The sequence below is a fragment of the Mustela nivalis genome, assembly GCF_964662115.1.
Source record: "Mustela nivalis genome assembly, chromosome: 12".
In the NCBI taxonomy this organism is placed as follows: Eukaryota; Metazoa; Chordata; class Mammalia; order Carnivora; family Mustelidae; genus Mustela; species Mustela nivalis.
The window spans coordinates 102,578,733-102,722,911 of NC_139031.1; the positions used below are offsets into that span (position 1 = coordinate 102,578,733).

A 144,179-nucleotide genomic window follows, 5' to 3' on the forward strand; every position below is an offset into this window, starting at 1 on the left:
AGAGGGTGCGGGGTGGAGGGGGCGGTTGGGAGGGGTGTGGCGGTGAGGGCAGGCCAGTTGCTAAACCTTTCCCTCTGGTCCAGCGTAACCTGGTGCCTAGGGCTCCCCCATTTTCTTTTCCTTCTCTGAATGGCCACCGTCTGCCCACAGCTTCACCCTGCTCCCCAGGAAGTCTATCTGTTATCAGATAAACTTTATCAGAGCCCGCCTGCTTCTTGGCCTCACCCTTCCCTCCCGCAGGCCATCTGGCCTTCCAGACTTCTCTGTCAGGGGCACCAGCCCACCCTCCGGGAACAGACACTTCCTGTCCTCTTCCTCAGGCTGCCTGCGTCCCGCTGCAGGCTGTTTGGCTCTAGAAAGCTGAGAATTCCCTGCCTCCCACATGGAGGGCTGATACCTTGTCTTGTCTGCAGCCCAGGCTCAAACAGCTCCTTTGTGACAGCTTTGCCGGGACCTACCCCACCACCCCAGCTGGGGCGTTTCCAGGAAGAGTGAGCTGGTTCCTTCTCGGGCTCCTGGGGCCCCTGGAGCTCACCTCCAGCACTTGCCTCACTGCGTAACCCCCTGAAATCCTTTTTGGATCCCCAGTATCTGTGCCTATTCCTGGCCCCATAAGTGTTCAAGGGAACATACTAGATGATCCAAGTGCTAGCTGGGCTGGATGTCTGATTTCCTCCCAAGCGCAGGCTGTGGTCAGTGTACCTTGCTTTCTGCATGGGGTTCCTAGAACATGGGGCCCAAATATGGGCGCTCACGTAAATGAGGGGGAGCCAGACATGGAGGTGAACCAGAGCATGTATCCTTGCCATCTGGGTCTGTCCTTTATGAGTCTAGAACAGTCTAGACCCTCTTGCGCCCTCTCCATTCCTTTTACTTCTGGGGATCCAGTCCCATGACCCTGGACCCTTTCTCCAAACCCAGGCTTCCAAGTCTTGCTAACTTTTGAAGGAGCAGATCCCAGTCAGGTTCCTCCTGGTAAGGAAAACCTGTCACTTATCCCCAATATTGGGGAACTTTGGAGAGAGAAAGCAGCAGGATGAGTCGTGATACAGGACAAAGGCGTACATGGGGCATGTTGCAGGCACGCTGGGAGATGGGGTCACCATCTCTCTGAGCCATGTGACTGTTCCCTCCCCTAGCACTCAGGACCCAGGTTGGGCTGGGTTGGGCCCATGTAGCAGATGGACCTGGAGCCCTGAAAGTGATCACAGGGCTGAGGCAAACAGCCTTTTCCCATGGAAACTAGTGCCCAATTTTGAACTGTGGGCATTTCCACTTTGGAAAGAAAATTACATTTGGGGGGTGCCTGGGTGGCTCAGTTGGTTGTGTCCGCCTTTGGCTCAAGTCTTGATCCTGTGGTCCTGGGATGAGCCCTGCCTTGGGCGGGGGTGGGGTGTGTGTGTGTGTGTGTGTGTGTGTGTGTGTGTGTCCCTGCTCAGCGGGGAGGCTGCTTCTCCCTCTCTCTCTGCCCCTCCCCCTCTGACTGCTTCGGCTCACTGGCTCTCAAATAAATTTTAAAAATTAAGAAAAGAAAAGAAAGAAAATTACATTTCAAAGGTCTGATTTGACCTTCAGCTGCCTGGGGTATCACTTCGTTTTTTGGCACTTCCTCTTCTAATTGGGCTACCTCTGGTCCCAGATGCTCAGGGACTCCAGGAAGTCATCTAATTTAATTATAACCCCCAACCTGTCTAGCTCTTCAGTAAAAAACCACTTTCACACACTAAATCTCTTTGGGGCCACACCATGGCTTCCTGGGGGGCAGGGGAGGCAGTGAGTAGACCAAGTGTGTGTCTGTCATAGAAACACCGGACACAGCAGAGTGTGAGTAAAAGGGATTCCATGTGTATACCCATAACCCTTCCCACACTGGGCAGTCGTTTACCTGATTAAACAGTGCTTATCACTTACTATCTTACTGCATCAAATTAGAGGGGAAGTTGTTCCCATGACCAAACGAGTCCCCATTTTTCAAAAGGGTCATTTTAAGAAGCGGCTTGTCCTGAGTTCACTTGCAGATTGTTAACATGCTTAACAGAGGGAGAACCCAAAAACTGAAGTGTCCCAACTTGCTGCTTATTAAACAGAATCAAAAACTGAGGTAAGTCTGCCATGATGGTGCCTAAAAACGTATTTTTATATGCTGGCACTCACACATCCATAGAAAGAGGCCGACTCTGGACCTTGACTCAGTTTCCCCAGGCCCACACCAGTTGCCAGCCAGCGCCGGGGCACCACTCACTTCCCACCTCCTGCTCCTTCATACCCTTGGCCACTTCCTTGGGTCTCTTCGGGTCAGCCAGAGTGGTGAGGAGCACTGTGTCCCCAGATGATCCTGCAGTGTGGGGAAATGGGAAAGGGGGAGGGTGGGGACTCCTTTCAGGACACGCCCCTTACTCACTACAACCCGGCCACAGGCTTCTGTTCCTTTCTATAAATGTGCTCAGCTCTGTCCTCTACCACAGGGCTTTTTCCCAGGTGGTTGTTTTGTCTGGAAAGTTCTTGCTCTTACTGGATAGCTTGTGGAATCCCTCTGGTGTGTGGAAACTGAAAACTCTCTACGTGCCTTTAACATCATCTGACCGTTAATGACTCTTCTCAGCACTTAGCCAAGGCACATGGCAAGGATCAGTGACATGACCCGGTCTGCAGATGTTCCCCGGTCAGGAGTAGAAATTCTGCAGCGACTCCCCAACTGGGAGCCATGTAATTTGGGATTTCTCTGGAATTCTATGTTATCTTCCACCACCATGCAATTAAAAGCCTACGGGACACGTTATTAAGTCACTGTGAACATTCTAAATGATTGTTTACCAACAAAAGATACAAGCAAAATTTCTGTAAGATAACTGAATTTCTAAGCAGTACTCGTTTATTTCTTTTGTGCAGTGTCATTTAAAGACCTCCCTAGAAGAAGATCCTATTTACAAAGACAACCAAAGATAAAAACTACCGAGGAATAAACTTAAAAATAAATGCATCAAAATGATGTGACGAAAACTGTAAAACTTTGCCAAGAGACATAAAGATTTTGATAAGTAAATGCTAAATGAGGGGCACCTGGCTGGCTCAGCTGGTGGAGCATACAACTCTTGATCTCAGGGTTGTGAGATCGAGCTCCATGTTGGGTGTAGAGATTACTTAAAAATAAATTCCTGGGACGCCTGGGTGGCTCAGTTGGTTAAGCACCTGCCTTCGGCTCAGGTCATGATCCCAGTGTCCTGGGATCGAGTTCCACATCGGGCTCCTTGCTCCGCAGGGAGCCTGCTTCTCCCTCTGACTCTGCCTTCCACTCTGTCTGCCTGTGCTCGCTCTCGCTCTCTCTCTGACAAATAAAAAAAAAATTAAAAAAAAAATTCTTTAAATAAACACTGGGGCACCTGAGTGCCTCAGTGGGTTAAAGCCTCTGCCTTCACCTCAGGTCATGATCCCAGGGTTCCGGGATAGAGCCCCGCATGGGGCTCTCAGCTCAGCGGGGAGCCTGCTCCCCACCCCCTTCTCTGCCTGCCTCTCTGTCTGCTTGTGATCTTTGTTTGTCAAATAAATAAATAAAATCTTAAAAAAGAGAAACTAAATAAACACTGAACGAGAAGTCTCAAAATTAAGGTATTAAATTAACCTATGTGTTTTGCATTACCCAAATCAAAATGCTAAAGTTAACTTTTCTGAGGTTCCTGACAAATGATACTAAAGAATATCTATGTGAAATAATTACATACAAAAATAGCCTAAGAATTCTGAAAAGGAAAAATAAGGGATAGGGACATTTCCCCTTCAAATATTAAAGACATGTACAAGAATGTTCATGTAAAATTATTGCTAATAGCCAGAAATTAGGTAAAATCCTGGTGCCCATCAGCAGTAGAATGGATAAGAAAATCATTGTATATTCATAAAATTTATTTACAGCAATAGAGAATGATCTCCGGCTGCACCCAGCAATGTGGCTGCCTTTGAGAGATATAACGATGAGGGAAATAAGGCAGTCATCAAAGAATACACATACTGTATGATCTAGTTATACAGAAAGTTCAAAAATAGACAAAACAAATCAGGCGTGATCAGAACCAGAAGAGGGGTTACCTTTTAAAAACAGTGACTGCTAAGGGGTACAAGAGAGGCTCCTGACATGCTGGTTTCACATGAATATACACTTACTTATTTTTTTAAGGTTTTTAAATTTTTACTATTTTTACTGTTATTATTAAAGATTTTATTAGGTAATCTTTATACCCAAGATGGGACTCAAACTTACAACTTCAAGATCAGGGGTCACATGCTTCACCAGCTGAGCCAGCCAGGTGCTTGGAATACAGACTTTTAAAAAATTCACTATTAGACTATTCCAAAAAAATACATCTGTGAGAATGAATGAACTACTGCTGAACCAACAACACAATTAAGTTCACAAGGACAATAGTGAGTGAAAGAGATCAGACACAGATGAGTGCACACTTCTATGGTTCCATGTATACAAAGCAGAAAGACAGCTAGAATCAATCTTTGGCATTAAATTTCAGGAGAGCAGTTACATCTGGAAATGTGAGGGCGGGAAAGGATAGGAGGAGGGACGAGAGGGGTTCTGGTTACTCACATTTTTCTATTTCTTGCTTTGGGTAGTATTTACACAAATGTGTTCCCTTTGAGATACTTGATCAAACTGTCCATTTCTCATATGTGCACTTTCTGTATACAAGATATCCTATAATCTACAAATTGGTCTTTTCCCAGGTGCCTTCCCTTTAACCTTGCAATTTCACTTTTATGATTTTTTCCCCTAAGGAAACAATAACAAAATTACCCAAAGATGCACAAAGAAGTGTATCAGAGCACTGTTTGTATAAAATAAAACTAAGAAGCAATCTAAATTTCTAATGGTAGGGGCATCAGATGAATAATTTAAGGGGCATACACTGAGATACTATCCAGCCAAGCGTAGATAACACAGATCTACATTTATTGACCTAGAAAAAGGCTCACTACACAGGCTCAGATAACAAAGCAGGTGAATGTATTGATGTTTTCAGATATAATCCTAAAATGTTTTCGGCATCACTTGGGATGGGGGATTGATTATTTGACTGCTTTTGTATTTGCCTCAGTATATTTTCCACCTTTTCTATAAAACCCATATTTTTCTTTTTAAAAATTTCTTTATTTATTTAAAGTAGGCTCCATGCCTAGCATGGAGCCCAGTGTGGGACTTGAACTCACAACCTTCAGATCAAGACCTGAGCTGAACTCAAGAGTCAGACACTTGACTGATGGAGCCACTCAGACGCTCCATAAAACCCACATCTTTAAAAAGACATTTAGTCATTTCATTCACAGCAAGACAGTCCAGCAGTTAGTAAAGAGCTAACTTACTTGCCCTAAGAGCACAGACTCCGTAGATAGATCCAGAATGGCGTTCCAGCCTTGACCACTTGTCAGCCACATTACCTTGGGGGTGTTGCCTCCATTTCAGTTAGAAGCTTCCTCTTCTAACTTCACTGCTTCTAACTTCCTCTTCTAATTTCAGAGCTTCCTTTTGCAGACTAACAAAAATGAAGATAATTGGGTTTATAGGATTTGAAATATTTCATTGTACGTAAAGCATTGATCGCTGGCTGACGCACCAAAGATGCTCTTAAATGCCGCGGCCATGCTTCTGCTGTGTTCAAGGCTCTTGGTATCAGAATTTGGATTTGGGATGCAACAATCCTTTCGACAGATGCTCAACTTCCCAGGGAATTAGAAAATGGTCTATGGTCTTTTTTTGTTCTTATGAGGTCCTTTTTTGGCTTGTGGTAGCAGCTTTTGATCAAAACTGTTGACAGTTCCTGGACCCTTTTCCTTCAGGAGGGCCGAAGAAACGTCATTGCCTGGTGAGGGCAGAATAGTCGTGTTCAACCTTGTCAGCAGGTGGAGCTGCTACACCTGTGCTCCAGCTTTTTTTGTTGTTAAGATTTTATTTATTTATTTGACAGACAGAGATCACAGGTAGGCAGAGAGGCAGCAGAGAGAGAGGAGGAAGCAGGCTCTCTGCTGAGCAGAGAGCCCAATGCGGGGCTCGATCCCAGGACCCTGAGATCATGACCTGAGCTGAAGGCGGAGGCTTAACCCACTGAGCAACCCAAGCGCCCCTTGTGCTCCAACTTGAATATCTGCAGGGTGAGCAGCCCAGAGGACTTGGGAGGAGCTCTGGTGACACAGGAGCTCTGAGACAGCTGAGGTCAGGATTCCTGGGCCAGAGCAGCTGGGCTCTCACTATTCAGCATTCATGACCCAGCGACTTCACGTGTACAGGGCACGGCACACCCAACGGTCCCCGGTGCTAGAGTGTCAGCCTCCTAAGTGTCTTGTTCCCAATAATCTAGACCAGGATGTCAGGCCACAGGTATAAGCCCCGCATTTGTGTGGTGCAGGGAGATGTGGGGTCCTTCCCAAATGTCACCCCATGCCCCAAAAGGCTACAAGGTGCCTTCTCAAACACGACAAGTCCTAGTGTAATCCCCAAAGTCTAGCTGATGTTCCAAAGGAGGAAAGTGCAATGATCGGAAGCTTGTCAGAACATGAAGCCTGTTAGTGAGTGAAAACTACATGACATGTGAAGCAGAAGTTCACTGATGCTGGGACAGTGTAAACATTGCCACATTTTCATTAAGACAGGAACTAGAGGGGCACCTGCGTGGCTCAGTGGGTTAAGCCTCTGCCTTCACCTCAGGTCATGATCCACCGGTCCTGGGATCGAGACTGGCATTGGGTTCTCCGCTCAGCAGGGAGCCTGCTTCCCCCTCTCTCTCTGCCTGCCTCTCTGCCTACTTGTGATCGCTCTCTCATTCTCTCTGTCAAATAAATAAATAAAATATTAAAAAAAGAGGGAGAGATAGGAACTAGAGACAAAGTTGTCTGTGAACACCTTCCTGTAAGGAGACTCCACTGGTAGGGGAGGGGGTTCTCCTGGTTTATCCACTAAAAGAGCTACCCTGTTTCTTCACCTCTCCAAGCCATAGTCATCGTAGCTAAGACTTAGACCCCGATTACTAACACTTCAGTAGACTGACTCATTTATTCCCCATCATGACTTATGAGGCAGGTAACTTCCAGTGAGAATGCTGAGATCATCAGCCCATGAGATTGGGCAATGCGAGCCTTAGTAGTCCTCTTCATCATGCAGCTCTCTCAGCCGCTTTTGTGGTCTGGCTAAGCCAATCTCCCCCAACCAAGCCTCTTGGTGATCAGATCAGAGGTACCAGACCTTGATCCACCCAAGATGGCTCCCTGCCACCCGTCGAGATTGGTGATGCTGGATTGTCTGTAATTGACTAGGGCTGCCATTTCCGAGACTGCTGGTCAGATTGATGTTCCCAGGGCTGTGCCTCCCAAGTACAGTCTCACTCCATTGTACGACTGAGGCTGCTTCCACCACTTGAGCAGGAGGGGACCCCAATGATGCCTCAGATCTAACAGTGATTCTGAGTTTGGGGGATGCACACTGGAATCACTGAGGGGAACTTCTAAGAATCCATTGGCCAACCAAGCCCTGGACTAATTGCACCAGAATCTCTAGGGGTGGGGGCGAGGCATCAGCATTTTTTAAAACTCCCAGGTGAGCTCTATGGTCAGCTGTCACCAACTGGAGAGGGGAAGACAAGATCTCCATGAAAACGGTCTTGGAACTAAACTGTTGGAAAACCCAAGACAGAACTATGATCTGGTCCTCCCTTCTTTGTTTATTTAAAAGTATAAAACTTCTAAGTGGGCTAGATTTCATTTTCCTGTTACAGAGAACAGAAAGATAAGCATTCTGTAATAAAAATATGGTACACATTATTCCTTCAAATAGAAAGTACTGAATAGAAGAATCCTCATCGCTAGACCAGAAAGAAGAGTCACAGAATGACCACTTTTTAATAAATATTTAATGAGTATCGACCCTATGTCAGGCATTGTGCTTGATGCTGGGGAGGAGGACAGACAGTATCTATAGTGGAGAGGAATACTATAAAACCATAGTACAGACAAAGATAAATACTTGTCAATCAGTCAGTTGCACCAGAGATATCTCCCCAGGCCTGAAGGTCAGAGTGTCTAGACAGTGCGGGTTTGCCTGAGATTTTGGTAGGAATAAGTGGGCAGGTTAGAGGTGTAGAGAACTAAACAGTGGGATTGTTTTGCAGTTAGGAGAGGTCTCAGGCAGCGGAATGGGCAATGTTTATCTCTATCTACCTAGTTTCTTTTTCTTTTATTAAAAAAAAAAAAAAAAAGATTTTGTTTATTTGGGAGAGCTAGAACAAGCAAGCACAAGCAGGGGGCGCTGCAGAGCTCGATCCCAGGACCCTGACATCCTGAGCTGAGCCAGAGGCAGATGCCTAACTGACTGAGCCACCCAGGGACCCTTTTGTCTACCTAGTTTCAAGGGGACAAATAGTTCTAAGCCAATCACTCATGAGACAAAGAACAGGATGTTGACCAAAGGCAAAGGGGTCTACCTGTGGCCTTATCACTCCTAATCAAGATTTTGCATATTGTATATATGTGCTTTTCTTCCCTCTCTTTTTTAGTTGGTAGCATTTCAAATATATGCAAAGGAAGAGAGACTAGTATAATGAATCCTCACATACAATCCTCCAACTTCATTAAGTATCAAAATTTGTCACTCTTGATCATTTATCCCTCTTTATCCTTTTCAACATAATTTTAAGGCAAATCCTAGACATGTGTCACTTCATTCCTACATACTGTGATATGTATACAGTTAATTATATTTAACCAATTTTTTAGATTTAGGAAGGCTTCCTAAAAGAGGTGACATCCAAGTTGAGATCAGAAGGATGGGTCACAAATAGCCTGGTGAGGATGTAGGTGGCAGGGCCGGGACAAGGAGTCAGGAATGTTTTAGTCAGGGAGAAGAACATGCACTAAGTACATTTTGAGGAGAAAGGGATCCATAAAAGTTTTTGAGAGCCTCGAGCTCCAGAAGGCCTGAGTTAATTAGAGGAGAAAGAAGGAAACGGTATATCAAAAGATTTCCCTAGCCCAGAGCTCTCTGTAGCTTCACTCTGCTGGGATCCACTTTCAGTTCCTGCCTGAGTTGGGAAATCTAGAATCTCATGGGTCTCAAAGCATCAGACTAAGCAAACTGTGTTCAGGCGCTCAGTTCCCTCACACAGCATCCCTCATTCCTGCCAGCCGAGGTAGGTGGCCCCCTGCCTGCACCCCCCCTTACCATGCTGTTAGATCAGAAGTGGGGGCTTGTCTTTCATGGATTTGTTCCTCCTGAAACCCACCCAGAGAAGTGAGGAGGCCCATGTTCTCGAATGGAAGAATGAGGACATTGCACAGTACACAGCTGAGTCCACAGGTCAGGAGAGAGATGAGCTGGCAACAGATCTGGGAACCATCTGCAGAGATGCGCTGGAGGTGAAAAGTGAGCCTGGGCCAGTAGCCAGAGGGATGCGAATATTTAAGTGCCTAGCAGAGCAGTTCCATTATATCTTGGTATCATTTCCTTAAGCTTCATAATTACATTGGTTCATTATTTTTCTTGCACCCAATTGTGTTCCTGCGCTAAAAACTACAAAACTATTAATTATGGATCTGTGGCCTTGTCTTTGGAGATAGTAAACCTAGGAGATGGCAGCAGGTTGGGATACAGGAGGTTGGGGGTGGGGGGGCATGAAGCGATCAGGAGACTAGAGAAGGAAGCTGAGTCCCTGGGAGTTACAGAATTGAGGGTTCGGGGAGGGAGAAGCACGGGAGGCCAAACTTGCTAAAGGGGGAAATAGTTTCCCATAATTGCAGGGACGCCCCACTGAAGGATTCGCAGTCCCGTCCACCAGTGAGGACACGCTGGCTCTGGAAGATCCCCCAGGGCCTTGCTGGTTCGAAGCGCTGGAAGCGACCTACGTCCCGACTCAGCCACTAACTGTGGGACTGGGGCAAGGGCCTTCATCTCGAACCCCTTAAAGACCCCTGGCAGCTGAGGGACCCCGGGCTTGGAGCCAGCAGTCTAGAGGGGCCCTAGCGCCCCTGCACTCCCGCTCGGCGGTCCAGCTCTCAACATCCCTGTTTTACAGATGAGAAAACGGGGGGGTCAGGGGCAACGCCAGGTCTGGACCGCAGGGCTCCGGGGGTCGACAAGAACCTCTGCTTGTGACGCTGAAGCCGCTCGCGGGCCGGCGCGGACGGTCCCTTCCCGCGGTTCCACGGGACGAGAACACGGTCAGCGCCAGCGTGAGCAGTACGAAGCTGGCGGCCGGCGCTCGGCTGGGGGTGGGAGGCCGGGGGCCGGGGGCCGGAGACTGGGGGCTGGAGACAGGGGGCCCGGCGCCCGCCTCCTCACCGCGCTTCCCTTCCGCGCAGGTGCGGCCCGGCGGGAGCTGGGAAGATCCGGCTTCCGGTTTCCAGGCACTAAGGACGTCGCCGCCTCCGCCCTAGGGGATCCCGTCTCCTCGAGGCGGCCGGGGGACGCCCGACTGGGTTCCTTCCTGCAGTCGCCACGGAAACCGCCTTCCGCGGCACCGGGGACCACAGCTCCCCCTCCTTCCCACGCAAGGTTTCGACCAATGAGATAGCGGGAGTCATGTGACGTCGGCGGTAGCTAGGTGGGCGTCGGCCGAGAGCTGAGCCCAGGACCTGGATGGAGCCTCTGGCTGGGGGTTGGGAAGGACGGGGCCGGGCTAGGAATTGAGGAGGCAGTCCGAGAGCCACAGCTTCCGCTCCTCCTGGATGCCCCGCGGGCACCTCCTCTCGCGAGCTCTCCGGATTCACCTGCCTCCCCGCCCACCCCTCTACCTGCTCCTCCTCCTGAATTCAGTTTCCTAGCTGGTGGCCCCGGTAGGGAGGGTGGGAGAGGAGCGTCGTCCGAGAAGCCTGCGCTGAGTTTTCCGGCCGGGATTGTGGCTGATGCGGCTGATGTGGGCTGACTGTCGCTTCTGCCTGGAGAGGCTGGATGGGGCGCAGGCAGCAGTGGGAGGTACGGGTGAGGAAGGCTTTTCTTGACTGGGGAGGGTGGGGGAGGGAAATTCCACCCTGGAGACAGAAGTCGGCTGAGCTGGGGCGTACCTGGGCCGGAGCGGAGCTGTGCTGAGCCTGAATGCCAGCCCTGTCCACTTCCTCCTCCTGGAGGTGGCCGGCAGACAGTGAAAACGTGGGTCTGTACACCGCGGAAGCCCGAGGGGACATTCCTAGGTGGAAGCGTGTACTCACTGGTATTTGTGGTTGGGGTGAGGAAGGGGGGTGTCTTTGTTAAGGATTCTTTGGGCCCAGAAGATTCTGGGGCTGTTCTTTAGAAGGCCGTAGAACCTGGCTCAGCCCAGCGTGGAGAGGGTCCCTGGAGGGAAGTCCATCATTCTTCCCTCCTTCCCTTTCTCACCTCTCTCCCTCTCTTTCTCAGTGTCTGTTAAGGGACGTCTGTGAGCCAGGCCCTGTTCCAAGGACTGGAGGGAGAGAGTGCAGACCACACACAAGAGAGTTCAGGCCCTCCAGGAGACGGCATTCTAGGGTGCATTCGAGCCTGCCTTCTAGATGCTAGACCCCAGACCCTGCTCTGGAAGTGATCATTTGTGCTGAATGCAGGGAAGAGATCACGACCAGACATAGTCCTAAAAGTGGGTACCCCCCCTTTTAAAAAAAATTCAGCTTTGTTGAGGTATAATCAGCATATACAATTACAAGGGGTCATGATTCCAGGATCTTGAGATTGACAACTGTGTTGGGTTCCTTGATCAATGAGGAGTCTGGTTCTCCTTCTACCTACCCCTCCCTATGCTTGTGCTCTCTCTGGCCCATGCGCGCGCTCTCTCTGACAAATAAAATCTTCTAAAAAAAAAAAATTTGAAGGGTACATCGCAATGATTTGATACAGGTAGGTACATAGTGTGGAAGGATTCCCTCATCTAGTTAATTAACACATTCATCACCTCCTCAGACCTCATTCATCTTACAGTTGGACATTTATACCCCTTTACCAAATGTCCCTATTTCCCCCACATCCTAGCTTCTGTCAACCATTTTTCTACGCTGTGTTTCTATGAATTTGGCTTTTTTTTTTTTTTTTAAGGTTCCACATATAAGCAATCCCATGCAGTATGTGTTTTTCACTGGCTTTTTTTTTTTTTTCAAAGATTTATTTATTTATTTGACAGAGAGAGAGAGAGATCACAAGTAGGCAAAGAGGCAGGCAGAGAGAGAGGAAGGGAAGCAGGCTCCCTGCTGAGCAGAGAGCCCGATGTGGGACTCGATCCCAGGACCCTGAGATCACGACCCCAGCCGAAGGCAGCGGCCCAACCCACTGAGCCACCCAGGCGCCCCTTCACTGGCTTTTCACTAAAGAGTGTATCCTTTCAGGGCGCCTGGGTGGCTCAGTGGATTAAGCCGCTGCCTTCGGCTCGGGTCGTGGTCTCGGGGTCCTGGGATCGAGTCCCGCGTCGGGCTCTCTGCTCAGCGGAGAGCCTGCTTCCGTCTATCTCCCTCTCTGCCTGCTTCTCCGTCTGCTTGTGATCTCGGTCAAGTGAATAAATAAAATCTTAAAAAAAAAAAAAAAAAAAAAGAGTGTATCCTTTCTTTTTTTTTTTTTTTTTAAGATTTTATTTATTTATTTGACAGACAGAAATCACAAGTAGGCAGAGGGGCAGGCAGAGAGAGAGAGGGGGGAGAAGCAGGCTCCCTGCTAAGCAGAGAGCCCGATGTGGGGCTCAATCCGGGGCTCTATCCCAGGACCCTGGGATCATGACCTGAGCCTGAGGCAGAGGCTTTAACCTACTGAGCCACCCAGGCGCCCCAGGAGTGTGTATCCTTTCTTAATGGCATCCCGAGCATATCCCCAAAGCTGCCCTTCCCTTGTGCTAACTCAGGGCCAAGTCTCCAGGCCTCTGGGTAGTATCCATCCCCTCAGCCCCAGTACATTCTCTCCCCTTTGGTCTGGAATCAGAAGATTTACCCAGGAAGAATTGGGCCTGGACTCGAGCATCTCGGTCCTAGCCTCAGCTGCAGTCTTTGGAAGGACTCAGAAGGGTAAGGTATCGAGGTTCGAGGGATTTGGGGCCCAGCCAAGGAAAAACATATGACCTTGAGAGGCAGTAACACACACACCAGTTTTAACAAGGTTGGGCTTGAACAAGAGCAAGGGCGGGGGGGAGTCTGTGAGGGCCTGAGAAGCTTAAAGTGAGCTGGAAGGAGCCCCCACCCAGCAGAAGGAGGCAAGGGAACGACCAGGGAGGTGGGACTCAGCAAGGGGGCTTACAGTTCTAGCTACTGTTGCTCAGCAGCATGGGGGGCAGGGTAGGGGGCAGTGTCTGAGTCAAAGGGCAGTTTGGAGTCTTCTAACTATCAGACTCTATCTTATCTCTGGATCACAGACGTGGGGGGAGCTGTGCCTTGCAAGGTATGTGAAGCAGGCAGGCTCTAAATGGCTAAAAATCTGCTGGTTAGAGCTACTTTGTAAATAAGGGGATATGTAAAAATTTGAGTTTTGCCCTGGGAATGGGGGAGTGCTGTTGGGTCTCAGCCCACAGTGAAGGAATGAACAGCCTAGGGACTGATGCATGGAGGCCATCTTTGGCTCATTTATGTAAGATGCGGGCTGCAGGAGTCTAGAAAGTTCTGCTGGCAGCCTTTCCTTTGCACATGACCTTGTCTCAGGATCCTCTCAAAGAGTGAATGCGGGCGTCTTGTGTTGGGTGTTTTCCACCCTTGGAGGACTCCGAAGACTGCATTCAAGATCCTTTAAGATCTGGCCCCAGCTGGCTGCTATACCAGTGGCTAAGTATCCTAATGGCACAATAAGGAGACAGTCTCCTTAGAACAACTTCCTTCACATCATTATCCCATTCGGAAGCCACAGTGGCTCCCTACCGTCCATTCTGTCCCGCAGACTAGGTGTGCTCAAACAACAGAACTTTATGGTGTCACAGTTCTGGAAGCTAGAGTTCCGAAATCAAGGTGTCACGGGCCCTCTCTCAGGAGGCGCTAGGAGAGGAATCCTCTCGCCTCTTCCAGCTTCTGCTGCTTGCTGACATTCCCTGAGTTCCTTGGCTTGTAGAGGGATGTCTGCCCGCCCGCATCACGTGCTGTCTTCTCCCTACGTGTCTCCCAGTGTCTGTGTCTCTCTGTCTTCTTACAAGGCCATGGGTCATGTTGGATTAGGGCCCATCCTTGATGACCATCTTAACCTGATTGTATCTGCAAAGATCTTATTTCCAAATGAGGTCATACTCACAGACATGGGGATTAGGACTTCAACATATCTTTTTGAGGGACATAATTCAATCCATAATACGAGATGACTAACCTCCTGTTTAGTGACTGTGATAGAAATATGCAAGAGCTAGGCATCTGGGTGGCTCAGTCGGTGAAGCATCTGCCTTCTGCTCAGGTCATGATCTCAGGGTCCTGGAATCGAGTCTCACATTGGGGTCTGTGCTCAGTGCAGAGTCTGCTTCTCCCTCTCACTCTCCTCCTGCCCACGCGCTCTCTCTCAAATAAGTAAAATCTTTAAAAGAAAAGAAGTATGCAAGAGTGTCCCTAGCCGGCCCTTAGGAAACAGCTTGTGGGTTCCCTTGTTTTGTCACTGTCTCTTCCTCTGTCTTGCCACCCAGAACTTGAACTCCGATGCTGAGACCATTGCAGATGAAGCAGCAGTGCAGAGGAGCCTGGGTTCCGCATAGTGGGGAGCATACCTCCAACCCTGGACATTCAACCTGGGCTTTTACTTTAAAGAGAAGTAAATTTCAGGGGCGTCTGGGTGGCTCAGTGGCTCAGTCAGTCTGCCTTTGGCTCAGGTCATGATCTCAGGGTCCCAGATTTGAGCCCCACATTTGGCTCCCTGTTCAACGGGGCAGCCTGCTTCTCCCTCTGCCCCCCCCCCCATCCTGCTCTTGTGCTCTCGTGCTCTCTCTCTCTCAAATAAATAAAATCTTAAAAATAAATAAATAAATTTCAGTGCTCACTTTGATGTACTAAAAATTGGAAATGATACAGAGATTAGCATGGCGTCCGAGCCAGGATGACTTGCAAATTCGTGAAGTGTTCTGTATTCTTACAGATGGGTCTAGAAGATATCATGGGGTCCTGCTTAGTGAAATAATCCAGTGGGAGAAAGACAAATGCCATATGACTTCGCTCATATGTGGAATTTAAGAAACAAAACAAATAAGCAAAGGGAAAAACAAAAACAAAAACAAAACAAAACCCGGAGAGAAGAACCAAGGACCTGAGTCTTAACTGTGGAGAATAGTCTGATGGTTACCAGGGGGAGGGGTGGGGGAGGGCAGAGGAGGCAGGTGACCGGGACTGAGGAGTGCACCTATCAGTGATGGGGAGGGGAAGGATGTATGGAAACGCTGGATCACTATGTTGTACACCTGAAACCAGTGTAACACTGTATGTTAACTACACTGGAATTAAATTTTTTTTTAAGAAATTTCAAAGTGTATAAATACTTTACTGTGGAGATTCTACCCATAGCAGCTGACTCCTGTTCCTTTACTAGTACACTTTGTGCCATCCTGGGCTTGGGATTTCACTGTGGGGATTGGTTCCCCCTCAAGAGTTACCACAGGGAAGTGAGCACAGGCCCTTTGGCTTTCAGATTTTCCAACTAACTTGGGTTTCTGTCACGTCCTCCCCTTCGCAGGGGCTCACCAGTGCCTCATCTCTCTCTGCTCCTCTGAATTTTTTCTCCTTTCCTCAGTTCAGAGAATCTCCTAAGGCAGGAAAAAAATTACTCCTTTGCATTCACCCAAATCTATGATTTCTGCCATAAACAGACGCTCTGAGTCCCTTGGGGCTTTGACTTTTGAAACTCAAAACCTTTCTCTCTCATCCTGTTGTCTCAAGATGTAATCTGAAAGCCAGAACTCCGGAATGGACATTTTTGTGTGGCTGTACCCTTCCTTTCCCTGGGGTTGAGAGTATAGAATGTCACAGCTTATGCCCTCACAGGGGAAAGGTCATGAAGGCTCACAAACGACCAGGAATGAGGACAGGCTGGCTAATTTATCAAATATGAGCCTGGCCCACGAGCATTCACCTCTATGTGGTGTCCGACAATGACAGTACTGGACGATGTCTTTAAGAATCTACCCCCAGGGGCACCCGAGTGGCTCAGTCCATGAAGCATCTGCCTTCGGCTCAGGTCATGATCCGGGGTTCTGGGTTTGAGCCTCACAGGAGGCTCCCTGCTCAGCGAAAATTTTGTTCTTCCTTCTGCCTCTCCCCCTGCTTGTGCTCTGTCTGGGAGAAAACGTAAGCTGGTACATAGGATGGCCTCTGGGGATCCAAGGTGGGAAGTCGACTTGCTTTTCGCTGTACAACTTTTGCTCTTTGGGGTTTATGCTTTCTAAGTGCAGGTGTTACCCATTGATCTGGAACGGGCACGAACTTCGGAAATGAGCGGATGAGCCCAGAACCCAGGTTGGGGTGGTGGGGGAGGGGCTGGACAAATTGAAAACTTAGCTCTTGGCTGGGTTTGCCAATGCTGTTGCCAACCAAACTCAGATAGACCTGCAGCAAGAGAAGCCCATAACTCAAGAGACAAGGTTTTTGGAAAAGAGAAAGGGAGACACTTATTTCAAGTGCTGGCAGCTGGGTCAGGTGTGACAGAACAGGCAGAGAGCCAGAGATCCTACGTGAGGTTGGGGGTGGGGATTGTTCAGCATGTGATCGTGGGTGGGCGCGGCGGTGGGGGCACCTGTGGGGGTGGTCTTCTAAGGCGTTTCATTGCTCTCGGGGCTTTCCCAACCTGGCAATTGGAATGTTCCAGTCATTGCAAAACATCTTCCATGCCTCAAGAAGTTGCAATGAGAAATGAGAACCATGGGTTTCAGTGACAGCAGGAGTTGAGCTGTCTTGTCTCTTGTCTGTTTCTGATTTTAATGGTTGGGGTCTATAGTTGAGCAAGACGGCTTGCTGACTCTAATGTAGAGACAATAAATTGACAGTCGCTTAGATAAGCCCCAAACTGGATATTGACTTGACTGAAACCTCCTGGGGATGGATAACTCTTGTCCTCTACTGAAGGTCTTCATAAAAAACATCCCTCAGAAGCTCACCACTGAGGGCGATGTAAGAAGGACATTGAGGGTGCTGTGAAATCGGAAAGCAAGAAAAACAAGAGCAAAATCTGATTTAACTGTTCTGGTGTGGAACTGGCTGTGGCAGATGTTTTAAAAGCTCTAATGTGTAGCCATAGTTGAGACCCGCTAGGACTGAGAGGGAACACCTTCATCCAGAAGGTGTTTCTCTTGTTTTGGGCAAGGCACTGAGGCGGGGAGTGGGGTGGGATGGGGGAGGATTCAAAAGTAAGACTTGGTCTCCAACTTCAGATGTCTCCTGGAGCTGGAAGTTGCTCTGTTTCTTATTGAAGATGTTTCTGGAAAGAGCCTCTCCCCTACTCCCTGTCTACTTCTAGCATCATTATATAAGAGCTGGGGCTGGGGCTGGGTTTGCTCGTTGAGAGCTGAACTGAAGCATTGTGTCAGCCTCAGAAGAAACAGAGCTTTGTGTCACCTGGAGCCCTTGAGGGCAGCTGGCCCTTCCAGGCACTTCTGGGAGAATTCCACATTCCAGATCACACACTCAGGCCTGGGGAACCCCAGGGTGGGGGTGGAGGGCATCCCATGGCTTGCAGAGCCACAGATTCAAGTTTTGCTCTAGAAAAGACTTTCCGGTTGCCAGCCCTTGAACAAACTAACTATATATATTTTTTGCCATCTTGATAATGGAGTCATGTAACCTTTTTCAAACTGTAGCAATGAATGGGGGTGCCTGGGTGGCTCAGTGGGTTAGGCCTCTGCCTTTGGCTCCGGTCATGGTCTCAGGGTTCTGGGAGGTTCAGAGACCCCTCATCGGGCTCTCTGCTCAGCGGGGAGCCTGCTTCCCTCCCTCTCTGCCTACTTGTGATGTCTGTCTGTCAAATAAATAAATAAAATCTTTATAAAAAAACCTGTAGCAATGGAGAAATCATCATTTCTCAGAAGAGAGAGCATTCCAAGTTTGGAAAATTCTATTTAATCTTACATTTTTTTTTAATCTTACATTTTTTATCTTGAAATAATTATTGGCTGTCAGGATGCCGCACAATTAGTACAGAGTCCTGTGTCCCCTTCACCTCTCTCCCCCCACCAGTGACCTCAAAATCAGGAGATTGACATTGGCACAAGAGTGTTCTATTTCCTTTGCCTTTGGAGGCATGTCTTGAAAGAAGTTGTTGTGGCTGATGTTGAAGAGGTTACTACTGCCTATGTTGTCCCCTAAGATTTTGATAGATTCCTGCCTCATGTTGGGGTCTTTCATCCATTTCAAGTTTATCATTGTGTACGGTGTAAAAGAATGGTCAAGTTTCATCCTTCTACACATAGCTGTCCAATTTTCCCAGCACCATTTATTGAAGAGACTGTCTTTTTTCCGAAACTGGATATTTTTTCCTGCTTTGTCAAAGATTATTTGACCACAAAGAGTTGCGGGTCCATATCTGGGCTCTCTAATCTGTTCCATTGGTCTATGTGTCTGTTTTTGTGCCAGTACCATGCTGTTTTGGTGATCACAGCTTTGTAGTAAAGCTTGAAATCAGGCAACATGATGCTCCCAGTTTTGTTTTTCTTTTTCAACACTTCCTTAGCAATTAGGGGTCTTTTCTGGTTCCATACAAATTTTAGGATTGTTTGTTTCAGCACTTCGAAAAATGCCGGTGGAATTTTGATCGGGATGGCATTGAAAGTATAGATGGCTCTGGGTAGTATAGACATTTTTTTTTTAAGATTTTATTTATTTACTTGAGAGAGAGACAGTGAGAGAGAGCATGAACGAGGAGAAGGTCAGAGAGAGAAGCAGACTCCCCATGGAGCTGGGAGTGTGATGCGGGACTCGATCCCTGGACTCCAGGATCATGACCTGAGCCGAAGGCAGTCGTCCAACCAACTGAGCCACCCAGGCGTCCCTAGTATAGACATTTTAATGGTGTTTATTCTTTGGATCCATGAGCATGGAATGCTCTTCCATCTTTTCGTATCTTCTTCAATTTCTTTCATGAGTGTTCTGTAGTTCCTCAAGTTCAGATCCTTTACCTCTTTGGTTAGGTTTATTTCTTTCAAGACATGTCTCCAAAGGCAAAGGAAACAAAAGTGAAAATGAACTTTTGGGACTTCATCAAGATCAAAATCTTCTGCACATCAAAGGAAACAGTCAACAAAAAAAAGAGGCAACCCACGGAATGGGGGAAGATATTGGCAAATGACACTACAGACAAAGGGCTGATATCCAAGATTTATTAAAAAAACTTCTCAAACTCAACACACACAAAACAAATAATCATGTCAAAAAATGGGCAGAAGACATAAACAGACACTTCTCCAAAGAAGACAACAAATGGCTAACAGACACATGAGAAAATGTTCATCATCATTAGCCAACTGGGAGATTCAAATAAGAACCACATTGAGATATCACCTTACACTAGTTAGAATGGCCAAAATTAACAAGACAGTAAACAACGTGTGCTGGAAGGGATGTGGAGAAACGGGAACCCTTTTATACTGTTGGTGGGAATGCAAGTTGGTACGGCCACTTTGGAGAACAGTGTGGAGATTCCTTAAGAAATTAAAAATAGAGCTTCCCTATGACCCTGCAATTGCACTACTGGGTATTTGCCCCAAAGATACTGATGTGGTGAAAAAAGGGCCATCTGTACCCCAATGTTCATAGCCCCAATGTTCATAGCAGCAAAGGCCACAGTCACCAAACTGTGGAAAGAACCAAGATGCCCTTCAACGGACAAATGGATAAAGAAGATGTGGTCCATGTATACAATGGAGTATTATGCCTCCACCAGAAAGGATGAATACCCAACTTTTACATCAACATGGATGGAACTGGAGGAGATTATGCTGAGTGAAGTAAGTCAAGCAGAGAAAGTCAATTATCATATGGTTTCACTTACTTGTGAAGCATAAGGAATAACATGGAGGACATTAGGAGAAGGAAAGGAAAACAGAGTTGGGGGAATTTGGAGGAAGAGATGAGAGACTGTGGATTCTGAGAAACAAACTGAGGGTTTTGGAGGGGAGGGGATTGGGAGGTTGGGTGAGCCTGGTGGTGAGTATTGAGGAGGGCACGTGTTGCCTGGAGCACTGGGTGTGGCACATAAACAATGAATCTTGGAATGCTGAAAAAAAAAAAAAAGAGTGATCTAGGCTACAGGTCTTATTCACACTTCATCTTTTTTATTGTTGTTGTTTAAGATTTTATTTATTTGTGGGGTGCCTTGGTGGCTCAGTTGTTAAGCGTCTGCCTTTGGCTTAGGTAATGATTCTAGGGTCCTGAGATTAAGCCCCACATCAGGCTCCCTGCTCCGCGGGGAGCCTGCTTCTTCCTCTCCCACTCCCCATGCTGTGTTCCCTCTCTTGCTGTGTCTCTCTTTGTTGAATAAATAAATAAAATCTTTTTTTAAAAGGGGGAGCTGCAGAGGGAGAGGGAGAGGCAGAGGCAGGCTCCTCACTGAGCAGGGTGCCCAGGACCCTGGGATCATGACCTGAGCCAAAGGCAGACTCTTTACCAACTGAGCCACCCAGGCATCCCACTTTTCATCACTTTTTAAATTAAAACAAACAAAAAACCTGTATTCATTCGTGTTTGCAACTTGTATGGATCTGCATAGAAATTCCCGCATTTAAGATACAGATCTGTTTCATCACTGAAACAGAACTCCTTCCTTCTGCTTCTTTATGTTCACACCCACCCATTTCTAGATGAGAAATGTTCTATAAATGGACTGTAAAGTATGCAGTCTTCATTTGAAAGGTGACAGCTTGAGGGATATATAACTCACATACCATTCATTTAAAGTGCACAGTTGAGGGGCCTTAATGTAGTAAAAGACGTCGGCAACCATCAGCAGAATCAAGTCAGAACCTTTCTGTTACCCCAAAAAAAAACTTCCCACCAGTCCTCATGGGCTTCTGATTTCTCCCCAACCCTCATCCCTCCCCAACTACTGATCTGCTTTCTTTCTGTAGAGAATCGCCTGTTCTGGACATTTCCTACAAATGAAATAATCTAATATTTATAATCATATCTATTTAGCTTTTTATAGTCTGACTTCTTTCACTGAGGAGGTTGTCATCAAGGTTCATTCCAGCGGTAGCAAGAATCAGGACTTTATTACTTTTTTTGTTTAAAGATTTTATTTATTTATTTGAAATAGAGAGAATGAGAGAGCAGGAGAGGGGGTAGGGCCAGAGGGAGAAGCAGACTCCCCACTGAGCAGGGACCCCAATGCGGGACTTGATTCTGGGACTCCAAGATCATGACCTGAGCCGACGGCAGTCTCTTAACCAACTGAGCCACCCAGGTGCCCAGGACTTTATTCATTTTTCCTGCTGACTAATAGTCCGTGGAATGGATGTAGCACCTTTGTTTCTCCGTTTATCCATTGTTTCCACTTTGGTCTACAATGAATTGATTGAATTGGTTGGCTATTTTATTGATTGAATTGATTGGCTCTTACGAATTGATCAATTGTTTCTACTCATGGCTATTATGAGTAATGCTGCCAGGAAAATTTACATACAAGCTTCTGTGTGGATCTAGGTTTTTATTTTTTTTAGGTTGTACCTAGGCATGGATTGCCAGATTTTACGTAACTCTCTTTGTAACCTTTTCGGGAACTGCTAAGGAAGGATAGTTGGAAGAAAGGCAGACAAGAACCAGGAACCCCTGCCCTAAGAGGAAACCATCCTTAAAAGGATTTGACACCAGCCTGGAAGGAACCCTCCACTCTTTCCCAGGTGATAGATGACAAAAACCTGACTGGATGCGCATGAATGGTAAATCGGATTAAAACAGCCTGCCCACAAGCCCATAAAACCCCCTAGACTTAGAAAATCCAGAAGCAACCAACTGGGTTTGGCTCCCTCTTCTTTGCATTATCGCTCAATAAACGTTGCTTTGCTGCCCACCACTCTTTATCTGGTCTATCTCCTCATTCTTCAGAGCTGCTCGACCACGAACCCTGGACGCTACAGGCAAGGGAATCCTGTAACACTGCCCAGCTGTTCCCCAAGCAGCTGTGCTAGCTCACGGTCTCACCAGTGGTGGACGAGGGTTCCTATCTCTCCACATCCCCACCTGTGATTGTCTGTCTTTTTGATTCCAGCCATCTTGGGGAGTGAGGAGTAGGATCTCATTGTGGTTTTTCAAAAAAGATTTTATTTTTATTTATTTTTTTAATTTATGTTTTTATATATTTTATATATTTTTATATAAAAATTTTATTTTTATATGTTTCTTTATTGATTTGGGAGAAAGAGCGAGAGAGCACAAGCAAGGAGGAGAGGGAGAAGCAGGCTCCCCACTGAGCAGGGAGCCTAGTGTGGGGCTTGATCCCAGAACGCTGACGGCAGATGCTTAACCAACTGAGCCCCCAGATGCCCCTAAAGATTTTATTTTTAAGGAACCTTTACCCCCAACATGGGGCTCGAACTCACAACTTTGAGATCAAGGGTCACACACTCCACCGACCGAGCCAGCCAGGCGCCCCTCACTGTGGTTTTGATTTGACTTTTTCTAATGACTAGAGACATTGACCATCATTTCATATGGCCTTTTGCATATCTTTTTTGGAAAAAATGTCTACTCGAATCCTTAGTGTCCATTTTTAAATTGGGTTATTTATCTTCTTATTGTTGTAAGAGTTTTCTCATATAATCTAGATACAAGTCCCTCAGAATTATGGTTTGCAAATATTTTCTTCCATTCTTTATGCTTCCTTGGTGGTATTCTTTGAAGCACAAATAACTTTAATTTTGATGAAGTCCAATTTATCTATATATGTTTCTTTTGTTGTTTTTGTCTTTTTTTAAAAAAGATTTTTATTTACTTATTTGAATGAGAGAGAGCATGAGCAGTAGGGAGGGGTACAGGGAGAGGAAGAAGCAGGCTCCCCCCTGAGAAGGCAGCCCGACTCTGGGCTCCATCCCAGGACCCCAGGATCATGCCCTAAGTTTAACCAACTGAGCCACCCAGGCACCCCCTCCTTAGGATTTTCTATATGCAAAATCATGTTGTCTGCAAATGGAGAGGGTTTTTTAGCATGCATTTTTATTTTTTATTTTTATTTATTTATTTTTAAAGTTTTATTTATTTGAGGGAGAGAGCATGCATGTATGTGGAGGGTGGCGTGGGGGGCAGGGGGAGAGGGAGAGAGAGAATCTCAAGCAGACTCTGTGCTGACCGCCGAGCCTGTCACGGGGCTGGATCTCCTGATGCTGAGATCATGACCTGAGCTGAAACCGAGAGTCGGACACACTTAACTGACTGTGCCACCCAGGTGCCTGTGTTTTTTAAAGTAGACTTTAGGGGTGTCTGGGTGGCTCAGTGGGTTAAAGTCTCAGGTTGTGATCCCAGGATCCTGGGATTGAGCCCCGCATCGGGCTTCCTGCTCAGCAGGGAGCCTGCTGCTCTCCCCCCTCGGCCTGCCTCTCTGCCTACTTATTATCTCTGTCTGTCAGATAAATAAATAAAATCTTTTAAAAAAAGTCCATTTAAAAAAAAAAGAGTTCATTTATTTATCTGAGAGAGAGAGAATGAGAGAGCAAACATGACAGGGTGAAGGTCAGAGGGAGAAGGAGACCCCCTTCTGAGCAGGGGCCCGCCCCTTCCCCCGAAGCAGAGGGACCCCCTCACCGCCCCATGTGAGATTCCATCTGGGGACTCCAGGATCATGACCTGAGCTAAAGAAAGTCGCTCAACCAACTGAGCCATTTTTAGATCAGTTTTACGTTCACACCAAAATTAAGAGACATGTACACCCTGCCCCTACACATGTGTAGCTTCCTTCTTTATCCACATCCCCCATAGGAGTGTGGGGCACACTTATTACAGTTGGTGAGCCTATTCAGACACATTGTTATCACCAGGAATCCATCATTTACATTAGGTGTACATCCTGGCGTTGCACATTCTCTGGACTTGAACAAATTTATAATGACATGTAACCATCATTATGGTATCACATGGGATATTTTCACTGCCCTAAAAATCCTTTGTGCTCTGCCTCCTCTCTAAACCCTAGCAACCACCCATCTTTTATCTATTTCCATAATTTTGCTTTTTCTGGAGTGTTATTTAGTTGGAGTTATACAATATGGTGTCTTTTCAGGCTCGCTTCTTTCCCTTAGTGGTATGCACTTAATTCTTCAGAATTGAACAACATTCCATTATTAGATATACCACAATTTATTTATCCATTCCCCTACCAAAGGACATCATGGTTGCTTCCATGTTTCCACAATTAAAAATAAAGCTGCTATAAACATCCAAGTTCAGGGGCGCCTGGGTGGCTCAGTGGGTTAAGCTGCTCCTTTTGTCTGTTTCTTAGAGTTTGCTTATCACCGTGGAGTTTTGAGAGTTCTTTGTAAATTCTTGATATAAGGCCTTTGTTGGGTATGTGTACTTGTATACTTAAAAAAATTAGTTTCGATCATGTAAGTAGTACATGAATGTATTTTTCTCTCTCTCTCTCTTTTTTTAAATAGGCTTCATGCTCAACACAGGGTTTGAACTCATGACCCTGAAATCAAGATCTGAGCTGAGATCAAGAGTCAGCTACTTGGTGACCAGACACCTGGTTGGCTCAGTCAATTAAGCGTCTGCCTTCAGCTCAGTTCATGATCCTGGAGTCCTGGGATCAGGTCCCTGATCCGACTTCTCGCTCAGCAGGGAGTCTCTTCTCCCTCTGCCTGCCACTCCCTGTGCTTGCGTACTCTCTCTCTGACAAATAAATAAATCAAATCTTAAAGATGCCCTACATGGATGTGTTCTTTTTTTTTTTAAAGATTTTATTTATTTATTTGACAGAGAGAGATCACAAGTAGGCAGAGAGGCAGGCAGATAGAGAGGAAGGGAAGCAGGGCCCCTGCTGAGCAGAGAGCCCGACGTGGGACTCGATCCCAGGACCCTGAGATCATGACCCGAGCTGAAGGCAGCGGCTTAACCCACTGAGCCACCCAGGCGCCCCGGATGTGTTCTTTATTTAAAAATAATAAAGTAAGTTTGATAAAGTTTCAGCCCCCAAATCTGTTCCTTTCCTACCATCCTCCCGGGGATAACCACAATTATGTATTTGAGGTATAGCACCTAGAGTTTTTAGAAATACTTTTCTCAAGATACACAAACTCACAATGGATATAGTGCTGTTTTGTATATGGGTTTTACAAAAAACTTACACTGTTTGTATTGCAGTGCAAGATACATTTTTGAATGAGGGATTTTTTCTTCTATTTTTATTTTTTTAAAATATTTTATTTATTTATTGGACAAACAGAGATCACAAGTAGGCAAAGAGGCAGGCAGAGAGAGGAGGAAGCAAGCTCCCTGCTAAGCAGGAAGCCCGATGTGGCGCTCGATCCCAGGACCCTGGGATCATGACCTGAGCTGAAGACAGAGGCTTTAACCCACTGAGCCACCCCAGGTGCCCTTGAATGAGGGATATTTTAGTGAGCTTCTTAATGCTGATAGATATCTCTGGTCTGTTCCTTCACACTGTCGTAAAAAGCCTTGCATTGTGTGACTGATTTATGTTTAGTCACACCTCTGCTCCTAGACATCCACGAGGGTCCCAATGGGTCTCCAGCAAACAGTGCTGCAGTGAACCGCCCTGTACAGGGCTCTGGGCACACGTGTGAGTGTTCCTTTAGCACAATGCAGAGAAAGGGAGTGTTGAGAACATTAAGGTATTATATACATATATATATTTATATACACACATATGTATACACACACACATATATTAAGATTATATTTACTTTAGAGAGGGAGGGGGAGAGAGAGAGAGAGAATGAGAGACGGGGCTGAGGGAGAGAGAGAATCACAAGCAGACTCCACGCTGAGTGCGGAGCCCGATGCAGGGCTGGATCCCATGACTCTGAGATCAGGACTTGAGTTGAAATCAAGAGTTGGACGCTGAACTGACTGAGCCATCCAGGCACCCTGTGCTTTTTATATTTTAATAGATCCTGCCAAATCACCTTCCGAGATGTTTTCCCACACCTTAGCCGAGAACCACATGCCTTTTGAATATAAGACCCTCTATTTCGTATGTCAATTGCCTACCAGCTGCCAAGATGGGGGCTGTCTGAGGGCAAAGAGGAGTGGGATTCAGACCCGTGGCCAGTGAGGGGAAGAGGGAGCTCACACTTGATGGTGCCTTCTCTGCCACGGGGCCCGTGCCCACATGCTTTCAGCTCAACTCTGTTAGGAACTGTCGTCAACTGGAGGGGACAGCGGAGACATGACGACTAAGTCCAGTGCGGATTCGGGGTTAGAACGTGAAACAGAAAGAGTGGGGACACGGGTGGTATCCCATGAAGTCCGTAGTTAACTGTTGTGTACCAATGTTAACTATGTCTTGTGACAAGTATGACTGGGCTCTGCTGGAGAAGGATATACAGGAGCGCTCTGTCCAATCTTGGCAGCTGGACTGTAAATCTAAAATTATTGTAACACAAAATTTGTAAAATAAAAGACTTGAACATGCAGTAAAATATATGATGTGTGTACCGTATTTGGATCCCAACAGAAACAAACAAACAAACAAAAAAGAGAGTTGGTGGGAGAAAACAGCAAAAATTTGAATATAGACTGGGTTTTAAACAGTATTAAGGGATTACTATTAATTTTGTTAGCATGTTTGATGAACAAAAATCATCTTTACCTATTGAAGGTTTATGCTGAAGTATTCACAGGTGAAATGAGGTAATAGTGGGATTTTGTTTTAAAATATTCAGAAACAATGGGGAAGCTTGGAGTGCGCAACTCTTGGTCTCAGGAGTCGTGAGTTTGAGTCCCATGTTGGGTGTAGATATTACTTAAAGAAGTAAATAAAATAAAAATGGATACATCCCTTTAAAAAAAGTTAAAATATTCACAAACAAAAGAGAAGTACGGGGCGCCTGGGTAACTCAGTGGGTTAAAGCCTCTGCCTTCAGCTTGGGTCATGATCCCAGGGTCCTGGGATCGAGCCCCACATGGGCTCTCTGCTCAGCGGAGAGCCTGCTAAACTGCCTCCCCGCCGCCTGCCTCTCTACTTGTGATCTCTGTCAAATAAATAAATAAAATCTTTAAAAACAAAAACAAAAAAGAAGTACTTACGGGTACAGTGATATAATTTCTTGGGGTTACTTTAAAATATTCCAGAAAGAAAAATGTAATTGGCAAAATGTTGCTGCCTAGTGAACCTGGACGGACCATACAGGGTGTCGGTGGGTGTCTGTCCTACTTTCTTCTCTACTCTTATGAATGACGAAGTTTTTCTGTAATAAGTTAAATAGACAACACTGGCCCACGGATAGGAGTGACTCTGTGACCCCTCCCCCAACTTTTTCTTCCCATGGGACTTTTCCACACTTCAATAGCACTTCCTCTGTTGTTTGACGCCATCCATAGAACCTGTCTCCTCTCTGGTCTGAAGGCTCCTTGTGGCTGTTATATCTGTGGGCCAACTTCATCCAGTCCTGCCAAGGTCAATCCGCAGACCCTTGTGTGTGGAACACTCTGCCCTTAGGAGCATTTCCTGTGGCGGTGGGGTGGGGGGCTGGAAGCACCTGAACATGCCAGCTGTTGGGTTTTGTCGGGGCTTTGGGTAAAAGCTGTCTTATTCTTCTAACAGATCAGCCCCTGGCCCCGGCCGCCCCCCAGGAGTGGTGTTCTGCGGAGACAGACTACGGATGGCCCAAACTCCCCGCTCCCCACACCCGGCAGCCCCCAGGCCTCTGTCCGCAGCAGCTGTGTGCAGGGCTGCTGGAGCGCAGGGCCAGGAGGACGTTACTCTGCAGCCAGGAGACTCTGGATGAAACTGCTGGCCATCCCCAAGGCAGGCTGCTCCTTCCCAAGGTTCCGGAAAAAGCACAGTGAGGCCTGAGTCCGCGGTGGAGCACTGCACAAAGCTTTCCCTCGGGCACTTGGCCTTTCTTTTACCAACCAGGCTGTCCACACAAGGGGCCTCTTGGCCACTGGCTCCCAGCCAGGCCATCAGCGCTGAAGCGGCTGCCACCATCGTGGGGACACCTGGGGCACATCCCACCTTGTTCCCGGCTACCCAACAATTCGTTCTTGTCTCCACTCTGCTCCTCCTGCACTGTGCAACGTCGAAGGGCATGGGGTCCCCCCCTGCTGTGCTTCCTTTGCGGGCAGGTAGTTGCTAGCCTTGTGGCCCTGGGCGTTACTGGTCCTAATGAACATTAAGTTTAACTACATGTACACAATATCTGGCACATAAGATGTATTGTCATTATTATTATTTTTAAGTAGGTTCCATATCCAATGCAGGGCTCAAACTCACGAACCTGAGATCAAGACCTGAGCTGAGATCGAGTCTGACGCTCACAGACTGAGTCGCCACTCAGGTGCGACTTCTTAGGATTGTTTCCCATGTTGGCAATCGTAAGAAATAGGGAGTTGTCCAGCCCAGAATAAGTAGACCTAATTTTTTTTTTTATACTTACCCTCTTTCTGCATGGGGTACAGAGGTCCTTTCTTCAGTGTGACTCCCTAGTCGCCCCAACCCCTGTTTGTTCTTTCCCTGTTCTATTCCCAGCAGCGCCCACAAATATGGCCTGAAAAGGAAAGGCACGAACGAAGGCCTCTAGTGACCAGCCACTCTTGCTGTTGGCTGAAGGAGACTTACAACACTGGGTTCAGTCAAAAGGGTTATTTTTAAAACTTTGCAGGAACTTTTCGTAAATGGTTTGACAGTTTTACTATAATGGTGGTAACATAAGGTTGCCAAGTATTAACTTTTATGGCCCTGTTGCACAATTTTGAGACATGGCATTCTGATTTAGTTTAAGACTGGAACTTTAACCTTTGTTGGTATGTAATATTTAACAGCATACCCCATATTGGTGTCAAAAACAGGTCCAGGGACTCAGTTGGTCAAGCGTTTGACTCTTGGTTTCAGCTCAAGTCATGATCTCAGGTGATGGGATTGAGCCCCGAGTTGGGCTCCAAGCTCAGTGGAGGTCCCCTTCTCTCCCCCTGCAACCCCCCCATCCCCGCTCATGCACCCTCACTCTCTCCCCGCCAAATAAAATCTTAAAAAAAAAATGGGTCCAGTGAGGTTAAAACTATGCCAACTAAAACTCAAATGTGCTCATTCTGGCACTGTTTATGAATTAAGAAATTAAAATCAACTGGCTTTTGAAAAGGTAGTGCTCAGTCAAAATTGGGCCAGATCGTTCCTAACCCCCAGGCTCTTTGATAGTTACCACCACCATTTCCCACCAGACATCTGACGTGAGGGAGAATGAAAGGCCTGAGGCCCGTGAGATGGTAGCAGCGTGGTGACTCCTGTCACAATTTGGAAATAAATGATCTGTGGGGATCATTCTGATTAGAACATGAATACAAAGCCATCCCCTGGTCACTCTGGACATCAGCGGTACTCAGAAAGTACTGCACACAATGTGACTTTCATGACCACATAAGGGAATCTCCCTTGTAATTATGCTCACGGGACTCTCCCACAGAGCACCGAGGCTACGGTCACTGAGGGAATCTGGTGTTACCCAAAAGCAAGCCCTAAACTGAGAGTTCAAGAGATTTAGTTTTTTTTTTTTTTTTTTTTTAAGGTTTTCTTTATTTTTTTATTTAAAAAAATTTTTTTTTTTTTTAAAATGTGGTTTACTCTGAAACTTTATGGTTCCACTTTTTTAAAAAAATATTTTATTTATTTATTTGACAGAGAGAGATCACGAGTAGACAGAGAGGCAGGCAGAGAGAGAGAGAGAGAGAGAGAGAGAGAGAGAGAAGCAGGCTCCCCGCTAAGCAGAGAGCCCGATGCAGGGCTCGATCCCAGGTCCCGGAGATCATGACCTGAGCTGAAGGCAGAGGCTTAAACCCCTGAGCCACCCAGGCACCCCAGGGTTTTCTTTATTTGACAGAGAGATAAAGTGCACAAGTAGGGGGGAGCAGCAGGCTACCCACTGAGCAGAGAACTGGACACGGGGCTTGAACCCTGGGATCATGACCCAAGCCAAAGGCAGATGCTTAACCGACTGAGCCACCCAGGTGCCTGGAGACTTAGTGGTTTTATTTATTTACATATTTTTAAAGATTTTATTTATTTTAGAGAGAGCGAAAGCAATCATAGAGGCAGAGGGAGAGGCTGACTCGCTGTGGAGTGGACAGCCCGATGCATGGCTCGATCCCAGGACCACGAGCTCATGACCCATGCAGAAGGTAGACGCTCAACTGAATGAGGCACGCAGGTGCTCTGAGATTTAGCGGTTTTAAAATCTCCTGTAAAGCTGCAGAGGTTAAGTCTGAATGTTACATATTACATATATATATATATAGTAAACATCAAGTAACACCACAAGCATTTAAAAAAAGGAAGTTTATTGGTCTTTAAATGGCTCAATTTTGCAAATAAACCAGTCGGGTAATGGCATCAGCCTAAGACATGTGATGCATCTTTGTCAGTTGGCTTCATAGCACCTCAGTACCCAGGAGAGGAAAGGTCTAAAGCAAAGTCACAATGTTAGTGGTTAGGACCCCTGGTTAGATGAGACTGCAGTGAGTACACACGGAGGTCGCTGGGCCCGCGGGGCGGCTGTCACACGGGTGACTTTAATTCTGCACATGGCATAGCCTATGAAAAATATGAAACGAAAGATGTACATCTCCAACCCTTTAAGGACCAATATTTAACAGGACAAGCCAGATGGAATATCTAAAGAGCTGAGTTCCTAAAAAGCCTATTTTTGTTAACTTTACGTACACACCTGTTACCTGGAATGCCTGAACACATCTTGGACTTGTTGAAATTAGGACTGAGCCAAAAGAAAGACGAACTTTGTTGAATCAACTGTCTTAGACCAATTCCGAAGAAGAAACGAAAACTCTGGACCTCAGTGTATTTCCTGTTGAAATTATGTTCCCAGATAGCATGCTAGATTTCTTCCAGGGGACGCACCACACAACGGTGACACAAGCTCATGTCTGGCCTGCGTCTGCCACACACACTTCCTGCACTACACTCGGGGCTGACGGCCTGGTGTTAATGTCAGGACAGTGTGGCTCTGGTGTTCTTCGTGATGACTCCTGAAAACTCTCCCAGAGCCCAGCTGTCACCTCCTGAGCCCGGCTGGCCAGCACGCGCGCCTTCCCCAGGTGTTCCAGGGCAAAATGCGTTAGCACTAATGACGTTCTTCCCGTTCCAGAGAGACCAACAACTTAACACATGCTCACCACTTGCAGAAAGGGATTTCCGGGGACCGGCATTTTAAAGAAAAAGAGGGATCACTGAAACGTGACTGCGCTGAATCCTCACGGCCTCAAGGTATCTTACAAGCATATGCTGGCCCTTTTTTGCAAACTACCTTACAGTTAGTCAAAAGTAATCGAGGTGCTCTGGAACCTCACTTTCAAGAACCAGAGTATGGCACACATTGTAAATTTGGACAGATCCTAGCAGACGGTTATTTTTTTACGAATCTTCTATACAAAAGTTGTACTCCACACCAGGCAAATTTTCTCTCACCAGGACACGCGGGGCGATGGGCCCACGGCACCAGTGAGGACACACCCAGGATGATGTCACCGGGTATTTTTCGGTTTCTAAATTAAGGCATATTCAAAAATTTCCATGTACAAGTTTACACCACTTTTCCACGTTAATCACCAGGTAATTAATGCAGGTTCACAGATGAATCACTCTCAATTGAACTATATGCAACAATCATGCCAACAACTTTTCTTCTATATTTTGCATAACAATGGTTAAAAAAAGTGGTACAGTTTAACTACCATGTTCACAATTGTCATTTTTCAAGGCAGTAGAAGACCAAGACATTTTAAAATGATATAAAATTTCAGCTTTATAATAAACCAGAGGGAGTAGCCTTTCCTCCCATCCCCCTACCCCATCTCAGCTCTAACAGTTCCAGAAAGACTGCCCTTGAAACACTAGCCCACACGCTACATTCAGGACCGCAATAAATGTAGGCAATTATGAAAGAAGTTGAACTTTGCTTCTTGGTGAAGCCACATTAATTGCTTTTTTTTTAAAAGTGAATTTGACTTTCAGTGCAGTTCCAATTCATGCTTTTAGTGATACATAACAATTTCCAAATTGTTAAAGTAATTTCAGTCAATTGAGCCTTCAATGGCAATGCTTATAAATTATATTTATTAGTATGGTCAAGATAAGAAAGGAGTTTGGGCTTTGATTATAAAATGCAGCATCTTTCTCTGATTCTCTTGGCTAAACTTTTCCTCTTCTTTTTTCCATTCTTTTCTTTGCTGTCTTCCATCTTTCTGGCTCGAATTTCCCTCATCAGATCAAAAAATACCTAGAAAGAAGAAAACAGGGTAAATAAAGCCAACAGATAACGTGAGCTTGGTACTTCTTGGAACCACAGCAGTACTCCTTGGGAATGAACTAAGAGTAACTACTTAAGTGCTCTTGTTTAGGGAGTACAGGGAGAAGACAGCACAAAACCAAAGTCCCCTTCTCCAGGTATACTGAGAAGGCTGGGACATTTTCTGAGTTACACTTTTCGGTACAATTGTTCACATCATATAACCTAATTTTTCCATCTCAATTTTTAAGATAAAGAAGATAATAGCACTATAGATGACGTGGATTCTGTTGATACAATTAATGAATGTATTTCACCAATTCATATTTAAAGGTAATTTATGTTTAATAAAATTTATATTTAATAACTTATTTGTTTTCAGCTCCGTTTTGAGAAACAAAGCTGAGGAAAATGAGTGCTTCCTTTATCGTTCTGATACGAGGTACTAAGAAAACAATTTTCTTTGTGGCAACATACTTGAGATTTTATTAATTCTGTCTCCTATCCAGAAACTGGCAAATGAGAGCTATTAGCACAATAGCTAAAAATTACTAGACCAACTCAAAAGTTAAATATTGCTGACAAATGCTGGAGGGCAGACAGACAAGGGTCTAAAAGGACACGGGCTCACATCGTACATAAGTAGTTCCAAGTATGCGTATGATGACCGGATGAAAAAATTTCAGGGTCTACACTCTAAAATTCTGAATTAAAAAAATTCAGTTATTACTTTGGTTTTGTTTATTTTTCTCATAAGCATGAAATAAGAAGTGACACCACACCGACATATTAAGAACTCAGCTGAATATAAAGATTTCAAAAATTCTAGTTGGCCTGTACATTGCGAAGGTGCAAAGTAAACAAATGTATGTTACGTGGTGGCCGGCGTGCCTCTAGCTCTCTGAAGGAAAGGCTAACTGAAAAAGCGAGGTGCTGTAAAGCTCATGCAGAGAGCTTCCTGCAGGAGTTACGTGGGTTTGCCTGCATGTGAAACAGAAACAACGGAAGGATAAACCAAACGCTGCTATTATTTTCAGGATGAAGGGAACAGGGGACACAGAACAGTGAGGCATCTGTGAATATACTTCACGGTACAACTTCAACTTTGGAACGGTAAATGTTTTACATATTAAAAAATGGAATTAAACACAAAAAAGCAGCTGCTGAAAACTGGAAATCAAACTAAAACACTTTAAGGCGAGCTACACAGAGAGTTGGTGACATAATCAAACAGAGGAGAGAATTCAGGAGACTTTAAAACACGGCATACAGAATATAAATCTCAGAATAGAAGCTAAGAATAAAAATAAAAAAAAACTCAACAAATTTAAAAAAAAGACAAATCTAGAACTTCACTTTGTAATTTAGCTGTTCACAGCAACGGCGGCATTGCTGACTTGGAACAATCTTGTACAGCGGGTTGCAGGACAGTGTAAGAGAGAAGATACGAACATAAAGTCAAAGAAGCAGAAAGTCCTGAATGCTAAAACTGAATTAGGAGTAACAGTATGCTCTCATGATTTGTTTTCTTTACTACATATTTCCCAGCACTTCAAGGGAGGCCACGAAGCAAAGACAAGGCAACAGCTGTGAGCACATCCATCCTCAGGCTATGGCTGCTAAATACCATTCCTCCCAGGGGAACCATGTTCCTTAGATAAATGGCTGATCCCTGATCTGGAGTAAGAAACAGAAAGTGAGTCAGAAAGCAAGGAAGCTATTAAAAAAAAAAAAAAAGGCAAGGAAGTGATTAGAGACTAATGGCTTAAGTCAAAAGGACACAGGACCAACACACAAAGGGGTACAAATGGTTAGAAAAGGGAAAAACTGAGCAGAGAAAACCCACAGAGAATTCAGGAGACTGAAACAGACAGGTGACACAGACGCCAGAGGTCTCTGCCCCCAACTGATGCACCTCGGCTTCCCTGGGGTGATTTCGGAACACCTGCCCTTCGAGTCTACAGCTGGCCTGCCGAGGCAGGAAGCTTCCAAACTAGCTGCATGTAACATCAGAAAATGCCCCTGCAGCCTTCTGATGCAGATATATCACTATGGAATGCACTCCAGAAGAAGGTTCAATTTTTTTATTTATGTAAGTTCCATGCCAGGCACTTGATCTCACGACCCTGAAATCATGACCTGAGTGAAAGTCAAGAGGTGGATGCTCAACCGATTGTGCCACCCATGTGCCCGTTATAAAATTTAGAAAGCAAACTACAGAAATGCATATCTACATACACAGAAATACCGTGTGTGTGTGTGTGTGTGTGTGTATACACAATGTATACATGCATTATGTATATACTGTATATATACACTATATATACATTATATATATATACATAAATATACTATATATGCACTGTAAAAGTCCTATGTATACAGGGGAAACACAAGCAAACACAAGTCTTCCCTTAGACTCTATATAGTCTTTAAATGCGGATAAACATCTGGAAAGACACCTGAGTTAGCAGTGGTTACCTCATCGGAAGGGGAGTGAAGTGGAACCTGGGTGAGGAGTGACTCCCTTTTTCTCCTTACTACACATTTTTCTTTATACAATAAGCATATATCCAGGTTTTTAATGAAAAAAAAAAAATTAAAAACACAGTACATTTCTACTAAAATTCTCTCCCCAACATAAACTTGGCTCTTTTCATGTAATAAATCATCCTGTTTTGACATCTACTTGCTCAACCTCTTCCTATTCCTTCAAGATGTTCCTTAAAAATTAGGAGCAACCTTGGAGTTACGCTTGAAGAGTGAGAGCGTTCAGCTGGAAGGCTGCTAACGAGGTTGTGAGGAAGAACCAGCACCCAGTGAGTCCGTGAGCAGGACTGCCAGGTGTCCTCTGTGACAGGCGTGGCCTCTGTGACGGGCAAGGCCCCTGCTCGACCACTCAGATGGTCATGAAGCTTTTCACAGAGTGGATTCAAAATCTGCCTCTTCGAAACTTCTTCGCAGTGGTCTATGTGGAAGCCAGAGGAGGGCACGGCATGAGCCCTTACTGTCTTGTAGGGGAGCTAGGATTTGTTTCCTGTGACAAAACAAGATACTTCCCAATATAATAGAAGGAGACACTCATGACCCCAGGAAACCTGTACGTGGCTCCCACAGAGGGTAACATACACCTGGGGGATACCTTAGGGGCTCCCACCATCGTGTGGAGTAGAAGAGGGAGATGACGTGGGCTCCAGAGCCGGCCACACCCAGGGCCAGCAGCTGCCATCACAGGCCTTCTGAACTCAACTCAGGTATGTAATCTCTCCACATCTCAGTTTCCTCATCTCAAAAGTGAGCATGAAAAGAGTGCTTCTGCTTTACTTGGTTAAAGATGCATGGCTAGTGCTGGCTATAGTGCCTGCGTCTTATAAACACGACTGAATATGAGCTCTTTTAACTACTAACATCATTTCCTCAGCAGTTTCTATTACTAGAAACTGAGTAAGTTGCAGCAAGTTACTTCTATGTAACCACTGAGGTGTTTTATGCGGCACGGCACACGCTCCGCTCAGGGTGTAGCAGCATACACAGTGAGAGCGTTAGCTGGAACTTCTACCCTGGTGTACAAGCCGCCACATTTCATCTCGTTTTGCTTTGGAGAGGTGACCGTTGACTACAGACCACATGTTCCCACACCGGCCACAGCAATACTCCCTGCTTTCTTCGGGCATCTTGCCACTCTCCATCAAGAGGTGGAGTCGATTTCCCTCCCTTCTGACCCGGGCTGGGACTCTGGGACTATACTCTGGCCAAGAGAACGAAGTTGAAATTAAGGCTGTGTAACTTCCGTGGCCAGGCCAGAGAAGGTGATGTGGTTTCTGCCTGGTTCTTCTTCTCTTGTGACGCTGGCCCTTGGCACTTACCCTGCCTCCCTGCCAGAAGGAAGCCTGAAGGAGGACACCTGGAAGAGGTCACATGGTGCGGAACCGAGGTGTCCCTGGACAACAGCCAGCATGGACTGGCTGAATCAGACATGTGCGAATGGTATTTAGTACCTAAGCTGAGCCGCTTCCCATTTTCGGACTTGAAGCTTTTCAGCGCAGGCACCAGACATGATGGAGCAGAGACAAACCATCTCCCCCGTGAGCTGTCCAGATTCTTGGCCCAGAGATTAAAGGAGCGTAAGAAATGGTTGTTTTCATCCATAAATTCTGGGGGTACAGTTTGTGTTACACAGCCAGAGCAAGCCCTATGCTTGACAATACAAGCATATGGCAAAAAAATTCACACCAGCAGATGACAGCACAGGGACTGTTAGAATGACAGCTCTGTGGCTTGGATGGTTACTGGTCACCTCCTCTCACGACTTTCCTCAGTTTAAATAGGCTTTAGAGTGTGCTCTATAGCCTGCTCAAGACGTCAATTAGTAGGAACCCCAAAACACACATAATGATAATATCCAATGTTGCCTCTCAAAACTCCAAACACATTGAACTTTAAGACATATTTTCATTACCAGTTTAAATACATTTGCCGTAGCTTTAGAGAAAACTGGTATACTAAGTAGAAATCTTGTAACACCCATTTTGTACAGATATCTTGGGCCTATGGGAATCTGACCACATGACCAAAAAAACCTAATTGGCTTAAGACAGTATGACAACATTGTCATCAGGCCCACAGAAACTGAACAGAACAAATTTCTAATTTTTCTTTTTTTAAGGATCCCTAATTTTTTTTTTTTTTAACTTAATGATTTCTGGATCAGTGTTATAAATCTACAGGCACAATCAGACCAGCTCACTTAAACTTGAGGCCACCTAGAAACGGTGTTACTTGAAGTATGGTCCCCGGGCCACAGTCCGCACTGCAGGGGAGCTTAGTGGAAATGCAAATTCTCAAGTTCAACCCACAGCAAACGAATCAAAATCTCTGGGGGTCAGACGTAGGAATCTGTGTTCATCAAGTTTCACAGACGATTCTGCCCATTAGAGTTCAAGAGGCACTCGGTAGAGCCTAGATGCTTGGCATCAGGCAAAGGCCCCACGTGGGGGCTCAGGGAGCCCATGCCCTGGCCCAGCGGACAGCCCCCCTGAACACTGAAGATGATGGTCTCTGGCAGCAGGATGAGATAATGCACCTGGGCCGGCTCCTAGAAAGGAGGCAAGGGTGTTCCTCACCTGGACTCAGAGAAGGGCCACCTGAACAAAGGGGGAAGATACAGAAGAGGACAGAGAGGAGAAAAGAGGTTGAGGGTGGGGAATGTAGGTGCAGTAAAAGATTTCAAAGTCCTCTGGCCTGCGGCTCCTTTGTCTTGGGAGTGAACCTACGTGGGGCTGGGGTGTCAGCTCGGAGGACTTACGCCATGCCTTCTAAACTACCCAGCCCATCACGATAAGAAACAGAAAAATTTAAAAAGGGCAGGGATTCAGGTCAGAAATCCCGTCAGTGCTAGAAAAAAAGTGGTGTTTCGTGTTTCCGAGGACAAGGTGAAGGAAGAAATTCCTAACAGGCCGTGTTTGAGCACTCAGGGCGGATGAGAATCAGCACATACTATATCACAATCTGCAAGTGTCACAAATCTCTAGACACAATGGAGCTGAGTTGGAGCAAATCAACTTGTTAACACGATGTAGCTATAAGGAGGGCCGCCCTTTACCTTGTCAACATTAGCTCGAGTTTTAGCAGATGTTTCCACATAGTTGACATTCCACTGGTCAGCTCTGGTTTTTGCCTCTTCTACGGAAACCTGCCTTTTATCTTCTAAATCTGATTTGTTACCAACCAGCAGAAATGGAACGTTCTCATCTTCTTTTACTCTTAGAATCTGCTCCCTAGATAAGAGGAAATGAGAAAGAAATATTAATATTACCCCCCTGTGTCTGACCAACAAAACAACAAACACCAGCTGCAATGAGCATTGATTCACAGGATTCTTTACAATAACAATGAGCTCATTCATTGCATGATGGGAAATGAGCATCACATCCTCCTCATTTTATCATCAATCACTTGCATTACATACTCACTTCTTGGATAAAGGAAGACTACATCAGAGAAGGGAGTATAAAATGGCAGTGGAGGTACAAAATGGAAGTGTCAGAAGCAACTTCCTCCTCTTGCTGCTTTTTTAAAAATAAACTTACGAGAAGGGTGGTTTTAGATGTGCAGAGAAGTTGTGAAGAGGATACAGAGTTCCCGTACTCTCTGCACCCAGTGTCCCCTACTGGTAACATCTTACGCTGGTGTGTGCATTTATCACAACTAATAAGCCAATCTTGATCCGTCTTTATTAACTGAAGTCCAAATCTTATTCAGATGTTCTTCGTTTTTACCTAATGTCCTTTTCCTGTCCCAGGATCCTGTCCAGGATCCCATGCAACATTTAGTCATCAACTCTCCTTAGAGCGGCTCTGACAGTTCCCAGACTTGCCTTGTTTTTGATGACCCTGACAGTTCTGAGGTTTGCTGGTCAGCTCATTTGTAGAAAATCTCTCAACTGGGATTTGTCTGACGTTTTTCTCGTGTGATTAAACTGGGGTCATGGGATTTGGGGAGGAGGACCACAGAGGGAGAGAGTGCCATTCTTATTAACCTCATATCAATGGTCCCACTGAATGTTTTTAAAAGCCCCACCCAGGCCAGACATCTCTTGAGTATAGATTTTGGTGTTCAGAGAGAAGTTATATGCCACCACCAATTTTATTTTATTTTTATTTTTTTTAGATTTTGTTTATTTATTTGACAGAGATCACAAGTAGGCAGAGAGGCAGGCAGAGAGAGATGAGGGGAAGCAGGCTCCCCGCTGAGCAGACAGCCCAATGTGGGGTTCAATTCCAAGACCCTGAGATCATAACCTGGGCCGAAGGCAGAAGCTTTAACCCACTGAGCCATCCAGGCGCCCCGCCATCACCAATTTTAAAGGTATGATGGCTCTCTGTTCCTCCTAATCACGTGCCTCCAAGCAATGAGTACTTCTCTGCCTCAGTCTCCTTGTGTATAAAATGAGGCTCACAACAGAACAGTTGCTGAGAGGATGAAATGTAACTGGGTCTGACACACAGGAAATGCTCAACAAAGGCAAGCTGTTCTTAACGATTACTAGTACTCTACTGGAGAAATAAGTTTTCTTCTAAAATAATCATTCTCTTGCTACCCTTCTGATGCCTCTCCTTTGAAACAAAGAGACACTGAAACTACAGGAACAGTAATTTATTTTATTTTATTTTAATTTATTATTTATTTGACAGGCAGAGATCACAAGCAGGCAGAGAGGCAGGCAGAGAGAGAGGGAAGCAGGCTCCCTGCTGAGCGGAGAGCCCGACGCGGGGCTCGATCCCAGGACCCTAGGATCATGACCTGAGCCGAAGGCAGAGGCTTTAACCCACTGAGCCACCCAGGCGCCCCAGGAATGGTAATTTAGACTAAAAGAAAATGAGAAAGTTAAAGGGGTGATTAGAATGGCAGGTCAGCTGAGGACACTGACTGCAGGGATCTATCACGATGTTTGAGATGGAATAGGCATCTTCGCCAATCTTAACCTCAGATTTGTCTACACTGGGCTTCCTCGGCAGTGTTGCCTGAATACCACTGCTGCCACCACCACCACCACCACCACGGCGAGCCATTTACTGAGTATTCCCCATGGGCCACGGGCTTTCAGTGCCACTAACTGCACACAAATATGTTATGCACCGCAGAGAAAAAGCCACTGCCACTTAACAACTGTAGGCTGTCCTCCTACAGGACATGGCCCCGATTTTGAGGGATGATAAAATGCAAAAAATGTGTGTCTTCGAGTCTATGAAATTCTCTAGTATCTAGCGCATGTTGTTGATGCTCAGAGCAGTGCCTGGTGTGTGGTGAGCGCTGCTGAGTACTGGGCAGGGTCACTTTTAGTATTCCTTCATTCACCTGATTGTTGAAGTCGTCAACACCTGAGCAGACTCCGTGTATGCGGGCAGCTCTCTGGACCCTAATTCCTAGTTTCTAGCATGAACGGACTATGGACTACACAGTCACCTCCATCTTTTGGGGATCCGTTCTTACCTTAAGCACCCCATGGAGGAAGGAACGAGGTCACTAGGGCATAGTAACTGGGGGACACATGCTGAGCTGTACAGGACTGGAGGGCTGGGTGTTTCCCACCACGCACGCGACCTCTTGCAAGGCGCACGTCCACGCTCGCCATCACTACTGTCCCATTTCTGATGTGCTTGTGAAGAAGATACTGGCCAGCTATCATCATTTTCCCGCAACAACAAATGTGCTGGTACCTTCTTAGCACTGAAAGATCTAAAAGCTTCTTCTGTGATCTAGTCTCAACTAAGATGTTCACGACAATAGACTTACCACCTGTCTCACTACCCGGCAGGGACTGACACTGGTTTTCAGGACTCTGGTACTTCTGGTCATATGTGTATAAGTATATACAGTCATTAGTTTATCTTTTAATAAACACCTACTAAGGCACTCTGAATCCCTCCTTCAGGAAGAACAACAGAGAAAGTGCAGTGATAGCATTAATCACTGTATCAGAAATGTGGCCACGGAAAGCCTGGACTTACTGGGTTCAGGGGTGAGAGGACAATATCCTTAAGTTAATTAGTTTGGTTTGAATGAGCTACTTTCCTGGATGTCAGAGAAAGGCAATGTTACGTCTACAATCTTCAGACACATTTTACTTTAAATAGAGTGTTAGAGGCTGTTATAGAATTTTGGAATAGCAAAGTACCTTCACAAACTGGTCCAATTTCTTCATTTTTGACACAAGAAAAGTGAGAACAAAAAAAAAAAAAAAAAAAAGAGAGAGAGAGAGTTTCCTAACACTTGTATCAAATGTTTACTGAGCAGGCCCTGTATGATACACGCCAGGAACCGTGCCAAATACGGGCATTAGGGATACTTGGACAGGTGAGAAATGGGTCCTGCTCTCAAGAGTTTTCCCCTCCTCAGGAAAAACACAGGCACATCAAGCTGACTCTAAGAGTGTAGTAAGTGTGCTGGCGGCACTGTCGCAAGCACTTTACCACATACAAAACTCCTACCTTAGAGAGGCCAACAAAGTTAATTTTATAAATTAATCTGCATTTTATTTCTTTATTTATTTAAGAGTGAGAGAGAGCACAAGCAGGGGGAGCAGCCGGCAGAGGGAGAAGCAAGTTCCCCATGAGCAGGAAGCCCGATTACAGGGCTCGATCCCAGGACCCTGGGATCATGGCCTGAGCAGAAGTCAGAAACTTAACCAACTGAGCCACCCAGGTGCCCCCTTAATCTGCATTTTAAAAGTTTCTCAATGACATGTTTTTTTGCAAAGAATGCTCTCTTAGATTCCTTTAAGTTCTTGAGACTTTCAAGTGTACATGAAAAGCAAGCTTTATATAGGCTGAGGTATACAAGCCCAGGTTCAGTTTTTGCTCAACCCCCGGAAAACTTTCCTCATCGGTGGAAATCCTTATTTTTCAGGCTCAGCTATCTCGTGAAGGCCTCTGGGCTTCTCTCCTCTCCTGGGTCCCTGCAATGATCACTGCCCACATCTCCTACATTGTCACCAACTTGCTCTTGGTTTCACCCCTTTTTCAACTAGGCTGTATGAATCTCGAAAATAGAGGATACACTATGTGTTCCTTTTGTGTCCCTCATACCAAGGCAAACTTGTAACACAGAAATAAAAAAGATATAATTAAAGAATACTTTTGGGGATACCTGGGTGGCTCGGTGGGTTGAGTGTCTGTTGGTTTTGGCTCAGGTCATGAACCTGGGGTGGTGGGACTGAGCCCTGCTCACTCTCTCTAAAATAAATAAATAAAATCTTTACCCCCACAAAGAATACTTTTGATTATGCATATAGGATATGAGACTACTCAAGAACTTCTTTATGCTGTAGATCTCTCAGAACTTCTCTCCCCTTCACCAGCCAGCCCCCTGCAAACCAAATGGCTGACAGATTTTGATTAAGCAAATAGTAAATAAGATATAAAAAATATATAACACAACCTCGTATGCCAATCTATAGTATTTTTATTTCTATTAAAAAAATCAGCGTGTGCTGTCTGGCATCTGTGTCGTGAGGAGGATGGCGCTGAGCCCACTGAGCATTACACAGGCGCGGGACACCGGTGACCAACACTGAAAGATCTAAAATCTGGGGCAGAGCTCCATGACATGAGCCAATGTCAACTCTGATGGCAGCAACAATATTCTATTTCAGAGAGAAATACTGCAGGAACAGGTACTGAGGCTGTCACAGTGACACGCCCCAGTGCAGGCGGCACCGGGACAGCGGTAATACAGCAGAAAGGTGTACGGGTTATCTGAGTGTCCGTACACTGGGGACGGGGTCATAGACCGCCATCGAAGAGGGAGTAAACACGATCACAGCAGAGCGAAAGACTGACAAATAACTACCTCTAGCTGTCCGCCTGTTTCGGGGGAAGACACTACTGTGCACAAAGTGCGAAGGCCTCAGTCCCCGCCATACCTGAAGTCGGCTGTGGCTGCAAAGGATTCCATTTCTGTAATAGAGAAGACACAGAGGAAGCCCTCCCCGCTCCGAAAGTAGTTGTCTCTAATTGCAGCATAATCCTCCTGCCCAGCTGTATCCAAGATATCGATCTGCACTTCCTCCCCATCCAGCACTACCTTCTTCCGATAGCTGTCTGCTTTGGTAGGCTCATAGTCCTCCACAAACTAGAAAAGATGAGATACAGATTCATGTGAAGTTGCCAAAACAGTACAGAGAGGTCCCATGCACTCTTCCTTCCATGTTCCTCAATGGTTAACACTACGTTAATTCACATTTTCATGTTAGATAATTCAGTGGCTTCTACTTTTGCAAAAAGCAAGGGTTTAAGGAGTACGTCTAGAGTGTTTACAGCTTGAGAGCCAGGCCTTTTTCTTCCTGAAAACACCATAACTGCAAAAACGATTATACATCTGTTCAATCAAATATCTAAAAACTCCTTTCAGTGTGACTATAAATAAAAATTTTCATGCCGGAATTGTGGAAATCACTTGAAAGTGAGTCAATATTGAGGTGAGCACTGAAAGCTATTATGAGATCTCTTCTCTAAAATGAACCAAGTCAATAAAGTGGCTTATACTACTCAGTATAATGGCAAAGCACAGACTTTTGAGACCGTTCTCTAAATGTCTGCTTTTTAAAATAATAAAATTAAACAACTTTACGTTCCCACATCTATCTTCAACTCTGTAAATCTCACCTTGGTATTTTTGATCAGTGTATCACTGTTAGCATGTGTCTATGTATACATACATACTTTTGCAGGTTTTTTTTTTATTAGCTCCTATAAATATTTTCAATATCTGATATTTTCTTGTTTATTTGCTCAATATCTATATTCCCCTATGAGAATACAACCCTGAGAGGAGGGACCTTGACTATTCTACTCATCACTGTAGCTTCCAGAGCTTAGAACAGTGCCTGATACACAAGATATTCAATACATAATTATTTAAAAAATGAACACAGTGTATTTGTAACTATAAAGGCTACAGAACATTCTATATTTTCATGCTTATTTTTATAAGTATTCAGTATTTATGAAGATTTAACAAATATAAATATTCAGATATCATATCAGATACTACTGTGAATATTACTATTGTTGAATACTAAGTGAAAGCTTAACCATTTATCAAATGTCAGGTATGTGACTAGTCCTACCTTTGACCTCCTCCTTACTGTTAAGGGGCTGGATTTAGCTATTAGTTTGAAAGACTAGCTATTAAAATGAATAGTATAGAAAACAGATTGAACAGATAAATCAGCAAGTTCAACTTCTTTGTTATGGTCCCCAATGAGCAAGATAACAGCTGGATTTAAGCTGTTTGCGGGTGTGACAGACGCTATGAGCAGCATCTGGGGGGTAAGGACCTGCAGGGTCTGCTGTTAGAGGGGACTAGGCTTCGGGCTCTGTTTCTCAATGGAGATCACTCCTCTGGGGCAGGTTGAGAAATCTCTCTGAGGTTCTGTTTTCTCATCTGTAAAATGGGGATACTACCATACCGTGCAGGTTGTTATGAGGATTAAGTAAGAAAGAGAAACATATAACCTTGCTGCTCTGGAAGGAAGAGTTGAGGATAAATGCTTCAACTGGATTTTCAACTCTTAAATCATTTAAGCTTGATAAGAATCTTCTAGGGAAAGAATATACTGCTGTATGTGGGCTGAGACCTTAACTCTGACGCAGTCAAGTCTGATATACATACAGGCACACAAATCTGTAGCCTTCTCAGAATTTTAGGGACACAGCCTTTACCTAATGGTGAGTGTAGTGCCATGCCAAATACTACAACTAATTTTTCCACTATTATTAGAATTGTTTTATTAGTATTACTATTATTATCACAGGACACCTTATTACGTCAACTTTAAGTCTCAATTAGGTACTATATCTACCAGTTCCATTAATTCAAGATGGGAACCTCCATTAAACACTTAAAACGAAAAAGCCAAAGTTAGATCGCTTTAAAGGAGGTACTTCTTCCAGGTTTGATTTGTTTTTAAAATATAACGTTTTTAAGCCTCTTGAGTTATTGACTTATTAAATCAGGATGTGTATAAATGTTGGCTCTGAACTGAAAAATGGGAAAAAAAAAGTTTAGTAGCTTTCAAGGATTCAGGGATATACTTAAAATAGCACCAAAACAAAGCCATAGATATCCTCTCTAAACCCAAAGTTTGCTATCCATTATAAAACGGGTACTCACCTCATCGTACATGAACTGTAGGGTCAGAGCAGACTTGCCCACACCACCACTGCCCACCATGATGACTTTGTGTAGGGCCAAAGAATTCTGACCCTTGGGCTTGTTTGCAGCCATCTTGTGTCACAGAGTTTGTAGCAAAGGAGTAAGAAGAATCTAGAAAGGATGAAAAAATAAGCAAAGTTCAGTACATTCTTCTTCAGAATTGCAAGTGTAGGGAAGAGATACAGTGTCCTTGGGCTTCAAGATACTAGTTTTCATTTTCATGAAATCACTGTGGTGATTTGAAACAGATGGCAAATGAAGTATGCTCATTTAGAGGAAGAAGCACTTATCAGGGAACACCATGACAATACAACAAGTATATGAGTCAAGGGCATTTCTCCTAGAACAGCTCGTTTTTAGTAATGAGCTGCGACCCACAATGAAAATTTCCCAGTGCAACCACATGCTGACAATAATGGAGTACTGCAGGTATTAGAGCATAATCACAGACTATGAAAACATGCCAAACAATCACTTTGTTCTCATGTTAACCTTTACTGACAATAATTAGAAGAGATGTTTCTTCTAATTCTAGTAAGAAACTGACTCCCCTCCCATCTTGCCTGCAAAAAAAAAAAAAAAAAAGGTTGCCGACTGAAAGGCTTACTCCCTATCAGTTTATAAATGAAGGAATCTCATCCCAGTAACTTGGTAGCAGAATTACAGATAGACTCCGATACTGTGTATCACACCTCCCAAGGGACGCCATGGAGTAGATGTAATTTACATAGCTGGATCCAGCGTGCCCCCGCTTTCTCCAGAACATGCATTTGTGTACTACCTGTCCGTCTGTGCTCAGGGTGGGAGGACCAGGTTCCTCCAGAAGCTGGCTGCTGCTCTATGCTAATGGCACCAGCACCCCGCCTTAGAGAAAGAGGCCATGAGGTCACAACCAACAGCCTGTGTTGTGTGCAGCCCAAGCCAGAAGCCTTTTTGTTTTTCAGTGTTCCAGGGGACTGCTGCTACCCTTCCTTCTCAGCGTCCTCTGACTGCTTTTGGTTACCGTACGGCTTTCCCAAATTGCAGCTTGCAGGGCCACACCGTCTCCTGCCTGCCTTCCCGTTCCGTGCCAGTGTCCCCCACCTCGGCTGCACCAGATCCCCACTGGCCTCCCTCGGTTCTTCAGGTATCCTGGCCCTCGCCATGCAGTATCCTGCATCTGGATTCCAGTTGGGGTCTCAGCCTTACCTGAAACTCTCAGCTCTCCCCTGCCCTGTGTTCTCCTACAGCATCTGTGATACTTTCCCTCATAACCATTATTCCTGGTTGAAACTGCCTGAATGTGTTAGCTGCTTCTTTGGGGTCTTCTTCCCTAATACACCAGAAACAACTCGAGTGCTGGGAGCCATGTCTACCTGCCTTACTCTACACCTGACGTGAGTAATACAATTTGGCAAAATCAGCCATTTGGTACAAACATGTTTAATGAACAAATAAATGTTCTCAGACTGACAACTGTAGGGAGTGATTTAGACAGTACTGGTATGAAGTGGTCATTGCTACTAGAGATCCGACCACAAGTCTGGGCAAGGCCAGTCTGCTGGGGGTCTGTGCCTCATCCACTAGCTTACAGGCACCCAAGAGTTGGGCAATTCTCAGCTGCATCCAGAAATCACACCCATATGACTATTTGCCCAAACAGAAAAGTCTTTCTTTCTTTTCTTTTTTTTTAAAAAAGATTTGTTTATTTATTGTACAGGGACGGAGAAAGAAAGAGTGCGCAAATGAGTGGGGAGGAGGGGCAGAAGGAGAGACTCCATGCTGAGTGCAGAACCCCACAAGGGGCTCAGTCTCAGACCCACAAGGTCATGACCTGAGCCAAAACCAAGAGTCCCACACTTGAGCCACCCATGAGCTCCCTCAAACAGAAAAGTCTTAAGGAGAAAAACAAAACAAAACAGAACAAAACAAAACACAACCTCCCATAATCTTACTATCCATTTAACAACATGAACATGTTGTACTTTGAGACTGGTTTCAAACTGTATGGAGCATACCTTGAGCTGACACTGTATATGCAATTTCTGATCCTGTTCTTAGTGTGTATCATAAACATTTTAGCAGAAGCAATTTGCACTGCAAAGAATCCATACTTGGAGGCTAGCAATTGGATCAACTCAACAAACAAGAATTGAGTCCCCCCCTTTTCTGGGTACTAAGGACATGATCATTAGAGTGTGAATGACTATCATTCCTCAGAAACAGTGAAAAATAACAGCATATTGCAGATAAGGAACTAAAAGCCTGAAGTCTTCCCAGCCTACGCAGTTTATGGAACACAATGCTGTTGGTGTTCCTAGGTGAATCAGGAAATGACTTCTTACCATTATGATCCTTACTTGCTGGTAGATGTAATCACTTCATGACTATCTAACTACTGTCTTATTTTTAAAACAGTTAAGTCTACTCTACAAGCTGTGTGTGTGTGTGTTTTGAAAGCAAAACATTTAGCAGCTATAGCAACTGGGTTAGAAGACTTTTCCTTCCAGAGCAATTTAAAATACTGTTTAAATATTTGTAAATACGTAATTTAAATAACTACATTGTATTTATTTCAAAAATACACATATGTAAAATTTAAATATTATAAAATAATTGTGATGTAGATGTAAAAAAAGCAGATTCCCAAAGACATTCTTCCAAAGTGCAATCAGTCCCTAATAACTAGGAGCTGCACGTCTCATACGTTCAAGAGGCTATGCAGGATGAGAAGCTTCCATCGAGGAGACACTCCACTCTCCCCAGTTCAAAAACTTGGCATTCCACAATTTAGCTCCCAATCCCTAGCCCAGATGTTGTTTTGATGGTAAAAAGCTGAAGCCCTTGCCTACCTAGAACTTATAACAAACACATATGCAAATAAGAAAATTCCACAGTGCTGAGTGCAACACAGAAGATGACGGGCACGGGGCTAGTTTAACCAGGACAGTCAAGGATGACTCCTTTGAGGAGATGGCATTTGAGCTGAGACCTGAATTTTAAGAGAGAACCAGACAGCTCTGAGGGAAGAGCATTCCAGACAAATGACAAATGCAAAGACCTAAAAATGGGAGAGTTTGGTACATTTTAGGGACCAAGTGAAGTCCAGAAGGGATGGAGCCTTGGGAGTAAGAGTGGGGAGGGTAACAGGAGGTGAGACCGAGAGGTAAAAGAGGCCAATGAGAAAAGCCTTGAAGGCCATGGAAAAATGTTGGGAGTTTACTTTTAATTGTAATGGGAAGCCCTGGAGAGTTTTTAAGCAAGACAGTGACATAACTTCACTTCTATCTTTAAAAAGATCAGCCTGGCGGGTGTGTGCAGAGTGGCTGGTAGAGGTGCAAGGGTGGAGAGCACAGGGGGCTGCCTTCCCTACAGGAGAGGTCAGAGGCTTGGCCTACGGCAGCTGCGGCCCAACTGGTAATACTACTTGTCCCCCTAACTAGTACTTGCATAACTATCAATACTATCTGTACTGGGGACAACAATGACAAATCTTTACTGGTACTCACTAGTGTCAGCACTGCTCGGAGCACCGCAGACGTATCAGTTCAGTTGGGTACCACAGATTATGAATGAACAGTCCTGTGAGATGTGCAGCATCTTAATTTCATTTGAAAGCTGAAGAATCTGGATAACAGAACTTGACTCGCTCAAGGCCGAGTCAGGACTCAAACTGAGGCAACCTGGCTCTCCCAACTACTATGCTATGTGCATACTTCTGGAGAAACGGCTGACATGGGGGAAAAGCGGAGGCAGGGAGGGTAAGTGTATCTTCTAAAAATACTGAATGGGTGGTGGTACCACTAGCTAACACGGAAAAAGGAAGGAATAGGTCTGGGAAAGCAATCCTAAGCTTTGCTTGTGTATTAGATATCCAGTTGGGAACTGAAAAGGACATTGGATGTTCTGGTCTGGAATTCAGGAGTGAGGGTAGAGATAGGCACAAAAATTTGAAAGTTAGTTTACGGACGCACTTAAAATTTTTATTTATTTATTTATTTATTTATTTATTTGAGAGAGATAGAGAAAGCACATGCATGCATGAGTTGGGAGGGCAGAGAGAGAAGGAGAATCTCAAGCAGACTCCCCACTGAGTGCAGAGCCTAATGTGGGGCTCGATCTCACAACTCTGAGCTGAAGGCAGAGGCTTAACCAACTGAGCCACCCAGGTGCCTCAGTTTACAGATGTATTTAAAGTCACAAAACTAAATGAACTCACTTGGAGATTGAGTCCCATATCTGGTTCTGTGCTGGGCATGGAGCCTGCTTAAGGTTTTCTCCCTCTCCCTCCAACTCTCACCACCAGCCCCTATATTCTCTCTTTTAAAACAAATGAAGACATGGGGCACCTGGGTGGCTCAGTGGGTTAAGCCTCTGCCTTCGGCTCAGGTCATGATCTCAGGGTCCTGGGATCGAGCCCCACATCGGGCTCTCAGCTCAGCAGGGAGCCTGCTTCCCCTTCTCTCTCTCTGCCTGCCTCTCTGCCTACTTGTGATCTCTCTGTCAAAGAAATAAATAAAATCTTTAAAAAAAAAATGAAGACAGCATTTACTGTGATGAGCACTGAGTAATCTACAGAATTGTTGAACCATTATATTGTACACCTGAAACTAATGTAACCCTGTATGTTAGTTGTACTTCAAAAATAAAAAAAAAAAACAGAAATTAATGACATAGAAGAGAGGGTACTTCTCATGCAGGAGGGCCATCTCTTTCTTTGTAACAGGTAAGTTAAAGCGAAGAACAGGGGTCCAGGTGAAGGTTGCAGAGAGATTTGATCATTTCTCTAACTACATCTATATTTCCTCCATGAAATATGATCACAGAGCAATTCAGTGAGTGAGTTGTAATTCAAAGGCAAAGCCTGTCTAGATAGATCAATGGAAGAGAATAATATACAGTCATAAATCTGACTACATACTATGGTTTAGTGCGTAATTTCAAACAGAGGTGTGGAGGGAAGCATGGAGGATAATTTAATAAGTGGTACTGGGACAACTGGTGAGCCTTCTGGAAAAAAATAAAGTTAGATCTTTTCTCACACCAATATAAACTACCTGGATCAAAGATTTGGATGATAAATTAAAATCACAACAGCACTGGGGCACCTGGGTAGCTCTGTTGGTTAAGCGTCTGACTCTTGATTTCAGCTCAAGTCACAATCTTAGGGTTGTGCCATGGGCTCCTCTCTCAAAGGGGTGTCTGCTTGAGATTTGCTCGCCCTTTGCCCCTCCCCCCACTCATGTGTGCACACTCACTCTCTCAGATAAATAAATAAATCTTAAAAAAAAATCACAAAAGCATCAGGGGGGAAAAAACTCTGGAAGAATCATTTGATAATCTCAGAATGGGAAAGGCATGAAGTATTACATAACACTCATCATCAAATAACTGACAAATTTTACTACTCAAAACAATTTCTACCTGACAAAATCAACGAGTAAAGAGATAAAGATAAAACTGAGGAAAATATTTGCAATTCATTTCAAAGAGATAATTTCCCTTATATAAAATGTTACTATAAATAACAATCATAGGAGAATGGACAAAAGATATGAACAGTCACAGAAAAGAAAATGTAAATGGCTCTGATATGCTCAACTTTGCTGATAAGAAAAATACAAATAAATTACATTGGGACACCATTGTTTTACCCATCACGCTGATAACAATATGTTTGCAAAACTCAGCAAACTATAGCCCGTTGGCCTCCTATTTGAGCACAATTGTTTTACGTTTTTGAAGGATTGTAAACAAAACAAATCAAACAAAACCAAACCAAGAATATACACCAGAGAATGCATGTGAGCCACAAGTCTAAAATGTTTACTTCTGGCCTTTACAGTTTATCTACCCCTGGTGGAAAGAAACGGGCACATCCACTCACTGCAGCGGGAGTGCAAGCTGGAAATATGGAATAACCCCAACCACAAAACACAAGGATGCTCTTTACCCAGTGATAGGGAGGGAGCTCCGACATATTGTTAAACTGAAAAAAACGAGAGGTAGAACAATGTATGAACCGCATACACAGATGAGGAAGAGGCTTATTTAGGAATTCACTTGTTTACTGTATCTGGAACAATATAAAATAATGGTAACACAGGCTGCCTGTGAGGACAGAAATGAAATCACTAGTGGACAGGAGTGCGACAATGGGTTTTTACTGCACACCATTTTTTGCATTTTGATTTCTGTATCGTGCATATACAACTTGTTTTAAACAAAAAATTAAAATTAGTCACAAAATAAAATAATAATATACGCTTGTTTATTGCTCGCATTCACTTGGCAAAAGTACAATTAAGTACCTTGTTGGAACTTTCATCCAAACTAGGAATTGGAGGACTGAACCTACATTTTATTTTATTTTATTTTTTTATTTTTTAAAGATTTTATTTATTTATTTGACAGAGAGAAATCACAAGTAGACGGAGAGGCAGGCAGAGAGAGAGACAGGGAAGCAGGCTCCCTGCCCGATGTGGGACTTGATCCCAGGACCCTGAGATCACGACCCGAGCCGAAGGCAGCGGCTTAACCCACTGAGCCACCCAGGCGCCCCTGAACCTACATTTTAGTTAAGATATGACATCTCCATGGGTGTGCATGGAGATGTCGTATCTTTCCCCCTCAACGACTCAGCACATGAGACAGACATTCTTGGATTTCAAATGGTTTGGTTTATTTGGTTTCTCAATTATCTTCTACTTTTTACTGTTCAATTTTTAATAAGGAATGTCCTAGAATAATACTGTAGAATCTATTGGTTATGGGTAGGCTTCAAGTTTTCAACCTACTGTTTTTCTCTGCTTCATTCAGAAACTAGACACCTATACCATGCTCAAAAAGACTTGTGTCATATACAAATCCCCTGACTTTCCCTTCTTCTCTGCCTTCCTCCATTCACAAAGGCACTCTTTTTCCGGGCTGGGGCTGTGGAGTTGAACCCCACAGGCAGAAGCCTGGCTGCTGAGGTTTAGTGGATGGGTAGCCACACTGCATGGGCTTCCTGCGCTGCTGTAACAAATCACCACAAACCTACAGGGGCTTCAACAATACACATTGATTGTCTTATGGTTCTGATTGCCAGAAATCCAAAATGAGTCTTAAGGTTCAATCAAGGTGTCAGCTGGGCAGATTCCTTCTGGAGGCTCCAGGGGAGAATCTTTTCCTTGCTTTTTCCAGCTTTTAGAGACTGACTTTCCTTGGCTCTTAAACAGCCTTAAATCCCTTTGCAAAAAGACTTAAATCCCCTGGCTGCATCACACAATCTCTGTTTCTGTGGTCATATTGCATTCTCCTCTACTGTAGTCAACCCCCTCCCCCCCCACCTCTCTCATAAAAGGACACATGATTACATTTAAGGTCCACCCAGATTGTCCAGAATAAGCATCCCATCTTAAGATCCTTAACTTAATCACACCTGTAAACTCACTTTTGTCACAGAAGTAACATTCACAGATTCCAGGGATTAGGTCATGGATGTTGTGGGCCATTACTCAGTTTACCACATACAGAAAGGGAAAGAGATTCAGACTACAAATCTTCAATCCAAATAGTAAACTCTCTATTTTAAACTTTAAAACAAACGATCAATCTAGTTCTCCAATACTGAGATCAAACAGTCCCTGCCCACCCTAAACAAAAATCCCAACAATCTTCATATTTCCAGAGTTCATTATTGTCTTTAGACTTTCCTAATAAAGGTACTTACTATTAGGCTTTAGTCTAACAAAAATACTAGCTGTAAAAGCTCCTAATGAGAGATTCTTTGTAATAAAGAGGTTAAATGAAGCATTCACCTGCCCTCCAATTTCAATAGTCCATTAAAGGTTTATGATCATTCAAGTTCAGTTCCTATAGGCAAATCAGTGACTAATTCTCAAAATGTAAGGTACTTCATACAAACAACTTACCCACGACATTCCCTATCTGCATTAAGAGTATCTGCTCAAGGGTGCCTGGGTGGCTTAGTGGGTTAAGCCTCTGCCTTCAGCTCAGGTCATGATCCCTGGGTCTTGGGATCGAGCCCCGCATCGATCCCAAGAAGTTTCCTTCTCTCTGCCTGCCTCTCTGCCTATTTGTGATCTCTGATCTCTTTTAGGGGGAAAAAAAAAAGAATATCTGCTCAATAAAACACAAAACCAAAACAAAACCAACCCAGGAATTTAGTATAAAATCAACAATTTTATTTTTATTTTTAAGATTTTATCCATTTATTTGACAGACAGAGATCCCAAGGAGGCAGAGAGGCAGGCAGAGACAGAGGAGCAAAGAGCCCGATGTGGGGCTCGATCCCAAGACCCTGGGATCCTGACCTGAGCAGAAGGCAGAGGCTTTAACCCACTGAGCTACCCAGGCGCCCTAAAAATCAACAATTTTAGAAGAGTTAAGGGTATACTTGACCACAGAAATGAGACACACTATTGTTTTTGAAAGGGCTTTAAGACTATTTACCCACAAATAATATCCCTGGTATAATATCACTGGTATAATTTTTCCAGCAATTTAAACAGGTATTATTAATACTATTTACTGTTCCAGAAAAAGCTTCCACATTCTCTTCAGAGACCAGCTTAACACCAATGATATCCTAACAAAGAGAGACTAGAGGAATTGTAGATTGACTGACCTATTATGTGAACACAGTGCAAAAACTCTAAATAAAAAAAATGTTACCACATAGAATCTAGCACATTAAAAGAATAAGCCAAAGTGACCAAGTAAACCAATGAGACCAACCAGATATTGCAAGAACAGCTTTATATTTTAGGACGTCACTGTAATTCCTCATATTAACAGTTGAAAAAAATCATATTAGTACCTTCACAGGATCTAGAATATTTGATAAAATTCAAAATCCACTACTTATAAAAACACTTAATAAAGCAGAAATTTATTAGTACTCACACAGTAGAGAAACTGGTGACCTTAAAACCAAAACCCTAAAAATCTCATTGTGCTTCATGATAAAATAAAAGCATTCCCACTAACGTTTTTGTCAGGAATAAGACAAGAATGCCCACTACCATCACTCCTTTAGCACTGTTCCGGAAATAGCATCTGATGACATCAGAAAGAGAAGTAAGGAGCAAATGATCATTATTAACTGATAATATAATTTCATATTTAGGCCAAAGGAATCAACTGAAAAATTGCTATTACAAGAAAATTTCAGAGAGTACGTGGTTCTACTAACAAATATATTATATAAAACATAAATTTCTTTTCAAATAACCTGTTAGCATGTATAATGAAAGAAGGGGCCAAAGCAATTAAATGGGAGAAATGACCATCTTTTCAACAAATAGTCCTGGAACAACTCTATAAATCTTGGGAGAAAAGAACCTCTATGCATTTCTCACACTATACCAAAAAACTAATTTGTATGTATGACAGGCCAAACGTAAAGTGAACATATAAAGTTTTCAGAAAACAGGAAAATACGTTTGACCCTGAAGGAGAAAAAGATTTCTTAAAGAGGACACAAAACATATGAAGTACAAAAGAAAAAACTGAAAAATTGGGCCTATCAAAACTAACATCTTTTGCTCATCAGAAGAGATTGTTAAGAAAACTAAATGGTAAGCCACAGCCTGCGAAAAACATATTCACAACATATATGTCTGTCAAAGGACTTGCATCCAGAATATACAAGTAACTCCAACAAAGTAATGGAAAAAATATAAGCAACCCAATAAAAACTGGGCATAGTACTTGACCTTCATAAACAATTCATAAAAGATACTTCTTTGGCCAAAAAGTTCATCAAAAATTGTTCAACGTTGCATTTACTGCATTTGTTACAAGATACTGCCCTGGGGAAAAGCTCCAATGGTAGCGAAGCAAGTGGTCATTCTCTGGAAGTTACTAAAAAGAAGACTGTGAGGCTTGTGGTCATTTTGAAAAATGGCAATTTCTCCAAAAGCTAAGTAAAACACATACATACCCCGTGACCCCTAAGTTCTACTTGTACGCTTTACCCTAGTGATATACGTCCACAAAAAGACTTGTAAAAGAATGTTCGTAGTTTAACTTTTTCTTTAAAGGCAGTTTGGTTTACATACAATAAAATCATCCCCACTTTTTCTTTTAAGGATTTTATTTATTTATTTGAGAGAGAGAGAGAGACTGTGAAAGAGGGAACACAAGCAGGGGAAGTGGGAGAGGAAGAAGCAGGCTTCCCGCTGAGCAGGGAGCTGATGTGGGGTTTGATCCCAGGATCCTGGGATCATGACTTGAGCAGAAGGTAGAAGCTTAACGACTAAGCCACCCAGGTGCCCTGAAATCACACTTTTAGTGAATTTTGATAAAAGTATAGAGTCACATAACTACCACTACAGTCAAGAAACCTAACATTTCCATTCCCCCCTCAAAGTTCCTCTTACCCCTTTGCGGTCAATCTTACCCCATGACCCCATCCCCTGGCAACCACTGATCCAACTTTAGTTCCTATCACCTTTCCAGAATGTTATATTAATGGTCCATATTGAATGTAACCTTTTGTACCTAGTTTCTTTTACCTAGCTATGGCTTTTGAGATATATCCATATTGTTACATGTAGCAGTAGTGCATACATCTTTCTGTAATGTTGGATGGTATTCAACTGTTTGCAAATAGCACAATTTGTTTATCCATTCACATTTATTTGGGTTATTTCCACTTAAGATGTTAAGGATAAAGAAATTATAAACATTCACATACAAGTCTTATGTGTGTGTTTATAGATAAATAAGTAAATTCCTACCTCTCTTGGGTAAATACCTAGGAATGGGATTGCTAAACTGCATGGTGTGTTTAAATATGTTTTCCAAGTGGCTGTACCCTTCTGCATTTCCACTAAGATACATAAGATTTCTATTGCTTTCTGTCTGGGTACTGTTAGTCTAATAAATGAGTACTAGTATTTCACTGTGGTTGTAACTTGCATTTCCCTAATAGCTAATCATGTTAAGCATCTTTTCATGCGGTTGTCTACCATCTATGTTATTGGTGTTCAAATCTTTTGCCCATTTGTGAAAATTGGGTTTTGTTTTTTCAGGGAGTTTTAAGAGTTCTTTATATTTTCTGGAACAAAATCCTTTACCAGAAAATATTTTCTCCCAGTCTGTGGCTTATCTTTTCATTTTCCTTACATGTTTTTTGAAGAGGAGCAGCTTTTAATTATGACAAAGTCTAATTCATCATTTTTTTGTTTCATATTTTTGGAATTCCAATTAATCTTTGACAAATATTAAATGACAAAGAAACTACTGTTTTGAATATTTATAAACAAAACCTTATTAATTTGTCACTGTTAAAAAGAGAAGGTGGAAGGAAGTCCAGGTGAAACATGACATTAGTAGTAATTGTCACCCTAAACTCTTAAGAGGTCTTCCTCCACTTTAAAGTATACAATCAAGGTCTACATGAGCAACATTCAAAGTCAGAGAGTTTAATTTTTGAGGCACTGTTTTATTTTTGAAATGTAACAACATAATATTTTCTAATTATTCAAGCTGCACTAAGGAGAGTACAAAATCATAATAAAGACTGAACTAAAGAAAGCAATACTGTTTTAAAGGCACAGTGGCTGGAAACCACTTAAAGATGTCCTAACATTTTGCTTTGTCTGAATAATAACATTTATTTATATGACTTGCCAAACATGTCAGATATCAAAGCACAGACTTAAAATCACAAAGGCTTGAATTATTTTATCTCCTTGGGTCTCCGCCTATTTGTAAAGCCAAGGTTAATGTGAATAAAATAGCACTGTAAGATGTCTGATAGAGTAAGCATGGATAATATAAACATTCAACTTTTAAGCATCTTTTCAGAAGATCCAACCTTTCTCTGCAGCAAATATTCAGCCACCAGTCAAGAAAAATTACTAATATCAGCACAAAAGTAAAGCCCTTGCCTCAGTTAAAACTAACAAAAATTCTCTAGAACAAAGGAGGAACTGAGAGCTGAGACTTAAAAGACAAAGCACTAGCCAACCAGAGGTAAATCCGGGAGGGAAAGAGTAAGATGAAGCCAGAAGTAAAAAGGGCCAGGAATAGAACCTTATGTACCAGGAATTTAGATTTTTGTCTTCAGAGCAGTGGAGACCCACCGGGAGTTCCAAAGAGAGAGACTATGACTCAGAGGCTGGCAGAACGGCTGGAAGGCTAGAGGGCCACGTGGACTTGAATGTGGACCAGGGAGAAGGTGTGGATGGATTCAAGAGATACTCAACCAGTCTGGGGACAGATTAGCTGTGAAGGGTGAATGGGGAAGTTCAAGCCAAATCACCCAACTTTCTGGCTAGAATGGACATGGGTAAGGAAACGAAGAGGGCGGGGGGCAGTGGGGGGCTTGAGAGTTGGTGGTGAGGAGGATTCAGTCAGGGAAATAATGGAAGTCAATACTGATCTTTTAACAGATCAAAATAATTTAAAACAAGGTGCGCCTGGGTGGCTCAGTGGGTTGGGCCTCTGCCTTCGGCTCAGGTCATGATCTCGGGGTCCTGGGATCGAATCCTACATCGGGCTCTCTGCTTGGCAGGGAGCCTGCTTCCTCCTCTCTCTCTCTCTGCCTGCCTCTCTGCCTACTTGTGATCTCTCTCTATCAAGTAAATAAATAAAATTTTTTTAAAAAATTAAAAAAATAATTTAAAACAAGAATCTAAGTATAGCCTAAGTATAAATGTCTTTTTTTCACCCTAGCCTCAGTCTTTTGTCACCACATTATGACTTGATTTCTTTCTTACAGTTTCTCTTATTGATAGTTTATGAACTTCATATTGTCTATGAAAGCTCTGCTAAGTTAAAAAATGCAACCAGAAAAAATAACTGAATTGATCATATCTGAATGATTCAGCTTAAAAATTATTCAAATAAGATAATATCAAACCTAGATATTAGTGGGGTGCCTGGGAGGTGTGGTCAGTTAGGCAACTGACTCTTGGTTTTGGCCTGGGTCGTGATCTTAGGGTTGTGGGATGGAACCAGTGTTGGGCTCTATGCTCATCAAGGAGTCAGCTTCAGTTTCTCTCTCTCTCCCCGCCTCTGCCCCTCTCCTGCACGCTCTCTAAAATAAGTACGTCAATTATAAAAAAAAAAGCACTACATATTAGAATACAAAAAGTTTAACAGTAAACATGAACACATGAAATATTTTTAAGGATCTACTTTCACATGAAGACATCTATTAAATTCCACTTTAACACATGTTTCATTAGTAAGCTAGCTCTCTCTGTGTAAAGTGGCTTCTCTGATCTTTTGGCTTATTTCTGGATTTCCTTCCCGTTTCTTTTTCCTATGCCCATCATCTGAGTCAACATAATTACTGAGAGTCAGGTACCACGCTAGGCATGGGAGGGGGCAGTGGTGGATGGGCAGAGAGAGAAGCGAGTCAGAATCCAGTACTGAGACATGATGGAAAGAGGTCAAGTTGCAATACACAAGTTTGCTTTCTGCATCCCTTTCCACTTAAGTCACACTTGTTTTCCTGGGTTTTGTTGACTCGATGGTTATAATTCTTATGGCTCTTTAACAGTCATTCTGTGGATGTACATGAGTTTGCTTACCAAGTGTTGTAATAAAAGACGTTAGAGCCAGTGAGAATTCTTCAGTGTAACAATGAGTGACCATTTATTTCTACATTTAAAATGCTTTTCATGAGGTAGAGTCTTAGAAATGAATGAATGGATTGTTTAAGGTTTATTAGGCATAATGTCCAACTCCTTTTCAAAAGGGCTGTACAATTGTTCAAACGTTCCTGTTAGCAATTGGTATTCTTTAAAAAAAAACCTGCTTAAAAAAATCTGCTCATTATAGATTAGGAAAAAGATCTCATTGTTATTTCTATTCTGTCTTTGATTACATGAAGAGGATGAGTATCTTTTCCATTTAGTTATTTTGTGAACTGTTAATTCATCTCCTGTATTAATCCGGCAATAGTATTGTACTACATTTTATAAAATTTCATGTCACCACTGGCTAGGCTTTTTTTCCTCTAGCTTCCTCTAGCCATTTCCACTGGTGGTGGGTGACCTACTTCCCGTTACAGATCTGGAGACTCTAGCTTCACTGGCATTTTAACAGACACACTTCACTTCAGGGCTCCTGGGCAAGGAACAGCATGACAGGTTGGATTCTTCCCCAAATATCAAACCAAGGAGAGTTTACCTTGGGTCACTAACAATTTCACTGGAACTCTGAGTCCTCCTCAGGCGGAGAGTTTAAAGGGAAACTTTTTTTCAACATTGAAATTACCATGGGAACCAGTGTTGTTGCAACATTTGTATAGGCTGGGTGTATGGGCAGGGATTATCCAGTTAACTCCTGATACATACATACGTAATACCATGTCCTGTCATCTCTTCTGCTGGTCCTCCTGACTCAGCATCAAGCCTTTTCAGCAACCTATGGGAAGAAGAGATTCCCCCTGAGGGCTTTGCTCCTGGGTATGCCGGACTGGGGCTTCCTCCACCCCGGTTCATTCATCAGTGCCATCTGTTTTCTGTCTTCCAAAACGTGGAAAGTCTCTGCTTTGTTGATGGTCACTCCATCTGTTCCCATTCTCAGTGCTGTTGCAAATTTACAAATTTCTGTCTGTAAATTTTATTTTCCTCTGTCATTTGACTGGGATCCCTCCTTGACACAGAGGAGTCAGTCTACTGGCTTTCACTTACACAAACCTGAGTTAAAATCCTTGGTGACTTCCTTGAAATCCCAAAATATTTCAAATTCAGGAACTACGAAAATCTCATTAAAGGCATCTAATTAAAATTAACCTCAGTTTTATCTTTTAAGATTATTTATTTACTTATTTGAGAGAGAGCAAGTGAGAGAGCATGGGCTGGGGGTGAGGGGCAGGCAGGAGCAGAGGAACATGCAGAATCCCTGCTCAGCAGGGACCGTGACACAGGGCTTAATCCCAAGACCTTGGGATCATGGCCTCAGCCAAAGGCAGATGCTTAACTGACTGAGCCATCCAAGTGTCCCAAATTAGTATCAGTTTTAAAGAATACAAGTATCCAGCACCAATTTTAAGAATAAACAGGCTTCCTGGGGCACCTGGGTGGTTCAGTGGGTTAAGCTTCTGCCTTCGGCTCAGGTCATGGTCTCAGGGTCCTAGGATCGAGCATTGGGCTCTCTGCTTAGCAGGAAGCCTGCTTACCCCTCTCTCTGCCCGCCTTTCTACCTACTTGTGATCTCTCTCTCTCTCTGTCAAATACATAAAATCTAAAAAAAAAAAAAAAGACTAAATAGGTTTCCTGAAATGAGTGACCAAATAATCATAAATAAAAAAGTTAAGATGAGGCAAATTCTGGCACAGAAACAGGAGTAGGCACAAGTGGGTGAAAAGAGAAAGGAGAGCCAGTAGTCTTCACTGCTGCTATAGAGAAGTGTGGAAGTGAATTTTTTTAAAAAAATGTTTTCTTTATAGCATTGAGACAGGTTAGCTAAAACTAGGAATTTACAAAGGGCCATACTGATCAGTCATGCTCTGCAAATGAAGTACTGAAACTATTGTTATAAACCAGGAATTTAGTTTTCTTTAAGATTTTATGTATCTGAGAGTGAGAGCGAGCGAGCCGGCAGGCACAAATGGGGAGGGGAAGAGGGAGAGGGAGAAGCAGACTCCAGGCCCAGCAGGTAGCCCGACATGGGCTATATCCTCCAAGTGCCAGGATCATGACCTGAGCTGAAGGGAGATGCTTCACCGCCCCAGCCACCCAGGAGCCCCATAAACCAGGAATATAAAGCTAAAGATTAACTCTACGGCAATAAAGAGAACCTTTGTACCAACGGACCTCCACTACAGCTCTTTCCTAGACCACATGCTGAGTTCCTACTTTACAGAAATGTGGTTCAATAGCCAATGGTTTATTTGTTTTTATTCGGCGGGGGGGGGGGGGGGGGGGGGGAGATCTATAGATACTTTAACAGAGAAACCAGGCTGTACTGAGTCTACGTGACTGGAGCGGGTGGCAGTCATCTTTCCAAAGGGAGATGCAGAGCCTGAGGGCAGCTGGCGGCACACACAGGTTACAAGCGGAGCCAGGATATTCCGATCTTTTCTGGTTCTGCCCTGCATCGCCCGCTCATGCGGTGAAATAAGAGACTGACCACTGTACTGAAGGACGGAAGAGGTCCGACGGGCAGAGGCAGCATCCCGACAGGAGACAATCAATCACTGAAGAGGACGCCAAACTAAGCCCTATACGACTGGGTTGACGGTGGGTCAAACAGTAGGACCCGATGAGAACCGGGGCTCGGTACACATCTCTGTGCCTAACGAAAAGAACAGCAATGCTAAGGGAGAGGACAGGAACGTTAAAATGCCTGAAAGTATTAAAAAGAAGAGCCTATTGTCTTTATTAAATAAGACAGGAAATGCCATCTTTATTTTCCTCGCGGCAGGGGAAGCACACTTGCTGGTTTTCATGCACCATGATTTCTGGAATGAGGCCTGCGGGTCGGCTCGCTCAATCACGGGAGGACGAGCATGAGGCTGCCTGCTAATGCCGGAGCACGGCTTCCTGAAACACCTCCCGTGGGTGCTATGCTCATGCTGGATCTACAGCGCTGCCCCCAACAGCAGCATGAGCAGCAGCGAAAGCTTCTGGAACATCGCAATGGCATGACAGAGAGGTGTTCTGTTTTGTTTTGGGGCTATTTCTTGCTTGTACGTGTAAACTCTCTTGGAACAGCTGAAGTTAACGGATGAGCAGGAGTTTGGTTCTGAGCCACAAAGCTTCAGACACCCACCACAGATGCCTCTGCCCTATTTCACGACATGTCCTTCTCTAAGAAACACATTCCGTGGCTGAGTGTGAAGTCCTGTGGTTGAAAGCAATGACGAGCGGGCCACCACCAGCCCGCCTTCTTCCTTCATGTGAACCTCAGTGGAGGCTGTAGATGGGAAGGACGTCTCTGTTTCCTCTCACCAGGGAAATGACGTGGTGACCTAGTGAAAGGCAAGGGCAAGGTAGCCCCCTGCCACAGAGGTGCGGCCATCCTCTGTCATGCAGGCGAACTCCGTGGCCTGCCTCTCAGCCTGCTCGAGCTTTAGTCCTGTGAAATGGAACATGCCAGTCCGGTCGGTGATGTGCTGCCGGTGTGAAGGAGCCCTCCTTGAGGCTGGAGACCAGTGAAGTCAGCACGCTCATGATGCTGTGGGCCACACACACAGGGCCTGCCTCATGGTTGGGGCTGACCAGGATGGTGGAGGCAATCTGGGCCCCACGGATCAGGGAGGGTTGGAATACATCAGGTGGATCAAGATCTTCAACTGTGACTCCACCCTTCTGGCTGTGTCAGCCTCTTGGCGGACCACACTGAAGGCTCCCATGTACTCTCCATACAGGCCCCTGTTCTTGGCATTAGACTGGCAGAGGCCAACCTGAATGTCCTGTCCGATGAGGTGGCATACAGCCCAGGCGTCCTTGTTGCCATCACCGCTAGCAAAGCCCTGGGAGGCCATGTCAAAGAATGCAAAGAAACTGTTCTTCACCACCCGTTGCAATTTCCTTCCACTGCTCAGGGTGAGGGTCCACTCCCGTGGGACTGTGGGCACAGGCATGCAGAAGAACACTTTGCTGTGGCATTTTCAAAATGTTCTCCATAGTGTCTGTGAAGTCAAAGCTGCACGTCTTAGGTTATTGTATCAATTAACCTTGGGGCTGCATGCCGGCGTCCCTGATTTCCCCAGGATGATTCCCCAAGAAGATATTTGGCTGAACTTAAAAAATCTTTGCAGAAAATTGGCTCCAATCCTCAAGGCCCTAGTTCCAGAAATGATCTTCAGGGTGACCTATCTGCTACTTTTCAGCACTTGGTTGGTCTTACCCGGGACTAGTTCTGCAGCTGCCTTACAAAATTCAGCAAGTCTCATGACATGCAGGTATTCTTGTCCACATATTTTGGAGCAGTCTGGGTCTCTGCCTTCCGGACACTGGGAAGCACATAATGCTTTCCATACCACCCAGTAGGCACCAACTCCCAAATTCATCTTTTTGCTGTTGTCTCTCTGAAAGGCTTCTGGGACTCCCAGGATGGGGTCTGGGAGTCCCATTTCCACATGGGTCCACCAGGAGCTGGTTCTGGCAGAGACCGCAGAGAGACACCTAGGGGGAAGGTGGCAATGAACCAGGACAGTACGCCCACTGGGGGGGGGGGGGGGTGCAGCAAGGCCAAGGTGGGCGGAGAAAAGGCAGTGGGGGAGCTACAAGGTGGAGCAGAGGGCCAGCAGCCAATTCTTCTTAAATAATAGCAGGGAGTCATTCAAAACACAGAAAGAAAGAAAACAGAAACTGGTAACCTCTGAAATTCTGACTTGCTATCACGTGTGGCACGAGGCATCCATGTAGTCTCACTAAGCTTCTAGTATGTACTCTATGATGCTTGCTGTATAAATATGACACAGCAGAAAACCAGGAAATATTGCTGTTTTTCATTAAAAACTCTAACAATGAATATAAAAATAGACAATCTGAACTTATATTTAATAATAGCTTGAGTATTTATCAACTTTCTCCTTTGCAAAACTGTTTACCACAGGCTGATTTCTTTTCCTGCTTTCTTTCTTTCTTTTTTAAGATTTTATTTATTTACTTGACAGAGAGAGAGACAGTGAGAGGGAACAGTGGGAGAGGGAGAAGCAGGCTTCCTGCTGACCAGGAGCCCAATGTGGGGCTCGATCCCAGGACCCTGGGATCACGACTTGAGCTAAAGGCAGATGCTTACTGACTGAGCCACCGAGGTGCTTAACCACAGGCTCATATCTGAAGGCTATCTTGAATGCTGTTGAGTACTCTTAATGTTACCATTAGTGTTGATCAACCGCCCACACATGCATATACACACGCACATGGGATGTGTGCTTCTCTTTCCCTAAAGTTTTCATTATTTCTTTATATATTTATTTATTTATTTATTTATTTATTTATTTATTTGACAGAGATCAAAAGTAGGCAGAGGAAGGCAGAGAGAGAGAGAGAGAGAGAGAGAGAGAAGGAAGCAGGCTCCCAATGCGGAGCTCGATCCCAGGACCCTGGGATCATAACCTGAGCTGAACGAAGGCAGAGGCTTTAACCCACTGAGCCACCCAGGTGCCCCAATATTTCATTATTATAAAAAGCAACATGTATTCATCATATAAAACTTGGAGAGTAAAGACACAAGCGGGAAAAGTCACCTGAGTGGTAACTTAATGTTAATATTTTTGAATTTTATCTTCTTCTAGGACTACCTTATCTTTTTTAGAAGATTTTATTTTATTTATTTGAGAGAGAGAACGAGCAGAGGAGCAGGGAAGGGGATGGGGGCTGCGGCACAGAGGGAGAAGCCGACTCTCTGCCAAGGAGGGAGACCCACACAGGACTCAATCCTGGGACTCTGGGATCTGGACCTGAGCCCAACGCAGATGCTTAACTGCTTAACCGACTGAGCCATTCAGATGCCCCACAAAAACTATCTTATAGAGAGCATTCAACCGATCATATGGTTCAAGAGACTGGGAGAAAAATTCCAAGGAAAGCAGGAAAAAGAATAAAAGGGAAATTAAAAAAAAAAAAACAAAAACCTGAAGGCAGTAACACTGCAGGAAAATAAATATTTTCATTTATTGAGTATTTAAGTTGGACACTTTTCAACTACTTGATTATCTCAAGAAACTCTTAAAGGACATTAAAACTATAACCCACATTTTACAGCTCAGCCACAGAGAGCCTTGAGAAGGTGCCCAAAGTCACACTGTTGGTGTGAAGCCAGGATTTTTAAAAAATCCAGATCCTAAGTGTTTACCATCTAAACTTTACTACCACTATGGAAGAAACTGATAAGAATGACCTTTCTACAGGCCCTGGGCCCCAGACAGTTTTTGTTTGTTTTTTAAAGATTTTATTTATTCAAGAGAAAGAGTGAGTGAGTGGGGAGTGGCAAAGGGGAAGGAGAGGGAGAAAGAATTTGAAGCAGACTCCTCACTGTGCGCAGAGTTGGACATGGGCCTCGGCCCCACAACCACAGAGATCATGACCTGAGCCAAAGTTAAGAGTTGGAAGCTCAAATGACTGAGCCACCCAGGAGCCGGAGGCCCCAGGTAGGTTTAAAGGCAATTTCTCTTAAACCTAAAGAGCTAATTCCCATGGGTAGCACAGAAAGGCTACCCTAATCCTTTCATTTGGGTAATAACAGCCAGGGGGACTAAATGGCATTAATCATACCAAAAAGAAGCCACATTATAATATCATTAAAGAACAGACATTCATAAAATATAAATAACTCATTTTTACCTCTTAGTAATGTATAATCCATTACAGTTAAATGTGTTACATCCCAGAAATACTAACAGCTTAATATTAAGAATGCTAGAGTAAGATCTAATCACATGAATAAGCCAAATGAGAAAACCCATATAATCAACAGAAGAGAAAAGAAAAAGGTATTAGGTAAAATTCAACATTCCTTCCTCAGAAAAAAATTTTGAGGTAACTAAGCAAAGGCTGCATGTTGTTTAGTGTATATATACACTTTAATGAAGTGCTTTACAAATTTGAGAGTCATTTTTCTTCAGAAGCCACACTGAACTTAAACCTCTCTGTATTTTAAGAAACTATATATGCCACTAAAGCAACCCCACTTCATGAGTAAGGAGTGCAATCAGAGAGAAGACAATGGCGGGAGGTAGAAAAAAGCCCAGAATTCTCTTTTCGGGGTTTTAATATTTTGTCTACAGCTGTCAATGAAATTTTGTTCGTAATTTTGGGCTTATCTAGAACCCACTTACCAGAAATTTCAAAACACTGTTAACAATAAGAGAACAAGAAACAAATTAGTATCAGTGAAGGAAGAAAGCTGCTGTTCAAAGAAACTCCCTCCATTTTCTCTTGGCTACATTAAAATTATGTGAGTAAGCAGCCATTGTGAGTCAGGTGAGTCAAAGTATGTTAAACTGAATTGTGGCCTGCTTACTACTACTTATTCTCTTTTGCGTGAAAAGGCAAAAGTATATTGGAAAAGTGTAAAATCCTACATTTAAGTTGCATGAAAAATAATGTGAAGTGATCTTTCAGAACTGGGGGAAAAAAAGACCTGGAAGTTCCTTGAAAATCATGAAAACATCCTATAGCACCTACATTTTCCTTCCCAAAATTAAATACTGATAAATCCAAATTCGAGAGCTGATCATATCTTGAAGTTAAAAATGACAATAATTTGAGGAGTCATAAAAATAAAGTTTCAACTGATGACCAGAAAATGAGTTACACGAGAAACAGAGGTCTGTAGAAAAGAACTTGTACATTAAAAGAAAACAATCTGAAAGGAAGATTCTCTGACAGGTATTTTAAAATTTATTTATTTATTTGACAGACAGAGATTACAAGTAGGCAGAGAGGCAGTCAGAGAGAGGAGGAAGCAAGCTCCCTGCTGAGCAGAGAGCCCGATGCGGGGCTCGATCCCAGGACCCTGGGATCATGACCTGAGCCGAAGGCAGAGGCTTTAACCCACTGAGCCACCCAGGTGCCCCACTGACAGGTATTTTAGCAGGAATATGAATTTGAATCATCTGGGCAGCTTTTTAGAAATGCTTTACTCATGGGGCACCTGGGTGGCTCTGTTGGTTAAGCGTCTGCCTTCAGCTCAGCTCATGATCCCAGGATCCTGGGATTTGAGTCGCACATTGGGCTCTCTGCTGGCAGGGAGCCTGCTCCTCCCTCTGCCCCCCTCTCTCTCATGAATAAATAAATCTTTAAAAAAAAATACATTTACCCAGGGGGCACCTGGGTGGCTCAATCGATTGGGTGCCAGACTTGATTTCAGCTCAGGTCATAATCTCAGGGTTGTGAGACTGAGCCCAGCAGTGGGTTCAACACTGGGTGTGGAGCCTGTTTGGGATTCTCTTTCTCTGTGCACTGCCCTGCCTCTGCTCATGCTCCCTCTCTTAAAAAAAAAAAAAAAAAAAAAAAAAAAAGGAAGAAAGAATAAAAAAGGGACTTATCCAGGACCCATGCATGAAGATCCTGATTCAATGGGTTGGGATGGGGGCCAGTGTATATTTACATACGGTAAAATGCTGACTAGATAATTCTAATTCACATCCTGGTTAAAAACCATCACTCTCTGTATCTATAAAGTTGAACTATATAAAACTGCCAACATTAGATTTCTTTTTTTACTTATAAAACAGCAGTTTCATATGATTCATTTAATAGAAAGCAGCCACAACTAAAAACAGCTAACATTTACTGAATATACTACTTTGTATACTGTAGCACTACTGTATACAGTAGTACTGAATGTACTACTTTGTACCAGGCACTAAATTCTGCATACCTATTGCTCCAAGTTTCCTAACACTAGTCAAGAAGTGGGCAAAAATATACCTGGATTTTGTATGGGGAAGTGAGAGGGTAAGAAATGCAGCTGGGAAGAGGAGGAGTGGAGTCAGGGATGATACCACAGGACAAATCATCATTACGTCTGGAATAAAGACCACTGGGGTTCTAGATGGATTCATGGAGGCAGAAGAAGAGACTGGACAACACTAATTTAAAATGACTCCCACAGAGAGCAACTGTCTATGTGATCAAGGAAGGATAAGCCTCCTTGGTCATTTCTAACATATCTAACAGCCAGAACACAGAGCAGAATGCCTGTCCTATTACTCTGGGGTGGGGGCTGGCTGTGGGCGAGAGTGGGTAGAAGGAGCTGATTGGGGATAGTCAGAGCTCATCAGGAATGGTCAAGAATCATAGGCTGGGTAGCAGGCCCATCTACAACGAAGCTTCCCATCTCTTTAAACTGCATCACCCCAAACTAACCATGTATTAAAATGAAAACACTACACATGTGCACCTAAATTCAAACTGGGGGTTAGAAGCAAAGTTGTAGCATGTCATTATCATCTCTGATAATCAAAGTGATAACATCTGGAAGGTCCAGGCCCCATAGAAAGTGATATTTCCTTAGGGACCTCATTCAATACAATATCCCCTTCGGTATACTAGCCTAGTTCTTCCAGTTTTATATGTGAAGGGATTTAGAAAGTCATTTCCATTTTCATCTAGAAGTTTCACTGCAAGATGTTAAGTCAAGTCAATACAATGTAACTGAAGAACTACAGAAGGAAGTCTTAAAATGGTCAATTCTCTCATTTTTCCTAAGAAGTAGTCAGGGTTAGAGAAGAGGTAAGTCACTTGTAAGAAATTCCACAGAAAGTTGTGGTAGAGTTAAAACGAACTGACCCAGAATAGTAATGATCCGGCAGAATCTGTGTATCTGCGTCAGTGTAGTTAGAGCAGACGTGAAATCACTGGGTACTCACATATGACTTTTGAAGCCAGTATCCCTTATCCTCATTCGTTTGCTCTATTCCAAAACCAAGGGTTCAGTTCAAGGGCTGAGCATGCTTATTTTACTAGTAACTGGTAACCACTTATGGGCTTCCACAGACCAATCCATCCTACTGGAGGACTGAGTTCAACTAACCTCTTGAAGGATTGGTCTCTTATGATTTAGTAGTTTCAGGTTATGCCAGGTGTTGAAAAACATGGTCTTGGTTAGGCAGTGACAAGTGCTGTATGAAGACAAAGAAACTTCTAACCATAAACTCACTTTAACAACAGAGCATTCCGGTTGCCAGAAAACTGGCCGCTGCTCATAAATCACCTTTGTCCTTTCCGAGTTCTTGCTATCCCTTGCAGTCATCAAGAATCAGTAGTGCTTACTGAGAATGGTGATAATCCCAAATCAGTGAACCTTGACTCTAAAGGTTTGAAAGGAAGAGAAATATAATGCTAAAACCACTTACGTGCCATTTTATAAGATTTCATACTGAAAAACAGCAAGGATGAATATATGAAGCCTGTATTTAATTCCAGCAGACTAAATTCTTAAGCCTAAATATAGTTGTCATTCTCATAAAGCCAAGAAGCAGAAGCAAGAAATTCAGGTAGTTCTGAACTTTGAATTGTTAGCTATATTTCACCCGACAGGATGCAACTATAATGTACAGAGCCTGGGGATAAATTAAAGTATCAGAAGAAGAGTACTGACCCTGCCACCCCCCAAAAACTACATATTAACTAAAATACCAAAGAGACTGACATGAAGCCCCTCATTGCTAATATTGCCTGCCTCTTTACGTAACCACAACCTATCACTTTAGAAGGGAAATTAGTTCAACATGGCCTAAGATTCCATAGTGCTCTTAGGTTAAAATCTAAATTCTGTAATAGTGTCTCCCTATGTCATCTGCCCCTGATCATTTCCTTTTTTATACTTCTCCCCTTAAACCTCATATGTCTTGATCCTATGCATTTTTCAGTTTCTACTAGTGAAATATGTGTGGACATTTGGGCGAGTTTGAGTTAAATGGATAACAAAATGGTTTGTATGCCGTTGAACAATGCTAACAAGGAAAGACAACAGACTTTGTAGGAAATGACATGACATAAGGACTTGAATAAAGAAGTAGAAGGTATAACTGAAGTGAGTTTACAAATCACATTTTCTGAATGCTATATTAAGAACTACACACCATTTAAAAAAAGATTTTATTTATTTATTTATTTGACAGAGAGATCACAAGTAGGCAGAGATGCAGGCAGAAAGAGGAAGCAGGCTCCTCGCTGAGCAAAGAGCCTGATATGAGGCTTGATCCCAGGACCCTGAGATCATGACCTGAGCTGAAGGCAGGGGCTTAACCCACTTAGCCACCCAGGTGCTCCTACACATCATTTTTTAATAGGAATAACAAAGCGGGAATTATTATATGAAGAAAAGATTAAGAAATAAGAAAATAAAAATTTTAGCTATCAAGATATAGTTTACTGTATTATTCTATAAAATTTTTAGAATTTTATTTGTAACAGCTTTATTGACGTATAACATATAATAAACTGCACGTATTTGAAAGTCTGACCCATCATAATCTCCCCTTCCATTGTCACCCTCCTTAATACACTGAATTACATACATTACATACATACATACATTGAATTGTTTTCTATATAGGTTAATTAGCATTTTCTAGAGTTTCTAGAATTACGCTGTATGTATCCCTCAGGCTTCCCGCACTCCACATAATTCTGAGATACATCCCTGTAGTATCAGCAGCCCTTCTTTTCCTTCTATTCTGCACAGTGCTCTACTGTATGGATACATTACTACTACTCCTTTATCCATCCACCGCCTGGTGGACAAGTGGGTTGTTCAGTTTTTGACCCCTGTTGACAAAGGTGCAAAAGGCAATGCAGTACAGAAAGGACAGTCTTTTCAAAAATGATACTGGACAATTATGATATCCATACATTTAAAAAAAAAAAGTAAAGTACCATATACAAAAGTTAACTCAAATTGGACCATTCTTACATGTAAAACCTAAAACAGATAAACTTCTAGAAGAAAGCACAGAATTAGGCATGTGGCCATGGATTAAGTAATGACTTCTAAGACAGAATATCAAGAGCAGAATCCACAAAAGCACAAAACGATAAATGCGACATCAAAATGAGAAACGGCTACTCTTTTTTTTTTTTTAAAGATTTTATTTGACAGACGAAGATCACAAGTAGGCAGAGAGGGCAGGTAGAGAGAGAGAGAGGAGGAAGCAGGCTCCCCACTGAGTAGAGAGCCCGATGTGGGGCTCGATCGCACCCTGAAAAACTGCTACTCTTTAAAAGACAGTTAAGTAAATGATTACACCGTCATCTGCTACAATCCTATGGTGTGCCTTTTATTCCTGTGATTTAATCATTCATTCATTCCAAGTGATAGCTACATTTGAGATGAACACAGCATAACACAGACTTATTAAGTCACTATGCTACACACCTGATACTAACGTAATGTTGTGTGTCAGCTATACTCAAAATAAAAAAAAAATAAAAAACCTTATTTTATGCCTTCAAACAATAAAAGACAGTTAAGAAAATGAAAGGAGGGGTGCCTGGCTGGCTCAGTTGGCACAGCATGAGACGCTTGATGTTATTAGGGTCACGAATTCAAGCTACATACCGGGTGTGGAACTTACTTTAAAAAATGAAAAAAAAAAATGATGCAGGTAGAAGAAAATGAAAGGACAGAAAGGCCTCAGTGGAGAAGCAGAGGTCAAGACGAAATCTGACATACTCAAAAAAGATACAAAACTGTCTGAGCACTGCAGATGTAAACAAGGGCACTGCTGTGGGCAACGGGCCGCTGGTAAAAGGTGTCTCCTGACTGCCTACATTTCCATCTGAATATGGACCAACTGTTTTTGACAACCATGCAGTCATGGTTATGATCGGTTGGAGAGCCACATACTCTTGAACTCTGTATGTTTCACTGTTTTCTCTGTCCTCATTCAAACTGTGAGAGAAAAGTGAGTGCCTGCGATAATTCACCACTGTGCAAAGGCTCCTTTCTTGCTTGCTGGGACCCAAACTGATCTCGGAGATGATCCCCCTCCTACTGAGAAGCTTTAAGAACAAACAGAAGAAGCCTAACCAGAGACTGCTTGAACGCTATCAAGGGCGTGGAGGGCTTTGGACTCACCCAGAAAGGCCGAAGAAGAGCTGCAGATGTGCGCTGCTGTGAATGTCTCTCCAGAGCCCTTTCTGCACAGCTGGCGTCAGCATCATACTAAATGCAATGTTTTACTCAAGCCAAAGACGAAAAGTAAAAATTTGTCTTCCCAATAATGACAAATGCCCTGCACCTTCCCACGTGCACTTGTGTGAGACAAGGCCCATTGGTACGACCCCCCCCCCCAATACTAGTTAATTCTGAGGAGTTCTATGTTGTCAGAAAAGTGGTCAGTACTGGCTTTTGATCTGTAGTTTCCAAAAAAAGTAATGCTTTTGTTGTTGTTTAAAAGCCAGGCATGCTTGAGCTGACTCTGTAACAGACTAATCTGGACTGTGGAGGCTGCTCCCTGGTTCCACTTGGGAGAGTAATCAGGGATATCTTAGTGGGATCTGTTTCTGTTCCATTTTCAGGGTGTGTGCTTGGTTTGTTTTTATTTAGTCTTTAAAAAAAAAGCCATTAACCAGTGGATGGCCCTTAAGGTGTAGAGGACAAACTGATTCCACTTCCTAGATCTAGTTTAAAAAACATGTTGTTGTCCCCTACTCTGCACTACCCCCCACGCCCCCGTGACATGCTCTAAGGAAGGCATGTAGTAAAAGCCTTATGTAGTAATATACTCTTTTTTGAGAGTTGACTTTTCTGTTCACCGTTGAGTAGGTCTAGTGTTTGATGAACCTCATAAAAGCAGGTGGGGTCTGATCTGCCCCTCCTCTTTTCTGGGATGCATTCTCTATGTGACTTCCAAGATTTGTCTGCCACTTGCTGAGGTTTTTTAAAGCTAATTTCTAACTTCTACTATTGATAAATGTACTGAAAAGCACTGCATCTTTTGAGATAATATCAAATAGATTGAGTTCATAACTAAAAAAATTTTTTTTTCCCTTTCAAAAAGAAAATAAGGGGCGTCTGGCTAGTTCGGTTGGTAGAGCATGTGACTCTTGATCTCAGGGTTTTAAGCTCAAGCCTCATGTTGAATGTAAAGATTACTTTAAGATAGTACCTTTAAAAAAAAAATAAAATGAAGGGATAAACTACAGACTGGGGAAAAATGTTTAGAATTTAAAACTAAAATTACTGAGGAAAAGGGGCTCAGTTGATGAGGAGGCTGCCTTTGGCTCAGGTTATGATCTCGGGGGCCTATATCGGGCTCCCTGCTCAGCAGGGAGTCTGCTTCTCCCCTTCTCTCTGTCCTTCCCCTTGCCTGTGCGCTCTCTCTCTAATAGATTAAAAAAAAAAATCTTAAAAAATAAAAATACTGAGGAAAAGAAAAAGGCAAATTTTGGCTCACTTGCAGATTCTTTCTGATTACTTACTATGGTAAAAAAATGAATGAACTGTATATAAGCTTCCAACAAAGGATTCAAACAGTAGGAAAGAGGGTGGTAGGGACTCAGATAATTAAATTTAAATTGCCTCTTACTCTGTAAATATATTTTAGCTATTTCTAAGATGACTAATTTAATGCATATTGATACCATATTAAATCAATGAGGAAAACAGTTCTTGATCCATGCAACTTGATCAAAACATTTTCAATGAAAACAACGGCCGAACAGGGTGATGAGAAATGTGTACATAAGGGTTAAGAAAGCTGTTTAGGGCACCTGGGTGGCTCAGTGGATTAAGCCGCTGCCTTCGGCTCAGGTCATGATCTCAGGGTCCTGGGATCGAGTCCCGCATCGGGCTCTCTGCTCAGCGGGGAGCCTGCTTCCTCCTCTCTCTCTCTCTGCCTGCCTCTCTGCCTGCTTGTAATCTCTCTCTGTCAAATAAATAAATAAATATTTAAAGAAAAAAAAAAAAAAAAAAGAAAGCTGTTTAAACAGAACCTCTTTTGTGAAGCATGTCCAGCCCTCCGACTGCTCTCTGGGGCCTGAGTGGCTGCTTCCTCAGTAATTTCAAAGCACTGTGGACCTAACTTCTACCAGTGCTTCACACTGCATTAATTACTGGGGGCTTTTCAACAGCAAAGAGCTTTTTTCCAGTTCTGAAATCCCCACATCGAGCACAGTATCTAGCAAATATTAATACCTACAAATATGTTGAAAAAGAAATCAAACTCTAGAAAATGACTGAGGAACAGATAATCAGTATTGGTAAAATCTTGAGACATCCCCCAACAAGAATAGGAACTCTAGTTAAGAATTGCTTATTGAGGGGCGCCTGGGTGGCTCAGTGGGTTAAGCTGCTGCCTTCGGCTCAGGTCATGATCTCAGGGTCCTGGGATCGAGTCCCACATCGGGCTCTCTGCTCCGCAGGGAGCCTGCTTCCCTCTCTCTCTGCCTGCCTCTCCATCTACTTGTGATTTCTCTCTGTCAAATAAATAAATAAAATCTTTAAAAAAAAAAAAAAAAGAATTGCTTATTGAGGGGCGCCTGGGTGACTTAGTCGTTAAGCATCTGCCTTCTGCTCAGGTCATGTTCCAAGGATCCTGGGATGGAGTCCCGCATTGGGATCCCTGCTTCTCCCTCTCTCTCTGTCCCTCCTTCCCTGCCCTGCTCATGCTCTCTCTCTCTCTCTTTCTTACTAAAAAAAAATAAAAGAAAAAAGGGATGGGCAGAGGAAGGAGAGCCAGCAGAGAGTCAGACTGCTCCCACATCTGATAATGTGATGTTGTATTACTTGGATTTACAATGTATTATGCATTATGGACAAATTAAATACTGGTCTCACAAGCTAAGTTAGCTTTTCCAAGACTAATGTACTTTTAAAAGCCTCAGAAAAGAATTAAATGGAATGGTAAGAGATAATTTTAAGCTCAGCAGATACTTAATGCAATTTTCTTAATGAAATTAATATAACCATGTCAACGTTATCTAACATCTGACTATAAAGCAATTCAATCTTCTGATAATGAGGTCATTTACTAAGATCACCATAGCAAGTGGCAAATCTCCACAAACAAATTTTTTGCTTTTTTACCTTACATATATATTAGAAGATTTAGGAGTTTGGGGGACATTAGATATGTGCTATGTTCTTATATCCAAACCAAGAGGTTTATGTAAGGTTAAGTTTATAGATACTGACCTATTTTTGCAAATTAACTGAGGACATGAATATCCCAGTCACGTCTGAGAACATCCATGGATCCTCAACACAGAAGTCTCACTATGGTCTTATTTAAAAACTAATATAAATGTTACAAAATTAATACCTACAGTTATTGCTTTTGTTGAGTTTGTGTATGAATTATTAGTAAGAACTGATAATTGAAAAAAAAAGGCTATCATAACATGGCTGTTCAAAGAGAATTAACAACAAGGATATTTACTGTAACACTATTCATAATAAAAAATGAAGAATTAAATTATGGATAGTCATATAATGGGATTATAGAGCAGTCATTAAAAATGAAACTGAGGGGGCACCTGGGTGGCTCAGTGGGTTAAACCTCTGCCTTTGGCTCAGGTCATGATCTCACGGTCCTGGGATCGAGTCCCACCTGGGGCTCTCTGCTTAGCGGGGAGCCTGCTTCCCTCTCTCTCTCTGCCTGTTGCTCTGCCTACTTGTGATCTCTCTCTCCCTCTCCCTGTCAAATAAATAAATAAAATCTTTAAAAAAAAATGAAACTGAGTACTGAAGGACACTGAAAAATGTTCACAAAATACGTGAACGCAGCTCACAAATAATGTGAACTAGGAAAACAGATTACATATTAGTACGAAGAGGAAAAACATCAGATAGCAAAATAACTAAGAGTAGGAAGAGCAATCAAAACAGAGGCACAATAAAAATGTTTAATTTCCAGAGCCTTTTACTTCTCTGAATTCCAGTGTTCTATCATGAATGTTGCTTCTATAAAAGAAAAAAGCTTAGGAAAAAAGAAAAAATATTTAAACAGTGTTTGTGACGGGACTTTAATATAATCGAACTGTCAATAACAGCTGCTCTGGGCAGTTAGGAAAACACTGGTCACCACCTGGCAAAGCTGGAGGTCTACAATGTAATTCTGCAGACGTTCAAGCGAGTCTGTGTAGTCAGCCTCCAAGATGGCTCGGACAACCCCCACCTCCTGGGATTCACACCTGTCTGCAGTGTCCTCCCGTACGTACCAGGACTGATCTGTGTGACCATTACAGTACAGCAGAAGTGAAGGCAGGTCACTTCCGGGACTAGGTTATAAAAGACTAAGGCTTCTGTCCTGGGCACTCTCTCTCACCACTCTCTTTGGGGAAAACCATGTTGTGAGTCGTCCCACGGAGAAGCCCCTGTGGCAAGACACTGAAGCCAGCACCATGTGAGCGACAGAAAGCTAGACCTGGAGACCGAGCCAAGTCGCAGATGACGGGAGTTCTGGCTGACACCCTGATTGCAGCTTCATGAGAGACTAAGCCAGAACCATACCACTAGGCTGCTTCGGATGCCTCACCCACAGAAACTGTAAGATAATAAATGTTGGTTGTTTAAAGCCGCCAAGATTGGGGTCATTTGTAACACAGCAATAGCTGACTATATGGTTAGCTTATACTTTTGGAGACTTCGGTCCTTCTAAGAATCCAACTTAGTTTGAAAAAGCCCCTACGGCTATAACTCATTTTGCTCTAAATTCAAGGTTCTGATTTCCTTCTGATCTGACCTAAACCAGAAATGACATTTGAGTACCCCTTTCAAAATGTTCAGTTCCGTAGAACTGACTTCTACTTCTCCTCTCCCACTCATATTTCATCTCCTCTTTCAGTTACTGTAAATCTAGGGTCGACAAACCCGTTCTGCAAAGAGCCAGACAGTAAATATCTTGGGTTTCTCTGTAGGAACTATCACTACAACTTGAAAGCAGCAATAGACAACAGCTAAATAAATGGGTACAGATGCATCCCAATAAAACTTTATTTCAGTAACAGTTGGTAGGCTGATTTTAGCTCCAGAACTGTGGCTTGCCAACCTGCTATAAACGAAAACTGGTAAGATCAATGCTTTCAACTCATGCAGTAGATCCCATTCCCTCTAGCCGACTCCAAATACTGCTCCAGAAAGCCCAGAAAACCAATGCATCAATTTGTCCCACTCTACTGAAAGTACACGTTATTTCTTTCTTAAAAAACAAAATTCAAAACACAACAAAACAAAAAACCCCAAATGAACTCTCTCAACCCAGCTTCCATTTCTCTAATTCACTGTCTTTATGTTCCTCCCCAAGCCTACTCTTAATAGGCTTTTTGTTAAGATCATCAATGATCATCAATTCTCAATCTTCATTATACTTCACTTAGCAGTATCAGCCGACTCAGATGATCAACCCCTTTTTCGTGAAGTGTCTGCCTTTGGCTCAGGTCCTGATCCCAGGATCCTGGGATCGAGCCCCACATCGGGGTCCCTGCTTGGCGCGAAGCCTGCCCTCCTCCCACTCTGCTTGTGTTCCCTCTCTTATCGTCTCTCTGTCAAATAAATAAATAAAATCTTTAAAAAAAATACCTTGTTTTATTTCCTGGATACCATAGCCACTTGGTTTTCCTCAAATTTCTATGGCTGCTCCCTTTTGATCCCCTTTGTTCTAAGTGTGGTGGATCTCAGGGTTCAACTTGAACCTCTGTTTTCTGTCTACACTCATTCCTTCATAACCTCACTCAGTATATTTCTATATGAGATAGCACCCAAATTTATACCTCCAGATTTCATCTCTCCCCTGAAGGCCAGACTTATATGCGGCTGCCTACTCGTCATCTTCAGCTGGTTGGGTTCCAAACTCCAAACTGTCCACAACTAACCTCCTAGTATCACCTACCTCAACCTCTCTCTCTCTCAGTTTTCCTCTTTTCTTAGTAAACGGCAACCCCATTCTTTGAGTTGCTCAGGCCGAAACCCTTGAGTCATTTTTGCTTCCTTTTTCACAGCCCACATCTGATGATGTGCTGCAAATCTGTAAGCTCTACCCTCAAAATAGAACTACTCCTGTGAAGAATTTCCATGTTACTCTGAATAATACAGTCTTACAAGGAAATGTAAGGTCCGAAGTTATCTTGCCATTCCTTCTACTAGAAGATAAACACATGGCTCCCTCTCTCACACCATTTAGGACTCCCCTCAGCAGAATATGAGATTTATGGGGGCAGGGAATTTTTCTTTGTTTACTGTTTGTTACATCGCCATTACTTTATATAGTGCATAATACACAGTGGATCCTTATGTAGTATTTGCTGAATGAATGAGTTAACTGTGAAAAATAACAAAAAATATTTTCTAGTTGATGGAAAACTTACTGGTAAAACAGATGGGTATGTTAACTTTTTTTCTCATTTCCTACTTTCATAGTGTTCCTTAAATATAATCAAAGCCCCTGGTAACACAGAGTATAAAAAAAGACTAGAATATCAGTCAGTGGTCTAGGTTCTGCCACCTACCAGCCTCTGAAGTCTTTAGCTTTTCTTTAATGACCATGGTTTTCAGATCTGTAAGATGAAAACTGGACTAGGAACCCTGGATCCTTTTAAAAGTGACAAACATCCAAAATTGTGCATACGACTTCAGAGACTTAAGCAGTTACAGATACTCTTCAAGCCCACGGGCATCTGACCGCAGTCTCTGTAAAGGTGTGCTCATAGGGAAGTGTAAATCTAACTTCCTGGAAAAAATGTCACGCTATATAGAAGAAGTGGCAGAGCAGCTGATAAGTTGGTGACGGGAGGTAAAACACTTACTTAAGGGCTTTAAATGTCCAAGGCTTTATGTTAGATACAATAATAATGCTGGAAAGTAGATAGGAATTTTCTTGGTTTATTTATTATTTTTAAGGGCTTTGTTTATCTGAGAGACAGAGGGGCAGTATGAATGGGGGAGGGGCAAGCAGATTCCGCGGGGAGCTTGACGAGGGGCTGGATCCTGGAACCCTAAGCTCATAACCTGAGCTAAAGTCGGATGCTGAACTGACTCAGCCACCCAGGCATCCCAAGTATTTTCTTTGCTTAGATTTCTGTAATAGACCATGTAAGTTACGTAATAGCCCCCAAAGTTACGTAACATATCCAAGGCTACACAGCTAATAAATGGCTGAGCCATTTATTCAAATACAGATTTATGAAATTTTTCATATTAACGCGCCGAGTGGTGATGTGAACAGAGTCCATGTTCCCAAGTGCTACCACTCATACGTATTCGGATATTCACAGACAACTGAAACTCAAATGATGATCCATTCAGGCGCAGGGACTCATACCAGAAACTTCAGTTATTCTTCATGCCTCTCCTCAACTTTTTTTTTTTTTTTAAAGATTTTATTTATTTATTTGACAGAGAGAGATTACAAGTAGGCAGAGAGAGAGAGAGAGGAGGAAGCAGGCTCCCTGCTGAGCAGAGAGCCCGATGCAGGACTCGATCCCAGGACCCTGAGATCATGACCTGAGCCGAAGGCAGCGGCCTAACCCACTGAGCCACCCAGGCGCCCTCTCCTCAACTTTTCATGTGTCATTAATCACCCAAGCCCTACACGTTCTATCTCCTCAGTATTTCAAATCGCGCTGCTTTTCTTAATCTCCCTTATCCTTTTTAGGAACCTATCCTATCAGCCTGGGCTCTTCTAAGAATCTTATTAGACCTGCCTGACCCCTTCCAGTGCCTTCTCTAGAGACTGACCCTGAGTGTAGGCTTATATGCACACCAGGATGAATAGAAAACCAGCCACAGGAATATGGGAAAATATTACAACTTGTTATTTTTATGTGTTTATCATCTTAAAAAATGAGAACTTTACCAACAGCCAACATGCTGACTTACACTGGTATCCTCACTGGGTCTCTGTCAAATGGAGAAGGTCCATGTGAAATTTGAGGGGTCGGACCTAAAGGAAGAGCGAGCAATCTGAGAGACGTGAAGAGTGGTGCTCTTCCAGCTGATCACTGTCAGGATATTGGGGGGAGGGGTGGCGCAGGGTATTTTAGTCTACATGACCAAGGTAGATAGACATTAAAAAATATGATCTAAGTTTTACCTAAAACATCTTTACAAGATAGATAATTTAATAAACTTCCTGTAAAGAAACCATGAATTAAAAAGATTCACAGAAGCACAGGTGAGCAACAAGACAATGGCAGAATGTCAACTCATTTTCACTTCTAGTATAAGCTCTTCAGTTTCATTGAAGAAAACAATGACAAAGTAAATCAGATCTGAGAAGTAGGCCAAACTGAAATGAAAGACGGAAATGGAAATAGGGATTTATATATCTAATTCTGTGTTAGGTTTAGATTGGGCTGCTAATGACAGAAAACCCCAAATAACAGTTAAAAAGAGAAATTAATTTCCTTGATGATGTAAGCATACAGAGACAGGTAATCCAGGGCTGACAACGTGGCTCCATAGTTATCTAGCCACCAGCATGATTCTGGTTTTTTAGGGGGCAGCTGTCCCCAAGGCGCAGAGGATTCTCAGTCATTTTAAGTAAGTTGAAGGCATGCAACCCTCTCAACTTTGAAAGCCCTTCAGGGAGTTTCACAAATCACTTCTGCTTGATCTCACTGGCCAGAAATGAGTCAGCTGCCTTGGTTAATTGTAAGGGAGATGGGGAATTGTAGTCTTTATCCCGGGCAGTAGCACACTCTGCGTGTATAAGGGAAGTTTGTTTACAAAGGGGAACACTGAGATGAGCTGTCTCCAACAATCTATCAACAATAACCCTCATTTCTGTTCCTCATTGTTAACCAGGAGTCAGCCACAGTAACAAAATACAAAAAGGTCTGAATGATGAAGTTTTTTTCAGGTGGGTATGGTGCAAACTGATGTGAGGCAAACCTGAACTGAACAGACAAGAGGTTGTTTGTACTACTGATTTATTTGGTGTGAAGAGTCATACATTTTGATGTATAAATACTATCTGATTAATGGGAACTGCCCCAAACTAGGAAATATTTAGTATATGCATAAAATTATCTTTCTTAAATTCTAAGGATTCCAAATCCTAGAACACATCTGTTTTGGATAAGATTATAGAATGGTAGTATGAAAGTACCAGAACTACTAAAGTATTTGAAAACTAAGCGTTAGAACAAGAAAATCTCCATGTTTTTTGGTCATCTTTAAAGTAATGCAATACTAAGTCAAAACTTTTATTACTTGTAATTACTCTGAAATTAACGATAAAGGTTCATAAGCATGCAATAAGCCTTCTTACTTAATAGCGAAATCCACATTATATTCTATTAAAACTTGTTCTTCCTGCCACCGTAAACATGTCTAAACACACACAGAAAACAAAAGGCAAAATTCAACTGAATTTCACTACAACAAAACACTGCTGGAAATCATATAGGTTTTAGGTTAACAAGAACAAGATTCTTGGACAGGCAGATTTAAAGTGCAAGTGTTTAACGTATTTTCTAGATTCTAGAATAACGTAACACACAAGAGCTGTTTTTAATTGCTAAAAAAGCAAGAGGTAGCAGAGAAGAGATCTCCAAAAGTAAATTACTTCTTTCATAAAAACAATGTGCTACATGGAAAAACTATGTAAATGTATCATCCCTGATGGAGCTATTTGGATGAATAAGAGGATTTTGGATAAGCACAGAGGTAGCACCACGTCTGAAATTTATTCTCTGCATAATTCATAGCTAGTGTAACAAAACTGAAACTGGAAGTTCACAAAATGTTATGCCATTAATATGGTTCATTTTATAAAAATAAGACCCTTAAAATACAGAAGAGAAGAGGGGCTGTATCCACACTCATGTTGTAAAATCAACCTAATCTTGATATGAAAAACTGAAAAGGAAAAGAACTTAATTACAGGTCAATCTCTCAAAGAACAAAGATGTAAAGACATTAAAGATAACAGCTGACCAAAACCAACAATATATCAAAAACAAAACCAAACAAAACCAAAAACCCAACATCATGATCCAACTGGATTGATTCAAGGAATATAAACTTCTATTCACAAATCGATGTGTAACTCACAAAAGGGGAGAAAATCACATTATTATCTCAACCAATGCAAAAAATTGCATCTGACAAAATTCAACATTCATTCATAAGAAAAGCCTTATTAGCAAACCAGAAACAGAAGGAAGCCTCTTAATACTGATAAATAATATTTATAAAAACTTCACAGGTAAAAGAGCAAAATGTTTTCCCCATGAGATGAAGCACAAGACAAGACTGCTTATTATCATCACTGCTAGTCAGTTAAGTCTCGGAAATTCTAGTCAGTGCAAGACCAGAAATAAAAGGCAGAAGACTGAATAGGAAGAAGCAAAATTGAATTTACAGGCAACATTCCAAAAGAATCAAATTATCAATATTAACAAGTGAATTTAGCAAAATTGCTGAAAATGTGGTCCTAACTTAACATTATATTTCAATATTTAAAAAGTAATTACAGGATAAAGGACCTAAATGTAAGACCTAAAACAATACAACTCTTGGAAGGAAAAAAGGACAAAAGCTTTATGATACTCAATTTGGCAATGGTCTCTTGACTATGACAACAAAGGCATAGGTAACAGAAGAAAGTATAGACAAACTGGACTTCACAAAAATTACAGAGTAAGAAGGCAACCACAGAACAGGAGAAAATATCTGCAAACCACAGATCTGACAAGGGACTGATATCCACAACAAAAGCACCAAGCAACCTAGTTTAAAAACAGGCAAAGGACTTGAACAGACACTTCTTCACAGAAGATAAATGAATGGCCGACAAGCACAGGAAAGGCTGCTCGACATCGTTAATAGTTAGAGAAATGCAAATTAAAATTACAATAAGATACCAACTCAGATGCATTAGGATGACCACTAAAAAAACAAAACAAAACAAAACAAATAAACCAGAAACAAGTGCTGGCAAAGACGTGGAGAAATCAGAACCCCTGTGCACTATGGTGGGAATGTAAAATGGAGCAGCTGCTATAGAAAACAGTATGGCAGTCCCCCCCTCCCCAAAATAAAAAACACACTTACACAGGATCCAGCAATTCCATGTCTTGCTTTGTATCCAAAAGAATTGAAAGCAGGGTCTTGCAGAAATATTTGTATACCCATGTTCAGAGCAGCATTATTCACAATAGCAACCCAAGTGTCTATGGGTAGATGAGTACACAAACACACACACACACGTACTGAAATATTATTCGGCCTTAAAAAGCAAGTAAGTTCTGATACATTCTACAACATGGATGAACCTTGAGGACATTATGCTAAAGCAAAGTAATACAGTAATACTGTAAGATTCCGCATATATGAAGTACTTCAAGCAATCAACATCATAAGGGCAGCAAGAATAGTGGTGGTTCAGGGACTTAGAGAAAGGGAGAATGTGAAGTTATTATTTACTGAGTACAGAGTTTCATTTTTAGAAGATTGAAAAGAGTTATGGGGATGGATGACAGCAGTGATGGTTGCTGAACATCGTGGATGTGAATGTATTTAATACTGCAAAATTGTACACTTAAAATGGTTAAGATGGTAAAGGGCATATGTATTTTACCACAAAAAAGGGAAACAAAACTAGTAATTACATAGAATTTGAGGATGAAAACTTAGAAGTATGTATTAAGACGATTATCTTTCAGTGCACAACAAATTACCCTAAAACTTAGTGACTTAAAATAACATTTATTATCCCACGGTTCAAGCAGCCTAGCCAGGTCCTTCTTCCTCAAAGACTCTCATAAGGCTTCAGTTAGATGCTGTCAAACTGCAGTCATCTAGAGGCTTAAACACTGGAAAATCTGCCTCCAAGATGGCTCACTCACATCACTGTTGCGGCAGAAAGCCTCTGAGCTCTTCACCATGTGGGCCTCTCCACTGGGCTGTTAAATGTTCTCTTAACATGACAGTTGCTTTCTCCAGATGAGTGATCCAAAACAGCAAGGCAGAAGCCAAAATGTCTTTTATGACTTCGAAGTCACACAATGTCATTTGGTCAATGTGAAAGGTAACGAAGAGGCAACAATCTTTGGGGGCAATTTGGAGGATGGCGACCACGGAGAACTTCAAACAGACAATTATAAAACACTGATGAGAAAATTTAAAGAAGACCTAAGTAATGCTTTAGTCTATGTTTATGGACTGGAAGACTCATTACTGTAAAAAAATGTCCATTTTCCTCAAATTTATTTATAGATTTAATGCAATCCCAATCAAAATCCCAGCAGGCTTTTTGGTGGAACCTGGCAGTTGGTTTTAAAATTTGTATGAGAACATGGGGCACTGCGGTAGTTAAGTTGGTTGAATAATCCGCCTTCAGCTCAGATCATGGTACTGTGGTCCCGGGATTGAGTCCCGAGTCAGGCTCTATGCTCAGCAATGATTCTAATCCCCGCCCCCCAACTCATGCCTTCTCTCTCTCCAATAAAGAAATAAAATCTTAAAAAAAAAATTTTTTTTTGTATAGAAACAGTTACACCAACAATATCCAAGACCAATTTTGAAGAACAGTCATCAAAGTACCCAGTGGCTGGCAAATTAGGCTGCTTGGGTTTTTTTTAATAATAAACTTATTTTACTTACTTTTAATGAAATGTATTTATTAAATGTTGGAACAATCTCAAACTTACAGAAAAGTTACAAGTACAATACAGAAAGTTTGTCTCAGCCATTTAAGAGTAAGTTGCTAGGATGCCTGGTGGCTCAGTTGAGTAAGGGTCCAACTCCTGATTTCAGCTTAGGTTATGCATGATCTCAGGGTTGTGAGACTGAGGTGTACGTCTGGCTCTGTGCTGGGCACTGAACCTGCTTAATGCTCCTTCTCTCTTCTTCTCCCTCTGCCCCTCCCTTGCTCTCTCTCAAGGGGAAAAAAAAAAAAAGAAGAAGAAGAAGTTGCTGATATGATGCTTCATCTCACCCGAACACTTCTGAGTTTATTTCCAACACAAGGACAATCTCCTACAAACCAAAACACAGTCATCACCCCTGGGTTATGAATGTCAACAAAGTCCTATCACAGAATCCTCAGACCCTATCCAAGGTTCTGCACTGGCTTAGAATCTGATGTTGTGTTGAGTTATTCCATCTCTTTGGTCTCCTTCGGTCTGGAACAATTCTTCATACTTTGACTTTCGTGAACTCAACAATTTTTGAAGATTACTAACCAATTATTTTATAGACTGTCTCTTAATTGAGTTTTGTCTGATGATTAGATTCCGGTTATGCGTGTTCCACAGGAACACCACAAAAGTGATGATGCTGTTTCTTCTGTCTGCACTTCTTTTTAATGGACTATTTTTTAGGGCGGTTTTAGGCTTATGGCAAAATGCTTCTCTTTGTAAATAAAGTTTTACTGGGACAATGCCACTCCCATCTGTTTATGTGTCGACCATGGCTGCTTTTTATTACAGCAGCTGAGGTGAGTGGTTTTAACAGAGACCATATGGCCTACAAAGTGTACATTGGATATTTTGGCCCTCTGAGAAAACCTTTGCTGACTCCCACTCTAGTGACCAAAAAGACTTTTTATAAAACTACAGTAATTAAGACCTGTGATATTAGTGAATGGATACACCAAGAGCTGGCAAATTTTTACTGTTATGAATGTAAATGTACCCATTTTAAAAGATAATCTCCCCTGAACAGCAACTTGAAAATTAATTTCTAACCTGTGTAAATCTACAGATACACTGGATTTTGAAGACATTTATTACAAATATAAACAAAAAAGAAAACACATTTTGATGAATTTGCAAGAACTGACTGACACCAGAGAAAACAGAAATCAGCATGACAAATTTCATTAAAAATCTGTCCTTATTTATTAGATAAAATTAAGAACTGAGAATTATCACTAAGCCAACACAATCAACAACATCATTCTCCCATTTCTGACCTATATCTTCATAAGGCATATGTTTCAAATGTGATAAGCATTAAAACAAATATAAAACAGACTGCACTCAAAACCAAGCCTTTGAATCATTTGAAAGCCTTTGAAAACCAAAACATTTCATGAAGTGTTACCTTTCACTAGAATGAAGACCATGGTAAGCAGAGACGGTCTTTTTAGTATATATTATGGTCTACTGTATCCCCCAGCATCTATAAGACGGCCTGAATAATACTTGTTTTTTACTTTTTTTTTTTTTCCTCAGCTTTATTGAGGTAAAATAGACAAATTTCTATTTGGAGAAACTGTATACCACAAGATGATTGAATATACATTTATCTGGGGTAATCCGAACGCAGAGGAAAGGCTTGGGGGTTCAGGGGCAACTAGCAGACAAAATGAAGGTGAAGATGCTGAGCCAGAACTCGGACAACTATGTCCGCGAAACCAAACTGGACTTACAAAGAGTTCCAAGAAACTATGATCCTACCTTACATCCTTTTGAGGTCCCGCGAGAATATGTAAGAGCTTTAAATGCTACCAAACTGGAACGGGTATTTGCAAAACCATTCCTTGCTTCTCTGGATGGTCACCGAGATGGAGTCAATTGCATGGCAAAGCATCCAAAGAGCCTGGCTACTGTCCTTTCTGGGGCATGTAATGGAGAGGTTAGAATTTGGAACTTGACTAAACGGAAATGTATCCGTACAATACAAGCCCATGAAGGTTTTGTACGAGGAATATGTACTCGCTTTTGTGGGACTTCTTTTGTTACTGTTGGCGATGACAAAACTGTGAAGCAATGGAAAGTGGATGGACCAGGTTACGGAGAAGAGGAAGAACCATTACATACAATATTAGGAAAGATAGTGTATACAGGAATTGATCATCACTGGAAAGAAGCTGTTTTTGCCACATGTGGACAGCAAGTAGACATTTGGGATGAACAAAGAACAAGTCCTATCTGTTCAATGACCTGGGGATTCGACAGCATAAGTAGTGTTAAATTTAACCCAATTGAGACATTTCTCTTGGGAAGTTGTGCTTCTGACAGGAATATAGTACTATATGATATGAGGCAAGCTACTCCTCTGAAAAAGGTCATCTTAGATATGAGAACAAATTCAATTTGTTGGAATCCTATGGAAGCTTTCGTTTTTACTGCAGCAAATGAAGATTACAACTTGTATACATTTGATATGCGTGCACTGGACACTCCTGTAATGGTACATATGGATCACGTGTCTGCAGTGCTTGATGTGGATTATTCTCCCACTGGGAAAGAGTTTGTGTCTGCTAGTTTTGATAAATCTATTTGTATCTTTCCTGTGGACACAAGTAGAAGCAGGGAAGTCTATCACACAAAGAGAATGCAACATGTTATCTGTGTAAAATGGACTTCTGACAGCAAATATATTATGTGTGGATCTGATGAAATGAACATTTGTCTGTGGAAAGCTAATGCTTCTGAAAAATTGGGTGTGCTTACATCACGAGAAAAAGCAGCCAAAGATTATAACCAGAAGTTGAAGGAGAGGTATACATTTATCTGGGGTAATCCGAACGCGGAGGAAAGGCTTGGGGGGTTCAGGGGCAACTAGCAGACAAAAAGAGAAATTTCAACATCATCCTCATATAAAACGCATTGCTCGTCACCGACATCTACCAAAATCTATCTACAGCCAGATCCAGGAACAGCGGATCATGAAGGAAGCTCGCCAACTAAAGGAGGTGAATCGTCTCAAACATAGCAAGCCTAGATCTGTGGCAATTGTGTCAGAGAAGAAGAAACACGCAGTGGCAGTTGTGAAATAATACTTCGTATTCCTACCTATCCTGATATATAATTAGTTGTTATATTTTGATGTGCAGACTGTGCAAATAAAATAGTGGTTCTAGAATAATGACAAACAGCTCAGTTACATGTGTAGAACTGAAAAACAGTACACCTGAAAAACTGTCCTGAAAGATGGCCTGGTTGGTAAGACTATCCAACATTTTATCCTTGATCTGCTTACTTATTTCATTGAAGAATACAGTATTGCCAACTAACATGTTTATTACTGCTAGAAATTGCAGATACACTTTGATCTATTATTGTAGATATACTGTACATTTGAATTTACATTTATGACCAAACATCTCTTTTGTTACCTTTAGTATTACTTTGGGTAATTATTGCAATGATTCTTCCAGTGATTACATATAATGTGTGGAAGAATTATGTCAAAACTTTCTTTAATTCATTTAATTTTCTGTGCTTTATTTGTATTTGGCTCTTTGAGACTTTAAAGATAATCAGGTTGCATTTATATAACTTTTATAAATAATCATAATTTATGGTCAAGTTAAGATAATAAAACATCTTTTTCTCAGTGTTATAAAATATATATATATATATATATATATATATTTATCTGTTGTATGAATGAACCAAGACTTGTAAAAGTTAAAATAAAGCACATCAGACTGTAGTGTTTTCACTAAATAATGTTTTAGTGAAACATTATTTAACATTTAAATTAACATTTAAATTAAACATTATTAAACATTTTATAACCTCCCATTATTTTACAATTTATATTCTTTGATTTATCATGTATAACTGCACAGCAGTATACATGTGTGATTTAAAAATAAATATACACATGGGAGTTTCTAGAATTCTGTAGTGATGGAACATATGATCAAAAAGAGATCACTCCCCTGTAGCAGAGGAACCGAAAGCCTAACTAGTTAACAACGAGGAAAGAATTAAATTGAGAGTATATATTCAGAGACTTAAAAAACTTAAGAGTAATTTTATGTCTATTCAATCTAACTTTTGGAATGGATTTGTTTTCTGTTTTTAAATTTCATTTTTCTGATAATTAATTTGTATTGTGTTGTATTTTACAAACTTCCCAGTCTGATATATATTGAAAATTTTAAAAACAGTTCTCCACCAAAGGTAATTTCAGAAGCACTGCTATAGAGAATGATCAAAACACAAATTTGATCATAATGCTTCCTAAATTTATTTGATGGCTCCCCAAGGGCCTGAGCTGACAGGCTTGATGATCTGTCTACAACCCTCAGGGCCTTTGCACTTTCTCCTCCTTTCCCCTCAAGAATACACCACACTCACTCTAAATTCATGGCATGAATCTGATTTCCTAGTCCTGAGCCCTCACTGTCCAATTCAGCCAGACCCTGATTTCTTATACCAAATTCCTACTCATCCTCCTGGTGGTCATTTCCAGAAAACTCTCCTTGTTCCTTAAGCCTAGGTTGAGTGCTTGTCCTTTTATGCGTCCAGCACAGTACCTGGCACACAACAGGTGCTTTTTTTTTTATTTTTTAAAGATTTATTTATTTATTTGACAGAGAGATCACAAGTAGGCAGAGAGGCAGACAGAGAGAGAGAGAGAGAGAGAGAGAGAGGGAAGCAGACTCCCTGCCGAGCAGAGAGCCCGATGCGGGGCTTGATCCCAGGACTCTGGGATCATGACCAGAGCTGAAGGCAGAGGCTTTAACCCACTGAGCCACCCAGGCGCCCCCAACAGGTGCTTATTAATTCAAGAAACATTTTATTAAACAAAATCTATGTTCATGTCACCACACATGCTGTTTCCCCCAAAGTGTTCTATACTTCTCTTAAAAACATTTCATACTACTGACAAATAAATGCATATCTATCAGCTTCAAATATTAAAGAATAAACAAAACAAATGATAATTTCTAAAGGGAAAAAAAGCCCTCAACTACTATCAATCTTCCCTTTCTTGTTTCCATTTATGAAACATTATTGGCAACATGTCCAAGTTTTGGAATGAAGAAAACACACATTATTAACAACTTTCATCTCAAAATTACTTTCATATGACTGCTTTAAAAGGGAATCCTTCCTGGGATGCCTACATGGCTTAAATGGTTAAGTGTCCGACTCTTGATTTAAGTTCAGGTCGCGATCTCAGGGTCCTGAGATCCAGCCCTACGTAGGGCTCTGCCCAGGCATGGAGTCTGCTTAAGAGTCTCTCTCTCCATAAACGAAAAAGGTTGGGATCAGGAGGGAGACAAACCATAAGAGACTCTTAATCTCACAAAACACTGAGGGTTGTGGGGGGGGGGGTAGGGAGAGGGTGGTGGGGTTATGGACATTGGGGAAGGTATGTGCTACGAAGTATGTAAACCTGGCAATTCACAGACCTGTACACCTGGGGCTAATAATACATTTATATGGTGATAAAAAAATAAAAAATTCTCTCTCTCCTGTCCCTACCAACCCCCGACCCACTCCCACGAGTGCACGCACTCTTGAGCTCTCTCCCCAAGAAAACAAAAACAATAAACGGAATGCTTCTTTCTAAACCCTTCTGCCCTAAAACAGAGGTTTACCGATTAACCTAGCAAAAATAAACTACAAAAAGTAAACCTGCTGCTATTTACCCTTGGCCCAAATACTTCAATGTCAGTGAAAATATTTTACACTGACAGTAAGTGAAAAAATGAGTCCTGAGTTCTGAACCCAAATGATGTTATAATTACAGTCTCGGTACTTTAAGCCAAAGAGCACTTCACACTTTTAAGGAAAATCACTGAAAAGTCTGAATGTATCCTACTTCTTCATCTATCAACATAAAGAAACAGCACAAAGTAATTTGTAAGCAAAGGTTGGGTTTCCCACATTTTTCAGAAGTCAGTCAGGTAATTATATACATTCTATAATTCTATATTGCATTACAAATTGTTCTTAGTGTGAAGTTACTAAAACTTCACAAAGCACAGATAAGATTACTACTTTATAATCGTCAATGGTAGCAATGCTCTGACAAGATCACTGCTAGGTTTTGAGCAACCAAAAAAAACTCCCCCAAAAACAAAAAACCCAACAACAACAACAAACCCCCAAAACAAGACCCCATCAATATTCTGGCACTATACACTTTTATCTTTTTTGATTGAAAAAGAAGGTGTCAATATGTACATCAAAGACTTAAAGATGTAATAATATTAGAGACAGTTGAAACTTATAAGAATAAAGGACAAGTGACTACTTCTATTGGAAGTTTGGAAGAAAAGGAGAGGAAGGGTAAAATCTAAAGTATTTCTGGAGTAATACAATCTTAAACTTTTACTTTCCAATCCAAAAGAAAGCAACTGCTAATTAGGTAATTTTAAAAGTACTCACATACATTTTTCTATGGAAAGTTAAGTTGTTTTGCTTAACAGCATTCTCTAAATATTTATCAACTGATGGCAGGGAAAGTGGACCAGAATGTGCCAGCACACAAAGGGAAGACAAATTGTAACAAACTGTTAACACATCAAAGATGGGAGAACCTTGGTAATTCAGCCAATGTTACAGGAAATGACAAATTCTAACTGTATAGGTCACCGCCCACATCAATCAACAAGTAAACAGCTTATTTTACTTAGTGCTTAACATACATTAAAAAAAAATCATTATGGGTAAAGATCTGATAATCGATGAGAAACAAGTGATTTAGCCACCAGCAGTATCCAGGAAGGATAGTATCTAATTTTTGAGGTGTACTCAAAAAAGATTTTGAGTTCCTAATCGTATGTCTCACAAATTCCTCAACTTAACTGAATAGTTTTTTAAAAATTCCTTGATAACCCGGAATCATAATGAGCCACTATTCTTCTGTTCTCAGAAGCTCTTCTGAATCCGGGGCAGGTTTCCCTGGATGCAGTAGCCCTAGACTACGGAACTCTGAATTCTCCTAAAGTTGTGTTTTAGCTTTCTGCCTCCTGCCCTCCCTTCATAGTTGTCCCTCACTGATCACTACTGCCTACGTGCTTGCCTTCAGCAGCATCCCTTCACCCCTAAAAATTGTTTGGATGCACACTACCAGGCTTACTGCAACTAGATATAAAGTAAGACTTCGGAAGATGGCGTAATTATTCTCTTGAGCATCAGATGCATAACAACCTGTGGTGCTAGGACCTTGCTTTTCTACTGTGGATGTTCAAAGGTATGTTTTTTTTTTCTGTGTTTTTATACCTGAATTCCTGATTCTTCTTTTTTTTTTTTTTAAGATTTTATTTATTTATTTGACAGAGAGATCAGAAGTAGGCAGAGAGGCAGGCAGAGAGAGAGGAAGGGAAGCAGGCCCCCTGCTGAGCAGAGAGCCGGATGTGGGACTTGATCCCAGGACCCTGAGATCATGACCTGAGCTGAAGGCAGCGGCTTAACCCACTGAGCCACCCAGGCGCCCCTGAATTCCTGATTCTTATAGCCTTTAACGTTTCCTTATCTTCTGCCCCATCTGGCTGAATCTGGACAATTAAATGGAAATAATGAATCTGATATTGTTTAGGATCAGGGCCTGGCCATAGAAGGAAATCTACAAATTCTAGTCTCCTCCTTCCTCTTTGAGTGTGCTTAATATTTTAAAATTTAATATTGTAAAATTTGACCTCAAAATAAATGAATGTTACTGCATTATTATTGGAAGCCTGTGATCAGGAGAGTCAGGAACTAACTAAAGAAATGAAGGACATCTGGCCTGAATAGGCAGACACTTGGGAAGCTGGCAAAGGAGTTTTATCACTGCCATCTTCAATTATTTGAAGAAAGATATCTGCAAAATGCCTGTTCTCAATCCCTACTGTTTAACAAGGGCTCAAAAATGTTTGTGTACCAAGTGTTTCTTCAAGAGAGCAAACCAGGCACAAAGAGAAGTCACAGGATAACACATTTCAGTACAAAACAAGAATGAATTTTAAATGCAAACATCCAAAAATGACCCAGATTTCTACAAGATCACTGCAAGAGCTTAAGCAATGGCTAGTGGCTGGGTAGTTTTGAAGGGATTTTTGTTAACTGTGGAAGAACACACTAGAGAACCTTTCCTCATTCTTCTAACTCAATGAGACATGACACATTTTATACAGACAACCTCAAACGGTAAGTTCTCATTTCTACCTTTCACTTTCATACTGAAAACAAATCCTAAAGAGTACTGGAAAAGTATGGAAGCAACATAAGAGCCACACAGTATCCGTAGTTATTTGTTCAACTTCAGGGACAGTATTTATACAGCAATTTTATCTATCAATTAAAGGCTTTAGATAAGAAACATTTTAAGTGATAAAAATTATTTCCTTTTCAGAGCCAGAAACTCACAATTACATCAACAGCACCGTCACTATCACCATACACATCGTAAACCCAATGTCACAAAAAGGAATTGGGAACTATCCTTACTTTAAAAAAATATCACTTTGAAGATGAATCATGCAACATATGGACACTGACAGAGTTTGAGAATCCAAGTAAATGAGAGGAGAGGAAGGAAACTAATTATAAAAAATTGATTTCAGCAATCTGTAGGAATGTAGGAACTCCAAGACAGTTGGATACAACCCCCACTTAGCTAAAGAAAACTACATGAAAGAACAATCAAGACAAGTAGAGAAAAATCAGCTACAATTACCAAGTTGTTACCTTGTTAATGTCAGTTGCTCCTCACCTCCATGGGAGGAGGAAAGAGGTGAGTGGGATGTTTTAGTTTAAATCAAATACTGCATCAGTTTATTTAAGAAAAAGTACTACTGGTAAAGGCTCATTCAGGGTTAAAATTAATCAGATAACAAACGTGATTTTTTCCCCCAAACTCCAGATGTCAACTTTCTATGTATTACTTTCGGTTTAATTTCATAAAAGTGGGCAAAAAAATGACCCGACACCCCTAAAGAAGCAGACATATGGTTTGTCTGCTGAGCATTCCTTCTTCTCGTGGGAACCACCCTCTCCTTACTCACCGCATTACAACAGGCCTGCAAATCTGGATGCTCTGCCTCTCTCCAAAGCGGACAAGAGACCCAGACTCGCCAGAGTGCTCCTTTCCCCGAGCTAGTAAAGACTGGCTCTTTCTGCTGAGCTGGGAAGAACTGAATCTGGAGATGAAAGTGGGAACCATGTGAAGAGTTGACCAACAGAATGAGAAAGAATCAGAGCTGAAGAAGGGAGAGAAAAACACCAACATTCTGTCTTGCCCAAGACAGTCAAGGGTTGTGGGCGTGGCTCACTTTGCTGAGAGACTGTCTTCAGCTCAAGGTCATGATCCGGGGTCCAGGGATGGAGCCCCACGTTGGGCTCCCTGCTCATCGGGGATCATGCTTCTTCCTCTCCCACTCCCCCTTGTGCTCTCTCTTGGTCAAATAAATAAAATCTTAAAAAAAAAAACAACAAAAAAAAACCCACCTCAGTCTAAACAGGATTTCTAGCTGTTATGGTTCAGAAGGGAAGTTTCTCACTGCTTAATTGCAGAATGAAGATGAAGGTAACTATGACTGTCTTTAACTCTGCTTCTGTAGTAGTAGACATGTGGAAGAATTAAGAAAAGATTTAGCTTTTATTCCAATTGTCCAAAAAAGCCCCATGGCAAACGAGAAAAATTAAGCAAAGCTCATGGTTAACATCATTACAAAAACAAAACAGCATTCTCTAGGAGAAAATCTTTGCAAATCACATATCTGATGAAGGACTGCCTGAGGAACACACAAAGAACTCACAATTCAATAATAAGATAGATAACACAATTTAAAAAACAAACAAACAAACAGGAAAAAAATCTAAGTAGACATTCCACCAAAGAAAATTTGTGAATGGTTAGTAAGCACATGAAAAGATGCACAACACCATTAGTCATTAAAGAAATGCAATTAAATCAAAACGAGATACCAATTTATACCCACCAGAATGGCCATAACAATTACTGAAGACTATAACCACTGTTAAAGATGCAGAGATAGGGGAACTCTCAAACACGGCTGGTAGAAATGCAAAATAACACATAGCCACTTTGGAAAACAGTTTAGCACCTCCTTAAAAGGTTAAACATAAATGTACCATACCACTAAGCATTTTACTTCTAGGTATATGCCCAGGAGAAATAAAAACATATGTCCACACAAAGCAGAATTATTCATAATAACCAAAAAGGGGGAATGTCCATCAACTGGTAAATGGATAAGCAAAATGTGGCATTTCCATAAAATGGAATACATACCTACTGTTCACCAATAAAAAGAATTATGGACACCTGCCACAACATGAGGAACCAGAAAACAAACAAACAAACAAACAAACAAACAGCAAACCCAAAGACGACTTATGGAATGATTCCATTTATAGTAATGCCCAGAAAAGGCAAATCTGTGGAGACCGAATGTACATTAATGGTTGCCTGGGGCTGGAGGTGCGAATGGGGATTATTGACTACAAATGGGCAAAGGGATTTTATTGAAGTGATAAAAATGCTTTAAAACTGGATTATGGTGATGTTTACATAATCAGTTACTAAAAATGACTGTAAATTTAAGCGGGTGATTTTTATGATACGTAAATTATATCCCAAAAGAGCTAATTAGAAAAAATGAAATAAGAGACTAAAGAAGACGTAATAGGCAAACAGAAATCATGAACCTTGATCAGACCCTGCATCAGAGGAAAAACAGCTACTAAAGACACTGGGTGGCAGCTAGGGAAGGAAATCTGAATTTGGGCTACATATTAAATGATGGTATGGCATTAATACTAATTTCCTTATGCGTTACAATAGCATTAGGGTTATACAGGAGAATGCCTTTATTCTCAGAAGATGCAAGATGAAGTATATAGAGGTCAAGTTTCATGAGGTCTTCAGCTTTCTTCCATAAATAGTACAGAAAAATAGAAACATCTAACTTAGATGAAGCAAATGGGGCTAAATAATAACTGGGAATTGGGAAATACAGGTTTATAATATAATACTCTATTAATTTTTTTAATAAGTTTGGAATATTTCAAAATTCAAGGCTGGTGAGGTGGGAAAAGAGTACTCTCATTTTAAAATGTAACCACATGTAAAAGATCACCAATGCAGTTCTCTATGCATTTCAGAAAAAGGCATATAGTTGAGCTATAGAGATCGGCCTCTCTTTATGAACATACAGATAATAATAGGGAACAATGGGAACTAAAGTATAAGATAATTATGCAGAGACTTAGCAAGTTAGAGCTTTATATGCTAATACTAACCAATACTTTTTGAAATAATCATTGAAGACAAAGCAACATAGTTATTTGTTGGTGCGGAAATATTTAAGTTATAGGTATATCCAAGAAAATATTGTTGAATGAAGGTCAATTTTCCCACCCCAAAGAGCACCCATCCCACCTATAACTCTTGGCTGACATAAAGATCAAATGAGATCTTGTACACATGAGTGCTAAGTTTCAATTTTTAAAATCTTAGGCACTTGCACTTGGTACCTTCCGGGTAAGAAGAGGAATACAAACATAGGATCAAACCTAACATCTTTTTTGGTTACTCTTGTGTATAATTGGTGTTTCTCAATTTTGTAGTCAACACTGCACCAGCAAATCTTCAAAACATTGTCAGTGTCCACTATGAATGATTCCCCTTCACTCTCTAACTTAGGCATTTTGTCTATTTGTTATGCTACAATTTTTAACAGTATGCTTTTAACAATTTAAAGTTATAACAGTTTGAACCTCATCAGACACACTAATATAAAACAGAAATCTTGTTATGAATCAAAAGCAAATTTCACCTGGAAGTTTGAACAAAAAGCCACCTTTATTATAGCTTTTACAATAAAGAAAACATTCTTGGAATTGGGCCTCAAAGTAAAATATCTAAGAAGAAAAAGACATGATATGCTAAGATGTCTTTACTTCACATACACAGGGCAGCTTAGACAAAGTATTCTAGCAAATGAAAGAAGACAATCACACCCACTGGGATGGCTGTAATTAAAAAGAGGGATTATACCAAATGTTGGGGAGAAGAAACTGGGAAGGAGGAGGAGAAACTGGGAAGCCTCATAGACCCATACTGGGTCAGTAAAATGGTACAGGTGTTTTAGAAAACAGTTTGGCAACTTCTCAAAATGTTAAGCATGGACTTACACATGACTGACTAATTCCATTCCTATCTATGTGCCCAGGAGAAATGAAAACCCATGTCCACGCAAAAACATGTACATCAATGTTCATGGCAGCATTTTCCACTGTAGGCCAAAAAGTGGAAACACCCAAATCTGTCCCTCAACGGATAAACAAAATGTGGTACATCTATTCAAGGGAACATTATTCAGCCATAAAAAGGCATGCACCACTGATACATGCTATAACCTGGATGAACACTGAAAACATGCTGAGTGAAAGAAGCCATACACAAAAGACCACACATTGTATGATTCCATTTATGGAATCAAGGAATGTCTGGAATAGGAAAATCTGTACAGATGGTAAGTGGATCAGAGCTAGAGGGAATCAGGAGTGACAGCTAACAAGCATGGGGTTTCTTTTTGGGGTCATGAAAATGTTCTTAAATCAGACAGTAGTGATGGTTGCACAACTCTGTGACTGTACTAAAAACCACTGAATTATACTTTAAAAGAGTAAATTTTATGGTATGTGAATTATGTCTCAATAAATCTGTTACTTTTTAAGTCCAGCCCCTCCATTCCCCCCAAATAAGCAAATGACATAAAGACAATTCACAGAATAAAAAACATAAATGACCAGTTGCTGTACAAAGAGTTTAAACAGTTGTACCCAAATAAACTTAAAAATAAATAAATAAAAAAAGACAAGAATGAGCTTTATGATCTGAGCCAAAGGAAAGAATAAGAAATAAGCAGAGCAACTGATCAAGTTTTATTTATTCTGAGGGATCAAGAAAGCTACTAAAACCCACTAGCAGCAAACAAGAATAAACGAAGTAATAGACACAGAGAACCATCTCAGTTGTAGCATGCAGACACAGAAACAGGAAGACCCTGGAGACCAACAGGGTAGTGGGAAAGTTACCAATAATTCAAGCATTAAGACTAGGACAACTGAAGACCTCGGGGAATGGGGATTTTCTGTCACAGACAATATGTCTTACGCAGAAGGTTAGGGGAAACAGGGATATGGTCCTCAGCCTTAAAAGGTGGGGGTAGGTGAAGTAAGGGGAAAAAAAATATGAATAGAAAAAAAAGCCTCCTCCCCAAACTTTGCCATCAAGGTGCCATCCATGTACCAGAGGGTGGGATGTGAGGGTCTTCAAGGCAGGCAGTCCCCACACCCCGTTAAGGCCGAACTGCAAGCCAAAGAGGCCACATGACCCAAAGAGAAAAAGGCAACACAGGTCCTTGTGCGAAGGAAAAGTGGAGATGGCCAAATGACCATGGACCACTCACCTAGTGAGTGAGAGCTCTTCAACCTAGGGACAAGAAGAGATTATTGGACACCCTACCTATCCGTGTTCCCGGGCCAGTGAAGATGGACGATAGGTCAAGGACTAAGACTTGTAGGGATTTCTGGGGAGGAGCTCCTCAGTATAAGGGGCAAGAAATTAATAAATATCCTGCCACCCAGCACTCTTGCGGAAGGAAATACTTAGAATGACAAAGACAACAGGATGTGGATTAGAAGTTCACAGATGGACCTAGATAATTGTGAAATTATAAGAATCTATAGAAAGTATGTTATTTAAACTTCCTGGGTGACTTAGATGGCAGTGAAATGAAAGTACCCTCTAGAACTTGGGAGACAGCACTGGTGTGTGTCCACAACTGACATGTGGATGGAATGCGTGCTGGATGCCCAACACTTGATTCCACACAAACACATTGCTTTCAGCTAGAGGACTAAATCTTTGAAAATGCATTGTGGAGAAAGAACAGGTGATCCAGGCTCTACAAACTTGTCAGGAACCACCCCACATCTGTGTACTTTAGGTCACCTCCATGGATAAACTCATCTAATTACAAACCTGCCTTGCCATATAACCTAAAGCCCCAAGAAGCCAAGCCATAACCACATCAATACAAGGTAAGCCTAATTTATCTGTTTACAATGGAAAGAAACCACTTGAGACTGCGAAAGCCTGGAAAGACACCCTTAGATCATCACAGACCCACGGCAGCTTTAGCCTAGAGGAGAAAAGGAGGTCACCCTGGGGCATCCATGACTGACTGAGAGAAGATTACAATGAAGTTCGACAAAACTGCGTGGCAACATAAGAAAGAACAAAACTTGGGACCAGATGCGTGAACTGGGAAACTACAGATCAGTCCTTACCTTGCTTATCTTTGTACTTTGCCCACTAGGAAAGTCCATTTTTCCTGCCTCTCACCACATGCATCTCCATTTATAATTACAGAGACAGTGAAGGACTGCAATCTTTGAAAGTCACTTCCATATCTACATTAGTATCTAGTACAATGTGTATCTTTGTATATCCACAGGAAAAAAATAATAAAGCAACCAGCATCTCTTATTAAAGACACTCTTAAACTGCAGTTTAATTGTCCTGGAGATATTAACTGATGCGGTTAGATAGGATAAACAACTGGAGGCATAACCATTGGAAAAGAAAAGACTGAAATCTCTGCAGGTGAAAGCATAGTATCTGAGCCTAAAAGAAGCAATGATGAAAGTAACTCAAACACCGAGTTTAGCAAGGTAGCAGGAAAACATGCAAAAACCTGCAATATTAATATACATGAGTAATAACCAGAAGATATAATGTATAAGAAAATTTTATTTATAATAGTGGCAACAACACAGCAACAAAGATAAAATGCCTAGGAATAAACCTAACAAGAAACGTTCAAAACTGGTTATGAAGAAAACTATAACCATTCTGCAAAGACATAAAAGTAGTTTTAAGAAAATGAAAAGACATTGTTCGTTCTAGGCTAAGATGTCTCTACACCATCAAGAAATTAGTTCTAAGTTAAATCATAGGTTTAGTGCAATCTCAATAAAAATAGCAATAAGCTTTTTAATGAATGGACTTAGATAAACTGATGCTAAAGTTCATATGGAAAAGTAAAACATGCATGAATAGTAGGGAAAACAATGAAGAGGACGAACTATAATGGGGACTAGTCCTACATGGTATGAAATAATATACAACACCTCTATGACTAAACTGTTTGATACTGGTGCATGAATAGTCAGATAGTCCAATGGAATAAAATACACCCAACTACATAGAGAAATCTAGTATATGATAAAGGAAACAAAGATTTTCTAAAAATAAATAGCACTGGGACAACTGGATAGCCATGTAGAAAATGGTAACATTATATCCATTCCGCACACCATATACAGAAATATCCTCCAAATGGATCAGAAAACTGAATGTGGAAAAATGAAACCATACTGAGTATTAGAAGGCATGGGTAAATTTCTCTATAACTGGAGGATAAAGAAAGGCTCTCTGATGATAACTAAAAATCCAGATGTAATACATTTAAGATTAATATATTTGATGGGACAGCTGGGTGGCTAAGTTGGTTGGGCATCTGCCTTCAGCTCAGGTCACTATCCTAGAGTCCTGGGATTGAGCCCCACATCGGGCTCCCTTCTCAGTTCTCCCTCTCCCTCTGCTGCCCTCCTGCCTGTGTGCTTTCTCTCTCTCAGTGAAATAAATAAAATCTTAAGAAAAAAAATTGGGGCGCCTGGGTGGCTCAGGGAGTTAATCCTTCTGCCTTCGGCTCGGGTCATGATCTCAGGGTCCTGGGATGGAGCCCCACATTGGGCTCTGCTCAGCGGGGAGCCTGCTTCCACCTCTCTCTCTCTCTCTGCCTGCCTTTCTACCTACTTGTGATCTCTGTCTGTCAAATAAATAAATAAAATCTTTTTAAAAAAATAAAAGTGGGCAAATAACATGAACAATTCTTTTTTAAAATGTAAAAAATGGCATTTAATATACAAAAAAAGTTCAATTCACAAATTAAAACTACACTGAGATACCATTTCTCACCTATTAGATTGGCAGAAATTCAAAAGCTTGGCCATACACTCCATTGGTGAGGCCATGGCACTCTTAAACACTGCTGGTAGGTATTCAAAATAGTATAGCTCCATTAAGGAGCAGAATCTGGCAAAATCTAACAAATCTTATATATGCATTTATCCTGAATATTTACTTCCAACAATACAAAGACACATGTACGTAAAGATTTTCATTATAACGTCATTTGTAATAGAAAAATACTGGAAATTACTTAAATGTCCAAGGACATGGGGCACTTCAGTGGCTCAGTCGGTTAAACATCTGCCTTTGGCTCAGGTCATGATCCCAGGGTCCTGGAATTGAGCCCCAAGTCAGGCTCCCTTCGTAGCAGAGTGTCTGCTTCTTCTCTCTCTCTGTCTACCACTCTGCCTGCTTGTGCCTCCCTCTCTCTCCAAATAAGTAAAATTAAAGAAAAAAAAAATGTCCAAGCACAGGAAACTGGTTGAATAAACCATGGAGTACTATGCAGTTAAGAAAAAAATTATTGGGGCACCTGGGTGGCAAAGTGGGTTAAAGCCTCTGCCTTCGGCTCAGATCATGATCCCGGGGTCCTGGGATCGAGCCCCACATCTGCCAAGCAGAGAGCCTGCTCCCCATCCCCATCCCTCTGCCTACTTGTGATCTCTCTATCAGATAAATTTTTAAAAATCTTAAAAAAAAAAAAGAAAGAAAGAAAATTATTTAATTCACGTGTATATTTTTTTCATGTAGCTACTGAATTTTTAGGACTTAAATACTTATTAAGTTGCTTAGGCCTATTTAATAAATTAAACCGTTAGGTGTTTTTTTGACCTAGGGATGCTGTGAAACTATTATTGGTATGATAAGGACATCATGAACTAAGAAAGTTTGGGAACTTCTGGTAAAGGCCTGTGAAGACTTTTAAGAGTGTTATTTATGTGTTATGAGCTTTGCGTGTAGTTACTATGGATTGTGGTCAACAAAATTTAATGAAGGCACTGCCCATAGTGGTAAAAGTGCTATGCTGGATTTTATGGCAGCCCATAAAAAGAGCAACCAGTCCAGTCTCGAAAGTTGTTGAAGTTTTTATTTGCTGGTTTTTCAGTTTCTTGTTTTTAGATATGAGATCAAGAGAAAGAATCCAATCGAGACACAGTTTCTGGAGAGGCATAACCCACAGTGAGTGCTGGAAGACAAGCAGGCATACACCAGATTGGGGTAAAGCGGAATGGCTACAACTACAAGAAGAGGAAATGGGGCACCAAGAAAATGCTAGCATTCTAGAAGTTTGGTCCTGCTGGAACAGAATATCCTCGAAGAGGAGAGATGAGGCAAGAGAGTTAGGGAAAGAGCAGGTCTTCAAAGTTTTGTATGTGAGATTAAGGATTATAGGAGTTTGGATTTTATTAATAGGCAAGAAGGAGCTACGAAAGGGCTTTAAGCAGGGGAGTGTCACAGGACTGCTCTAATGAAGAGTGGAGAACAGAAGAGTGGAGAACAGATCCGGGTGGGGTAGGCAACAAAAGGCTAACGAGCTGCTGCAGCAATCCAGAACAGACCTAGACAGAGTAGCTGAACTACAGCACTTGCAATCAGTAGTGGGCAGTCTCCATTTTCAACGAGGAATGATGCTAGCTACTCAACTGCATCAGGAAGCAGAGGTCCTGTCCTTAGATGACTACAATCATGATCTTTGTGGAAACTGAGGGATCTCTGCCCACCCTTCATGATGCATCTGGGAGTAGAAGTCATTTCATAATCTTGCTATGTTTTATTCTCCAACCTGACATTGTCAAACCTGATACCTAGTTCCAGTAAGTGAATTCAGCAACCCAGTTGGATCCCAGACATCAAAGAGATTATGTGTGTCAAGCATTAGGTCTATTCCATCTAACAGGGAACTTTAACTGTGAAGGACCTGGAGAATAGTATCCTAATAGTTTATGTAAGCTTGCTGGTTTTGGCTTGTACAGACTACCCTCTTGATGCTGAGGAATTGTACCTTAGGTATAATTATATCAAAGATTCAAATTCTCTTCCAAAATTTACTCACGTAACTCTTAAAACTCACAGAGCTTTACTTTCACTTTTTCTATATTATAACCAAATCCTCTGGAGTGTAATAAGGTAGTATGAAAGGTGTCTTAGAAAAACAAAGAATAACTGTTCCTAATGGGGGCTGGGGAATGAGCCATTTTTTTACTCAGAGCTACATACTTTAAAAAAACAAACAAACAGACAAACAAAAAAAAACACAAGAGATGAACACATCCTTCAAATTAAGACCATTAAAAGTGCATTTTCCCCCCAAAAAACAAAAAAGCAAAAACAAAAAAACCCCAAAACCACACAGGCTTGGGAAGAGTAAAGAGAGTTGACCAGCACTGAATAGCAATCAGACCCTTACAAGAACTCTGCCACTTTTAAGCCTCTATATTAAACCCAAAGTGAAAATGATACCTGGTTTGAAATGATAAAAACAGATCCAGGATACCTTCGCCTCTTCTACATTCTTCCCAATTCCGCCTCCCACCTCCCAACATTCCCCCACCACCTCCTTTAGTGAAAGAACTAAAAAACAAGGTTTCAGGAGAGGTCACCATAAAATGGATTTTCCATGGTCCTCTCCAGTAGGGATTATTCAGGTATTTCAGAGCAAAAAGCAGTAATCTACTGCTTGAGTTCCTGACGTTCTACTCCTCCAGGACCCCTATTCCAACACCAACCACTTCTTCACGGCACACCCAGGGAGATGAACACCGCCTCTGTAGGCACTCACAACAGAAACAGCCGTAACCCTAGGGCCTACTGGATGGCCAAGAGTGCTGAGATCACTGGTCATGTTCCTGAAGCTCAGCTCAATCAGAAACTTGTTTTTCCTCAGCCTTTTAGGATTAACTGCAATATGCAATGCTCTCAGAAATCGGTACTTTCAAATTCCAACTCTCCTAAATATTAGTTTCCGGCCTCCAGCCAACAGCTTCTCTTAGCCTTAGTAAAGTACAGAAAAGCTACCTATCTTACAGAGGTACTGTGGAGATGAAGAATAATATAACTAAAGGTCTTATCACAGTGCTTGGCGGGCAATCAATGTTATATGGACTGTTATTACCAAGAGGGTTGCTGAATTAAAAAAGAGATCTCACCTCTGTACAGTGATATTGCTAAGAAACTGCAGGCCTCCCTCTCCTTAGTGTCTAAGAGTTAAAACATTTTACAAAACAATAAAAATCACAAACTTTCTCCCTACTACTTCCAAATCATAATATTTTTCCTCATCAAGAGTTCATACTATTTTAAAAATGCCTGTTCTTGCCACCCATTTATACGGATTACAAGTGTGTATAACAGTGATACACACATATCCAAAAAGTGATTCCAGTCCATTCATGTATATCCTGCAGACACTGAGCTTTGGAAACAAGTGCAGGACCACCACCAGGCATGTGGAGAGGAAAGAAGATAACAGCACTTTTTTGGGGGGACCTCTCGGAAGTGAAAACAACCCAACCATCTATAGACAAAAATTATTCCCCCACACAAATGGCAGAAAAGATCCTTCCCTATAATTAGCCCTTCTTTTCCCCTGAAAGCCCTGCAAAGAAAGGGTTGTATGAAACTACTTTAAAATAAGTGATAAGATGGCTGCACATTCAGCAGACACACTAGAGAACATCAGGATCTTGACAAAGAAATGTGAAAGTGGCTACTGGTAAATCATGCCAAGGTCATATCAGGATTTCAGAGGATTTCCTCTACCCCTGGGAGAAATAAGCCACTAAAAGCAATTCCGCGATGTATCGTGTTTTCCAAACAGTGGTGACTTCTAATTTCCTCTTTTGTAATTAAAATTACTGTATGGCTATCAACCCCAAACATATCACTAGGAAATCTTAATAACCCTGGATAAACATGTTTAAGTAGTTAAGTACTGAAGACTGGAATACAAGCTATTATAATGCCCAATCACAATATCCCAAATATAATTTTAACCTTTCAGAGGAGGATAGTTTTGGAAGGACAGCCAAGGATTCTTCGTAAATTGTCCTTTTCATCACGTTAAAAAACATTAACACAAAGCAAAGTCTGTATGTGCCAAGAAACTGGGACACAAACAAAAAACCAACAAAATAAACGATTCCTGAGGCAATTGTGGGGTCAGCTACACGTTCATTCATTCAGTGAAGAAATATGGGAATAACTTCTATGTGCCAGTCATCACTTATGAACACAGGGATGCATAAGACATAGTTCCTGGCCTCAAAAAATGTAGTCTAAAATTAACGTCTGAAGAGTCACAAGAGTCATTTTACAATAAAATTGTATTAATAGACATAGAAATACATAAACTAGTAAAATACATTTACATATATTAATAAACAAGCTGAAAAAAAAAAAGACCCTCTACTGCAAATTTACTAACAAATTTTGTTATCCGAGTCTGAAACATGACTAAAGTTGTAATGTACTTTCAGGACAAAAATTAACTAATGACACACGTTTTACGAAGGCCTCCTCACGCCCCACCCCTCCCCGCAACACACACCAAACACAATTTGTAAATTGGGTGCTTTTCAGCTTGACACGCAGGGCGTGGCACGGGAGTTCTCACACAACCCCAAAGACACCTGGATAAGCTCTCACAAGTCTGGACATTCAGGTTTCTCAAGCAAAGGCCAGTTAACTCCCTAATTCTCCTTAAACCTTGAAACAACACTGCCACCTCTCTGTGCTGTCATCCCTGCCCACTTACACACATATACCCAGACTAAAGCATACAAATCACATCTTCCACTCCCGGAAAACCGTAAGGAACAAATCCAGAGGAATGACCCTCTCACTCAAAAAATATCTGTATTCTCTTCCTCGCTTTAGAGGCTAGATTACCCTAATATGACTAAAGCTGTGCAGTTCAAAGCTGAGCATCTAATGACTTCAGTCTGAAAAAGCCATTCCTTTAACTAGCACAAAACCCTGGCGGAGATGCTTAAAAAGCAACTGCTCTAGTACAGGCGAGGAGTGGAAGAAAGGGAAGGAGGGGAGAGGGGCGGAGTGAAGCGCGGGGACTGCGGCGGTGGCGACGGGTCCCCCCAGGTCGCGGGCACCGCCCAGGCGGGGACCTCGGCGCGGCGGGCCAGAGATGCAGGGTGACCTTCCGACGAAGCCAACTCAAGGAGGTGCTGGGCTCGGAGGACCGAGCCGCAGCCGCCGGCTCTCGGGGGTGCACTCGCCCGCACAGCAGTGAACACCGCGCCCCGGATTCCAGCCCCGGCTCGTCCAGCAGCTCGTTCCGGGACAGAAGGCGGGATGTGCAATCTCGGCGTCTGGGCCCTGAGCCTGGGCCTCGGCCCGCCGCCGCCCGGACACACCCCCGCCGCCGCCGCCCCGGCCACCCCAACCCCTCCTGGGGCGGCCCGGGCAGGCATCGCTCACCTGCACCGCAAGCCGGTCCTCCGCCCCGCGGGTTCTGGAAGCCGCGGCTGGGCTGGCCTCGGCCGGAGAGAGCTTGGCCCTTGTCGTCTGGGAGGCTCCCCGCCGCGAGCGGCAGAAGGACGAGTCCGACGGGCGGCGGCGGAGCCTTGGCGGCAGGAGGAGGAGGAGGACTCGGGGTGCTCCGCTCTCCGGAGATCCACCCTCCTCCTGGCCGCTCTGCAGCAGCCGCCGCAGATCACTTCCGGGGCGCTGGGGGAGCGGGGCGGGGCCGGCTGGGGAGCAACTTCCTGTCCGTGGGCGGAGAGGCGGTTGTCGGGGGCTGGGGCTGGAGAACAATGGCCAGGAGGGCGCGGACTTGCCGGCGTCTACCCGCTGCGTGCTGAGAGCTGGCTGCGCTGCCCTTCGGACCGCCCCACCCCCGGCTTCCCGCGCCCGGCGAGGTGGACTCGCCTCCCGGGGTCCCGGGAGCTGCCGCAGGCCTCGCGGAGGTTCCCGGATCTCGGCGTCGGCGCCGCGACGTCCTTGTCTCTCTTCTGGGGACCAGGAGGGGGTTCTCGGGGAAGGAGGGGAAAGCGGAGGCCGCCATCTTGCTTTCGGGGGCCGCCGCTCCCCCTGGTTGTCCCAGGGTGGAGGCCGCTTGTCCCGTGGCCGGGGTTTCCCCGAGTGGGGCTGGCGACGTGGCTCGTTGCGGGCGGAAAACTTGGAAATGGTTTGGTCGGTTCCCTGCCCTGGCCGGAGGGTTCCGGTAGCCGCCCTGGGCCTCGGGTCAAACTCCTGATCCCTGGAGAGCTCGGACCTTAGGGTGTTTTGTGATTTTTTACTGAGGGGACTCGAGCCCCCGGACACCGCAGGCCTCGTGTCCGGTGCGGCCCTGAGATCAGGCGGCGCCCCCATCTTGTGATTTGGTGGTTTGAGTTAGAAGAGTTGCACTAAATCGGCTCCTCTGTTTGACCCTTTCCACAGATTTGAACGAGATCGTTTGCTTAAGATCCGTTAGCGCTCGGAGTCTTCCCTGTTGACATTTATTTATCCCCTTCTCTCCTCCCACTGCTGAGTAGCAGTTCCCAGCTTTGCACAACTCGTTCAAGGAATGCCCACTCTGACGGGCCGACGTGGAAGCAAGTAATTATGGTTGGAAGGATGGTGGAGCAAGGTATCCAGAGGGAAGAATGGAGGTCTCATAACTGCGTTAGGTTTTCAAGATAAGGGATTTCCCAGCACAAACTTAAGGGTGGGATGGTAAAGCCAAATCCTAGCAAAAAGGACATGCAGCAAAGGGAAAAATAGTATGTGTTTAGAAGTCTGGGTAATATTACAGGACTTAAAAGTTAAAGCCTGAGTTGCTGAAAAGGATGAATCTGGAGAAGCAGATAGGAACCAAATTGTGAACCGTCTTTCACATGAATAGAGGAGTGACCCTGGACAGTTTTACAATTTAGGCTGTTGGTAGAGGACATTAGTTGAGAGGAAGAAGAGGGGAAGAGGGCTTGTGGACGAGGGGACTTGACAGAAATCAAGAGAAAGGATAAGGACCATTATGGGGAGTGTCTGTGAGCACCCAAAGAAGATGGATTCCAAAAATACCAGGATGCCAAATCAAGTGATTGTAATTGTAATTGATTGCTGGGGGGGAAGATTCTGGGTAAGCCAATGGAAGTAGCAACATGATGCCTTGCTTTGCGTTGGGGAGAGGGTAAAGGTGTGCATTACCAAATGGAATAGGGAATGGCTGCGATGGGAAAAGGGAGGGGATGTGGAAACGAGTGCCATTTTGGACCTGGCCAGCTTGAGGTGCCAGTGATGCTGTCTCAGGCAGTTGCTACATGGGTCCGGAGTTCTGGGCTGAAGTTAGAAACACCACAGGCTTGTATCACCACATGCAAGCCCACTGCAGGCCCATTTTGTCGAGCACAGTTTCAAAACCACTTCTTTCTCCCTACCTTTTCTTGGGAAAATTGCAGAAATACTACGTTTTAAAAATCCCGATGTGATAATTATACATATGCCCATGCCAATACTCAAATGTTTAATGTTTCTATTGGACCAGAAAGATCAGGCTTACGAAAAACAGTATGACAGTGACAGCTAGTATATAAGCATAAACTCAAAGATGAAATATCATTAATTTTAAAAATTGTTAGGTTTAATCATTGACAATAAACAGCTTCTTTAAAGCCAGCCAGAAAGGACTGAGGACAGTAGTTTGCACAAACACCTGTTGACTGGAGAACAAGGAAGATGACTTCAAGAAGAGTGAGCAATGGGAACACAATGATAGACAACCTCAAGTTCATTAGTTAGCATGTCTCAGTTTCTTCATTGTTGATAGCCACGCTAACCTAGCCAAAAGCACTCAGAAATAGAATGGATCATTTTGAGCAGAGGCTTTGGAAAGCAACAAATAATAAAAGCCCTATGAATAAGAGTTACAGTGGCAAACCAAAGGATAATTATTAGTTTTTATTCAACATTTTTGAATATAAAAAATAAAGAATTCTCACCTTTAATCCATAGATTATTCAAATACATTATTTGCAGTTTTCCTAGAGTAGAAATACATGTAGGCGTATTAAACAACCCTTTAATGGGTACCATACTGAACTGGAAATGAGAACAATGATCTCGAGGCCCTTTTTCTTTGTTCACCTTACGACCCTAGCACAGTCCCTTAACCTCTCCATGCCCTAGTTTCTTTGTAAAATAGAAATAATAATAACCCTCTACTGGCCTACCTCTCAGAGATATTATAAGAAATAACAAATTAATGCTTTAAAAGCTCTGAGGTATTTGGATGAAAGGGTGTAATTGTGACTACATATCATTAATAATTAGCACTAATATCCAGTAGAACTCATGAGCGTTCCTAAATTTGCTGCCCGGGCAACTCAAAGAACATGAAGGATTCTGTTTATAAAATAGGCTTAGATTTAAAAAAAAGAAAGAAAAGAAAAGCAAAGCTGAGCTTTCTTCTTGTGAGTATAAATTTTTATTATTTATGATCAAACCTGTGTGTTAAATATACTATGAGTAAGAAGTAAAAGGAATTTTTAGTAACTACAGCTCTTATGTTCACTGCTGTTATAGATAATCTGTATTTTAGGGGGGATGTATAGAGTGGTATGCTTTTGTCAGAATCTTGTTTTAGAACTAATGATTAGTTTACTGAAGTTAGTTTACTAGAATTTTCTATGAAAGCATTACACATCCCCAAAGGATAGTAAGAATTTTATCTGCAGTTACATGTTTATCTGAAACCTGAAGCATTCCTGTGAATCTTTTTTTTTTTTTTTAAGATTTTATTTATTTATTTGACAGAAATCACAAGTAGATGGAGAGGCAGGCAGAGAGAGAGAGGGAAGCAGGCTCCCTGCTGAGCAGAGAGCCCGATGCGGGACTCGATCCCAGGACCCCGAGATCATGACCTGAGCCGAAGGCAGCAAGCGGCCTAACCCACTGAGCCACCCAGGCGCCCCATTCCTGTGAATCTTTTGTCATTCCCATGATTGTTTAATCAGAAATATAAAATTAAATATATAGGTCCCTGAGGTTTTATCCAAAGTCTACCCTACAGTAGATGAAATTTTGCCCATTAGATTCGTGGCTTCGGTATTTCTATGTTGAAAGGTATATGCATAAGCACATTTAAACATATTCATGGCTATATTATGTGCATATTTTATATGTATACTTATTACATACCAATTTATAAAAATGTTACATGAATGTACATTAACTACACATACAGAAACAACTGTTAACAACAGAAACCTCTTTGGGTGTATTGGCCAGATAGGAAAGCAGTGGTTATTAGCAATTTGTCAATATTGATGGAAAAACAACTCAAAATACATGTTATTTTCTATAATACCCATAGTACCTTAACCTTTATATTACTTCATTTTGTTTTCACAACAACTTTGTGAGGCACACATTATTCAGAAAAAGAGTTTGACTCCAAAGTCAAACTTTGGAGATTCCCAGAGACACTGTTCCCTGTAGTACTTAATACTGTGGTTACCAGCTTGATATGACAGACCAGAACGTATTTATAATATGACATACCTGGCTTATGAGTGATAGACTGCAGGATCTGAAATTCAGCCACACTTAAATTTTTGAAAATTAAGTTGCTATTATGTTTATGGCAGTATCTTCACCAGAAATTTTGTTTTATTCATCTTTTTATTCTTCATGATGTCAGGCATAAATACTCAAAGTATTTTAGGGATGAAAATAAAAAGTATACTGTGATGATCAGTTGACTAAGAAAAAAATATATATATATATAGATAGATGAGTGGCTCAGTCGGTTAAGCATCTGCCTTCAGCTCAGGTCATGATCCTGGGGTCCTGGAATCAAGTCCTGTATTGGGCTCCTTGCTTGGCAGGGAGTCTGCTTCTCTCTCTGCCTTACACTCCCCGGCTTGTGCTTTTTTCCCCCCTCTCTCTCTCTGTGGCAAATAAATAAAATCTTTTAAAAAATTAAAAAACAGGTGTGTGTGTGTGAACGTATAACAGCCTCCTAATTCTGATGAACGGTCAAGTCAGGTTTGGGAAGCTCCGGTTTCATTAACTTATCCAAAGTCACCCAGAACCGTAAATAGAGCCAGAAACAAACAAATCTTGTAAGCCCAAGTTAAAGATCTTTTTACTGGACCTTTACTGTCTACATATGACAGGGTAGGAGAGCAAAATAGCGAGTTCATTTTTAAAATTACTTGTTTTACCATATTGTGTTGTATGGTTAAAGATTTTTTTTTTAAGTATCTACACCCAACCTAGGGCTCGAACTCATGACCCCAGGATAAGAGTTGCATTCTCCACAGATGGAGGCAGCCAGGTGCCCCTCTGTTACATGGTTTTAAGATTAAATGAGTTTATACCTGTAGAGTGCTTAGAACCTTATCTGGCATGAGGCAAGTATGGTGTTAAATAGTAAGTTTTCCAGCTATATTGCTCCTGTTGCCCAGGATTAAAATTAGTAAGATTATGTTAGATAGAGGCATTTTCTATGTAGAAAAAAATGTATGTAAATAATGGTGGAATCTTTTTTTTTTTTTTTTGTCATAGAAGCTTTGAATTTGTATAGCTGAAAATATTTCTATGTTGTTTCTTTTAATCTTTCCTGACACAGTAAAAGAAATGTTAATAATATACCTATTAAATAAAGTTTTGGAATTGAGGCTGTGTAGTATTTTCATATCATTTTCTTTAAGACACAGTTAAGATACATGAGATGATGTATTTTATTTATTTTACATTGTCCTCCTATCACTAAACTAGTTACAAAAATCAATTCTTACTGTTGTGTAATCAAATATTCACTGTTTAGAAGCCATTGGCTGCTCGGATTGACCTTTCAAATGAAATATTTCCCTGGAACAAGGCAATAGATAAACTCGGTTCTATTTAATTTCTCTACTTCTCTACAGGTTTCTCTGTAGTCTTTCAGCCTTGAACAAATGTTTGTACTTGTTAATATAAATAAAATCGTACATTTTCATCCCGAGTAAATGAAGAACCCAATTTGATATTTAAGGGCTCTTTGATATATTTGGAGAAAGTCTGGCAAAGTATGCCTTTGGTCATCATCTGTGACTGAAAATTGATACTCCTCTTAGTGTTTGTTCCATTTTATAAGTTGTATGACTTGCCAGAGGAATTATCACATAGCAGCAATTTCTAGTAGCTCCTGTATTCCTTTGTGTGTGGGGAGGGCATACACATACACGGGGTGCCTTCACATCTTCATGCAGAACATGAATTTAGTCTTTAATATATTTCATTAAGTGAATTATACTATACCCTTTTCTGAAGGTGAGGATAGACCAGAACAGAAGGTATTTACAAAGTCAGGAGAGACCTGGTAGGTATGATTAGACCAGAAGGTACAGATCTGAGAAGCCAGACGGAAGAACTAGATTCCATTAGTGGTGAAACAGCTGGCTACCGGAGTCCAGAGTCAGCCAACAGAAGGGAATTAAATTAGCATTTATTGAATATCTACTATATTTCAGACTTTGTAGCAGTTAGCTTACAAAAGAAGGAACATTTGGTGAGGCTTCATAAATCTAGGTGGTTTGAGTCTTGGAAGTCAAAGAAAATAGTATTAATAAGCAGCACACTTGAACAAATCCTATTATTCTCTGCCTTTTAAAATACTTATACTGGGGGTGCCTGGCTGGCTCAGTTGATAGAGCATGTGACTCTGATCTCGGGGTTGTGAGTTTGAGCCCCACATTAGGTATAGAGATTACTTAAAAATAAACACTTAAAAAATCTTTAGGGGCACCCGAGTGGTTCAGTCGGTTGAATATCTGACTCTTGATTTCAGCTCAGGTCATGATCTCAGGATCATGGGAGCATGGTTGGACTCCCCGCTCAGTGGGGATTCTGCTTGCCCCTCTCTCTGCTCCCACCACAACCTGCTCATGCTCACTTTCTTTTTCAAATGGATGAATGGGTAAAATCTTAAAAAAAAAAAAACATACTGTATAGTTTATTATAAGAATTAAAAATTACATGAGATGTTATGTTAGTTACTATAACCAAACACACATCTTTTGAACCGTATCCATCCCTTCTTTGTTCTTTCTACCTTAGACAAGAATTGTTCTTTCTGTTCTGAATCTCAACTCCTCCTATCTACTGGAGGACCTATCTTCATCCGTTGTTCTCTTCATTGTGTACTCAGCTCTTACCCTATTGGTTCCTTGTCTTTGGTATTTTTATTGGTACAAGGTATCTCCCTCATATCCTCTCTCCCTCTATCTTCCACCTAGATTCTTCTTCCTTTCAGTAAAGAAAATTTTCCAGAGAATTTTTTGTGCTTATCTCCCCTTCCTCATCTCCAAGTCACTCCTCAACCATTTGTAATCAAGCTTGCATCCCCAGCACTACTCTGAAACTACTCTGATAAAGTCACCAATATCACCCCTATTATATGATATCTCTCTCTTTCTCTCTCTCTCTTTGAAGGGGGTGAGGGGCATAGGGAGACAGAGAATCTTAAGCATGCTCCACTCCTACCATAGAGCCAGACATGGGGCTTGATCTCACCACCTGAGATCACAACCTGAGCTGAAACCAAGAGTTGAATCCTTGACTAACTGAGCTACCCAGGCACCCCATGATATCTCTAACTTATTAATGTTTCAACAACTTTTGAGTTCATTGATCATTCCTTTCTTTTTGAAACAATCTGTTCTCTTAGCTTCTGTAATACTACACTTCATTGTTTCTTTTCTGGCCACTCCTTGTTGTCCTTGGTCCTTCTGTCTTCCTTGGTCCTTCTGTCTTTGCTTAAATTTTGCCATTCCAAAGAAGTCTAAAGCTCTTCTCACTCTTGTCTGGTCTACATGTTCTCTTGGATGATCTCATCCATGCCCAACGTATGGATAATACTTTGATGACTTCTAGCCACGAGCCCACTCCTGAGCTTGACACCCATATATTCAGTTCCTTCCTTATATCTCTTTGGTGTTTCATAGGCATCCAACTCAAACACAGAATGTCCACACTGAACTGATGCCATCACTCACCCCAAATGCCCCAAACTAGAAATCTAAATGTTTACTTTGCATTTTCCATCTTCTCCCTCAACATCTACTTTATCACCACAATCTTTTAAACTTTCCCCCTTAGGATATCTCAAAGTCATCCATTCCACTCCGTATCTACTCCCACTCTCCTAATCTGAGCCATTTCTACCTGCTTACCATTACTGCTGTCCAGATCCAGTGGGTTTAGTGTAGTCCCCTCTATATCCACTCTTCATGCTGCAACTCTTATGATCTTCCAGAGGCAAATGGATTCATATAATTCCTCCGCTTCAATACTTTTGGTACTTCCATTAATCTCAGGATGGTTCTGAATTCCTTTATCTGTCCTATGCAGCCTTACACAATCTAATGTCAACTGATATCTGTAGTCTCATCTCTGGTCACTCATCATTTCCCTCATTACACACACGCACACACACACATGCAGGTCCAAGAAAACAAGTAGTTGTCTGATTTTTTATATACTGTGGTCCCCCAAAATGTGTGAAAGTTAAATGAACAAAAGTTAAGATATATTGTATGAGGTTTGTAAGATTATAAAACAAACCCTAGAATATTTCCAATTATTGTACAAAGTTTTTATTTTTTAACCCCTGCCATGTGTATACCTAATATATTTAAAACCTAGGTTAAACATTGAATATGATAAATTTCTTTTTTTTAATTTTTAATTTTTTATAATCATATATTTTTATCCCTCGGGGTACAGGTCTGTGAATCGCCAGGTTTACACACTTCACAGCACTCACCATAGCACATACCCTCAATATGATAAATTTCCAGTTCTCCCACTTATGGTGACATTTAGTAGGCAAAATTCATTTTCACGTTGGAAAGAAGCTGGTAATGTATATTTTGTAGAGTAGTGATCATTTTTGTTAATGTTGGGAAATTACTGAGAGAAACTTGAATTCCAGCTTTCTCTTGGTAACGGGTTCATTAGTGAGGTGTGTCCCTATTCTGTTTGCCCAATGTTCTTTCTGTGTTCAAATCACGGTAATACTTAAGGATGGCAATGAGCAATCCATAATTTTAACAATTTCTCCATTCCCATTGTCACTGTATTTTATGTTTTAGACACAACTGTAAAGGGTAAATTTCCAGGATTTTTAAAACATGCTTGAAAAGCATTTTTTTCTTTTACTGAACTCACAGGAAATCCACTTCAACAAGCATCTGATTTGGGCTAAAGATTCACAACATGAGGAAAACCTAATTTTTTTTTTTTTTGGCCTTTGTCTCATTTACACTGTTAGTAACAACTTTTTAAAATTTCTTTCATTAATTTTTATAAAAGATGAAGTTCCAATGCAGTAAAATACAAATAATTGCACAAGCACTGCAGTACAAAGATTATCTGAAAGTCAGTTGTCAGATAGCAATGAACACTGCTGTGTCATAAAAACTTCCCATTTTTATCAGTGGATATGTTGTGATCTCAATTCAGCCTAGAAAAAGTAGAGGGTGGGGTGGGAGTGGATTCAGTGAAGTCTAGTACCACTTCATGTGGCGTTCTTGTCACTGCTGTGTCTCCTGCCTGGAGAAAATCTCTCACCTCCCCCTCCAGCCTCCTACCTCCCCTTCGCTTCTCTTTCACACCACATGGCAACTACTCATCACTACATTCTACTCTCCTTTCACATCGCAACTTAGATGTCACTTCAAAAGGACTTTCCACACCTTCCCTGACTACCGCAGGTGACATAGGCATGGGCTCCCTTCGTGTCCCTGGGCTTTGCTTAACATCTAGTACAGTATATTAGAATTGTTTGTTTGTATTTCTTACTTGATAAGGAGGGCAGGAATTACATCTATTTTGTTTATAGTTATGTCTTAGATTGATATCAACTTCTTATTTAAAGATTTTATTTATTTAAGAAAGAGAGGGAGAGAGAGAGAGAGAGAGCACGAGCAGGGAGTGGGATGGGGGGAGAGGGACAAGAAAGATCCCCATTGAGCTGAGCACAGAGCCCGAGACAGAGCTCCACGTGGGGCTCAGTCCCAGGAACCTGAGATCATGACACGAGCTGAAGGCAGACGCCTAATTGACTGAGCCACCCAGGTGCCCCAGGGATTTTGAAGTTCTAAGAGACCTTTGATGTGGTCTAGACCAGAGAATTTCTCAAAAACCATTTTACCATGACCCGTGGAGGTAGGCCCAAAGATCCTGCAGCCCACCAGTTTCAATTTTCTTTTCTATTTTGTCTAAGATTTTATTTTAAAGTAATCCCCATACCCAGTGTGGGACATCTCTGAGATCAAGTCTCATGTTCCACTGCCTGAGCCAGCCAGGTGCCCCGATTCCATTTTCTAATGAAAAGAACTCAACAATGATGAATGGATCAATAAAAATTGTAGAACCAAATTCTAGTTTTTCCTCAGACCAGCATTAAGTAAAAAGAATAATCTACAGAACATGAATCACTCACCTGTAAGAACTGAAGAAAAGGCTTGTCTTGTAAAACATTCCCAGTTCATATATGTCAGGGTTCTCTAGAGAAAGAGAGCCAACAATAGATTATCTATCTACCTATCTATCATCTATCTATCTATATCTAGGAATTGGCTTACACAATATGGAGGCTGAGAAGCTTCAAGATCTGTGGTCAGCAAGCTGGGGACTTGGTAGGGGGGACAATGCTATAAGTTCCAGTCCAAAAGCCAGTAGGCCAGAGAGTCCAGAAGAGCCAGGGTTTAGGTTTGACTCTGAAGGAAGAGAAAGAGCTGATGTCCCGGTTCAAAGGCAGTCAGGTAGGAGGAGTTCCCTCTTCTCTGCAGGAGGGTCAGTGGCCTTGTTTTACTCAGACCTTCAACTGATTAGACATGGCCCATTCATGTTAGGAAGAGCAACCTGCTTTACTTAGTCTACTGATTGAAATGTTAATCTCCTCTAAAAACACTCTCACAGGCACCCTCAGGAAAATGTTTGATCAAATATCTGGGCACCCTGTTGTCCAAAGAAGTTGGCACATAAAATTAGCCATCACAGCCCATGTGGTAGGATGTCAGCTTACAGTAGGTTATAAAGTCACTTTGACCTGATCTGGTTTCCTACCAAAACAAGAATCTCTCGATAACACCGCTGCAAGCTGGCTATGTTCCTTGACTTGAAGGATATCTCACTATAATTTTAGCCAATTGTCCTACTTCTAACCTGTTGAACTATCCAGGATAGTTCTATACCATATCCCCCATACTAACTTTTCAAATAAATTAAGATTCCTGTTATAGTCTCCCAAGTGTTTTTCTTCCCCCAGGATAAATAGCCCTGGCTTATTTTTCTAATCCTCATAGTACAGGATTTCTTTGATGCACTCTACTTTTGTCAGTTTTCATAAAATATAATGCTTTGAATAGAAAACATTTCCTAAATTGGTTCTAACTCCTTTATGCTGAAAAAAAAAATCAACTTTGAGTCTCTGTTAATATTCTTACCATAAAACAAAAGGAACTTCCTGTTGTGAGAACCACTAAAACCATTATTTATGACTAATAATCATACTAGTCTTAATATAGTGTACATTATATTGTGTGTACACACACACACACACACCCTACAAAGTATATATATATATATATATATATATATATATGTATATCTTTTACACATCCAGCAATATATCATTTTCCTTGAGACTCAAATACCAGTGGAAGTCACACTGTGGACCTAAAATCCTGATTTTTTAGGTATCTGCCTATACCTGCTTTGTGACTCAGGTGAAGATGACTCATACCCAACCTAGGAGAAAATCTCGATTGGTTTAAACCAATTAGAGTGTTTCTGAAGGGAAGCAATCTCCCTTGTCAGGAAATTGGCTTAATAGCAGGCATGTGATATAATTCTGGCCAACTGGGTATGTAGGGAAGTCTGCTGGAGTTGCTTCTTGGAAAGATTTCCACATTCATAAAAAGGAGATTCCAAGAAATGGTCTCTTTCCTGCCTCTGGATATTATATCAGGATGTGTTGCCAGGAATTGCTTTTTGCTGTCAGCCAGAAATGTCAGAGTGAAGATACTGAAAGCACCTAAGTCCTTAACATCAACCAACCTCTCCTCTGTATTTTCTGCCCTTCTTTTATCCTTGCCATTATGTGAGACAATTAACTATCTTATCATTTAGGTCAGATTGAGCCAGGGTTCTCTGTTACTTGCATCCAAAGTCATCTTACTTGATAAACTCTGCCCTTGATCTATTTCAGAAACCGAATTAACCCTCATCTTGCCATTGGTGGGAAATCCAAAATCCTCCCGATATTTTTTTTGAAGTTCCTCAGGCTGACATTCTTCAAGTTCAACTTCTTGGTTCTATTGAATTCTTCACCACCCATATCCTCTGGCAAAGTGTATCCTTATGCACTGTGTTCATTCAACCATTGGAACATGACTTCTTTTCCTCCATATAAAAAAACCCATTCATATCAGAAACACAGAACTATGTGTATGCGTGTATGTGTGTATGTGTGTGCACCAAACTTTACTGAAGTTTCAGAATAAGAGAATAAAGCCTACATTACTCCACTTAGACATCTTAAAATGGATTATTAGACATTAATGTTTCTAGACATCCTCAGGAATTCTGTCTATTGGAAATTTTCACTGATCACCTTCCACAGTAGTCTCTGCTTTCAATCTTCAAGCTAATGTCTTCAGGATGAAGTACTTCATCACAATTCTCAGACCTCGTTTTCAGATTAATTTAATTTTCCACCTACTTAGGGACTGGGGCTTATGTTTGCATACCAAAACTCATTACCTGCACTGCTAAGTTAAGAGCCATTTGCTTCAGGTCTTACTTTTGGGGGAATGTGGAAAAGTTGGCAGATACTAGAAAACTTCAGTCCCTGCTATGAGTATCTGCCAAAGGAAGCAACAGGTACTAATGTTCTCCCGGATAGGAATTCTGCCACTTCATCTTAGAAGAAACAGCTGTAGTAACTGCGAGTTTTGTTTGTTTCTATTTGTTTGTTATTTTAGAGAGCGAGAAAGAGGGAACACACATGAGCAGAGTGGGTGGGGGAGCTGGCAGATGGAGAGGGAGAGAGAGAATCTTAAGTAGGCTCCATGACCTTGAGATCATGACCTGAGCTGAAACCCAGAGTTGGACACTCAACCAACTGAGCCATCCAGGCGCCCCAAAGTCACTGTGAGTTTTAAAGAATATCTTTCCTTTGTATATGCATTACATGAATGCTAATACAAGGACTGTGTGAGAACATATGCAAAATGGATCTTCTCAGAAACCTTGAATCTTTTTGTGTGCTAACGACCTCTATGGCATGGGAATCCTCTTTTCATCACCAGTTTCTATTCACGGTAAAACTCTGAGTAGGGGTGCCTGGGTGGCTCAGTTGGTTAAGCGACTGCTTTTGGCTCAGGTCATGATCCTGGAGTTCTGGGATCGAGTCCCACATGGGCTCCTTGCTCAGCAGGGAGCCTGCTTCTCCCTCTGACATCTCTCCTCTCATGCTCTCTCTCTCTCAAATAAATAAATAAAAATCTTAAACAACAACAACAAAAACTGAGTGAAATAAAACTTGGCTTTTAAAAACTCTTAGAGGGGCAGTTGGGTCGCTGAGTGGGTTAAGCCTCTGCCTTTGGCTCGGGTTATGATCTCAGGGTCCTGGGATCGAGCCCCTCATCAGGCGCTCCGCTCAGCAGGGAGCCTGCTTCCCCCGCCCTCTCTCTCTGCCTGCCTCTCTACTGGTGACCTCTCTCTGTCAAATAAATAAATAAAATCTTAAAAAAATAAAACCTCTTAGAAATGTGTTGTCTGGGGCGCCTGGGTGGCTCAGTGGGTTAAGCCGCTGCCTTCGGCTCAGGTCATGATCTCAGGGTCCTGGGATCGAGCCCCGCATCGGGCTCTCTGCTCAGCAGGGAGCCTGCTTCCTCCTCTCTCTGCCTGCCTCTCTGCCTACTTGTGATCTCTGTCTGTCAAATAAATAAATAAAATCTTAAAAAAAAAAAAAAGATATGTGACTCAGGTCATGATCTCAGGGTCCTGGAATCAAGCCCCGCATCAGGCTCTCTGCTCGGCAGGGAGCCTGCTTCCTCCTCTCTCTCTGCCTGCCTCTCTGCCTACTTTCTTTCTTTCTTTTTTTTTTTTTTAAAGATTTTATTTATTTATTCGACAGAGAGAGATCACAAGTAGGCAGAGAGGAAGGCAGAGAGAGATTGGAGGAAGCAGGCTCCCTGCTGAGCAGAGAGCCCGATGCGGGACTCGATCCGAGGACCCTGAGATCATGACCTGAGCCGAAGGCAGCGGCTTAACCCACTGAACCACCCAGGCGCCCCCTCTCTGCCTACTTTTGATTTCTGTCTCTGTCAAATAAATAAATAAAATAAAATAAAATAAAAAAGAAATGTGTTGTCTACCTACCTCTCTGCAAGTCTCTTCGGTATCAAGAAAACCAACTATGTCACTGATTTGCTTCAGGGGTGTGTTGGTTGGATGGGGCTGGGGTGTGGCAAGTTTCTGGCTGTAGCAGATTGGGGAATTTTCAGGGAGAGACTGGATATGCTGAGTCCGGGCTAAATTTAACCACATCTCTCTAACCAGATACTCTCTTAGCTCTCCTTTCTGACTGGCTGTCTTTTTGAGTCCCTCTGATCTGCTTCTAGAAAGGATGGAGGTAGCAAACATGATCCCAAGACAGTCACTACTCCACAAAAATTCCCATTAATTACTCTTTAGGGGTTCCATTTTCAAAAGTAATCTGCTCTCTTAATCCACTCATTTTTTCATTCATTCCTTCATTTAATATTCATTGTTTTCTATATGCTGAGTATGGCTCGTCATTAACTCTCCTTGAGGTTAGAATATTCATGAATATACTTCAAACTCTTCTGTTATTTCAGATCAGTGTCAAATCAATATAATGCTCTTTCTAAGAATCTAAATGGGGATTCAACACAACAAGGACCCGTTAAGTCAAGGAAAGCTGGGCTGTTCTTCATAGTTTATCATTACACTTATTGTCAGTTATTCTTGAGAATTCAAAAAACATAGTGCCATAAACAGATTTGCTTACTAATATTATTTGACCCTGTAAACATTTTACAGTGTTTTCATAAAATAGAGGCAATTGCAGAACTTCGACTTGAATAAAATTAAACAATGAGATTTCTTCTGCTGCTGATCTCAGGCTGCTTACTGTAGCTACCGACTTAGTCAGCTCTAATGTCAGATACTGAGCATGCTCTTGGCATAGGGTTTAGTAATATGACGGCATTTCCAAAAAAACTTAGATAACTTCTTAGAATTGTGCCTCCCAGAAAACGATTTCATTTTGCTCTTTTTTTTTTAATATTTTATTTATTTATTTGACAGAGAGAGAGAGATCACAAGTAGGCAGAGAGGCAGGCAGAGAGAGAGAGAGAGGAGGAAGCAGGCTCCCTACTGAGCAGAGAGCCCGACATGGGACTCGATCCCAGGACCCTGAGATCATGACCTGAGCCGAAGGCAGCGGCTTAACCCACTGAGCCACCCAGGCGCCCCTCATTTTGCTCTTGATGATGTTTGGTTTGTATAACTTTTGCTTATGCAAAATACTACCAACCAAAGCATCTCTTTCAGAATAGATTCAAACCACCAAGAACTACACTTATAAATAAACATACCCAGTTTTTTAAAGATGATAATGTCACTAGCTTAGTGAATTCATTTCCTGAGGCTGCCATAACAAAGTAGCACGGACTTGGGGGGCTGAAACAAGGGACGCTCACAGTCCTGGAGGCTAGATGTTTAAGTTCAAGGTATGGTCGGTGGTTCCTTCTGCCAGGGTGGGGTTGTGAGGGAGAATCTGTCCATCTTCCCCTGTGGCTTTTGGTCTTCTGTTGACAATCATGGGTGGCTTGCGGAAGCATCTCCCCCATAGTGTCATCATCTCCACATGGTGTTATCCCTGATGTATGTGTCTGTCCCCAAATCTACCCCTTTTAAAAAAAATTTTTTTTTCAAGATTTTATTTATTTACAGAGATCACGAGTAGGCAGAGAGGCAGGCAGAGAGAGTGGGAAGCAGGCTCCCAGCTGAGCAGAGAGCTCGATGTGGGGCTCGATCCCAGGACTCTCGGATCATGACCTGAGCCCAAGGCAGAGGCTTTAACCCACTGAGCCACCCAGGCGTCCCCAAATCCCTTTTAATAAGGACATCAATAATCCTGGATTAGGGTCTGCACATCTCTGGTATGACCTCCATCTTAATTATATCTGCAAAGACCCTATTTCCAAATGAGATCACATCTAAAGCACTGGGGATTAGGACTTCAACATAAGAATTTTGGGGGGGGCAGTGGGCACCTGGGTGGCTCAGTCAGTTAAGCATCCAACTCTAGGTTTCAGCTCAGGTCATGAGCTCAAGGTCCTGGGACCAAGTCCCATGTCAGGCTCCTCACTCTCTCTTCTTGAGATTCTCTCTCTCCCTCTCTCTCTGGCCTTCCCCCATCCTCTCTCTCTCTCTCAAAATAAACAAATGAAATCTTTAAAAAAAAGAATTTGAGAGGGACACAATTCAACCCTTAATATGAAACATATTAAGAATTATTCTTCCTTCAACAAATATTTACCGTTTGTGTGCCAAGCACTGTGCTAGATACTGGGAATAACAGAATAAATAAGATACACACCTTGACCTCAAAAAACTTTAGTTCATGGATTTGTGTCCCTTTTCACTTCTGAAGAAATGAAAAAAAACACAAAGGGACTATAAATGATCATAAACCATATGGCAGGACAGCTAAAGACAATAATAATGGCCAACTTTTGTTGGACACCATGTAGTGTTATCCTGTAAATTACCTCACTGAACATTTAAAACAACACTACGAAGTAGGAACTATTGTCACTTCAATTTGTAGATAAGGAAACTGAAGCTCTGGGAAGGCTAACAGATGGCTGTGGGAGAATTTAACCCGATGGTCTGGTACTTGAGCGGGAGTCCCCTGTTACCTACTCCCTACATTTGCATACATCTAATAATGGCAGGAAGAATTGAAACATGTCTTTATGTCTGCCTGCCTGACTGCCTTTCTTCCCTCTTTCCCTCTCATCCTCCTCCCTCCCTCCCTCTTTCTTTCTTGGTCTTTCTTTCTTTAAGATTTTATTTATTTATTTTAGAGAGAGAGAGAGCGATCAAGAAAGAGCAGAAGGGAGAGGGAGAAGCAGGTTCCCTGTGGAGCAGGGATCCCAAGGCAGGACTTGATCCCAGGACTCTGAGACCATGACCTGAGCTGAAGGCAGACACTTAACCAACTGAGCCACCCAGGTGCCCCTGAAAACATGTCTTTCCAACATCTTCAAAGGGTGTGTAAAGTAATACTATGGTTAACCCAGGGAAGGGTTATAATTTCTTCTCTTGCTCTGTTGCTTTCTTTCTGACTTGTCAACGTTCACAATCATTTGTTCCTTTTGTCAGCATTTCTTCCTATGTATCTTATTTCACCTTTCTTCCCCCTTTCCATAGAAGGGCTCCCCTTTCTGTGAATTTGCACCACAGACTATGTTAAATCCAGTTACGTAAAATCCAGACTATGTTAAAAACTAAGTTGAATGGCAAGGTAGTAGGCATACTATTCTAGGACAAAGTACAGAAAGCATCTTACCTCTTAGAAATAAACTGCATGGAAAGTGGAGGGGTGGGGTTCAGCTCTTTCCAGAATTGAAAACAATCCTGTTTTCAGCTATATCTAGTGATTCTACCCCTTCCTCTATCAAAAGTCCAAGATTTTGGTGCTACTGCTGATACTGTTTTCTTCTAGACCAGATGACGTAGATAGGGGTTGCTGGCTGATCAGAGGGGTATCTTTCCCCCAGGATTTAAGGCAAAACCGTAATTCAGCAATGGCATCTTTGTGGGGAAAAAATGCAATAAACTGAGGCCAGCTTGTTCTTTGAGCTAATAAGTCTCTGAAATTAAACAGTAAATTAATAGGTAGGTGCTCATTCATATGTTCCACTGTCTCTTTTCTAATAAGTGACATGATTCTGAGGGTGAAACTATTCTGTTTGATTATGTAGAACATCATGAGTAATACAAATGTATCATGAGTAACACAAAAAGGGTATCTAGACTAAATGTATGTGTATATGTGTGTGTGTGTGTGTATACTTTTTTTATGCATTCCCTAAAGACTTTAACAGGATCCTTTCTATTGTGAAGAAGGCACAGTTAAAAAATAACTCCATTTTAGAGACAAGTCTTGCATTTCCAATCTGTTACATGATGGCAAACCCCACAGTTACTGTGACTTATTCGAGGAATGTCTTTAAAGTTTAGGTGTTAATTGTCACTGGAAGCACAAACGGAAAGAAGGCCAATTCCAGTGACATAGAATCATGTTTGTTTCTAAAATCTTTCCCTTGAGATTTGTATGGACATGACCTGTTTACTTCTTGTAATGTTAATTAATTTCCCTATATCAGTTGTGTCTTGGGCACGGTCATTCATTTATCCAACAAACATGTATTGAAGGTTTTTTTGTTTTTACTTACTTACTTATTTATTTATTTATTTATTATAAACTATATAATATATTTTTATTGCCCGGGGTACAGGTATGTGAATCACCAGGTTTAAACACTTCACAGCACTCACCATAGCACATACCCTCCCCAATGTCCATAACCCCACCCCCCTACATGTATTGAAGGTTTACTTAATTCCAGGTACTGACCTAAAAGCCAAGGATTCAGAGTGAGGTGAGAGATAAGAGCATATTCTCAAAGAGCAGATGGCCTAATGGGAGGAGACAGGGAGGTAAATCGGGCATTTCATTGCAGTGTGGTAAGTAATAGGTCGCAAGTCGGTATAGAGGGCATGCTGGCCACAGCAAAAGCCAGGCTGGGAGGTGAGTGGAGTCAGAAAAGTGGTCAGGTGATGGAAACATTTAAGCTACCTCATGGGGAATATCTATTGTTACAGGTGACTTACAGATTGTGAGATTAGGTAAAACTCCATTTTGTCAGTTCCCAACTGTTCCAAATAATAAGTGGCTTCCTTTTGCAGACTCTAAAAAAAAAAAAAAAAATTTTAATGACAGAGAATTCAGCCATGTGTGACTTCCTTTGTCTTTTCCACTTCAAATCATTAAGGCCAGAGAGACATTAAGAAAAAGATGTATTCAATAGAGAAAATGAACAACTGGGCAGAACTTTAACTGCTTGAGTTAGAGAAAGAAATACCCCATATGCAGCCTTAACCAGGAAAAAGCAAGAAAAATTCCTTCTCATCTCAGGAGGGCTTGAAGTGAAGCAGTTTCCAAATGCATTCCTTAGATACCAAATCTCAGTTCTTTCCATCTTTAAGCCCAATCATTCCAGTCTTGAAAGGTAGCCAGGTATCTGCTTACGGCCACCACACACAGCTTTGAATAAGTGTGATGGTAGCAACACTAATTGTACTTGAGAGTTGGAGGTGAGGGGCCCATTTCCCCCTCCTTTTGTAATACAGTAGTTACTGAAAAAGTTGTCTAGGAACTTTGTATTCATTTATTCCGATAGTATTCATCCTTAAAAAATTATTGTATGGGTGGGGCACCTGGGTGGCTCAGTGGGTTAAGCCTCTGCCTTCAGCTTGGGTCATGGTCTCAGGGTCCTGGGATCGAGCCCCACATGGGGCTCTCTGCTCAGCAGGGAGCCTGCTTCCCCCTCTCTCTCTGCCTTCCTCTCTGCCTACTTGTTCTCTCTCTCTCTCTGTCCAATAAAATAAATAAAATCTTTAAAAAAATTATTGTATGGGATATAAATTATATCTTAATGAAGATGTTTTATTATTTTTAAAATGTTTATTTATTTATTTGAGAGAGAGAGAGAGAGAGCCAGGGGAGGGGCAGAAGGAGAGAGAGAGGGAGAGAAGCAGACTCCCTGCTGGGCTTAATCTCACAACCCTGAGATCCTGACCTGAGCTGAAATGAAGAGTTAGACACTTAACCTACTAAGCCACCCAGGCACCCCCAAAACACTGTTTTAAAAAGATCCTTGTAGGGGCGCCTGGGTGGCTCAGTGGGTTAAGCCTCTGCCTTCGGCTCAGGTCATGATCTCAGGGTCCTGGGATCAAGTCCCACATCGGGCTCTCTGCTCGGCAGGGGGCCTGCTTCCCTCTCTCTCTCTCTCTCTCTGCCTGCCTCTCCGTCTACTTGTGATTTCTCTCTGTCAAATAAATAAATAAATAAATAAATAAAATCTTTAAAAAAAAAAATAAAAAATAAAAAGATACTTGTAGTGTGCTCCAATGTCATCTTCCACTCCCAGCCCCAGTGAGATCAGCAGCATAATCTGGCACATAAAGATCTTTCTTCTTCTTCTTCTTTCTTCTCTTCCTCCTCCTCATCCTCTCCTTCCTACTTCTCCTTCTTCTTCTCTAAGGTTTCTTGAATTGAGTAGACCATGCAGCCTGGTTGTGTCTCCATCTTCTTTGGTACATTGTGACAATCTTTCCTCCTTTCATGGTTATGCCATTAGATATGAACCAAAAATCCCTTTTATTCAGAAATCGACTGTACAATCCTCGAAAAACTCTAGATAAATACTTTTATCAATAAAAAGAGAACAATTGAATGGAATGCTTGGAAATGTTCCCAGGCACTTACTCAATCTTGGGAAAATAATCCCCCATCTATATTGTTTCTATTCACTAATCCACAGGAATAGAAGGAAAGATAAATCAGGACAAGTAAAAATCCTATTAGTAGAGAGGTTCTGGGAAAAAAAGTAGCGTGACAGCCTTTTTTCAGCAAAGAAATGAAATACAAGCACCAGAAGATGAATGGAGAGGTTGTCCTCTTTCCAAATATTTTATCTCTAAAAGGTGAAAAAACAAATCAAAGCATGTTTTGGTAGGGAGCAACAGGGTTGGTATAAGTAAATGCAATATATATTGTATTTATGTCTATATATATCTGTATTATGTCTATATATGGAGCATATTTTTCTTGGTTAAAGGAAGAAAATGAGGTTCCATGTCTATGAATGGTTGAGTAGCTTGTACCAGATCAACCATTTCATAGGTAACACTTTGAAGCTCTGTGTAAGATATAAGAAAACAACTATATGAAAGCACTGAAAAGTAACCAAAGCAGGCAGAAAGTGGAGAGAGTGGAAACTTGGAAGAAGGGAAGGACATTAGATGAGTTTTCCATTTTTTAATGACTCTACCCGAGGGCCTACTCCTGTCAGCATCACGCAGGCTAGCTAAGGCTCAGGAACATGTAATCTCACAGGTTAAATATTCAACTACAGCAGAAACATGAAGGAGAATAATCCAGAAAGGAGAGAGCCATAGAGGGGTGTCTCCAATTTAGGAGTATAAACTCTGCACAAACTTCTGGTGGATCCTGCACTATGTGTGTGCAGGGCAGAATCTAAGCAGCTTCTTTAATACTAAAAGAACTGAACAGAGATTTCAGCTGCGGCCCAACAAAGAAGAGTCAGAGTTTGGAGCCCATGTTCTGCCAAGTTAACTGTCTTCTGTAACAAAAATTGATACTCTTGAGAACATAATGGAGGTCAGTCTCTACAATGGAGTTCAGTCTCTACAATTGAAGATGTTCAGCACAAGATCCAAAATCGTTAGAGTGAAGAAGACACAGGAAAGTGTGACCAATACTCAAAGAAAAAGATAATGAATAGACACCAACCCTAGGATGTCTCTGATTATAATCAGCAGACAAGGATTTTAAAGACAGTTACTATAACATACTTAAGGATATAAAAGAAAATATAATCGTAATGAACAAACATTAGGACATCCCAGCAGAGAAACAGAAATTAAAAAGAAATAGCCAAATGGGGCACTTAGGTGGCTCAGTTGGTTGAGCATCTCACTCTTTTTTTTTTTTTTTTAAAGACTGTATTTATTTATTTGAGAGAGAGCATGTGCTCGTGAGTGTTCACGAGTGGGGGGCACGGAGCTGAGGGGGAGGGAGAAAGAAACTCAAGGAGACTCTGCACTGAATGCGGAGCCCTACATGGGGCTCAGTCTCATGACCCTGAGATCATGACCTGACTGGAAACTGAGAGTTGGACACTCAACCATCCAGGTGCCCCAAGTATCTGATTCTTGATCTCAGCTCAGGTCTTGGTGTAGGGGAGTGAGTTCAAGCCCAGTGTTGGGCTCCATACTGGGTGTGGAGTGTACTAAAAAAAAAAAAAAAAAAAAAAAAGAAAAAAAGAAAAAGAAAAAAAAAAGAACAAAAAACCACACACACAGAGAAAGAAAAGAAAGAAATAGCTAAACGGAAATTCTAGAACTAGATATTAAAATACCTGATATAAAAAAATCCACTGGATAGCTTTAACTTCAGACTGGAGATAACAGAAGAAAAGAATTAGTACCCTTAAAAATAGGTCAGTAAAATTATCTAATCTGAACAAACAGAAGAAAACCTGGGGAAAAAATAAGCAGAGTTCCAGTGACTTGTTGAACAATATCAAGAAGTCTAACATTGTGTGTAAATGCAGTCCTATAAGAGACTGAATAAAGAGAGAGAGAGGTTTCCAGATTTGGTGAACTATCCAAGACTCTTGGCAAGCTCCCAAGCACATTAAGTACAAAGATAACCACACCTAGGCACATCCTCCCTGAACTACGGAAATCCACAATTAAAGAGAAAATCTTTAAAGCAGCCAGAGAAAAAGAGCACATTGTAAACAGGGCAAGCAATGATACTTAACAGCAGTTGACTTCTTACCAGAAGCCAGAAGGCAATTAAATGGCCTATTTAAGGTACTGAAAGAACAAAACAAAAGAAAACCAAAACCAAACCAAACCAAAACAAAACAAAAACCAACTTGGAACTTTATATCTAGTAAAAGTATCTACAATTTAACAGCTGGCAAAGATACCGTCAAGAATAAAAATGAAATAAGGTGTTTTAATGTCCATGAAAACTAAGAGACCCCATTGCTGGTACAACAGCTTTTTACAAAAAACATTAAAGAAATATTTAGGACTGTGTGCCAAACAGCACCCTTCTTGTTTGATGTAGTTGTTTGTGTTCCCAAGAAGCCAAGTCTGGAACAAACTTCAGCTGAAGTAGTGTATTTAGTAGAGGTTATGGGGTCCCTCCCCTGTTTATACGTTGAAGTCCTAATCCCCAGTACCTCCAAATGTGACCGTATTTTGAGACAAAGACTTTGAAGAGCTGATTAAGCTAAAAAGAGGTCTTCAGAACAGGCCCTAACCCAGTAGGACTGCTGTTTTTTATAAGAGTAGACAGGAACACGGGGAAAGATAGCAAGGCTCTGAGTGCACGGAGTGACGACCCCAGAGAGGACACAGGGAGGAGGTGACCATGTGAAGTTCTATTATGAAGCTGTGTGGGCGATGGCCAAGACGGGCCATCCAGTGGGGAGGCCCGAGGGGATGTAGCCAAAGGGGATGTAACCCTTAGGGGCACAGGGTTTGCTGCCAGGCGGGTAGGGGTTCAGTCTTACTGGCTCTTAATTTATCTGTAAAGTAATTATAACACTAACACTTACTGAGAGTAACAGTTTCTCTACGAAACCTGAAACCAGTGTTCGACACAATCGAAGCGCTCAGTAAGTGTCATGATTTTATCATTTAACAACTAGGTGATAAATAAATAAATAAATAAATACTAAATAAATAAATCGTTGCATGACAACTCTGAGAGATTAGTGTAAGTGATGATAATTACACCTAAATATGTCTCCACTAACTGAAATGATTAAAATTTAAGTTATGTTGGGAATCGTAGCCCTATTATTGTAGTTTATAAGTGTTAGCATAGTGTCTTAGTATATATTTAATATACTTAATACTTAAATATATAGTATATACTCATAATCCATTTGTATACACATGCGGTTTTCACGTTGATGGACTGGGCTGTACTGAGAGGATACTCCCTCGTGTTCTGACTTTCCTGCTTCTACAGTCACAAACTGACAAGTATAACACATATTTTATTGGTGACACATGTCAGGTGTTTACTTCCTCTAAGGCCCAAGGTTTGGAAAGGGACTTTTGGTGAGTCATCGTCGCTGTGTCTCAGGATGTATGACCTCATTGTCTGCCTGCTGCCTCCAAGCATGGCTTCCTGAAATAAGGCTGCATTTCCCTAAATTTTAGGTACCTTTTTAACTGCTCTTGTTGCTGGGGCCAGATTCCTGGAATCATCCTTGATGGGCTCATGGTGCCCCCTGGCAAACACAAGTGTATTTTGTGACAGAGGTATCAGTAAATCTTACTTACAGAGGCAAGTAAATCACCTTCAGTTATGGAAAACACAAAGTTTCATAGCAGTGTTAGTGATCAAAACAGATTATCCTTTCATAAGTGGCAGCTAAGAGAAATAAAAATTTAAATACAGAAGTTCTACTTTCACATTTTATTTTTCTAAATTGTTTCAGATTTTATTTATTTATTTGACAGAGAGATAGAGAGCACAAGTAGGCAGAGCAGCAGGCAGAGGGAGAGGGAGAAGCAGGCCCCCCGCTGAGCAGGGAGCCTGACACAGGACTGGATCCCAGGACCCCAGGATCATGACCTGAGCCGAAGGCAGAAGCCCAACCAACTTAGCCACCCAGGCGCAGGTGCCCCTATTTTCAAATTTAAAAAAACAATTTTCAGGTCATACAACTGAAACTGAAAGAGCCAATTCACTTTAATTTAATTTATTTATTTGTCAGAGAGTGTTAGAGTACAAGCAGGGAGAGAGGCAGGCAGAGGGACCACCAGGCTCCCCACTGAGCAGGGAGCCCGACATGGGACTCGATCCCAGGACCCCGAGATCATGACCTGAACCAGAATCAGACACTTTACTGTCCGACCCACCCAAGCATCCTGAGCCAAGTCACTTAAAAAAAAAATTCTTTAAAAGAATGTTGAAAACACATTTTTAATAATTTTGTTTCTATTAAAAGCATAAGCATTTTATTGATGTCAATGACAGGGAAAAAAACCAATCTGTGTCTTACAACCAGTATTAGGAATTGGGAGATTTAAAAAAAGGAATTGATTTAAAATGTTCACTCATTTTATTTATTTATGTATTTATTTAGTAAGATTTTTATCTATTGACAGAGAGAGAGACATGGAGAGAGGGAACACAAGCAGGGGGAGTGGGAGAGGGAGAAGCAGGCTTCCTGCTGAACAGGAAGCCCAATGCGGGGCTCCAGCCCAGGACCCTGGCATCATGAGCTGAGCCCAAGGCAGACTCGCAACAACTGAGCCACCCAAGTGCCCCCTGCTCATTCATTTAAGATATTTACTAAGACCACATATTACTGAGCGCTAGTCTAGGTGGGGTATTCACAACTGTGAATAACATATAATTGTTTCTTGAACAACACAGGTTTGAACTGCGTAGATCCACTTACGCACTTTTTTTTTTACAGTAAAGTATGTAAATGTATTTTTGTTACGATTTTCTTAATAACATTTTCTTTTCTCTGGCTTATTTTATTGTAAGAATACAGTATACAATACCCATAACATACAAAATATGTGTTGATTGACTCTATGTATCAGTAAGTCTTCCAGCCAAAAGCAGGCTATTAGCAGTTAAGTTTTGGGGGAGTCAAAATTAAACATTTCGATTTTCAGCTGTGCTGGAGATGAGCATCCCTAATCCCTGCATGGCTCAAGGGTCAACTGTACATTTAAAAAAATCACTCTCAGAGTGCCTGGCTAGCTCAGTGGCATAGAGCATGGGACTCTTGATCTTGGAATCATGAGTTCAAGCCCCATGGTGGGTGGAGAAATTGCTTAAAAATGAAATCTTAAAAAAATTACTACTTTCACATTTGAAAGAATCATTTCAATAAACAAAAATATCTGGAATAAGGAAAAAAAAATTCCTGGCATTTAGCAAATGTCAAAGACACAAATCCCAAATGAGGAGTCAGGGATAGGCAAATTATTTCCAATTTGGAAGGTAATCGACCAAAAACAAAAGAAAAACAAAAATAGAAACAGTAACACATTACACATAATCAAAAAAACTACCATGAAAATGGTTGTGTAATAATGGCACAAAACAGTCAAGGAATCTTGTTGGCCATTTTAAGTTTTGAACTCATGCACCAACAAGCAATCCCAAAGGGATCTTAGCCATCAGATCCAATAAGACAAAATTCTTGGGATGGAATAAAATAAAAGAAGAAAATCCAATAGTCATCTGAATGTTCCCACAAGGTCTGTGTCTTGGTGGGCTCTCTTGGATGCTTGAAAGACTTTTAAGCTGTGTTCAGCAATTCTATTTCTTCTGTTCAGAGCCATCAAGTTCTGTCAAATTAAGTCATATAGCCTAAATTCAAAAGACCTAAACGAACCAGGGCAATTACGTCACTTTATGCATTAATGCCTTTCCAATGGACAAAATCTTCATAGACATCCAAGATGCCCTTCTCCAGAAAATAAGTGACTTGTATGCATTTAAGAAGTGTTGTCTAGACTGTGGGAGAGAAAAGGATCATTCTGTGGAATGTTATCTGTATAATACATGTATACTGAGAACTTACTGGATGTCTAGCAGTGTACTAAACGCCAAGGATCCAGATTTTAATAAAATCTGTTTAGTCTTTGTAAGAGCTCACAGACCAATGGGGCAACCCTGAGGACTAATTATACCGTGTGATGTGGCAAGGAAGGAGGTCCCAGGGAGGCAGGGAGGAAAACATTATTACTTTAGCCCTGGCAGAATGAGTAATGGCTTCCTAGAGATGATACTTTAGTTGGATGTAAAGGAGAAGACAGTGGAAAAAATTTATTCCAGGCAGAGCAGTAAATACTTAGAAGAACACAGAGTACTTACAGAACAGCATGTGTTACTCTCACTGGTGGGTGAGGCTCTGTTGTACGAACAGGAGATGACACTGAAAACAAGGCTGGGTGGGGTATCTGGCGGGCTCAGTCGGAGGAGCATGGGACTCTTGATCTTGGGGTTGGAGTTCGAGCCCCATGTAGGGTGTAGAGATTACTTCAACAATTAAGTGAATTAAGAAAAAAACAAAACAAAACAAAACAATAGGAAGGCTGGGACCAGTTGTTTCAGTCATGGAGACACATAGAAGAGAACAATATGACCAAATGCGGGTTTTAAAAAGATCCTCCTTGGCAATATTGCGCAGGATAGGGGAGCTACAGAAAGTAAGGAGGGAATTTGAGAGGGTATTCCAATGGCTCAGGTAAAAATGGTAAGGCAGTGGAAGTTAGAGTCAATGCGTTAACATTTGTCCCTGAGCATGGCTGGTGCTTAGCTAAAGAAAAGAATTTTTTTCCTTAGGGCAGTGTTCGATACATACCATACATACATACATATATTTCTTCATGGATTCTCCTTTTTCTCAAATCCATCCAAACAATCAGCGAACAATTAACTCAATAGGTTTATCTCTTATTAGACCTTAGACTTCTGTCTCCCCCTGGAGTTCAGGAGATAGTCTAAATCACTCACAAGATTTTAAGAGAGGGTAGCCTATTGCGTGTTGAAGTCTAACAGTTGCCTTAACAGATAGAAATGGGCCTTTTGTTAACACCAGAACTCCTCAGGTGTTTGGGAGTCAAAAGGGAATACTATTTTGGGGGGGGGTGAGGGAGGGTGGGTGGAATTTAGACTCTGCTGGTGAAACACCAGCTTGAAGAAAATCGGGTTTCCTGCATAGCTAAGAACCAAGTTTGAGCAATTTCTGACTCAATCAAAAAGAATATGGGGACTTCTACTAAAACTCAGCAGGATTTGGGGTCCTCTATTATATAAGAAAAGATAACTTATGTATAAATATTTTATACACATTAGTAAGTTTGAACACTATTGTATTCTAATTAAACAATTTAGATGCTGCAAAATTGGCTGCCATCAGAAGGATGCATTTCAGTTTTGGAACATCAGCAGAGCACTAGTAAGTACTTCTTTGTATATGTTTAAGGACGTTCCTCCCAAACAATCAAAAAATAGCTTCAATTTCAGATTTTAGATCCTAAAATCCATGTGCTCTTAAGGCCACTGAGCTAGCTATACAGAAAGCTACACAGTAGGGATGTTTATCTAGGACAACCACTTTTCAAAATCCATCAATTTCCAAGGTAAATTAGTTTCTATTGCTTCTAAAATGACTGCAAGTGGCTTACTTTGTAACTTTTTAATTTTACACTAAACTAAAACTAAAATTGCTCAGTGTATTCATTTTTTTTTTTAAGATTTTATTTATTTATTTGACAGGCAGAGATCACAAGCAGGCAGAGAGGCAGACAGAGAGAGGGGAGGAAGCAGGCTCCCCGCTGAGCAGAGAGCCCGATGTGGGGCTCGATCCCAGAACCCTGAGATCATGACCCGAGCTGAAGGCAGAGGATTTAACCACTGAGCCACCCAGGCGCCCCCCCCCCCTTTTTTTTTTTTTTCAGTGTATTCATTTTTAAGGTAAATTCTAAACACTGAGGGTGATGTCTTTAGAAATCAAAAGCAAGCAAGAAAATAAACAGGAATCCTGGCTTGTTGCAAGTAGATGTAATCAGCAAACAGCTTCTGCCCAAATAGCCACATACTTGGGTAGGAGTGGGGAAGCCTTCTCCTTTGAGGGGAGACTTATTGCCAGAAAAGAAACACTGGAAATTCCTGTCCCTGCTGAGCAGTGGTAGATACGATGTTTCCTTCTTCCAAGCTTTGCCAAGTTTACAAGCTCCCTACATGTACACAAAGAACTAAGTGTCACTAGCTTTTCAAGACCAGAAAGTCCACAGTAACATATTAATTAAATCTAGACAGGAGCAAAAGAAAGACTGGAGAAAATGTAACATCTCTCAGAGACAGATATAGTTTGGGAGCTTTAAAAAGACCTGGGGAAAAAAAAGAAGAAGAAGGAAAAAAAAAAAAAAAAAAAAAAAAAAAAAAAAAAAACTAAAAAAACCCTGGAAACCAGTAGAGACTAAGAATAAATCAGAGCCAATTAAACCAAAAAGAGGAAACAAAGAAACTAAACAGAATTTTTAAAAAAGTAAAAGGTAGTCAGGAAGATACATACAAAATTTTGTTTTCCAGAATCTCTCCTGAGTTGCTACCCTTAAAGCAGTGGTTTTTAAACCCACATTGACCCATGTGTCTATTTTAAACCCACATTGACCCATGTGTCTACTCACTTTTCCATGGATAATAGGTTGTAATGAATCCTTGACTCCCTTGAAGTGAGATTTATAATAACTTTACCTCCAGACATAATTTAAAAAGTTGTGATGGAGCTCAGTTGGTTGAGCTTCTAACTCTTGACTTCCACTGAGCTCATGATCATGGGGTCGTGGAATCGAGCTCTGCATTCTGCTTGGGATTCTCTCTCTCCCTCTGCCCCTCCACCTTCAAATAAATAAAATCTTTTTTTTTTTTTTTTAAAGAGCTATAATTGTAATATAAGGGAGAAGTAAAAGGAAGATAATTATCAGCCAAAGCATCGGTATTTTAAGACGTGAATGTGTGAACATTACCTCACCAAGGCAGGACAGAGTCTGCAGCTGACAGGGGTCGTGTGACAGAGAGGTTAGCAGCCTTGGTGACTTGATACCAGGAGCTGTATTTTGTCAGTTTGGCAAGATTCCAAACACAACCTATTACAATGTTCTTTCTTTTTAGGTAGTAGTTGTATCCCCAGAAAATTTCTGTGTGTACTGAACTGTACCAAAAAAATAAATTAAATTAAATTTAAAAAGATATCTCATGGTTTTTTTTTTTTGTTTGTTTGTTTTGTTTTTTAAACCATGGTAAAAGGGTGGGAAAGGGGCCGTAGAACAAAAGATTGACCTGAAAGTCAGGACATCTGGTCCTGAGCCCGAATCTCCCCTTGGTGGTAGACATGGTTTGCTGTGTGCCCACCATCTGAGTCTCCTTCTGTGACTGGGGGATCCTCCCACCATCTGAGGCTTGCTGGTAGACACAGCTCTCCCCCAACACTGTGAGGTACCACACAGTCCTTCTGCCTGTCTCTGACAGAAAAATTAACTGAACACTCTTCCCTAGAACTTAGAATCTGAAGGGAGAGGATGAAAACCTTGGAGTAGTTCTGGATTGTTTCTGGTGGCAGTGGCATTGCTGAGTCCAATGGCAGACTCAGGAGCCCACACTGCCTGGGGGCTCACAGTGGCTCGGTGAGCTGTGGACCCCCTTCCTTAACCTCCTGAGCTTGGTTCTTCCATGGTTACCTGAGATCCTGCAAGAAATTATTTTTTGGGCTTCTGTTGACCAGAATTAATTTATGGATCCCAGCCACGAGCTCTGGCAGGTCCCGTTTCTCTGGGGTCTCAGTTTCCTCCCATGTATGGTGAATAAAAGCTCCTTCCAGGTTTGATGGTTTCCAGTCAGTGAATCCATGAAGACCACTGGTGGGGAGACCTCCTTTGCCTGTAGTTTAAGCTTTAGAGTTTCCAAAGGGCTCTCAAGTCTATTATCTTTTCTGGCTTCGAGGAATAGGGAGTAAGACATTGCAAGCAAGTGTCTATTCCAGTGCCTGGAACATAGGAAGCCCTCAGTAAACGACAGAGGCTGATACCTAGGATATGTTATAAAGTGAAGGGATCAAACTGCTTTTTGTATATTTGGTATGATTTCATTTTAGTAGAGAATTTGTTCTGCACCGCAAAGTGTCCTCTCTGAAAATACTACATATTCAATATGTATCTGTTGAAGCAATGAATTCCTATGAAATAAAATTGTGCCATTTGCTAGTATGTACCTAGAAAGATTTTGGAAGAATCTGGAAGGGGGGGCGTGGTTATCAGTTTGAGCAGGCTGACATAACAAGGTAGCAGAGACTGGGTGGCTTAAACAATGGAGATTTATTTCCTCAGAGTTCTGGATCAAGGTCAGGATGTCAGCAGATATGTTTCCTTCTGGAGCCTCTCTCCTTGGCTTACGGACGACTGTCTTCTCCAGTGTCCTCACATGGTCTTTCTTTTGCGTCTCCATGGATGTCCAAATTTCCTCTTCTTCTAAGGATTAGGGCCCTACTAGCCTCCAACCTCATTTTAAGCTAATCACCTCCCTAAAGACCCTGTCTCCAAATACAGTCACATTCAGAGGTACTAGGGAATAAGATTCCAACGTGAATTTCTGGGGGTGGGGTGGGGAACACAATTCAGTCCATAACAGGTAGCAATATGAAAGGCTTACTTTCCCTAAATACTATTTTCTACCTTTTTTCTATAATGTTGAAAATACTTCATGAAGAACCTAATTATTTAAAACTTGGAAAAGCAATATTGTTTGAACAGAGAAAACCCATTTGTGTTCATATTTAATAAGTAGTTAGATTCTAGGCTTAGATCATCGTAAGTAGGTTTTCCAGTGATAGGAATGTCTCCGGGGGCGTTTGGGCGACGTGAGTTACGCAGGACAGCTCTTGTGTTGTGAAGGGCCGACCGGAGCATTACAGCTTGGATGGCAGTGCTTCCCCTACTACTGCCAGAGACCCCTCCTCTATCCCTCTGACAACTAAAAAAAGGTCCCCACCATTTCCAAAAACTCCCCCCTCGATCATCACTTTAAAGTATAATTTGATACTAATATCTGTAAATCTTTAAAGCATTTTCTCCTTTTCTCTCCGTAACCATCCTTCCTCCCAACCCCTGCAAAACAAAAAAAGTAAGAGAGGAAGAAATCACGCTAATTACCTTTAGGCAGGGCAGTGGTCCCGGCAGAACTGCGGGATAGCTCAAGTTGTCTAAAGGCAGCCGTTTACCCAAATAGCAGGCAGGAAGCTCTTCTGAAGAGCAGAAAATAAACAGCTGCTGGGGAGTGAGCATCGCAGATGTACCCGGCATTGTCCGGAAGGCTCCACCTTCCGGACCTTCGTTTATTCTTCTGGACAACCCCATGAGGTAGGCACTATTATTTGAGAGATGAAGGAACAGGCAGGGGAAGGTGATGGGACTTACCAATGACGGAGCTTCAGAGCGGACGATCTGCCGTCCTCAACCACCAGCGCTATCAGCTGTGGGTACTGAGCATCTCCTGGGTATCCCACATACGTTAGGGCAGGTGGGCCTCAGAGAAACAGTGGAATTGCTTCCGTTACCTCCATTTTACAGATGTGGGAATGAACAGGCTCCAAGAGTTTGCGGAAGCAGAGAGCATACAGTATGTCCAGATGCATACAGTTTATTGACATGCATGGAATAATGGTCGGTTTGACCAGTTACTGCCCTTGTCCAGTCTACACAGAGAACCAAAGAAATGAGAGGGACATATATGTTCTCTTCCGAAGATACTTAACTTAGCAGTCGGCCACTTCTTGCTGAATTTTTGGGGGTTCTGGGTATCTTATTATTGGGCAAGATGTATTGTGTACAAATGTTTCATAGAGATGATACTGGTTTTCCCTAGGAGTCAATGAGAAATAACTAAATTGGGCTAAGAGGAATTCCAATTTTGTGAATGATCTTTCCCTTTTAAAATGGAAGCAATAGGGTGCCTGGGTGGCTCAGTGGGTTAAGCCGCTGCCTTCGGCTCAGGTCATGATCTCAGAGTCCTGGGATCGAGTCCTGCAATGGGCTCTTTGCTCAGCAGGGAGCCTGCTTCCCTCTCTCTCTCTCTCTGCCTGCCTCTCTATCTACTTGTGATTTCTCTCTGTCAAATAAATAAATAAAATCTTTAAAAAAAATGATTTTTCTAAAAAAATAAAAAAATAAAATGGAAGCAATATTGTGGACAAATCCAATAAAACACTTTTTTAATTTTAATTTTTGTTCCTTTTTTTTTTTTTTTTTTTTAGTTTGTTAAGGCCAGTCTACTCAGGCGACTGAGAATGTACCCTTGTCCTGGGGCACTCCTCCGCCAGCTGGTATAATTGTTAGTATCTTACTATTGTTAGTATCTTACAAGGGCTGTTAGAAAGTGTGCTGAAAGTAGGTAGAAATGGCTTCTAGCATACCCCCCTTTCTCTTCCATTGGAGCTTAAAGTTGACTATGTATACTTCAAGGGATAAATTTCAGGTTTTGATATAATTGAAAAAATAGTAAACCATAAATATATTTTGATTTATTTTTGTATGCCCCTCACCAGACTGTAGCCAGGGATGTTTTTCTGATCCACTATTTTGAATTAAGTGCAGTTGCTTTTTTTCCAGAGTCTGATTTTCAGGATAAAGCACACGTGGTTCCTTTTCTTAAAAATGAATAGTTTTCCAAATATTTTTCTTATTGTAAAACAGCTCAACATAAAAGAAAATTCTGAAAAAGGAAAAACTCCTCTAATCCTATCACATTAATACATTACCATATCTGAGCATAAGCTTCCAGTTTTTATCTGTAAAATACACATTTTTTAACATAATTTGTCCACATAGGTATGTAACATATCACTGTGGCTTTCACTTAAAGATACCCCTAAGCACCTCCTGTTTCTCATAATGATAATCTGTAACGGGTGTGTGTCCTTGCTGTGAATAGATGGGTTATAATTTACGTAGCTATTCTTTTTTTTTTTTTTGAAGACTTATTTATTTGAAAGAAAAAGTGTGCCCAGGGGGAAGGGCAGAGGAAGAGAATCTTCAAGCAGACTTCCTGCTGAGCACGGAGCCCAATCCTATGATCCCGAGATCATGCCCTGAGTCATGACCAAGAGTTGGATGTTTAACCACTTGAACCACCCAGGTGCTGGTTATTTAGGTTGTTTCTAATTCTTCTTTACTTTAGATAGAATGTGGCAATGAATATCTTTGTGCAGAGTTTTCATAACCTGTTCAATCAGGTTATGATTGAAGTAGGGTATCTTTGATTTGATACAGACCCTACCGTAGCAGACAAAAAGCTGTCGACCTTCAGTATGCTTCTTTGTCAGCCTCTCTACTCACTTTCTCCTGTCAACTGAATAGTATCTGTCAATGGCCACTTACTCTGCCTGACCTTTAATTCCCATCATCCCTTGGTTGCTTCCCTTGAGACAGCTGTAACCTGGGATGAGGTCAGGAGTGTCATGTTCACACTACAGGGATAGAGCCAGCGAGCAACTGAGTGAACCTGGATCACATCTCTGACCCTGTTCTGCTGCTACCTTCACGAAGGCAGTCCTTTGTTCTAACATATGGACAGAAATAAAAACTGTCTCTGAGCCGAAAAATGGGGTCATAATGAACACTGCCAGATTGTCGATTTTGTGGGAACCTCATACATTCCTTTAAGGAAATTAAAACACAGATTAATAATATATCATTTGGTATCTTGAATACCAAATACCAGCAAAGTGATTTCATGTGACAATAGTTTAATTGACTCCTGCTTGGGATTTAAATGTGTAAGTGCATTAAATGAATTTTCCTTTCCTCTGTGCCCATAATTTATAGTAGTGATGAAAAATTTGTGGTGAGTTCTTAACAAGTAAATGAATTCATCATTGAAGTTTCCTAAAGTATGTTTTGATGTTTTACAGGATAAGTTTATAATCACAAATGAGAGTCCCTGGTTATTTTAGGATCTGAATTTGAAAGAAATGTCTTGTAGTGTTTCCAAAGAAGAAAAAGGAAGGTCTTTAGTTTTCATATTATTTACGTTATACCCTCATTTCAGTCCAGTTTTGCTTTATTGATAAGGACTGTCAAATCACTCTTCTGGTTGTCAAATCACTCATATTATTACAAAAGATTTGGCAAGTTATTTATATTTTATGTTAAAAATTTTCTTATAGGGACGCCTGGGTGGCTCAGTTGGTTAAGCAGCTGCCTTCAGCCCAGGTCATGATCCCAGCATCCTGGGATCGAGTCCCACATCGGGCTCCTTTCTTGGCAGGGAGCCTGCTTCTCCCTCTGCCTCTGCCTGCCTCTCTGTCTGCCTGTGCTCACTCTCGCTCCTCTCTCTCTGACAAATAAATAAATAAAATCTTAAAAAAATTTTTCTTATAGAACGTATATACTTATTTTATAACTAATTTTACATAATGGTGACTATACAACTCCTAAGGAAACAGACTTAAAGAGTAGCTGGAAAGCGATGTATTTGAGAGGAGGAAAACCTCTGGCTGTTGACTTGTTGGTGAAAAAAAAAGAAGGGTTGTGACAGATTGGAGAGGTTAAAAGAGTAAGTTGTTGTCTCTCGCTAAGTTTGAATCCTGAGAAGTTGTGCTTGTGCGTGTGTATGAGAGAAAAAGAGAGACACAGATAGAGATGAGATAGAGGGAGGGAAGAGAGAACTAGAGAGGGAGGGAAAGAGGGATGGAGGGAGAGATTAAGACTGTTTAAAACACGTTAGGGACAGTCCTGGTTGACAAAATAGAGATGCTTCAAGCATGTGAAATTATAATTTTTTATCACTTTTGGTTTAAGTCCCTATACTTTGCGTTCTATTTATCCACAGGGATTTGGAGAATAAAACGTGCTTTTTTTTGCGAACATGTTTCCTTAAGATTGGTTATTTTGATTTAGAACAATTCTCAGCCTAGAATTGAAAAAGGCGGGGGGGGGGTTGCTTCTCATTTCGTGATTTTCTTCACTCCCAGCCTTCCCAGCATTACGAGTGACCCAATCTGTCTGACAGAGCTACAGCATCATCGCGGGCTTGTCCTTGCAACACTGAAGACGAAGCAAAGAGCAAGTCACATTTCGGGGTGCAGCAGCGCCACCCAGTGGCCAAGGAATTCCCCAGCTCCCGGGAAACAAACATGATCCAGACCGTCCCCGCCTCCGTCCGGCAGCGAATCCCACGCGCAGGCCTTAAAAGAACAGGGGCTCAACTTTTCAATCTCCGCAGCATTGAGTCCATCATAGGTAGGTCTCATTGTAGTTGGCTAACCTTCTTTCTTGAAAAATCACACTACTTACAGGGCAATGAAATGGAACTTGGCGTAGGTTAAGGACTCTTAGCTCCTTTGGGCAGATTCGTAGCAATGCACGTATTTTGTAAGCCCTGAGCTAATTCCTGCTTGTGAAAGTTGAGTAGAAATTTATGAAAGCTAAAGGAACATTATCACAGAGTAGATGGCACAAATATCCTCTTCATGAGCAGTGTAGAAAGTCTGAGGAGTCCGAGGAGAATTTAATTTCGGAGTATGCTAAATGCACCTTGCTGTACCACTCCCTATGGAGAGATTCTCTCCCCCTTCCCCCCAAGAAGGGAATGGTATTTTTCTTTTACTAGGTACATGGCAAACAAATTTCTGATAAATTTATTGTTATTCGTCACTCTGATTATTATTATTTTTTAAAGATTTTATTTTTGAGAGAGAAGGTGCACAAGAGTGGGGGAGGGGCAGAGGGAGCCGCAGACTCCTCGCTGAGCAGGGAGCCCCATGCAGGACTGGATCCCAGGACCCCAGGATCATGACCTGAGCTGAGGGCAGATGCTTAACCCACTGAGCCACCCAGGTGTCCTGTAGCTGCTGATTATTATTAACCTTTTATTAAAAAATAATACTTGAGATGGTTTAAAAAATGCAGAAAAGTAGAAATGAATAATGAAGACAAAATACAGTTCATAGACCCTCTACTGAACACAGCCCCTGCTACTGGACTATTACTCAGTGCACATCTACCCTGAGCACAGAATCTGGAGCTAGATTTTCCTTGCTTTACGTCTCATCTGAGCCATATACATAACAGCGAATTGGAAAAATTACTTGGGCTTCTTAGTGTCCTGGTTCCACATTGCTGGGATGGGGATAATTAATAGCTTGGTCACATGGGGTTGTTGTGAGAAATGAGCGAATTAATACATGCAAAGTTTTCAGAATGGTGCTTCTGTATCATGAACACTGTATTTTTAGCTATATCCCCCCACTCCTGCATTTCCTCCAGTTCCTTACTGCTATCAGAGATTAGGCACCAGGTATCCTGCTAGAAACAAGTATTTTTCTTTCTTTCCAGTTTTTTCACTTGCGGTGTCCTTCTGTCCTTTCTTGCTTAATAGCTGAAACTGAATTCCAAACATAATTTTGTATCTTTAAAAATTATGCTGTAATTTTATTCATTAGTGCAATTTCAAATGATTGGTGAGTAGTATTGCTTTTTTTTTTCCCCAAAGATTTACTTACTTTGTTGGGAGGGGAGGCAGAAGGAGAAAGAATCCCAAGCAGACTCCCCGCTGAGTGCGGAGCCCTCGTGGGGCCTGATCTCACCACACTGAGATCATGACCCTGAGATTTTGATCCTGAGATCACGACCTGAGCCAAAATCAAGAGTTGGACACTCAGCTGACTGAGCCACCCAGGTGCCCTGGTGAGTAGTAGTGTCTAATGCTACTGTTGAGCCTGGTATAAGACGATGACACAATTTGGGTATGTGGATTTTATTAACGTGCAAAATGAAAGCAATTTTTTTTCTTCAAGTTAAATACAAAGGTTCCTTTTCCCTTTTAAGGACAAAAGAACATGATGTGGAGGGAGTCAAGATGGCGGAGAAGTAGCAGGCTGAGACTACCTCAGCTAGCAGGAGATCAGCTAGATAGCTTATCTAAAGATTGCAAACACCTGCAAATCGATTGGCAGATCGAAGAGAAGAAGAACAGCAATTCTGGAAACAGAAAAACAACCACTTTCTGAAAGGTAGGACTGGCGAGAAGTGAATCCAAAGCGACGGGAAGATAGACCCCGGGGGCGGGGGGCGGGGGGTGGCTCCGGCAAGCGGCGGAGCAACGGAGTACAAAATCAGGACTTTTTTTTTTTTTTAAAGATTTTATTTATTTATCAGAGAGAGAGGGGGGGAGAGAGCGAGCACAGGCAGACAGAATGGCAGGCAGAGGCAGAGGGAGAAGCAGGCCCCCTGTCGAGCAAGGAGCCCGATGTGGGACTCTATCCCAGGATGCTGGGATCATGATCTGAGCCGAAGGCAGCTGCTTAACCAACTGAGCCACCCAGGCATCCCCCAAATCAGGACTTTTAAAAGTCTGTTCCGCTGAGGGACATCGCTCCAGAGGCTAAACCAGGTTGAAGCCCATGCAGGGTCAGCGTGGCCTCAGGTCCCGCAGGGTCACAGAAGGATCGGGGGTGTCTGAGTGTCGCAGAGCTTTTGGGTATTGGAATGGGAAAACCAGCTACAGAGGCAGAGCCGACAGTAAGATCACAGCTCGGGCTTACCTTGAACCAGCCGCAGGCTTGGTGAGCTCGGAGCGCGGCCGGAGGTCAAGCAGACGGTAGTTACTGGGCGCTGTTCTCTGAGGGCACACTGAAGAGTGGGGCCCCGGGCTCTCGGCTCCTCCAGGCCGGAAACCAGGAGGCCTAAAAAATCTGGCGATTAGAATGAAAGGGGACCAGATTCAAGACATTAAAAAAAAAAAAGATTTTATTTATTTGAGAGAAAAAGAGCACGAGTTGGGGAGAGGAGGTGGATAGAGGGAGAGGGAGAACCAGGCTCCCCTCTGAGCAGACAGTCCGATGTGGGGCTCTATCCCAGAACACTGGGATCATGACCTGAGCCGAAGGCAGAGGCTTAACCCACTGAGCCATCCAGGTTCCCCTCAAGGCATGTTTTAAAGTAAGATGGATAAACTCCCCAGTGGAAGAAGGGTCTGATAGCAAAGGAAAAGCAGAGAAAGACTTAAATGTTTCTAGCTTTTACAAACTATAAAATAAATGTCATGGGGATGTGATGTGCAGCATGGTGACTACAGTTAATAATTCTGCATTATATATTTGAAAGTTGCTAAGGTTAGATTTCCAAAGTTCTCATGATAAGAAAAAAAATCATAACTGTTTGTGGTGATAGATGTTAATTAGCTCATTGTGGTGACCACTTTGCAACATACACAAATATCGAATAATTATACCGGCCACCTGAAACTAATAGAGTGTTTATGTATCAATTATATCTTAATTAAAAGAAAAGGTTCCTGGCTTTGAGTGAACAGAGATGACAGGAGAAGATCGCCAGCGCAAAAGGCACAGCAGTTTTGGCGGGCGGGAGGGGAGAAGATGGAAATGAGGTCAGTTTTAGACATACTGTGCAGCTACGCCAAAACAGGCAGGAGAAATTGCCATTGGAAATATGGGTCTAGAGCTTGGGAGAGGTAGAGAGGTGGGAACATCAGCTTTGGGATAGTCAGTGTATTTGAAACTGTGGGAGCAAGTGAGACGATCTGGTTAGAGTATAAAAACATAAAGAGGTCCAAGGATAAAAGTATCATGGTCTCCCACAGGCAGAGAAGGGGAGACTTGGCAGAAT

The 144,179-nt window shown here is 42.0% G+C and overlaps 3 protein-coding genes and 1 pseudogene across 10 annotated transcripts; 2 read left to right on the top strand and 2 right to left on the bottom strand.

Moving 5' to 3' along the window:
* The first annotated feature begins 8,826 nt into the window (after positions 1-8,826).
* LOC309844967 (uncharacterized protein) lies at positions 8,827-12,461 on the top strand. 6 transcript variants are annotated; one of them, XR_014300987.1, is made up of 3 exons: positions 8,827-10,225; positions 10,348-10,960; positions 11,381-11,819. XR_014300987.1 is itself a non-coding variant. In XM_082692406.1 (3 exons), the coding sequence occupies exons 1-3, from the start codon at positions 10,062-10,064 to the stop codon at positions 11,388-11,390; spliced, it is 360 nt and encodes a 119-aa protein (XP_082548532.1). In that variant the 5' UTR covers positions 8,827-10,061; the 3' UTR covers positions 11,391-11,819. The 6 variants fall into 6 exon arrangements, 1 of the variants encoding a protein (XP_082548532.1); XR_014300988.1 differs by having other exon boundaries at positions 10,348-10,589; XM_082692406.1 differs by having other exon boundaries at positions 8,827-10,218; positions 10,348-10,540.
* Positions 12,462-30,358: 17,897 nt separating this feature from the next.
* On the bottom strand, positions 30,359-108,801 carry RALA (RAS like proto-oncogene A). Of its 2 annotated transcripts, XM_082692675.1 has the most exons (5): positions 105,534-105,672; positions 45,015-45,167; positions 42,763-42,971; positions 37,942-38,116; positions 30,359-32,330 (listed from the first exon to the last, which is right to left on the bottom strand). In XM_082692675.1, exons 2-5 carry the CDS (start codon positions 45,126-45,128, stop codon positions 32,208-32,210), a joined length of 621 nt encoding a protein of 206 aa, XP_082548801.1. In that variant the 5' UTR covers positions 45,129-45,167; positions 105,534-105,672; the 3' UTR covers positions 30,359-32,207. The 2 variants fall into 2 exon arrangements, 1 of the variants encoding a protein (XP_082548801.1); XR_014301063.1 differs by lacking the exons at positions 30,359-32,330; positions 37,942-38,116 and having other exon boundaries at positions 42,833-42,971; positions 105,534-108,801.
* LOC309845810 (aspartate aminotransferase, mitochondrial pseudogene) lies at positions 60,927-63,791 on the bottom strand (annotated as a pseudogene). The gene is made up of 2 exons: positions 63,756-63,791; positions 60,927-63,234 (listed from the first exon to the last, which is right to left on the bottom strand). The product of its transcript is annotated as an aspartate aminotransferase, mitochondrial pseudogene (transcript).
* Positions 85,301-87,177, top strand: LOC309845135 (DDB1- and CUL4-associated factor 13-like). The gene is made up of 2 exons (XM_082692654.1): positions 85,301-86,851; positions 86,931-87,177. Exons 1-2 carry the CDS (start codon positions 85,725-85,727, stop codon positions 87,139-87,141), a joined length of 1,338 nt encoding a protein of 445 aa, XP_082548780.1. The 5' UTR covers positions 85,301-85,724; the 3' UTR covers positions 87,142-87,177.
* Positions 108,802-144,179: the final 35,378 nt, after the last annotated feature.

Bases quoted from the DNA above. Each gene is read 5' to 3' on its own strand.
- LOC309844967 (XM_082692406.1), top strand. From the start codon at position 10,062: ATGAGAAAACGGGGGGGTCAGGGGCAACGCCAGGTCTGGACCGCAGGG. The intron at 10,219-10,347 runs GTGAGCAGTACG...CCTTCCGCGCAG, and splicing joins AGAACACGGTCAGCGCCAGC to GTGCGGCCCGGCGGGAGCTG.
- RALA (XM_082692675.1), bottom strand. From the start codon at position 45,128: ATGGCTGCAAACAAGCCCAAGGGTCAGAATTCTTTGGCCCTACACAAA. The intron at 42,972-45,014 runs GTGAGTACCCGT...CATCTTTTCTAG, and splicing joins TACAGTTCATGTACGATGAG to TTTGTGGAGGACTATGAGCC. The intron at 38,117-42,762 runs GTATGGCGGGGA...CCTCTTATCTAG, and splicing joins GCAGCCACAGCCGACTTCAG to GGAGCAGATTCTAAGAGTAA.
- LOC309845135 (XM_082692654.1), top strand. From the start codon at position 85,725: ATGAAGGTGAAGATGCTGAGCCAGAACTCGGACAACTATGTCCGCGAA. The intron at 86,852-86,930 runs GTTGAAGGAGAG...GGCAACTAGCAG, and splicing joins GCCAAAGATTATAACCAGAA to ACAAAAAGAGAAATTTCAAC.